The following is a 144,179-nucleotide window of genomic DNA, read 5'->3' as shown; positions in this document are numbered from 1 at the left end:
CATAAAAAAATAATTAATTAATTAATTAACTATCACCAGATCACCAAAGAACTAGCATACTTCAGAAAAAGAACTTTGATACTCCTTCGTTGTTTTTAAAGACGCTAGTACTGTCCACGCTGTTATGTGAAAGATTGTCAGCCTAGCAAAAGGACTAGCATACTTAATTGTAGGAAATGAGCTAGTTTATTCCAGCCTCTTAGTATTTTGCCCTCTTAGCACAAGTACCACCATAGTCTACTCTGTTATCTAGTCTATCAAAAAGGATAAGCAAAAAGACTAGCATATCCCAGCATGCCTGGAAAAGGACTATGTTAGTCCTGTTTGGTTTTGTGGACCTGATACACTCCACCTGGTTATCTGAAAGATCCTCGGACTCAATTTGCCTAATATGCTAACAAAAGCTAGCTTTGTCTAGCCTCTTAGTGTAATTTGCCCTCTTACCCAAAAGTAACAAGCATAGTCTAGCTTGTTGTCCAAAGAACTATCTGGTCCTGCAAAAAGACGATCATGCTTCACTGAATATCGAAGAAATACTAACACGCTCCACCTTGTTAGCAAAAAGACTAGCATATTCCAGCATGCCAGGAAAAAGGACTGTAGTACATCTGCTTTAAAAAAAAATTAGCTGTTCGACAATCAGACCTAATTATCCTAGTAAAATGACTACCATACTTAGCTGCAATGGAGCAAACAATAGAAACTCTCATAGAATTTTTAATGGTTATAATGGGAATTGTATTGGTTTTAATGGAAACTGTAATGATCCCTCTGGGTCTCTACTGGTAATTTGTTGCCTTCTATTGGTGCCATGTGATGTCTAGTGGATGCCACTAAGGCCTATTAATGTTCATGGTTTTAATGGTTAGCTGATGGTTTGTAAAGATATTTGTAATGGAAACCATTAGAATTTCTGGGAGGGTTTATATTGTTTTTGGGGGTTTTTTTTCAGCAGGGTTGTTGTCCATAGAACTATTACTGTAGATCCCTTGGTTATTGCAAAAGTTATGAGCATACTTTATTATATTTGGTAAAATATTAGCGTACCCCACCCTATTTGAAGAAATGCAAGCATATTCCAGCACGCCAGGAAAAGGACTGCAATACTCTGATGTGGTTTTCAAAGGTTCTAATAAACACCCTGTTGAAATGAAAGACCATCAGACTCAATTTGGCTAGCAAAAGGACTAGCATACTTACCTGCAGGCTACAAAATGATCTTGGTTACTCCAGGCTCTTAGCCACAGAACTAGCATAGTCTACAGTACTGTATATGCTATACAGTGCTGTCTAAAGAACTATTCGATCCCTTGGTCTTGTAAAATAACGGGTATGTGTCATCATATTGGGAAAAATATCACTATACTCCACCTTGTTAGCAAAGAACTAGCATATTCCATCATGTCAGGAAAAGGACAACGATACACCTATCTTGTTTTTTCAAGGCTCTAACACACTCCATCCTGTTATATGAAATATCATTCCTGGTTTTAATGGTTATAATTGGAATTGTATTGGTTTTTAATGGAAATTCTAATGGTCCCTCTCTACTGGTAATTTTTTGCCTTATATTGGTGGTATGTAATATATAGTGGACCGGTAATGGTTAGTTGATGGTTTTTAATGGTATTTGTAGTGGAAACCATTAGAATTTCAATGATGGTTTCTATTGACATTATTTTTTTTCAGCAGGGATGAGACTAGCAAATATTTTCTAGAGAAATGAATGGAATACTGAAGAAGAATACGGAAGAACGGATTTCTAACGTTTGCGACCCTAAAGGTCCTGATGTCCATAACAACTAGTGTAGACCTAGTACGATCCACCTTGTTAGACATTCCGTCTAGGCATAATGACCTTCCAAACCCGCATCCTCATAGAGCCATGTTGTCCACTAGGAAGACCGTTTTCCTCCCTTTTTACTTGACTCTCTTTGGGAGGAAGGAAAGTGTTGTAGGAAAAGAGAGCAGAGATGAACTTGTTATAAAAGTACAAACATAGCAAGAAGAAACCTTTTGGTGTGCTGTTGCAGACGTATTTTTGGGAGATGACCAGCGGTGTGGAGGAGATTCCACCGAGGATCGTCAACAAAGAGCACATCATCTTCGGCAACATGCAGGACCTCTATGAGTTCCACCAAAAGTAAGTGTCCTTAAACGCCTGAAGTGTAACCCTTGGTTTAAATTTTTACTTAAAAAAAACAAAACAAAAATGTTTTTTAACCCTTTTTTTTATTGTTCTGTTCTAGCATTTTCCTGAAAGAGCTGGAGAAATACGAGCAGCTGCCTGAAGATGTCGGCCACTGCTTCGTCACGTGGGTGAGTGTTTAGTGGGAGAGTCTGGACAGACCTTGTGGGACTGAGCGGTGTGAGTCCAGTTTTCAGTCTCGAGAGAATCTGAGTCACTCAGAATACATGACTAAAGGACTCAACATTTGGGGGCAGGCTGTAATAAGAAAATCATTAATGACAGTTGAAGTTGATTATTTTCCCAACAGCACACCCCAAAGAGATTTACCACATTACAATTTTAAATTGTGGATCTTGTGGAGTCCGTGCAAGGTGGTTTTAATGTTATGGCCGATCGGTGTGCGTAATCCTGTGATTTGCCTTGCAGCCAGAACTACTACCTAAGCTGCTCTTATAGAAAATGAATTAATACCTTCCAATCAATCAGAATTGAATTCAGCAGTTTTGTTTGCAACATTGCATTGTTGTCTCCTACAGGCGGACAAGTTCCAGATGTACGTGAACTACTGTAAGAACAAGCCGGACTCCACACAGCTCATCTTGGATCACGCCAGCTCATACTTTGACGTAAGTGTAATTATAGCTGTTCTTTTACACAAACTCATCGCATACCTATGGTGACCGGAAAATTCCCAGAAGTAATTCGGGATCACGCATGACCTAGCCTGCTGAACTCTAGCGGACTCGCACCTGACTCAGGTCCCTAGGAGACGAACGTAGCGAAATGAGCACGGAGGTCCAACCTCGCTTAAAAAATATATATATATATATATATATATATATATATATATATATATATATATATATATATATATATATATATATATATATATTTTCCATCGTCTTCTAAAATTGATGTCGAACTGCTACTCGTGCTCCCGCCACAAACGTTCTCCATTTTTTTCCTTATCTGTGTTCAAGTGCAAAAGTTTGCCCACCCTTGGGACAAAATGTCAGCAACAAACAATTTTACATTTATAGCACTGGTTCCACCAACAACACAGTATAATTTTTTAGAAAGCTTTAGAAAGCTTTCTCCATCTGGAGGAGAATATGGTCGAGACCTTGCAAGAACCCTCACCTGTCAATCATCCCAGCACCGACACCCCATCTGACCCGCTGGCTCCACCTCCATGCTGTTCATCTCTCGGCTGTTTTTGGACAGGGACATTGTTCGCTTCAGTTAGGCTGTATTTCTTTCTGACATGAGTGTGTGTGTGTGTGTGTGTGTGTGTGTGTGCATAGGAGATCCAGCAGAGACACAGGCTGGCAAACTCCATCTCCTCCTATCTCATTAAACCTGTGCAGAGAATCACCAAGTACCAGCTGCTCCTCAAGGTGGGTGGGCCAGACAATGCCACCAAGCTGTGTGCGCATGTGTGTGTGTGTGTGTGTGTGTGTGTGTGTGTGTGTGTGTGTGTGTGTGTCCAAGATCTACACAAAACAACACACTTCCAACCGGTCTACAAAACACTAATTAGAATCTCATCAGTATGAGTCTTATTGCTTTATTAGGATTATACCACAGCACTGTTGAATTGTGTGTGTGTGTGTGTGTGTGTGTGTGTAGGAGCTTCTGACATGTTGTGAGGAGGGCAAAGGTGAGATCAAGGATGGCCTGGAGGTCATGCTCAGCGTGCCCAAGAAAGCCAACGATGCCATGCACCTCAGCATGCTAGAAGGTCAGTGCAACACACACACACACATACACACACACACATTCAGTACACACACACTTTCACAATGCACAAAAAGTTATTAACAGAGACTTTGTCGCCATCTATCTCTATCTCTATGCATCTCATTTTTGTTATTCTGCCTTTCTCTTTCTTCTTCTTTCTTTCTCTCATCACTTCATTTTATCTTTCCATCTGTCTTTGTCTTTTCCTCTCTCCTTCTCTATTTACATTTCTCCATATTTCTCTCTCAATCACTCGTTCTCCTCTTCATCTTTTTCTTCTTTCTCAATCCTCTCTCTCTCTCTCTCTGTCCATTTCTTTCCCTCATTATATACCTCTCTCTTTTCATCTCTCCTTCTCTCCATCTCTCTTTCTAACTCATTTGTCGTTCTCTTTGTTCTTCTTTCCCTCTTGCCATGTCCCTTTCCCTGTTTCCACCTTCTTGTTCTCTCTATCCATGTCTCTTTCCCTCTGTCTGTCTCTCTGTCTCTCCATCTCGCTCTCCGTCTTATTTTCTCTTTCTTTCCCTTCATCTCTCCATTTCTCTCTGTCTCCATCTCTTTCTCTCTCTCCATCTCTTCTCATATCTCATTCCCTCTTCATCACTATCTTGCTTCTTCTATCTCTTTTCCCCTCTCTTCTTCTCTTTCTTTCTTTCACTGTCTCTTTCTTTCTGTAACATTCTTTCCCTCTCCCCTTTGCTTTCTCTCTCCATCTTTCTCTCTAACTTTCTCTCTCTCTCATTCTCTCTCTCTCTCTCTCATTCACACTCTGACTGCAGGTTTTGATGAGAATCTCGAGTCTCAGGGCGAGCTCATCCTGCAGGAGTCTTTTCAGGTGTGGGACCCGAAGACGCTGATCCGCAAGGGCCGAGATCGCCACCTCTTCCTGTTTGAGATGTCTCTCATCTTCAGCAAAGATGTCAAAGACTCCAACGGCAGGAGCAAGTACCTCTACAAAAGCAAGCTACTGGTACGGCCTCTCATTCCTCGGGTTACATTTTTTAAAAATTTTAAAAAATGTAATTATGAAAATGGCAAGAACAGTGAGTCAGACAGTAAAGAAAGCAAGCCAAATATACTTTACTAGTCCTGCAGTTATTTTGTTTTTTTTTTTTTTTACTTTTAAAGATATACAAAATTGATATAAAATCCTTGCACTGTGAAAGAGTGAATTCCACCGGGTTCCCCGTCAATACCCAGTCCTGCTCAGCTGGTTTTAAGTGCACGTGGCAGCTCACAGACTTGTTTTTGGACAAACTGAAAAAATCCTTCCTGAAATTTCTGGCCATTGAGCCAGATATGAGAAGGGCTTTGTTGATGGGCATGAGCTTCCATGCTGCGCGCTCTCATTTCTAGCATTATTGACGTCATTTGAGCCACATCTTTAAATTAAATAATATGATAAACAGATTTATTATTTTTCACTCTTATTTATAACGTTTATATATTTCAACTTCTGACCTGTTACTTACAACTTGCCGCTTTTAGCACAGGAGAAACAACACCACAGCTCTGTTAATTTGTAAAACACCCAACCGAACACTGTGCTTCCATATTTGGATAAAAATCTATTCACACATACAAACTGTATACCTGTACCGACATGATAGATCAGGCTGGTTCTTCAAATCTGGTTCATGAGGTCTACTGTCCTGCAGAGTTCACCTCCAACCTCGACCTCACAATTTTTACAGCAGAATGCTATTATAGAGGACTTACTTTTGTGAAAATTTCAGATTCGTATCTGGTCCCCCTCCAGAGATATTCAACCCAGAAATGAGGGAACTTTTTTAAAAATTGCATTTTCTTGCCCCGTAACAAAAAATAAAGAGAAGTCTCAAACCTGAAATGTTCTGCGTGCATACTATACTTACCTAGGTACCCCCTAAAAAAATTAAGACTTAGACTCGAACCCTTCCCATTATAAACTGACCCTAAATGTGGAACTATGAGCCATCTTAAGTGTTACGATTGGACACAAGTTCTAAGTCTAAGGAACATGAACGTGCAGAATGTTTATATATGTACATTTACCGTGTAATGTACCCTAGAGATCAGTTTTTGTTCCAAGGAGCTAGACCCATCCTGAGCCGAGATTTTGAGCTGTATAAACAAAAACAACTACAAAAAAAAAACAAAAAACTGGTGGTTTTGCAATGCCAATACCTAGAGGTAGTCACTCAAAATAAAAAACAAGTTCGAAACTTTAAAAACGGTCAAGCAACCAACTTTGCAATTATTGGACCACTTGAGATGGAATGACCCTACACCAAATTGTACTGTTTGAGAGAATAAAATTCATGTATAATTCATAGTCCTCAAAAAAATGTAACCAAAATGAGCCATTTGGATGAAAATCTCTCTCTCTCTCTCTCTCTCTCTCTCTCTCTCTCTCTCTCTCTCTCGTGCTGTCTCTCTCTCTCTTTCTCTTTAGACCTCCGTATTGGGAGTGACGGAGCACGTGGAAGGAGATCCGTGTAAATTTGCACTCTGGGTCGGGCGCACGCCTACCTCAGACAACAAGATCGTCCTGAAGGTGGGAGGTGGCTTTAGGGCAGATACACTAAAGCTGAAACCATCTTTTTTTTTTTTTTTTTTGTCTTTTGCAGTACTGAAAAACTTTCAGGAGTTATCTGTACATAATTTTACGCTTATATAACGGCTGCGTGGGCTAAAGGCCTGTTAAGACTGATGAGTCATATTCAAATGCAAGCGCGTATACACACACACACACACACACACACACACACACACACACACACACACACACATAAACACACTCTTATGATACGTATGTAACCACTCAAGTCTACATCGTAAATTAAGGATGTGTGTGTGTGTGTATGTGTGTGTATGCAACTTGCACTGACAGGCCTCCAGTATTGAGAATAAGCAGGAGTGGATCAAACACGTGCGTGAGGTGATTCAGGAACGTACCATTCACCTGCGGGGGGCTCTGAAAGAACCCATCCACATCCCCAAAACTACCACAGGAGCAAGACTGAAGGGAAGAAGGTACAACACCGTAACTTTGTCACCACAGGCGCAGACAGACAGATTGATAAAAATTGTGACAGACATACTGGGAGAAAGAGAGAGAGAGACAGAGTGAGATATAGATATAGATTGACAGATGGATAGAAAAAGTGGGAGGCAGACAGATAGATAGACAGACAGCAAATATCAAATACAGGTACAGACAGATCTTTTTAAGGGGAATGTTTTCACTTTCCTGACTGATGGCTATCTTAACCAATCACAGAGAGGGGGAGGAGCTGGACAGTCAGGGCGATGTGAGCAGCCAGCCAGACACGATCTCCATCGCATCCCGCACCTCCCAGAACACCCTGGACAGTGACAAGGTGAGTGTGAAGACACACACCGGCCACAATGAAGCACATTTCACGAATTTATTGTCACAGGAAACGAAGGGTCCTCCTGGAAAGGTTCTAGATGTATTGGGCTAAAAGGCGAATTAGTTCTGATCTCCGATTTTCTGTGGATGTCTGCATGCGCCTATAATATAGCAAGCTGAAGTCAGCTAGCAAAATAAGCACCTGGAGATGGAGTTGCTGCCGTAGCTGGAGTTTCTCCTCACAGCACAGACGTTCTTCCACCCACTCTCTGGCTCAGCTCGCCTCTCCCACAGACTTGTTTTTGTCACCCGATCAGCATCGCAAGCCTTCCACTCTGCACACACACTCACACGCGCAGTCCCCTGTGTGCACAAACTTAATTAAATGCACACCTAGGCACACATACATTATAAAACCTGCGCTAGGTAGGTTTGCTGGCTACAGCAAATCTAACACACACTTCCATATCTATATATGTGAAGGTTCTTTCTTATGCACATGCACCCCTTCACACACTCATGCTAGGTCAGTGTATAGTTACGTATCTGCACACACATATACAAGGTCTCAGAAACATATTTGAGTTCATTCAGCTTATAGATTCAAAAGGATTCACTGACTGAATTGCTGAGTCAAACAGGACTCAACAAAGTGTTCAGTGACGAATTGAATCTTGGAGCATTCACTGACTCAAAAACCAAATCTTGTTTGTGAACAAAACAATTCACTCACTCAAACACAGAATCTTATTCATGGACAAAAAGGATTCACTTACTCAAATACCGAATCTTGCAGATGACACAAACAGTGAATTTAGCTCATGAACCAAATGATTCACTGACTCAAACACTGATTCTCGTTCATGAACAAAATGATTCCCTTATTCATGAACGAAAGTATAGTCTAACTCAAACACTGAATCATGTCTGTGAACAAAAGTATACACTAACTGAAACACTGATTTTCGTTCATGAACAAGACAATTAATTGACTCAAACACTGATTCTTGTTCATGAACAAAATGATTCACTGACTCAAACACTGAAGCTCATTTGTAAATGATAGGATTCACTGACTCACACCCGCCCAGACACAAAAATGAACAAAACTGAACAAAAAGAATGACTCATTGAACCTTAAATGACTCATTTCAAATGTCTGAATTGATCATGTGCAAAACATACATAACAAGAGCACAAAGTCTTGGTGAGCTCTGTTTCCACTATACATAGACACACACACAAGTACTTATTACCATCTCTAACGTGACAGCATGTCTGTGTGACTCTTTGTGTCATTCCCTCCCATTTTTGGAATTTATATTTATATATTTCTTTTTTTACTTTTGAATGTCTTCATGAATCCATACAGCTATAAGCACAGACGCTCTATATCAGTGTCACGCTGGTCTACACCATATGCGGTGAGGTGAAAAGGTCAGGGCCAGCCGTGCGCATCACAGATGCACAGTTTTAATTAGCCTCCCGCTCCTTTAAATGGCTCCGCCGTCTCGGAAAGCGTGCGATGCTGTCGCCGCGGCGACGCTGAGACGTGTCATCAGCCTCCAACAGCATGCTGAAGGACCAGGCAGTGAGAGCAGATGATGGAGAGGAACGCTGCGTTCCTTTGCTTTTAGCCTGCCGTCACAATGCGCAAGGAATTTAATGGTAGATATGAAAGCTTTTTTTTTTTTTTGATATTTAATGTGGATCCGAGAAGCTGAAGATATGGAGTGTAAAAGCTCAGCGTCTGTGGCACACCTCCTCTGCTCGCTGGCTATGCCACATTACCAGTGGGTATGTGATTGAATCAAACACTGAATCTTGTTTGTGAACAATTGATTTGAATTGAAATGATTCACTGACTCCAAATAAAAAAAATAAAATAAATAATAATAATAATAATAATAATAATAATAATAATAATAATATCATTTGGTGATCATCACATTGAAATTGTTTATTGTACGTGTACAGTCCATGTTGAATGAACTTGCCTTATGAAGTGCTATTTTTAAATGGCTCATCTAGGTTCTGTACCGAACGATTTAACAGTTGCAGGATTCTATAATATGCAACATGGCTTTTGGAATGTGATGCTTTTTAAAAAGGAAATAATGAACAATTTTTTAAAATCAACTCCTTTTAGCCTAAGCTGTATACTCCATGGTTGGACATGTCATGATTTTGAAAGACCATCAAGGAACAATACATCAAAAATCACATTTACAAAATTTCCTGCTTATCAGAACTGTATTCCATCAACCAAGATATGTATGATGTCCGATGTTTGCACTAAAGCTACAAGCCTAATTTTGCTAACAAGTAATAGAAGGCATCCAAGACATTTTCCCAGTCTTAATATATGATTCATCAGTCATTCATTCATCTTCATTAACTGGCAGTCCCTGGTGGATCCAGAGCCTGTCCCAGGAATACTAGGTTGCACGGCGTTAATACAGTGTGGATGGGATGTCAATCCATCACAGGGCACTATGCACACATCTAGGGGTAGTTTAGAGTAGCCAATGCTCTGAGGAAACCGGAGAAACTGCAGGAAACCCACTCAAACACAAGGAGAACATGCAAAACTCCACACAGACAGTAACCTGAGATCAGGATTGAGCCGTTCTGCAACACTTTTCTGATTTAAATTCTCAGTGGAGGCATCTCGCTGTCTTCCACAGCTGTCTGGTGGCTGCGAGTTGACGGTGGTCATCCACGACTTCATGGCCAGCAACGGATCAGAGCTGAGCGTGAGGCGAGGTCAGACGGTGGAGGTGCTGGAGAGGTCTCAGGACAAACCCGATTGGTGCCTGGTGCGCACCACCGACCGCTCGCCTGCCCAGGAAGGCTTGGTGCCCAGCGCCATGCTCTGCATTGCCCACTCCCGCAGCAGCATGGAGATGGAGGGGATCTTCAACCATAAAGGTAAGACCGATGGATTTTCACCAAAGAGTCCTGTTTAGTTGCTAGGATCGATTGAGGGTTATGCACAGGGTTTTGTTGTACATCTTTACAGAGCATGTTTCTGAAAGATGAGCTTCAGGATTTAAAGCGTAATTCAAGATTGGTTGTCCAATCTTACCCTCAAAGTGTTGGTGCCACACCTGACTCTACCTGTTAAATCAGGTGATCTTAGTTTTTTAGGTGTCTCTTCTACTTGGTTGGAATGAAAACCTGCAGCCACACTAGCCCTTTACAGACAAGATCGGACCCCACCCCTTCTTTATTGGCATTCTAGTTAAAGCCGTTGTGAGATGAATTTCTTGACTCAGCTTTGTGGTGTTTGATGTTCCACTCTTTTGACCCCATAATAGCATCTGTAATGTCCAGTCTTCAGAAAGTATTTCATCATTCCATAGCCTTGAGGGGCTTTCCACACAGGCAGGTCCTTACTGGTGTAGGAGGATTCCAGCTGTTTCAGTGATGACTCAGACTACCAACCTTTAGTAGCCTGATAATTCTCTACATTCTGTGTAGGTTTATAAAAGCAGGATCAGTGAATTTTGAGTGTTCTGGTGTATTTCAGTCATATACTGTGTGACTTGCAGTTGTACTTGTTGGATAGTCAATACGATGGTGAACATGCTCCATGAAGCTGGGGCTAGTTTGTTGTACTCTATATCGTAAATGAAGAGACTTTTCAAGTCTTCATAAGTAGGGAGCAGATTAAAAACACTTGTCCCAACTTGGCTTGTATGATGTTGATCCCCCCCCCCCCCCCCCCCCCCTGCTTGGTTGGGGGTTGGAGGGGTAGGATAGGTTGGGTTTTGTAACAGTATTATTAGATGTGCAGTCGGGAACTGCTTGACAGCAGTGACAATTGTGAAAAGAACACAGCAGCATATTTTCCCTATATTTCTCTTACAAGTCTGTTGTCTAATGTCCACACATCCACACATGTCAAGTGTCCTCTGAGATCATTAGTGAACTCAAAACATACTCCATTCGCTTTGACAGAAACAAGAATGCCCTACTTGAAAGAACGTGAGATTCGGCAGGGGGCAGGGCTTCCAGACGGTGTCAGTTAATATCAGAGCGTTCCAAAAAACTGTCAATTATTCCTCCTATGCAAAATGGGCAAAGGTTTATTTGTAGGTCTGGTAATATAATGTAGTCAGATCAACCATCACATGATACACATGGTGCTGGGAATCCACGATCATTTTTAGACTTGGCTATCATACTGTGAACATAACCCCCCTAGTCATAATTCACCACTGAATGCTTCCCAATGCAGTACACCCTGAAGACATTGTGTCATATGGCAACCTTTGGCATCCATCAAATGACTCCAGGGTATTTCCAATAATCCAGAAGGTCAAAAGATAGAATAGCAAATTGTGTGTGTGTGTGTGTGTGTGTGTGTTTGTATATATATATATATATATATATATATATATATATATATATATATATATATATATATATATGCTGTCTTAACACGTTCATGCTTTCTAAGCATTTATGACCACATGTCCCAGTACGAATCGAGCAGTGTACTGTCATGTCGGTGAGTCAGTAAATCGTGTAAAGCACTCTGCTTGCTCAGACTTTTCTAACAAAGAGGAAGTCAGGTGCATTAATTGGCACAGTTACCAAGCGTAGGCATCTGGGGTCAGCTCTAAAGGGATGACTGGACTGTCATTGTGATGAAGCTATTGCGAGCGAGGTTTCCTGTTCATTGTAGAACACAGTGTTGAAAAGAATCAAGATACTGACTAAGAGCTTGTTTCCCATTCATAGTGATTTTCTAGCAGAGCAATTTTTTTTCTGAGAACTATTAAAGTTGTAATTTTAGGGCTCATTTTGTGTTCCGTATTTTAAAGAGATAGCACATATGTCAGCTTAAAATGCTTAGATATATTTTATTTGTCAGCCAAGTTGCGTCCTTTCCCATCGTTCCCCTGTCATTGGGCGGTATTTAGGAACACGAGTAATATCTTTTTAGATAAACGGTATAATCAAAAAATAGGAATAAATGACGGTTTACAAATTACAATAAATTACAGATGATTTAGTGCCATGGTAACCAAAGACAGCCAGTGACAACGTTTGGATACCGCCAGATAGTTTTTAAAATGAAAATCTTTAGTTTAATTTTAAACAATTATGAATTGAAATGAATGATTAATTAAAAATGGAATTTGAATGCTACAATTCTTGCCTATAAGCCACCAATAAGGTAGCTGCAATTTCCACTAATCAGAAGTCCATCATTAGAGGATCATCATCGTAAAATCTGACATGGAGAACAAGTTATTTCATGGTCTGTTATAGAAATCGGCCATTATTGGAGTGGGAGGTGGGAAAGTTATTGTGTTTTGTTGTTTTTTTTGTCACAAAGTCCAGCTTTGTAGACAGAGAATAGTCAAATGGATTCAGGTAATACAGAAGAATGGCATAATTGGGGAAATGCTAATGGAAAGAGGCAAAAATCTTAACATCTTTGGCATCACAGGAAAGGTAAAAGTAGTGAAGGATTTTAACCAGCATAATCAGTGGAGTCTTGCAAGGTTTTGATCTTATGGACTAGAAGAATTGAAGATCGAGCGCTGGTTAGCTGATTAGTTTTTCATACTCTGACATATTTCTCGAACATTCACAAACATCACAGCTGTTAAATGCAACGAAGAACTTGTGGAATCTCAAGTGTTTGTTGGCCTTGCAGACCCTCCATGACTTGCCTGCTTAATTAACGTCCACCTTACAACCCTAAAAAGTATACATGGCATTTCAGGGTGTAATTTTATCTACGTTCTGCCTACAGCTACAGAATCAGAGAACTAGGGTTGCCCCGGTTCAGGTTCTCATTCTGTCATCGAAAGACTGTGTATCTCTTGACCGCAGTCGTGAGAAAGGTCACAGATTGGGCTCTCTTAGCAAGGGCCAGTTAATATTTATAGAATGTGTAAAAAGAGACAGTCCATAGATCTGGAACATCGCATTGATTTTTTTTTTTTTTTTTCACAACTGGGGGTGTAGCAGCATGCTACATGATTCATGCTAGTCACTCTGTGGAACCAAAGGCAAATCCTTCCCTGAATGTTGATTGGTGCTGGAAGGAGTGGCAAAGGAGCCTTGTGTGTGTGTTCATTCAGCAACAGGAAGAAGTCCTACTGGCCACAGCCCAGGCACTGGAACCAGCCAAACACACCCTTCAACAGGAGGACCTTTGTGCTCCTCACTATGACATTACTATATTCCTGCACTAATCGGCCATCACTCGTCAGTGAGGCGCTTGTCTGTGTAGGTGAAATGCTGCTGTGACCTGATATTACCCAAATCCGCCAGTCTTACTCTAGTCCAGTGATCAGCAACCTGCCACCTGGCTAAGAAAGAACCTTGTTAGAACACGTAATAAGTATTCAACTGGTTTGAAAAAAGTTAGACCATAAGATTTCTGTAGCATTCGAAATAAACTGCTGTATTAATGGTTTTTGCTTAAAAATGTATGAGAATATTGCTCATGTAATGTTACCGTGAACGTTCCCAGAGATGCCCCTCAAGTCATAGCATTCACGGTTCTTGACTTCTTGCTACGGCGACACGGAAGCAACCTATAAATCTACACTCTTCTGCTTTTTCAGCTAAAGCAGTGGTTGACAACGTCATCTATATGACCTAGGAAGCCTTGCTCTTATGAGCCAATAGAACCCAAGTGGTTGGGACTGTTGTCAAAAAATCGTTCTCTCTCTGCCTGCTAGGATTTTCTTGTTAGCAATGTTTTCACCTACAAAAGTTTTGTAACCACATTATAGGAATGTCTATGAACGTTTGCTGCAAATGTCTGCGGATATTCTCAGAACACCCAGAAAAATCGGCAGATGGAACATTCTTTGAAACAAATCCCCAGAAAACCTTCTGCTAACCTAAAATTCTAGTTCTTCCTAGTTCTTCTGGTTTATCTTATGATGAAACCTTTGTATCCTGATGGGAGTGGTCTCTTGCCGGACCATGCCATGTCCACAGAGCACGAGGACTCACTGAATGGTTTGGTGAAGATCATAATAAAGAGATTTTCAATATTAAGCACTTAAACATCAAGAGTGGAAAGTGTCTTGCATGTTCTTTCTCCTCCTCCTCCCCCTCCTCTTCTTTTTCTTCAGCAACCACCTCTTTCTCGCTACCTCCCTCCCTCCCTTCCCCTCTCTCTCTCTCTATCCCTCCCTTCCTCCCTCCCTCTGTCTCTCCACTTAGCACAACCCTACACTTTGCTCTCACATTCCCTTTCCTTCCACCATTCGTGATGTGTCAGGCGATTTTCAGTTTTCAGTTAAACCGTTCAGTACACGCCGTGCACCCACACCTCCTTTGAGTATGGCGCACAGCCTGAGCTCACTTTTATCCTTAAGTCCCATGTATCATATGAAATCAACGAGTGGACACACTGAAAATTGCAAAGTCTGGCTCCTGGATTTGGGTACGTACAATGGTTTTGACACCGCGACTCCTTTGTATGTGTAGTGTATATATATTACCTTAGTATCAAATTATTTCTTACCACTGGTGTGCTTAATGGTGTTCTTGATACCATACTGCATGATCACTAAATAATACAGGAACCTGATTTATGTTTGGGGTTTTCTTTCAGAAGTCGTTCAATCAGCTTGATTTATGAGTTCAAATACAGTTATTTATACACTCTTTTCCATTTGCCTCATGTGAGCTGGCCCCGTTCTCACCTATTATTGTTGTGCATGTTGTTAGACTTGACGTACCTCCAGGGGGTCTATGGTACATTCCTTGCACTGCTCTCTACATCTCTGTTTGTGTAGCATACACTAAGTAAGGCAAGCATTCTCAGACAAGCCAATTTGTTTTGGCTGTAATTGGAAGTTCATGCATTCGACAGCTTGCTTTTTATATCTGAAGGCAACATAAAAACAACGAAATGAATCAACGTCACGGGTGGTAGTTTATTTGCGGCTCGTGGATTAAGTAACTGGGTCACCTCTGTTGATGCATCTTGGATTGCTGTCCTGCTTTTGCATAGGGAACATCTCAGTATTAAAATGGTCACACTCAAAAGAATTAGCCTTTGTAGTGGTGTCTTTATAATGGTCCAGAGGAAACAAAACAGACATTTTTATTTAAGTGAGATTGAGAGACCGCTAGGACTTAAGACTGCTCAGGACCTGACCTTCTTTCACACCCCACAGGACGAGAATGTGTCGTGACGATCGACGCCCTCATAAATCGAGGTGGAACAGACAGGACAAGTCCCTGCATCATGTTATCATTGAAGTGACTTCAAAGGAGGTCAGTCCTCATCAAAGGACGGCTCCGGAGAACCACACATACCTTCACCCAATTAGTCGAGTATGTCAAACATAACGTAACTGCTCGGTTCTCATCGACAGACCTCCAGACCACCCGACTGCACCAATCAGGCTTTACTCTCAAAGTGTTCGAGACTAAACAGATAAAGTCTAGTTGTCTATAGATTTGTGTGGAACCCATTGTATATCACTGTAGTTGAATTGAGGTTTTTGACCAATAATATACTTTGACACCTGTACTTCGTGGAAACATAAACATATTTCAGCCAAAACAACATTGGAATGTTTATGTTTAGGCTACTTTCTAACCTCGTCCTGGCATCTCCCTGCAGAAGTTGTAGAAACAAACGTAGCAATAAAAAGTCTCCCTAAAGACGTCTAAAACCTTGCTAGCTAAGTGTGAGTCGATCAAGTTGTTGGGACAAGCTGTAGCAAAACGGATATAAGCCCGATCGACTCAGTTTGTAATCAGATACCAGCTGTCTAAATGTCTGCAGTTCTCCTGCACCGTCACAGCATCATCAAAACAGAGAAGACGCAACAGCGACCAATGAAGAGTCGCTTCCCCACCGATGTTAGTGTGAACAGAGATCAGTCGAGTGAGTGACTTTTACCTCAGGTGATGAGGTAGATGATGCTGGTAATCGAAGTGAGAACTCGTTTCCTTTTGGCAGTTATGTCGTTATATAAGTAGATTAGGTTAGAAATGTAGATTTCATTGGAATTGGTACATCTGGAGATCCGTGCAAAAGAGGGCGCAAGCATACGTTATTCCAGTGTAGTTTTCAGAACATATATCTTAGTTATAACTAATTATATATTGTTACATACTTAGCTAAGTATATAATAATGAACGTTTTGGTAAACAGCAATAACGAAGTACGATAATGACTTCACTATCGAAGCACCCGTACCTAGTATTATTAAAGGTGCCACAAAATGGACGGGCTTCCATCATTGCACTTTGAAATGTTTAATTATTGAAAGAGCAGAACTATTTTGCAAATGTTGACATGTCTCCATGCAATGAATTGTTTATAGAATGGAACACATGAGCCAAGGAGAAGAAAGGCAAATTGGTGTCGCACATCTTTTCTCACAAAATGTAAAATTCTTCACATAGTTTATTAGTATTAAACGGTCTGATGATACATTAGGGGTGTATCAATACCACTCTTTTCAGCGTATTAATCAATCAGCGACACCGTAGAACATTTTATTTAGATCTGTTCATGTTGCTTCGTTCTGTTCTAACGTTAGCTGGTTTATTTGAAACGAATTGCGTTCGCTAGTTACCTCGGATCGAGTCGGGTTGCAGTGAAGAGCGGGTTTTGTTTCTCTACAGCTGTAATCGAAATACCCTTTTGTTTTCATTGCGTCGGGAATCATTCATAGTCAGCATCTGCTAGCGTCGAGAACAAAATACTGGGTAAAGGCTGTTATTTCCACTCAACTAGCAATGTCTGTTTTGTTTTTTTTTCTCTCTCTCTCACCTAACCATCTCATCTAGTTGCCACGTTTTATTTTGCCGCTATCAAAGAAGTCCTCCGGCTGAGTTACATTTAATATTTTTTTCATCAGGTTTCTTGTATAGTAGGAAGATGCTACAGTCCCTCCGCTTGCCTTGCTTTGATTGCTGTCATTAATTGTGAAATGTGTCCAGATTGCTGTCATTTTGTGTCGTCTGCTTGTTCCCACGGCAATGAACGCTGGGCATGCATCACACGTTGTATTGAATGTTGGTATTGGAGCATTTTTATGAATAAATGAGCGCAGTATCAGACCGATACCTGATACCAGATGCATCTCTAAATGCGATCTATATAATTCATTTGTGAACAGTTTGGAAACGCTCTCGCCAATCTGGCAACCTTATGTAAAATTTCTACATAAACCCCTTGTTTGCAGGTGTGCTCCTGCTTTACACCAATCCTTTTTAATTAATATAATAATATCTGACTAACATAAAGGAATCTCTATTCCACCAGGGCACTAGCCGTATAGTGATATCACAATAATCCAGCACGAGGGTAAGGATTTTATAAGGGGGGGGGGGGGGGGGGGGGGGGGTCATCATATGTGAAGTATTATGAGTACTACAGTATAGCTATCCCTAAGCCATCCATCATGTTTTCTCCTGCCTCTGAAGGAACGGTTCATGCTGAGGATTTGGAGTTGACTGATGGAGGAAGAGCTCATTAACACAGATATGAATAGAGGCTTTTGTTTCTCAGGTCACTGCATATGCAGCACCTTTGGCCGGGAGTGAATGATGTCCTTTTTCTTGCATACTTTGATCCAGTGAAGGTGTTTTTGGTTATTATGAGAAAAGCATCTTCCGTATATATTGTAATAATGGTGTTATATTAAAACAATAAAGTATTTTCCAAAACCCAAACAGTGTTGGTTGATTATTATTTGATTATTTTCCAATGGCAGCACATCAAGAAATGTTTTATTCCTCTTATACTGTACCATGCCACAGCAATAAACACAACTTGTCAAGAAACTCCTCTTCATGTTAATGAGAAATTGCAAAGACCTCTGTTCTGGAGACTTTCCCGTGCCAGAAAATGTTACGTTTACTGCGTTACAGCTCAAGCGCCGGAGACTCCTTCTATAAACGTTGAATAAACATTCAACTCCCGTGCGTCACCGTATCAACAATTCGACACATTGTTCTTTTGATATCCGATTACGCAGTGCGTCTGCCGTATGAGATGAGGTCCTGCGTAAGTTGTTAAAATTGAAGTGATAACGTATTACAATTAGCACGATGCATCCCAGAACTGTCAGAACACCTTCTGACCAATCAGATTTGAGCATACAGCTGTACACTTGGAATAATGTGATACTTTAATCCGTCATTAAAGGATAAGGCATCGCAAGACGAAAACCCAATATCACAGTTACGATGCTGAGTATAACAGTGCGTAATGTCATGGAGCTGAATATAAGTGCATGGGATATTCTCGTCACTTAGACCTGGGTTGTGTTATATTTGTATTGTGTTATTTTGGCAGATGTTCTGTGTGTGTGTGTAAGTTCAGAGGTCACTGTTGCAGAGTTCAAAGCAACGTTTCAAATCACAGCGCACAACAGCTGAAAAACGCCTCGTCAGGTCGGCGTCTCTGTTTACGGACCTTAACTGTCAAGCGCGCGATGCAGCCATAAATCCAGAGCGGTGTTCACAACAGGCACATGGGATGTGATAATAATAATAATAATCATATTCATAATCATAATCATTCATATGGTGCTGGTGAAGGAATTGCTTGGCTTTGAACACATCTTGTGCTCATTGTAATACAGCTGCAGTCCTCCACATGACCTCATTCAAGGCGCGAGTAGCGGCGTTTACGTTACTGCGTCTGTAATAAGGTCCCCCTTTTCATTAATTCATTGACCTGTAGTAACTTCAGGTCAGGGTCTGTGTGGTTTAAATACCTGTGAAAAGAGGTAGTGTGGTCAAGACTTATTGTTATTGTCAATATTATCAAATGCTACATAGTTGGTGTAATGTGGTCTACTGCTGTGCGTTGAGGTCTGAGATGCTTTTCTGCTCACCACGGTTGTAAAGACGGTTGATTATTTGACTTACCATAACCTTTCTGTCAGCTTGAGCCGGTCCAGTCATTCTCCTTTCCTTTCAACAAGCCGTGTCCACAAGCAGAACTGCTTTGATTGTTGTGTGTATATATTCCACATAGCCTGTGGGCCTTTTTTTTTTTCTTTTCCTGCCACGTTTTGTTATACGTGGTGAGAAACCATGCACATTTCACACTCCAAGTGTAAAGACTCTATTAACAAGCATCCCAAAAATAAAATCTCCCAATTAACAACTTCCGAAATTCTGTCTTATTTAAGACCTGTGAGACTAGAGGAGATCAGAGTGATTGATACGGGGCAGAACATCTTACACAAGCTTTACATAAGGCTCAGCTTGGTTCAGCTCAAAGGCCACAACGCAGAATTTATTTAAAAAATAAAAAAGAAGAGGAGAAATAGAAAACGACGCAGTCGACTAAATATAGCGGCGCTGCGTTTGGTTCTCTGGCATCAAGCGTGCGCTAGCATGTGTACTGTTCATGTACATGAGCACAGAGCAGTTGAGACTTGCTCTTAAATATTCATACAATAAAGCAGCACATTAGCACATTCATAAAACCAATACCGCTTTAGAGGTATCCAGGTACAGGTCTAGATTTAGTTAGAAGTCATGAGGAAGAAACCTTGAAAGGAACCAGACTCAAAGGGGAACCCATCGTCAACTGGGTGACACCGGATAGTGCAATTATAAATCATTACTCTTTATTATACGCATCAGGGTCTTTATTTATTTATTTATTTTTTCAGTAGAGTTTTAGCTTTAAGTCTGTAATGCCCAGGTGAAGTTATCCACTGTATAATGAATGAGATTTAGTGTCGTTTTTAACGAGGCGCTCGGCCTATCCTACATTTTCCGCAACTTAGGAGCAAAATGACGTCTCTTTCCGAATTTTTCACTTATGTCCGTGGTCAAAAATGTAATCGCAGCACGGAAACAATGCTTACATGCTCCGTTACGTACCTATGTTGCACTGTAACCATGACGACGATCAGAAATTTATGTTGCATTTGGCAACTAGGAAGTTCAATTCCATGTTTTCTTTTAGAAACAAATCCCAAAGCTTGAGTGTAGCGGTGTTCTTTATGTCCACCATGTTCGTTATTTTATAATATCGGACGTTTTAAAAATAATAATAATAATAATAATTTTTATAATGCTGGACGTTATCTCATGTATATCATGCATGTTCAATAATAAAGCATAACGTACAAATATGTACATTTGCATAAATGTGATTCATTTTAAAATAAAAAAAGGTTTAATGAAGCGTTAAAATCCACATTGCAGCGTTTTCACCCCTTTCATCCTTGTTTCCAGACGCTCTCTCCGTGTCTAGTAATGATGGGGGAATGTCAGGCTGTGCCACCTTGCAGCCAGGGCACCTGCACGGCTCGCCGGGTGCCAAGCGTCCAGGAAATACCCTGCGCAAATGGCTGACGAGCCCAGTGCGGCGTCTCAGCAGCGGTAAAGCAGACGGACACGCCAAGAAACTCGCGCATAAGCACAAGAAGAACCGCAAGAGCGGCGAATCACAGAGGGACTCGGACGAGAACGCAGCAACACCGCAGGATGAGACTGTCGAGGAGGTAAGAGACGAAGACAAACGAATGACCAAGCTGTTGTTTTTGCGTACACGTGACACTGCCGCTATGTATGTTTAGCAAAGATGAGGCTGTTCATTGTTACAACCGCATTTGCTTAGCACTTAATATTATAGATTATTAGTATAATTATTATTACACCACAGTGCTGCTGAATTCTCAACTCTGATTGGTCAGGTTATATTCAAATAACAGGTTATTAACACATCATTGTCCCCCCCCATAAACAAAAAAAACAACTCTATAGAGGATGAGATTTGAGGGCCTGAGCAGCGGCACACTTTCCAAATCGTCCTCTTCGGGCATGCAGAGCTGTGGAGAGGAAGAGGGAGAAGAGGGCGCTGATGCCGTGCCCCTTCCGCCACCAATGGCGATCCAACAGCACAGCCTCCTCCATCAGGACTCGCAGGACGAAAAGGTAAAGCTCCACCCCTCCACCTCTAGCACTGATTAGGATGGGAAGGAATGTTATACTGTACGTAGCAATCCCATCATAAAGAAATCTGAAATACTGTATGTAGTGTCACGTACACGTAGTGTTATGCTAGATTGATACTGAATGTATATCACCAGAAAACCTTATTTACAAGGATTGTGTACAGTTTTGTAATTCAAATCTGTTTTTTTGTTGCCAAGCAAAAATAAGGCAACTAACAGGCTGAATTGTCTGTTGTGGATGGAGTAGAGGATAGCGGTTAAGTTAGTGGTTGCTGCGTTTTATCCTGAATGCTGGCTAAAACTGAGATTTCTTTGACTCTTTTGTTTTTTTAATCTAATACTACTGACTTTTTGTCTCCTGTTTGTTAATGTGGCTTTAACCACCCCCCTCCCCCGCCAAGCATTACGTTAATTTTTGTTCCGTGTCCGTTTTGTCCCAGTTCCCCTACCTCTCCATGTAGCTTCCTTTTCCAACAACGCCAGTCTTCTTCTTTACAATAACTTTTCCTTCTTTCTTAAATCCTTTCAATTTTTTTAATGCCTCAATGACTTTTCCGATTCTTTCCTTCTTTGCTCAAATGTTGGTTGTTTGAATACTCCATCAGCCCTTGACCCAAGTTCTGATTGGTCGAACCTGGTCACAGCCAAAACTAAACCCTAGTGTATAGTACACAGAATGCCCTCTTCCCTTTAATGGAGTATTCTAGAGTATGTACCACCACATGCAGCAGGAAGTCATGTGTGCTACAAGTACTCTCATATATAAGCCTAAAAGCCTTTTCCGAACCAAGCCCCACCCAAAGCCTTGTAAGTGGCACCTTATTGGCTAGCACGTCCTGGGACCAGCCACAGCCCGTACCTTATTTGGACAGGATCCTTGAACTGCAATGGTGAGAATTTATTCACATTGGATTAAATATGAAACCTGCACAGAATAACAAGCTTCGGAAAGTTTTTAATTAATTAACATAAGGCCACTGAGTATGGCTGTGTATACCAAACTGATATGATACTGATATGGTAAAATACTGCAAAAAAGTATCCAAGGTTTGTTAATAATCCTCCCCGCCACCCAAAGTGTACTGCCCACACTTGGTTACTGTTGCTATCTAGGGCTGGCTTCTTGATTAAGCATTCTCTAAACACACATATAATAGATTTGTTTTAGGGTTTAGGATTTTAAAACAGAAGCTGATTTCCTGACAGTGCCATCCATAGCTCTGACACAAAGCCAACCGTAGCAAGAAATCCAAGACAGAAAAAGTACTTTCTTCTGAGTGTTAAGCTGCCCTTTGAGGTTGGTTTCAACCATCTCAGCAGAAGCAGGCAGAACAAACTTTGGTCATGGTGTCATTGTTCAGTGGCATCCATCTGCAATCCAATCCTAAGCTGACACTGTTTGGTGTTTGGCCTGGGTGGCATGGTGGTGCAGTGGGTAGCATTGTCACCTCACGTCTCCAGGGACCCAGGGATCATGTTTTATCTGATGGTCAGGCTACTGTCTATGCTGAGTTCTGAGTGTTCTCCCTGTGTATACCTGGGTTTTCTCCAGGTTCTCTGGATTCCTGCCACCCCCTAAAAACTTACCTGTCAGTGTGTTGGCATATCTAAATTGCCCCTAGATGATGGACCGGCATCCCATCCATTGGTGTATTCCCACCAATTGTTCCTGGGATAAGCTTGATCCACTACGACCTTGACCAAGATAAAGCTCTTACTGGGGAATGAATGAATGTTTTTGGCTTTGGAATTAGACAGAATAAACCCCCACTGCACTCACGGGGTTTCAGGGCAGGGTATCAAGTGTTTCCTCCCCAGAATGTGCTGGTGCACCAGATGATGAAAGCTTGATCGAGGCAATATTAGATAGCAGCAGTTGCTAAGTAGTGCTTGGCGGGGCAAGAAAATAAAGCAGGTCTTAGAATGGGTCAAATGCAAAAAAAAAATTATAGTTACCTCTCTACCCTCAGGCTTCCCGTCTTTCTGGGCGGCCCAGCAGTTCAGACACCCCCAGTGCTGCTGAACTTGTCAGTGCCATTGAGGAACTCGTCAAGAGCAAGATGGTATGTTGCGCTTCATATAATCCTGTAAGCTCAACATTTTCATCCAGATGTGCAAGTGTACTCCTCCGTTCTCTCTATGTTCTTTTTTTGTCTCTCAGAATCTGGAGGATCGGCCAAGCTCCCTCTCAGTTGAGCATATAGACAGCAACAGTTTCTCCTGTAACCCCTCAGATAACTCCCTGCTCTCTTCTTCTTCACCTGCGGAGGAGATGGATGAACGCAAGACAGGCATCCTCAAGAAACGCCAGTAAGCACCTACATCCCAGACTTAACAAGTCCTGTTCATTTGCAATAGAGTCTTTGCTACAGGATCAAAAGTCCAGGGGGTGGAGCTGGACCTGATCCTCCTATAAAACTAACCCTAACCCCTAATCTTAACCATGAGATGATCTATAGCATGGAACAACAAGCACACTTAGCCTGAAACAAACTTGGTTGTCTCAACCCCATGGAGGAGCTAGATCCGACTGCAGCCCTTGGACTTTTTTTGGTTCTGCAGCGAGAGAACTTGGTTCATTTTGCTAAATCAAAGTTCTGGCAAAATAAATCCCTGGGTCAGCAAGAGCATGGTTTACGTTACTTTTTTGTTTTCTTTGGTTTGCTGTTCTGTTTAAAATACTGGTTTTAAAACCACAAACTAATATTTAAGATAATGTCATCCAGCCAGCTTGAATACTTTTGTACAATATGATTGTTTACCAAATGTTACCTTGCTAGCAAAACTGGCCAGTAACTTTAATGACAGGAAATGACAGTTCCAGTGGTATACTAGATAGATAATTCTCTATACTCTAAATACTATACTTTTAGTCACCACTGATTAGGTGATAGATTACACTTGGGTCTGGATTGGGTCAAAATTAGACTTTGATAGCTGTTTGCATTAGGTATATTACAGAGACATTTTCAGAAGGCAGCAAACTAAATCAGGCTAGCTAACTAGCTCATGTTAGCGGTGCCTCGAGCGCAAACGTTTTGTAATTACACATTCACATTTAATAAGTAAGAACACATCAAAGCAACAAGTTAGCTAGAAAATTGTTGGGTTGCAACCCAATAAAGCCTGTTGCTTGTTCCTGGCTAGCTTCTCGAAGAATGGTTTTGCAAGATATTTGGATGTCCTTATTTAACCTTGCCTCTATCTCTTTGCAGCTATGTGCTTTTGGAGCTGGTGGAGACAGAGCGAGACTATGTTAGAGACCTGGGTGCGGTGGTGGAGGTAAGAATGAGGTCAAACCGTAGGACTGTGGTGTCTAGAATTAGATTCAGAGGCCGTCCGATGCTTGTTAGCACTGGAACCGTATAGGAAGCTGTGTGTAGCAGGATGTGTATAATTATACAGTAAGCAGGGTTGAATCCAATGACTCACCCTTTTCAAGCCTCATGGACACGTTTGTAGTTTGAGAATGTGACTGTCACAGTACTGTCTCACACAGCCATTCACATGTTCATGCGCAATGTGGAGGCTTGGGACAGGAAGTAAACTAGTGGCTGTGGGTGGTGCCACCCCCTCAGATTGTGCCATCACATGTTTGACGTCCATGCCATTGTCTCCCTGGTAACAACGTCCTTGGACTCTCCGTGCCTTTGCAGGGCTACATGAGCCGGATGAAGGAGGAGGGGGTTCCGGATGACATGAAGGGCAAAGACAAGATCGTGTTCGGAAACATTCATCAGATCTACGATTGGCATAAAGAGTAGGTGGTCCAACACGCTGGCACACAATAGAGGGTTTTCCATCCACCTGTATAATTAATATTTTTAAATGTGCATGTAAGAAAGCTTGAAATAAGTCTCCATGGCTACACTGGAAGCAGCACATGTCTTTATTTTGTTGCAAACTATGCAGACCATTCAAATTTCACAATTTGGCCAAATATATATCGACATCTGATATAGGTCTTTATTTTGGAGCCAAACTATGTAGACCCAAAACAATTTGACCCAAAATATTAAAACATGATTGTTTTGGCCAAAAATGTAAATCTATATTCTGCATTGATTACCATTGTTAAAATGTAGACCCACAAATTAACAATGTAATTTAGCCCAAAATTGCCCCTAATTAGATATTGATTTTGGCCCAAATTACGTCATTTTCCTCCATTTCTTCATTTTAATTATGTTAATCAGTAACTGATATGGGTCTACAATGGCATATGGGATCTAGTATTAACAGAATTTCATTCAAAATGTAGACCTTAAAGGTATCAAGATAATTTGTTCCAAAAAATCAAAGTCTTAGTAGATTTTAGCCCCAAATTGTAAAACACTGACCTTTTCACATTTCTGGGCCAAATGATCTTTATACTTTGTGGGTCAACATTTATCTGTAGTAATCAATACTTAGTTTGGTTCGTCATCATGTCTTAACTCAATTTGGTCCAATAAGAGCCGATTGTAGATCTAAATCTAATATGTAGACTCATAAAATATTGATTTGGGGGCAAACTGTGTTAATGTCCTTTGGGTGTGCATTTGAATTACGTTAAATAGTACCTGATATGGCTCCAAACTATGTCGACCCATCACATCTTAACAGATCTTAACAAAATCTTTAAACATGATTTGGCTCAAAATTTGAAAACCCGACCTGTCACAAAATCTAGACCCATGTCAATTGTTGATTCAAATACTTTTTAGATTTGAAGGTTGTTTGGGTCAAAATGTAAATATACAGGCTTTAAGCACACTTTGGTCTTCATGTTCTGTACTTGTATTGACTTTTTCCATAGCTTCTTCTTGGCCGAACTAGAAAAGTGCCTGGAGGATCCTAATAGGCTAGCGCCCTTGTTCATCAAACAGGTATGTACTGATTCCCATTGGGTTTTTACATTTCAGTGGGTGGGTTTTAAACAATCATATTGCTGTCATGAGGTGTTATATACACACACACACACACACACACACACACACACACACACATACATATATATATATATATATATATATATATATATATAAGATATATATATACATACATATATATATATATATATATATATATATATATATATATAAGATATATATATACATAAATATATATATATATATATATATATATATATATATATATATATATATATATATATATATACACACATATATATATATATATATATATATATATATATATATATATATATATATATATATATATATATATATATATACACACACACATATATATATATATATATATATATATATATATATATATATATATATATATATATATAAGAGAGAGAGAGATAGATAGATAGATGGATGGATAGATAGATAGATAGATATTTATTTATTTATTTACCAAAAATGTGATATTTATGGTGTTGATAAATCCTGATTGATGTATTTCGTCCTACAGGAACGCCGGTTACACATGTACATCGTCTACTGCCAGAACAAGCCCAAATCTGAGCACATTGTCTCCGAGTACATAGACACATACTTTGAGGTAAAAACCGAATCTGAACCAATGAATGATTCATTCACGATGAGCCACATTGGCGTTTTTTGGTTGATGGGACCTGCTTTCATATTGAAAGTTTTCTTTCTTTTGACAGGATCTAAAGCAGCGCTTGGGCCACAGGCTGCAGATCACAGACCTGCTTATCAAACCCGTGCAGAGGATCATGAAGTATCAGCTCCTGCTGAAGGTGAGGATTGTCGTTCGGACTCATACACTCTTATTGCAGTGCCTGGGATGAGCTGTAATGATGTCTTTTAACACCATTATGGAATGACTGACTGCACTTAGAGTATGAACATAAAGATTTAAATAAGAAAATGACAAAAAAAAAGGAACCTTTTCGAGACTGGGCAGCTGGTATGAACATACTGTAGGATGTTTGCTACATTCATATTTACAGAAATATATTAACAGGACTAGTTTTTATGTACTAGAACGGATATATGTCAATTTAGGGTCTCAACTGTAATATATAATTCAATTTGTGACTAATTTTTAGGCTGCCATTAAAAAATACTTATTGTACACTAGGGAACCATTATTTATTTATTTATTTATTTATTTATTTATTTATTTATTTATACAGAAACTTATGTAATAAAGCACCGATAGTAGGTGTCTTGCTGTTAATTTGCTGTGATGGGTTGTCTAAGTGCAATGAGATGAAATGTCAAGTTTATGTATGCTCATTTCCTGCTTCAGGATTTCCTAAAGTTCTCCAAAAAGGCTGGCGTTGATTCGGCAGAACTAGAGGTAAGGACACCATCTTCAGCCTTTTTCATGCCGCGCTACTGTCTCGCCCTTTAATCCAACATATGAGTCGTTGCCTTGTTTCTTTCCATGAAAAGCTTTGTTTCTCCATGTTTTACAGAAAGCCGTGGAGGTCATGTGTGTTGTGCCCAAACGCTGCAATGACATGATGAACGTGGGACGTCTCCAGGGCTTTGATGTAAGACTCTTTCACCGTATGGAACGGGTTTTTCGCGTGGAGGAAGATTGCTGTATCTGCCAGTTGAAAGATTTACTGAGATGCCAACTAAGGAGGCTAATTTGTGTGGCCATGTTGCTGGTGATTTACAAAGAATAACTGAGTAAATGGCATCACATATAAGAAGGAAAAAAGAAAGCCATAATATAAAAACGATTGCTTCCTCTCTCCAAGGAAGGCTGCTCATTGAGCTTTAAAGAGGGCTGTGTTGATGGACATGAGCTTCCATGCTGCGCGCTCTCAGTTCCAGAATCAGCAATTTCAACTCATAAGTAGTGATACGGCCTTAAATAGCAATCCAAAAAAAAAAACCATTAAAACTTTCTAAATGTCAGTAGCAGTCTGTGTATGGCTGTTAACTGAAGTGCGGTTTGATACGAGCTTTGCTATTGTTTTTCAGCATTTTACTACACTAATGTTAAATAGCCTAAAAAGAGTGATGTCCTGAAACCTTTTTTTTTGCATTACTGGTCAACTAATTTAAAAAAAAAAAAAAAAAAAAAAAATATATATATATATATATATATATATATATATATATATATATATATATATAGAGAGAGAGAGAGAGAGAGAGAGAGAGAGAGAGAGAGTCATGCAACCCCTGGAAAACCTTTGTATCAAATTATTGTGGATTGGATAAGGGACAAGGCCAGAAATCCTGGACGCACCAGTCTACCACACTTCAACCATCTTCAGGTTTAGTACACATGTTCCAGGGTCCCAATTTAACCCTATGTAACAAATATAATGTTATATGTATGTGTGTTGTAGGATATACAGTATCTCACAAAAGTGACTACACCCCTCACATTTTTGCAAATATTTGATTATATCTTTTCATGTGACAGCACTGAAGAAATGACACTTTGCTACAATGTAAAGTAGCGAGTGTACAGCTTGTGTAACAGTGTAAATTTGCTGTCCCCTCAAAATAACTCAACACACAGCCATTAATGTCTAAACCGCTGGCAACAAAAGTGAGTACACCCCTAGGTGAAAATGTCCAAATTGGGCCCAATTAGCCATTTTCCCTCCCCGGTGTCATGTGACTTGTTAGTGTTATAAGGTCTCAGGTGTGAATGGGGAGCAGGTGTGTTAAATTTGGTGTCATTGCTCTCACACTCCCTCATACTGGTCACTGGAAGTTCAACATGGCACCTCATGGCAAAAAACTCTGAGGATCTGAAAAAAAGAATTGTTGCTCTACATAAAAATGGCCTAGGCTATAAGAAGATTGCCAAGACCCTGACACTGAGCTGCAGCACAGTGGCCAAGACCATACAGCGGTTTAACAGGACAGGTTCCACTCAGAACAGGCCTCGCCATGGTCGACCAAAGAAGTTGAGGGCACGTGCTCAGCATCATATCAAGAGGTTGTCTTTGGGAAATAGACGTATGAGTGCTGCCAGCATTGCTGCAGAGATTGAAGGGGTGGGGGGTCAGCCTGTCAGTGCTCAGACCATACGCCGCACACTGCATCAAATTGGTCTGCATGGCTGTCGTCTAAGAAGGAAGCCTCTTCTCAAGATGAGGCACAAGAAAGCCCGCAAACGGTTTGCTGAAGACATGCAGACTAAGGACATGGATTACTGGAACCATGTCCTGTGGTCTGATGAGACCAAGATAAACTTATTTGGTTCATGTGGTGTCAAGCGTGTGTGGCGGCAACCAGGTGAGGATTACAAAGGCAAGTGTGTCTTGCCTACGGTCAAGCATGGTGGTGGGAGTGTCATGGTCTGGGGCTGCATGAGTGCTGCCGGCACTGGGGAGCTACAGTTCATTGAGGGAACCATGAATGCCAACATGTACTGTGACATACTGAAGCAGAGCATGATCAGTATGCAGTATTCCAGCATGATAACGACCCCAAACACACCTCCAAGACGACCACTGCCTTGCTAAAGAAGCTGAGGGTGAAGATGATGGACTGGCCAAACATGTCTCCAGACCCTATTGAGCATCTGTGGGGCATCCTCAAATGGAAGGTGGAGGAGCACAAGGTCTCTAACATCCACCAGCACCGTGATGTCATCATGGAGGAGTGGAAGAGGACTCCAGTGGCAACCTGTGAAACTCTGGTGAACTCCATGCCCAAGAGGGTTAAGGCAGTACTGGAAAATAATGGTGGCCACACAAAATATTGACACTTTGGGATCAGTTTGGACATTTTCAGTTAGGGGTGTACTTACTTTTGTTGCCAACGGTTTAGACATTAATGGCTGTGTGTTGAGTTATTTTGAGGGGACAGCAAATTTACACTGTTACACAAGCTGTACACTCACTACTTTACATTGTAGCAAAGTGTCCTTTCTTCAGTGTTGTCAGATGAAAAGATATAATCAAATATTTACAAAAATGTGAGGGGTGTACTCACTTTTGTGAGACACTGTAATTTACATTGTGTGTAAAAGGTCATTTGGGCGGTGTTCTGATTTTTTGAAAAAAAAATTCTGTGTGTGTTCAGGGGAAAATTGTAGCTCAAGGACGGCTCCTCCTCCAAGACACATTCATGGTGTCGGATCAGGACTCCAGCCTACTCTCCCGAGCCAAGGAGAGGCGCATCTTCCTCTTCGAGCAGATTGTCATCTTCAGTGAGCCACTGGATAAGAAGAAGGGCTTCTCCACACCAGGCTACCTGTTCAAGAACAGCATCAAGGTAAAAACACTGGCTTGGAAGCTCAAGGCTATGCCATATTTACAACACTAACTTTGTTTACATAGCATAAAATATTTACCAAACCATAGCCAATTGGAAACCTCTACTCACAAGAGACATGCAGTTGTGTGGGTAAAGCATTGTCTATACAGCATCTGCCAGTAGGCTACACAACAGTAAACATAACTATAAACAGATTTAAAGTATCATGTCATTTTTCTGTATGATTTAAAAACACTGTCAGATCAGCTGACCTCTCAACATTACAAATTCAGCAATTTAAAATGACGCGTTGTGTGTCTTGTTCGGGTTTGTAGGTCAGTTGGTTGGGCCTGGAGGAGAGTTCAGACAGCGACCATTGTAGGTTCATTCTCACCTCGAGGTCATCCACAGGAGGCACCGAGCGTTTCGTCATCCACTCGTCTAGCCCATCCGTGTGTCATGCGTGGGTACAGCAGATCAGCAGCATCCTGGAGAACCAGAGGAATTTCCTCAATGGTAACACACTTCTATATGAGCATTGGGGCGCTATGTTTGCTTTCCTTTAAATAGATACAATACATTAATGCAATCTAGAGCAAGTCCTACTAATACAGGTGAATACTTCTTATTCTTGACTGTTATTTCTGTCCCGCAGCACTAACGTCTCCCATCGAGTACCAGCGGAATCACGTGGGTGCGAGCACTTCAAACCCAGGCGGCAGCGTCGCCGTCGGCTCCCGACCTCGTGGATCCAGAATTCCCCAGCCCATGCAGCCCCACCCCCCATCAGGTACGTTCCCTGAGATGTTCGGGACACGCCCGCTTGAGGTCGCCTTGAATGAGCAGCGCGAGGAGGCCCGTTCAGCCCCTCGAGCCGCGGTGTCCCCAATGTCCCTTGCTTTGTCCAGACCTCGATCAGGGCTCCATTCACCACTAATCTCACCTTCGACAAACCCCCCGAGTTCATGCCTTTCCGGCTCCAAAGCCTCCTCGTCCTCAATTTGGGCTCCGGTTCCAGAGCAGAACCAGAAGCGCAAGGAACCGGACCGCGTCAGCACGTGCTCCTCGGCCAGCGAGCACTCCCTGCACAGCAACGGGGTAAGGACCCGATTCTCCCTCCTAACCCAGGCTTAGTTCCAGCTTTCTACTAACTTTCCGACGGGATGGGCTCCAAAACCAGGGAATTTCCATGCCAGCTCAAGTGGCCTAAGCTTGTCTACACTCCACTACTAACTTGGAATAACTGGAAATAGCTCCGCTTCTTCAAAGATCTCCACACAGATCTATTTCATTCTCCTCTGCTATTTATTCTTCTACCCTAGAAAGAACTCAATTCAAAAATGCAATCTAACCCATACTAACATTCTTTGTTTGGCTGTTTTCTAATCAACCTGCTGCCACATTTTGAACATGCTTGGAAAGTTGCAAGATGCCATAAAGAAGAAGACGCTGTTAAAACTAAAGCTGCTTAATGGAGAGAAGCTTCCTGACTCAACTGACGCATCGCTTTCATGCCACTAAACACTTTCTCCATTCTTCTGCAGTTTCTGCTCTCAGACTTATACAGGGCAACTACTAGCTATGACTAACTACAATACAATAACTGCAATAACTCACAATAACATTTTTTTTAAAGAAGAAAGAAAGAAACAATTCAGGGTGATTCCACAATTCCGGTGCCATTTAAACCATGTAACTTTTAAAAATGAAAAATTTCATTGAAGGGCTTTAGCCTAGAATGAGCACAATACACAAATGCAAAATTATCATTTTTTACATGAATAATTTACTTTCAATCTATATATTTTGGTAAAAAGCACATCATTGCAAATAAAGAAAACAAAACGACTTTTCCTTTTGCTCTTTTAACCCCCCCCATTATTTTCAAGAATTTTGGACGACGCAACTTAGAATATTCCAGATATTTCTTACTTTCTTGAATGTGTTCAGGTAACAGGGTTGAGATTATGTTCTGGGATTAAATGGAACCAAACTTTACATACAGGAAATGATGTTTCAAGCCTGGGATTCACAAATAGAAGATTTTCTGTAGTAGTATATCGATTATGGAATACGTTACTTGTGTTTAAAACGTCGCTGACCTTTACTTTACATATTTGTAAACGTAATATCAGTGAGATAAAAATGGCACCCCAACCGTGAGATCACCCTCGGCTTAAAAAATCATTTATACACAATTTCCCCATTGCTCATATGTATTATATCGGTGTTAGATCTGTTTGGCGTCAAAAGAATGTTTTAAGCGTGCTTATTTTATCATCAGACGAGTAAAATAAGGGATGCTTATGGAATTTAAACACAACTTTAATACATGATTGATAAATGAGGCCATGTTGTTCATTCTGGTCGCACCATTTATACATGGATTATTTGTATATACTCTGTGTTATCATCCGAATCTCTTCCAACCTTCCAAAAAGCGTCCACGACGGGCTTTCTCAATAACATCTAGACCACCGCCTTATAAATACATAAATAGTGTTTGCCTTTAAACCTGAAAATAAATAAATAAATCAGGGATAGAAATTGCGGACTGATGAAGGAAATAGCCTTTTTTTCCCCTTTGTTGTAAAATGTAGTACGATGGGTGTACCTTTAAAGTGAGACAATTTACATGTGAAACAAAATAAAAAAGACTAATACGATGATGTATGATTGACAAAAGGGGTCTAAGGATACTGCTTCAGACATCAAACATGTCTGCTGATTGACTCGATCTGTTCTGAGTCAGGGGAACATTGTGGGAATTTATAAATGGAACAAAGTTGAAAATCTTCATTATATGTAATTCATTTCAAAGAAATGCTCGAACACAGGTTCTGATACTAATATTGCATCTGTGTTTGTGTGTGTGTGTACGTGCTGTCAGAGTGAAAGCAGCAGCAGCAGCAATAGCGGCGTGTCCACCATGCTGGTGACGCAGGACTACGTGGCTTTAAAAGAGGATGAGATCAGCGTGCATCAGGGCGAGGCCGTGCAGATCCTGGCTTCCAACCAGCAGAGCATGTTCCTGGTGTTTCGAGCTCCCACAGAACAGGGCCCAGCAGCCGAGGGCTGGATCCCCGCCCACGTGCTGGGCCACACCTCCACCCGTGCCCCCGACTACACCCACAGCACCCTCAAGTACGCAAAACAACTGGCTGAGTATTAACGCTACTTATAGTTAGTCTTGTCGATCGGTTACAACGTTTTAAACGCAAGGTTTTCGAGTTGAGATGCGGTTCATGACAACAAGCACGACAACAGCAGAACGCTTTAAATAGAAACTGAACAGTGCTCACTCAGGATAAATAACGTATGTGTCCCAAAATAATGCGGGTCAGTTCGCTTCAGTTTTATTTATGAGTATATTAGTTTGCATTCAAAGTCTGCAATTTACACGGAGAAATTTACGTGTATTCAGAGTCGGGTTACGCACATGGTAAATAGTAAATAGTCTGCACTTATATAGCCCTTTTTTAACCTTAGCGGTTCTACAAAGAGCTTTTCACTGTTTCTCATTCACCCATTCACACACACACACACCAATGGTAGCAGAGCTGCCATGCAAGGCGCTAACTTGCCATCGGGAGCAACTTGGGGTTCAGTGTCTTGCCCAAGGACACTTCGGCATGTGGAATCACGTGGGCCGGGAATCGAACCGCCAACCCTACGATTAGTGGACGACCCGCTCTACCACCTGAGACACAGCTGCCCCGTGCTTATAGAAATCGAGTAGAAGAAAATCACGAATAGAAAATGTAAATAAATAAATAAATAATGGAAGCTTTGTTCACTGCGATGAAGTATGTAAATATGTTGAAATATATATATATATTTTTTTCTTCTACAAATAGCAAATATTTGGTCAAATTAGATCAATTTTCTACTTCTTCCTCTTATTATTATTATTATTATTATTATTATTATTACAGATCTAAAACCCCTTTTAAAAATAAAATGCTGCCCCTTTAATAGACAGACATTTTAGCGTGAAACCAGTGAGATATTCCGGAAGCGTTTTTCCAAAGATGTGCAATTTGACACTCATTTTTCATATGTATTTTTTTCTCCTGCATTCTGGTTTCGAATCCAGGAAGTCCTCGTCATGGCACACGGCGTTGCGCATCCGCCGCAAATCAGAGAAGAGAGAAAAGGAGGGAAGGAAAGAGTCCCGGCAGGAGAATAAGGTTTCTGTAAAGGTATTTGTGTTTTCGTTCTGTCGCTTTATAAATGAGATTGTGATATTTCTGTATATGTATTTGATATTGCTTTTTCTGTAGCCACCTTAATGTAAACTAGGCTGCGGATCACAGGTTTACGGCTCTATGAAAATGACTACAAGTCAGAAAAATGTCTTGATTTAAATAAGCACACTAGCTGATTAACATTCACCCACTAACCACATTAGTACAGGATTTCAGGTGCTGTTGGACATTTAGGTTTTTCTCCATATTACACGTTTTGTGAAGACGTCGAGTGAAGACATCAAGTTGTTGACAGGGTGGGATGTTAAAATAAGTCTTACATACAGATGATAATTTATTTTTTTCTCTTTCAGCTTCTAAATCCGAACTATATCTACGATGGTAGGTCTCATAAAAATGTTAAAAAAATTGTGTGCCTGTTGTTGTTATTATTATTATTATTATTATTATTATTATTATTATTATTATTAAGGAGATGATGAGAGCTGAACTGCAGTGTTTTGGGTCTTGTGTCTCAGTTCCGCCAGAGTTTCTGGTGCCGCTGAGCGACGTGGCGTGCGAGAGCGGAGATAGCGTGACCTTGCGCTGTAAGGTCGGAGGTCAGCCGCGAGCCTCGGTCTCCTGGCGAGGACCAGATCTGAGCACACTGAGCGAAGGAGGACGATACACACTGACGCACAGGTACACACGCAGACACTTAAGTAGCTATAATTCTTTGACAAGAAATTAATTTAAAAAATTATTTGGTATAAAAGTATTTATGTCTTGTCTTGGGCAGAGGTAGCTCAGTGGTTAAGACGTTGGGCTACTGATTGGAACGTTCGCACCGCAAGCTGCCACTGTTTGTGCCCTTGAGCAAGGCCCTTAACCCTCAACTGCTCAGATGTATAAACGAGATATAAATGTAAGTCGCTCTGGATAAGGGCGTCTGCAAGTTGCCATAAATGTACATGTAAACGTCTTGCAATTACACACCTTCACCATAAGATGTCTCCAGAGAACAGTTAATAACTGGTCTCAAATAGTGGTGTGCATTATTTAAAAAAAATTTTTTTTGGTTAAATCTTAATCTCAGGCAGTACCTACCTGCAATATTTTCTAACCTGTATGTAGGTTCTACTTCCCAAAATCTAAACAAACTTGTAGGTGGATTTAAACCGGAACAGCACTGACAGTTGGAAAGGACCGCTGTACATTTTTTTTGTCAATAAACCTTTTCTGTGTTTGTCCTTCGAGCTTCATAGTCAGCCGCGTTGTGTCTCGCGTGATCCCTGGTTCAATGGGATCTAGTGCCAAATAGATGCTCTTTCTGTCAAGCTTTCAAAAAAATAGAACAATAAATATATAGTGTGATTTCTATTCGTATTACAACACAGTGCAAGCATTGACTTACTTCCCTACTCTACAGACATAGCAGCAAGACTTTGGTTGGAAAGTTACCACAACTCACTGCTGTGTCTGCATTTTGCCAGACTGTAGAAGATAAATTCCTTTACACCAAACTGTGTGAATCACTCGGCCTCAGAACATCTCTGCAGTAAATTCGTTTGTTCACATGATGTTATTTTGATATATTTCTTTTCAGTTCCCCTTTCTGTGTGTGTCCTCACAGTGAGACGGGCGAGGTGACCCTGTGCATTTCACCCGTTACTGTAGAGGACAGCGGGACCTACACCTGCACCGCCGCCAACGATGTCGCGACAGTCACTTCGTCCGCCTGCCTCGGAGTTCAAGGTGTGTGTGTGCCATTGTGTAGCGTGTATCCATGGTAACCGTAACAACATTATGAGAAAAGTTTTATGTGTTGAGTTTTGGCCTGCGCATTACCATGGTTGCGTTTTTAAATGGCTGCTAAAAGTTTTCGCACCCTTTCAGAATCTCCAGTGTTAAATCTTCGTTAGTGTTGATGACCGTAACTCAGGACAACTGTAACGTCAGGATGGAGGACTTTGTGGTTTCTCGGACAAGTTGCATTTTTTTTTTACTTTAAGACAGAGAGATAAAAAAGAGAAGCTGGAGATGGAAAATGCTAGCACTGACAATTTGTTGTGGTATTTGTGGGGTGAAAAAAACACCCACTTCACAACATGCTGTTGCTGGAAGATAATAATCTTTGGCATGGTAACAGTAACTATGCTTCAAGTCAGACCACTACCCAGTCATTTTCCCATAACAGCAAAGTGTTTCCTCGTTAAACACTTACATAGGCAGAAGTGTGAAACATTAGGACTTGTCGACCAATCAGAAATCTCCAGTTCAGAGCAGTGGTCAGACACTGACACTGAGGAAGTTTGCCTCAAAGACTCAGTAATGCTCCAGTGCTAAACTGGGGACTGTATATCCTTATCAAACCATTCAGTGAGCCCTCGTGCGCTGTGGATCATTCTGGAATAAACCACTAGCGGGGGGGCGGGGGGGCGGGGGCAGGGGGATTCATTCTCACAAAAGCATAAGCAAATGTTGTAAAAGTGTCTAACCCGCTGTTAAACAGGACGTTATCAAAATAAATAAACAAATTACCAGATGGTTTTCACACCGCTTTTTGACTTTTAAGTAATGGAAAACCTAAAGAGCCACACTTCCGCTTACAGCACATCTTTTCAACCACAGAGGAAGCGCAGGAACAAAAAAAGAAAAGATCTTTTTGTTGAAATGCATGAAATGACTCATTAATTCGAGTTCATGTTTCATCTTTAAAAAAAAAAAAAAAAACAGAAAATGTCCCTGCCACTGTTTTTTTCATTTATTTAGTTAGTTAGGTTTGTGAACTTCCGACATACATTGTTTTTAAGCTGTAATATTTAAAAGTTAAAAACATTTCTATCTATGAGTATACAGGTATATAGAGTATATTTCTTCTAGAAGTCAAATCATTTTTTTTTTTTTGCTTTCAGGGAAAGCAAAATACAGTCCAAGCATAAAGGTTGGACCAAAGAGGGTTAAGCAGTAGCAGTGTTGGGACTCGGCCATGCCTAATGACTTTGCTGCTTTGCACAGGTACCTACGGTGATGGAATCGTCTGGAAGGAGAATTTTGAGTCGCTCTACACTGAAGTGATGGAGCTCGGGAGGTGAGTCGAAGCTCCCTTTTGTCACATGCGCACATGTCCGAGGCCGTGGTTTACCTAAAAGATCCCCCATAAAGAGTGCTGATTTGCTTATGCAAAGGGATCAGTTGCATGCAGACCGTGAGGGTGTTGCGAATGATTTAAAAAGAATAACTGACGCGAATAATGACAAGTGCAAAGTATTTCTAGAAACCGATATTTAAATAAAGCTTTTTGCTTGTGTCGTTTGTTCAGATGAGTTAGGATCTCTAAGAAACTCAAGACACAAAGAGTCTTAAATGAAACCTCACCACATCACATGCCAGGTTTCTATGGTCTAGTCACAAGCCACATATGTGTAAATGGAAAACTTTTTTTTTTTTTTTTTTTAACATACGAGGCATGACTGTATAAAACTAGAGGACGATATTAAATTTGTCTTCCACTGGCGGAAATGTACTTTGGCAAATTTAATACCTGCCCTTTGGTCAAACTAATTTGCACACTTCGAGTGATTTCCAGGCTGCAGTAGATGGCATTGCAGGTGCTAAATTAATATATTTGCATTGCTCTGCATTTTGCACTTCTGGCTAGGAACGCCCCTAATTGCATATTCATATTAAGGCAAAAAGGAAAACATATCTTGTTATGCTCATTTGAAAGATGGAGTCCTCTGTAGTGTTGTAAGAGCTTGTAAAAATGTGAATTATTTTGTTACCATCTTCTAACTGGTGTCTCTACAGAGGCAGGTTCTCCGTGGCTAAGTGGTGCGAGCAGCAAGGTTCACGGCGCTCAGTGGTAGCAAAGCTGGTGAACAAGAAGCTTATGCGTCGTGAGCAGGTGATGAGGGAGCTGAATGTGCTTCGCTGCCTGCAGCATCCCAACGTGGTGGGCCTGCTCGATACGTTCGAGACCAACACCAGCTACGTGCTCGTGCTGGAAATGTAAGCTGCCCAAATCGTTCGTTTCCCCAGTAATGCGATAGATTCGGTAACCATTTGAATCTTGGAACTTGTGTGGAACAGTGTGGAAAGCCACAGTGGTCAGACGAAGGCAAGAAATGAGTGTAAATTTAGATTTACTTGTACTAATAGACTTTGAAGGTAAATTGAATCTTGGTGCATTCTGTAATACTTAAAAATTCTTCCACACGGTACTATACATCAGGATTGATGGGAGCATTTGTTAAGTCTCTTTGTGACCAAAACCTGCTATTGTTACCTGAGCTGTATGGTATATAATTCATCATACAGAACCAAGACAAACAGTCTAAGCTTAAAAATTGTAAAATGTAAAACCACAAAAAAAATGTGTATAACCAAAAAATACAAGGAGTGAGAAAAGGCAACGGCCATAAATTTCAGGCAACACAGAGAGACAGACGGTCTAAATCACCAGACAGGGGAAACAAACAACAGGTGTACACAATCAGGGAAGAAGAGAATCAGTATGAGGCCAAAAATGTCGAAAGGCAGTAAACATTTAGTAACATTCTGGGTGAAATGTTGAGCAAACAGGATATTCAGACTGATTACAGGATGTTTATAAGAATATGTTTATGGTTTTGCAGGGCTGATCAGGGCCGTCTCCTGGACTACATTGTGAGCTGGGGGAACCTGACTGAGGAGAAGGTGGCTCTCTACCTGCGGGACATATTAGAAGCTTTACATTACCTACATACCTGCAGAATAGCTCATCTCGACCTGAAGGTAAAGGCCACATTTATATAGAAGGGTCACATGGCTAGGAACACACTTCCCTTTTTGCCCTTTTGCCTTAATATGAACATGCAATTAGGGGCGTTCCTAGCTAAGATAGAAGGGTCCAATGTTTTCTGTTGACACCTCAGATTCACACCAATTCAACCTTAATGAGGAAAATTCTTGACACTTTATTTATTTGTGAAATCCCAGATTTATAACAGATTCTCAGAGCACTACATACTGTGGAAAAGTTCAAGGGGGTGGGGTGGGGGGTGAATACTTCTCAACAGACTAAAAACACACCTGCTAAAAAGTTACCACAGACCTCTGGGATATCAGTTTTTACATTGACATCATTTGGTTGACAGTTTTATCCATAGCAGCTTGCAGCTGAGAGGGGGATACTGTACAACTTATCAGTTGAGAGTCAAAAGCTCAATAGTGATGGTTTGATGGTGATGAGATTTGAGCCTAGAGATTTGAGACTTCTAGTAGCCTAGAAGTCCAGTGCCTTTGCCGTGTTGCAATAGCAACTAACAATGAATAGACTGTGCAGGCCTTGTGGCATAATACAGTGGAAGAATATCTGATCTGTTCTTTCTTTCACAGCCTGAGAACATAGTGGTGGAGCAGGCATCTGCTCATTCTGTTGTCAAGCTGACTGATTTTGGCGATGCCATGCTCCTATCCTCTTCCCCCTACATCCACCCTCTGGTGGGCAGCCCTGAGTTCAGTGCACCTGAAGTGGTCCTGGGAGAGCCAGTGTCTTTAATGTCAGATCTCTGGAGCGTGGGTGTTCTGGCATACGTGTTACTCAGCGGCGCCTCCCCATTCTTAGATGAGAGCGCCGAGGAGACGTGCGTCAACATCTGCCGTCTGGACTTCAGCTTCCCCGGAGACTATTTTGGAGGTGTGAGCAGAGCAGCGCGCGATTTTGTGTGTTTGCTATTACACTCCGAAGCAGCCAGGCGACCCTCGGCTCAGGCCTGCTTGCAGGGCGAGCCATGGCTCCGTCCCCGAGCTGCCTCGGGTTTGGTCCGTCTTGACACAGCACGACTTGTGGCCTTCATTGAGAGGCGCAAGCACCAGAGTGACATGAGGCCGATGGATAACCTGAGGGCATTTTTAAGAAGCCGGCTGTTGGGTAAGGCATGACCGAGCACGGAGGGTTCTCCCCAAAAAATGATTCTCTTCTATACAGCGGCGTACTGGTGTAATGAAAATGGATTCCTCGGGCAGGTATGAGGGAGCCTAGAGCAAGAAGAAAGCCTGGAGTCCGGAAGGACCCTTGAGGGTGGAGGAAACAAAGGAGCAAGACTCAACCTGTAACTCTGAGCCCTCGGTCTGAGTGAGCCATCGATTAAGCCCTAGCAATCACCTCATCCATCGGAAGTCCCTGTCTCATGTTTTTTCATGATGTTAAGCACATAATACCTGGTGAAAAGTTCCAGAAGAAGGAACTGGATTCCTCAGGCAGCTGAGAGGGAGTTTGGAAGACGGAGGGAGCATGGAGGAACCCGGATGTCCAGCAAATACCTCATCCTCTGCAAAACTATCCTGGGAAGTGCCGAGTCGATCCCTGCGGTTCCTTGAGATTGGAGACTTCTGACATTTTGGGGACTCGTGAACGCTCCAAAGGAAGAATGTGAGCGAAAATCTTACAGAAAAATTTATAAATAAAAAACCCAACTGGAATCTCGTCCTCTTTTTTAAAGCCACATTCCACAGTAATGTGGCATGTTGATTGTACACTGCTGCTGCTGCTGCTGCTGTTGCTGACAAAACCCGAACAACTGCTTCCCAACCCTTGAAAACCCTAAGATGCTGAATTTACCCGAACAACCGCTTCCCAACTGTTGAAAAGCCTAAGACGCTGAATTTGGAAATAAATCCAAATCTCATGAGCCTCATTATCATATCCTGTTTGTACAGAGAATGCACAGAAGCACAAACAAGACTTTTTTTTGTTTGTTTGTTTTTTTGAGAGTTTTCTTCTACGAGCCAGTAAAGGGCAAGCCTTTTGTTTTTGGCAGTATTTTGAATCAGGTTGTTGCAGTACTGTATAGCTGTATTCAGGAAAGCATTTTGTATAAAATATGTATAAAAGCACAGTAAAGGAGTAAGAAGTTTTGGAGTAAAAAAATAAAATAAAAATCATTTTATATATGTATGTGTATATATATATATATATATATATATATATATATATATATATATATATATATATATATATATATATATATATATATATAATATAAGCGAGAGAAGTAGAACTGGTTAAGCATCAACTTCCCTTTCTTCTTGGAATTGTTGTAGCTATGGAATCATAAAGCGCATTGAACAAGTTTTTTTTTTTTGGGGGGAAATACTTCAAGTAAGAGGAAAAAATCCGTACATTTTTTTTTACGCTTCTATTTTGTCCATTGGAAATAAAGAAACTGTAGCCGCACCAGTTCACGTTGGATGTTTCAATATTATTTTAACACGCCTCGTCGATAATTTCTCACCATTTCACACTGTTTGAATCCCAACCGCCATCTTGAAGGAAAAATTCCACCCCGAACGACTTGCACATTAATCTTTATACTTAAAGTCATCATTGATGCCGTCCAGGATTTATTTTCGAATGAAATATTTTGTTTGTTTAACTTTTCATGGTCTATTTTTATTTCATTAAATGGTTTTCTACATTACCCACAATGCCCGTTTGACTACCTGATGATAGTGCTGGGTTTGAGTTTGTCTTCGCTTGCTTTAGACCTTTAGTTTGTCAAGATCTCTCGCCTCTTCATCTTTACACTCTGGTCAAACAGATCAGCTTCCAAAGCTTAAACGTTCATGCCGTTAACACTGTCACACTGATCATCTCACACGTTGCGAACTAGCCGAGCCGAGACACTGTCGTGTAGCTGCGTTGCGTTCTGGAAGTTTTGACTCCTTTTGCTGCCTTCACGTCTTCTACGTTGGATTTCTCATTAACATGACATTGAAAGATGGTGAGAAAGGAAGCTCTTTTGTAAGAGCTGACCGTTATCGGATTATTTTCTGAGATTGTTAACCAAGAAGTCGCTAAAGTACATCACAGATATTCCAAAATAAACATACTTAATGTGTTTTGTGTGGTTTACCTTTTATTTGAACTAATTAACTTGTTACTGTAGCTAGCCTAGCAAGCAGGCTGCTTTTTAGTTGCGTAACACAGTTGGCATGCACCTTCAGTTTATGAAGAGAAATCGACAAGGCAGGCAGTGTTCATTTTGTTTAATTTATTTATTTGTTTTGTTTTGTTTTTTAGAAATGCAGTGATGTATTTGATTTCGGATGCTTTTGCATTGGCTGAAGCACAGGTTCGACTTACCAGATACACAGGAAAATCGCGTAAACCTGCACTCATATTTTTGTTGGGACTGTCTATGTGCAATGTTTGGGATTTTTGTAGCTATTTCTGATAAGTGGTGTTAAACCTGCTGTTGAGTATTTGTATAAGCCACTATAAATTAATCTCGGATGTGATTGTGGCTCTTTCTTGCTAAGTTCCCTGTGTTCAGTATTATTTTGTGGAAGCTAAGTTGTTTGGATATATGTCGCACTTCTTTTTTTTTTTTTTTTTTTAATGTTTTGACTTCTTATTAACCTTATACCAAAGTTAACCTTTTACGCACCTACACATGGTTTCAAAGTAATGATTTTTTTTTTTTTAAAAAAAAACAACAACAGTGACAATGCAGGCGTTTATGTAGGTTAATCTTTATTTATTGTCTTGTTGTGGGTTTTTTTTTTCAATTGCTAAGATAGTTGAAATAGTGCTACGTCTTACAATCATTGCAACGCATTCTCTGAGTGTTTTAATATTTGTCCTTTCTAAAAGATCTAAAGATGTATATTTGCATGGGTAAAACGATGTCTGTCTTTCTACTTCAAGACTGTAAACCCCATCAGGGCTAATCTCTTACTTCTAGTTGTTTTAATGTTGTTAAGTTCCTCCTGTTGTTTAGTCGGGTTTGTCGTGATTTGATTGAATTTTATGCCGTGTCAGTATGCATGGGTGAAACACAAGGTCAGTTTTTTGTTGTTTTGCTTTGTTCTAATTTATTTCATTGTCATGTATAGCTGTACAGATTCAAAAAAAACCATAAAGACCCATGTAGCTACGTCGTATTTTATACATGCGGTTAAAATTCCATTTCGAATGCTTTTGGCTCTCACGTTTGTGTGTAAATTTCTTTGTACAGAAACCATACCTTTGCACATTCTGTGCTGTACATATTTTATTGAGATTAAACACATAAAACATTTTATTGGTAATTTTGGTCTCCTGTTTTTTTGTCTTAAGGGTCATTTGAGTTGTATGTGACCAAGAGTGTTAATGAGTATTAGCAACAATCACCAGGGCAAAACTCCAGAACGTTGTAGTGTAATGGAAATGGCTAATGTGGACCTCTAGCTAGCATGTTTCTGTAAAACGTATTATTCAGGTTGCTTTCCACTTTAAACTTTGGCTTTTTATGTACTTTGAGAACTTTGAGTTTCCATTAGTTTAGTTTCATTTCCTTTAGTTACTTCTGTGGCAGCCTGTGAAAACACTTCACATGTTCAAGTTTGGTTTTGTTTTTCTGTAACCATGGGTGGGGGCGGACTATTTCTGTAAGGGACAGTTGTGAGAAAAGCCGCACAGAAGAAGCTTTTCGGCCACCGTTTTTTTCTTTTTCCATCAGAAAAAGACGTTATGTTTGTATACAGCCTAACTATGTTTAGCTACCAAGCAACGTGAGATACTGACGTTTGTTAGGTATATTTATGTAACGTCAACTGACTAGCTTCGCTTGTTAACGTAACTCATTACAGTACATGAATATCTATTAGCAATTTCTTTAGTTGTATTATAATATTAGCTAAATCTTTTACTATGCTATCTCATCCACAAGAATTTGAATTCTGACCATGACCTTCGATTGGCTGTTTAGTTTAATCACTGGCATACATAATCTCTCATTCACGCCGGTCCAGGTGGTAGAGAGATTATCGGTGTGAGTCACAGAGTAGGTTGAGACGTAAAGTTAATTAAGTGGGAGGCCTGTGGCAAACTTTTGCAAGGTGATATTAGCTTTTTTTAACATCAAATCTGCGAGTGGAAAAAGTATATGAACGTTTGCTTTCAGTAACTGGTGAGAGCCCTTTGTGCAGCAATAACTGCAACTAAACATTTCTGTGAAGTGTCGATCAGTCCTGTACATCGGCTTGGAGGAATTTTAGCCCGTTCCTCAGTACAGAACAGCTTCAACTCTGGGATGTCGGTGGGTTTCTGTTTGCTTCAGGTTCTTCCACAACACTTCTACTCGATTAAGGTCAGGACTTTGACTTGACCATTCCAAAACATTAACTTTATTCTTATTTGACCATTTTTTTGGTAGAATGACTCGTGTTGTCTTGCTGCATGAACCACTTTCTCTTCAGATTCATGGTCAGATGTCGTGACATTTTCTATTAGAAAATGATCAATGATGGCAATCAGTCCTGGACCAGATGCAGTAAAACAGGCCCAAACCATGATACTACCACCACCATGTTTCACAGATTTGATGAGGTTCTTATGCTGGAATGCAGTATTTTCCTTTCTCCAAACACAACGCTTCTCATTTAAACCAGAAATGTCTATTTTGGTCTCATCTGTCCACAAAACATTTTTATAATAGCGTTTTGGTTTGTCCACATGATCTTTAGCAAACTGCAGAAGGGCAGCAACGTTCATTTTGGAGAGCAGTGGCTTTCTCATTGCAACCCTGCCATGCACACCATTGTTGTTCAGTGTTCTCCTGATGGTGGACTCATGAATATTAACATTAACCAATGTAAGATGTAGTTGCTTAGAAGTTACCCAGAGTTCTTTTCTGACTTCATGGACTATTACACGTCTTGCTCTTAGAGTGATCTTTGTTGGTCTCCACTCCTGAGGAGGGTAGCAATGGTCTTGAATTTCCACAATTTGTACACAATCTGTCTGTGGATTGGTGGAATCCAAACTCTTTAGAGATGGTTTTGTCAAGCCTGATGAGCATCAACAACTCTTTTTTTTTTTCTTCTTAGGTCAGAAATCTCCATTGTTTGTGCCATGATACTTTTCCACTAATATCTGAACTTTGATAGATCTCTGTTCTTTAAATAAAACAGGGTGCTCAGTCATGCCTGATTGTCTTCCAATTGATTGAAAACACCTGACTCTAACTTCACCTTCAAATAAACTGCTAATCCTAGAGGTTCACATACTTTTGCCACTCACAGATATGTAATATTGGATCACTTTCCTTAATAAATAAATGACCAAGTATAATATTTTAGTCTCATTTGTTTAATTGGGTTCTCTTTATCTACTTTCAGGATATTTATGCAGAAATATAGAAAATTCTGAATAGGTGCGTATATATATTAAAACCACCTGCCTTATATTGTGTCGGTCCCCCTTGTGCCAAAACAGCTCTGGCCCAACGAGCTCCACAAATCTCTGGCACAAAGACGTTAGCATCAGATCCTTTAAGTCTTGTAAAAATTCTAAGTTACGAGGTGGGGCCTGGATGGATCAGACTTGTTTGTCCAGCACATCCCACAGATACTTGGATTGAGATCTGGGAAATCTGGAGGCCAAGTCACCACCTTTAACTCTTTGTCATGTTCCTCAAACCATTCCTGAACAGTTTTTGCAGTATGGCAGGGCGTATTGTCCTGCGGAATGTGGCCACTGACATTAGGAATACCGTTGCCATGAAGGGGAGTACTTGGTCTGTAACAATGTTTAGGTAGATACCAAAGTAAGGTACATGTCAAAGTAACATCCACATGCATGCCAGGACCCAAGGTTTCCCAAGCAGAAGATCAGACTTCCTCCGCCATCTTGCACCCAGGTGACATCTCATCCCCAGGTAAGAGACATACATGTACCCGATGGTCAACATGATGTAAAATTAAATGTGATTATTCAGATCAGGTCACTTCATAGATTGCTCCATGGTCCAGTTGTGATGCTCACATTCCCACTGAAAGTTCCCCAGTCGTTTAACTACTGCAGTTTGGCCCTTGTGAAAGTCGTTCAGATCCTTACGTGCCCATTTTTCCTGCTTCCACCTTCAAGAACTGACTGTTCACTTGTTGCCTAATAAATCGGACCCCTTGACAGGTTCCAGTGTAACGAGATGATCAATGTTATTCACTTCACCTGGTTTTAATGTTATGGCTGATCGGTATAGACACTCCCCACCTACCTCTACATGTATCACCTAATCTACTTATAGATAAACAACTTTCCTGGCACATTTAGTAGAATGTTTATTTACAATGGGAAAGAAGTTCTCACTCTGATTATCAGCATCGTGCGCATCAGTCACGGTCTCATCATTTCAACGTCTCTCGTTTTTTCGATTTCTGTTCATGCTAACATTGGTGTGAAAATAATCACTGAAGATTTAGTCACTTCTGTTTTGTGTTATTTCTCGCAAGGTTTTCACCAGCTTTAGACCTTCGGAATGACTCTTTCTACCGCTAAACATGTTCACAGGCAGACTGCAAGTGGTTAGAAACTAGACTAAATGAAAAACATTTCCCTGTTGTTTTGGTAAAGTATCTTTACTTGAACTAGAGATGGTAGTGTATTACTAGCAGAACAACTCTTGGTCAAAACTTGACAAAATTTTCCCATCATTTTTGGCTGGTCTCCAGAATTGAGACAGCTGACGGATTTTTTCCGGATCACCACACAATTAATGAATGGAAATATTAATTAATAGATAGATTAATAGGGGTGCACTGTGGCGTAGTGGTTCGCCTCACACCTCCAGGGTTGTGGTTTCGATTCCCACCGTAGCCCTCTGTGTGCGGAGTTTGCATGTTCTCCCCGTGCTGCTGGGGTTTCCTCCACTTTACTCCGGTTTCCTCCCCCAGTCCAAAGACATGCGTGGTAGGCTGATTAGCATGTCTAAAGTGTCCGTAGTGTGTGAATGTGTATGTGATTGTGTGCCCTGCGATGGATTGTACCCCGCCTTGTGCCCGATGCTCCCTGGGATAGGCTCCAGGTTTCCCCGTGACCCTGAAAAGGATTAAGCGGTATAGAAGATGGATGGAGATAGATTAATAGATTAAAAGATAATATGGCAGATTTCTTTTCTTCTTGTAAGTTGTCATATGATGCTAAAATGTTCCACGAGAGGGTGCTGTTGCTCTAATTTACCAAAATACAGAAAAAACTATGATTGGCTGGCACTGTTTCTAGACAGTCAGTATATCATAAACATCACAGTCTTTCAAGTGCCTATATAAACACTTGAATTAATTAGTTTTGCATATATGTACACACAGTCAGCAGCAGTTTTTTATCATGTTTTAGTACATTTACACACTTTTGTCCGATTCTAATGTGACTTTATACGAGTGCTTTAATAAAGGTGAGCGCACATTGTTCAAGCAGCTACTGTAAATTACTCTAAGCCAAGATTGAGATTTTTAAGAGAATTTTACTCGTCAACATTTATTTCTTTCTTTTTAAATTACAGGATGGGCAACAAACTTCACGAACGTTCTAAGGGTTTTATTCGAAAGCTTTCCAGGAAGTGAATTAACAGCTACAGTCTTAACTTAAATGAGCACTTTATCTAACACTAAGACTTGATTTAACGCTAGGTGTTTTTGGTGCACCTTTCAAATCTCTTCTTTTTGATGCACCTTCATGACTTTAGCAACCTGCCCAAGATGAGTAAGGAGACGTAAAAGGTGTGAAATCTGCACGCTTGCTGCCACTACATCTGCAGATCTGAAGATAAGGCCTGAAAATAACACACATTTGATCTTATCTGCAGCTCATGGGAAAGTGCGGGGGTAACAAAGACACAGAGTCTGTTCTCAAAATGCACTTAATTTGCAATGGAAAAAACAAAATTTTATATATATATATATATATATATATATATATATATATATATATATATATATATATATATATATATATATATATATATATATATATTACATTGTGTATGTATGGTATGTATGTGTAATATATATAGTTTGTTTTTAATTGATGAATTGATGTAGAGCACTAAATGTTCTTAACCGTAAACATTTATGTATACTGTAGTTCATGCATATTGCAGTCAGTTTTTTTTTTTTTTTAAGTCTTAAAAATATATTTTTAAAACCCTCACAATTAGAATCGAGTGTGCTGTTCTTCAGATCTCCAACTCAAATCCAAAGGTTTGTAGGTCTATGAATGATTCTACTGTATAATCATTCTACTACACTATCGCATCAAACTAACGGACCTTTACAAGTTCTAAATTTATCCCACATGTGTAGTGGTGAGTCTTAAATGAGTCATGCTGTGGAACTTCCGTTTGTGTCTCACCGCTGTTACATTCATAAATATCTCTGTAAAATAAAGGTAAATGCTTAATATATATATATATATATATATATATATATATATATATATATATATATATATATATATATATATATATATATATATATATATATATATACATATAATATAAGCTTTAAAATACTTCAGGGTTCACTCGGCCTTGTTCCCAGAATGCATTCGTGCATATGAAATCTTTCACGAGTCACACAATGTTGCATCAGTCGAGTTTCTTGAAAAGCATAGGAAGAACAGTGTCTCGATTGGTTTTCTTTATTTTCAGTGATGAGGTCCCTTTTGAAGGGACAGTGCTGTTAGACAAATTCATCCCTGTTACTCGTTTAACAGCAGAATGCAATTGGTTAGCAAAGGAACCTTGTGAGATTGTTGATTGTTGATTATTATATCTTAGTATACAGCATCAACCACAGCTGCACTGTGACACGTCGCACCTCATGCTACGAGTTTCAAGACTTCAGGGAAGTTGTTAATCTTTTTTGAATGCCACAACACACACACACACACACACACAAGACTGATGATCTAAAGTTGTGGTGAAACCTCCGAAATGGTTAAAGGTACAAAAACATTTTTGTTTACTTAGTGTTTTTAAGCTAAGGGCTTTGTCTCAGAGATGTAAATGTAAATGAATAGTTTTTCATTGTTGTAAGAATTGTATTTCGTTCCTGTCTATTACACGTCATTCTTAAACAAATAAAAAATGAACAAAATGACATATAATTATTATTATTTTTTAAATGTACAGAATTGTTTTAACGCATTGTATTGTTTGTTTACAACAAGCACATTTGAAATTTGTTTTAAATCAGTAAAAAAACAAAACAATTTTAAACCACCGTCTAACAAGAGTTTATAAGATTTTATGTAGAGATTATCTCCATGTCCACCCAATGAATTAAAACATTGAGTGTTTGCGTGCGGCGAGGACTTGTTTGTCTAATAGTGTGATAAAAAAATCTTTCACAACCCTCATCTTTGTTCAGGTGTGAAATGTGGAGATACCACAAGTCTGTGTGGGCATTGTGTGTGTGTGTGTGTGTGTGTGTGTGTGTGTGTGTGTGTGTGTGTGTGTGTGTGTGCACTTCTTTGCATGCACCCACAGCTAACTTTACTAATCTGAATTCTCAGGAGGCTCTCAATTCTATTTTGCCTTCTCAGTGCAACTTGATGCCTTTCTGTATGTGTACAGGTGTGCAGTACTCGATGTACAACCTTATACGTGCATAACTGTGCACAGAAAAAAGAAAAAACACAAAACAGGCAGAGCATTGGGTTTATACCTTGATCCCAGCGCTACAAGTCTCAACTGACCATCGTGTACAGTAGGATAGAATTGATGTTTAATAGAACTTTCTTTTTTTACAGCACTGACTTTCTCAAAGCAGATTCACAGGCAAGCGAAGATAGCAATGACAAACTCCTTATAATAAAGCTCCTCGTAATAAAGCTGAGGAGGAAGTGGTCTTAAAAGGAGAAAGACTCAGCAGGGGGAGCTCGTCATCTTCCAGTGAATGTAGCGGCGTACCACTAGTGAAAATGCTTCATTTATGTCGTGCCTTTCTCAAAACCAAGGTCACTTGTACAGTCAAAAAAATTATAAAATAAATTAAAAAAGAAACGACAAAGTGCTCACAGTAAAAAGCAAACAAACATAAACGCATTCGTAAAAAAAAGCAGCAATTAGATTTTTGATGATGCCATTAGATGAATCTGCTACAAGATGATGTGAAAAAATGTGCTACAATTTTGATTCATGAAGGCAACAATTCGATATTTTCTACGATATGATACAATACAACAAGATACGATTTAATTTAGTAGCCTCTGATCGATATGTCGCCAACTTCTGGGCCTACGGTTAATTCAGGAATGAATTCACAGGCAAATCACCTCATTAACCTATTTCCACATCAGTTTTTAAAAATATGAATGATTTTATTTTGTATACACACCTGTCCTGTTTTGGTGCCTCGATTAATTTCAATCGATGCCTTTTAAATTGCATCGATGCCTGTTTTTTTGTTACATCCTCCTTTTGATTTAATGACGGCATGAACTCGAGCTGAAAAAATATCTGACCTTCTGTACAAAGGAGTGAACAGCACCATATCACCATATCACAACATCGCGAACGTGCTTAAAATTCTAATGTGGAATCTTGAATATTCAAGATAGTGGACATTTCCTTTAATTTGTCAAAAGATTCTGTGAAGCAAGCCAGGGTCCGCTGTTACAATGGTGCAGATAACAATCCAGCATTATTGAAATTATATTTATTATTGAGTAAGGCACTGCATAAATAGGCGAAATATAATTGTAATCATTTAATGAATGAGTGGAATACTTAATATTTTAGTTAGACTATGTTCGTAAAATAAATCAGTACTGTGGGTATTTTTGTTTTACATATACAGAGGTCAGTATCTGTAAGACGTTTGTCTGGTCTAGACTATTTGACATGATTACAGGGTCAGACAAGTGCACGCCCACACTTCACTGACTTTTGGCTGACTTTTGGTTCCTCTTATCGTGTCTTCCTTTCTTCCTGCGTAGGTTATTCTAAAATATTTGTTTCTCTCGCTTAGTTCACTGGATGTTTTTAAAGCAGTTGAAATCTGCATTGTATTGTATTGTATTTACAAAAAAAACTTTTTGATTTTCATTTTTGAGAATTTCTGAGTTATATCTAACTATAAACCGTTAAACCACCGTGCATTAATAAATGAAACGTTCATTAAAACAATTTGTATTGCAATTTGCTGGGGTATAAGCAGATTAACACACTCCAGACCGACTGTACTGTTATACAAAAACTTTACGTATAATATATGTATGACATGCTGAAGTTTTCTGTATTCAATCAAATATACAAATCATATTGGAACTGTATTATCATTTAGTTTAGAAAGTTACACTTCTTATATGAGTCTGATGATCAATTCTGGCTTCAAGGAGCCTAGATATTAGGATATTAACTTCCCAATTGACTTTTTAAACATGCACACTGTCAGAAGTTTGCATGATGCTAATCTACTCACTATAAGCTTCCGTTACTACCGATATTTATCATTTTACGCTAAAATGTCCCTAATTTCTCCATCTGGGGATTAATAAAGTATTATCTTATCTTATCTTAAAATGAAATCGTTGCAGTTGATTCCCTTTCGTTAGATACTTCTTTGTAGCGTAGCTACTTTAAATCATGAGTAGCTTGATAAGGTACAACGGCAAAGTAGCTTCCCTGAATACGGCTAGTATATTAGCCTCATGTGAAGACTCCCAAAGACTCTGACACACCGTCCATAAATGTTAAATAAATGTCTCCTAGGGGGAAACAAATATCATCATATTAACAATTATACTGTATGTTTTACTTTGTTAAACAAGTTTTTTTTTTTTTTTTTTTTTTTTTTTTTAAATCTGTTTATTATTAGTCTTAAATTATCTGGAGTGTTCGCAATACAAGTCCCTGTGTATGTGCTGTTACTATAAAGCAATAACATAGTAAAACATACACATTACTATTATGAGTCTTTTAGTCAAGAACCGAGGTAAAAATTGTGGTAACTTTGCCGAGTTCACGACATGATGTCTACAAAACAGCCCGGTGTGCGAAATGTCAAATAAATCCTAAACCACTTTTGTTTTTGTTTTTTAAAAAATACACGGCTTGATGCAAACGTTAACTCCCTCATGCAAGATGAAATTTGGGATTTTTGTGTAAAATTTACATTATATTAATTGCTTCACGGTTTTTTCAATTTATTTATATATGTATTTTTTAAAAATATGTTAGTTGGCATGTACACATCTTCATTTTATTATTTGCATTAGTATTTTTTTTTACAGTGTGTAGTGTGTAATTGAAATAAATATAAACAGAAATGTGTAAAAAGTTAAAAAATTTATAAAAAGTTGTTTAATCTTAACATTGTAACCCATGTATAAAATTGCAGGGTTTTTTCCTCCATTAATAATAATAATAATAATAATAATAATAATAATAATAATAATAATAATGATGATGATGATGATGATAACAATTATTATTATTATTATTATTATTATTATTATTATTATTGTTGTTGTTTTGTTTACAAATACCACATTTCTTGAGTAAATGCCCATGCAAATGATTGTTTGAATAATTCACAGTAGTTCATATCAAGTTTCACAAATGTCGTGCAATGTGTGCATTTTATTTTTGCTAAACTATTTCTTTAATGTCTCTCTGACAATATTTTCAGCTGTATCATCACCCTTGATATTGGCTTGTATCGTTATCTTTCAGTAAACTTATCATACAGACGTTTATTATACAGACGTGTATCCTACAGATGGTTATCATACAGAAGTTTATCATACAGAGTTTTCTGTGATTTTATGAGGTTGAACGCATTGATGGTATCTCCAGCATGACATCTTCTCATTCCTTATCTTGAACAGCTATATGAATGCGCTGACACAAAAACAAGGGTGCAATGTTAAACTCTTGACAAGACTTCCCACTTTATAGTCGAGAAACTAACTTTCTAAGAATAAGCTGCGTAATGTTTGTGTGACTCATTTTTTTCTTTGAACAGGAGAATTTTAGTTTTAAATGACTGGTTTAGCTTCACAATTTGAGTGCTAAGGGGATTTTAGAGTCATATGTTATACACTCAGGTGTGTGTGTGTGTGTGTGTGTGTTAATTTGTATAACACCAGGAGGCACACACAGACTACAGCTGCAAATCATAAAGCTTGAGTAGGAGTTAGTGCGAATAGTGTGGTGGAGAGAAGGAATTGGTGGTACGGAAATGACAATGAGATAAAGGGCTCTTTATTTTCTTTCAATTTCTCTGCCACTTTTCAACAAAATTATTTAACTTATAAAGACACACACATGGCTCTGTGCTGCTCAGCTCTCTCTTTCTCTCCTGAGCCCCCCTGATCACTGAAACAGAGAACCGTCGTTAGTCAAATTCCTCACAGATGTCTAATCGTTACCACTCACTTTCCCTGGCTCCGCCCTCTATTCATATATCGGTGCTCAACCATGCCTCCTGTCCACATACACCCACCGCCCAACTCCTGTTGCTAAACAAACCCGCAAATATTTGTGAACATGCATTTCCCAATGCCTCATCTTGAACCAAGCTTTGGTGGATTGAGGTCTGGTTACAGCTGGAATCCATCAATGCATGGTATAAACCCCATTGCACACTCACTGGTATACGGTATGTTCCAGCTCGATTAGGGGTGGCCTATGGCATGTCAGGAATCCGGAACATCGCCATCAACTTCCATCATGTAGCACTGGTACTGGAAATGCCCAGACTCCCTGCAACACGAGCACACCAGCCCAGGCCTTACTTATACACCTGTGACCTTGGAGTCACCAACCCACAGGTAAGAAGAGCCAAACACAAGGGGTGAGGAAGGGGGAGGGAGAAAGGAGGGCCTCGCCTTCCCTAGGATACTTTGTGGAAGTTGAACAGCTTTGGCCCTGCCAGCTAGACTGCCTTGTCTAGGGATGATGGAAGCTGGCACAGAGTAAACACAAAATACAGGTTTTAAATGATAATATTATTTATTGAAGAAAAAGTTATCCAATACCAACTTGGCCTGTATGAAAATGCATTTGACCCCATAGTTACTAATTCCCCAAATCTACTGTATGAAACTGCATTCATAATGAGGTTCAGCTGGACTAGGCACAACCAGGCCTGATTACTGCAAACCCTGTTCAATCAAATTCAAGAGCTTTTTCAACAGCATGAAGTTGGTTAAAGGTCTTACTCAGTAACACACCATGGCAAAATTGAAAGAAATTCCAGAAATGATGAGGAAGAAGGTGACTGAAATACATCAGTCTGGGAAGGGTCACAAAGCTATTTACAAAGGCTAAGGGACTCCAAAGAACCCCAGTGAGAGCCATTATCTCCAAATGGAAAAACTCAGCACAGTAGTGAACCTTCCCAGAAGTGTCTGACCTTCCAAAATTCCTCCAAGAGCACAGCAACGACTCATCCAGGAAGTCACAAAAGAGCCAAGGACAACATCAAAAGGACTTACAGGCCTCTCTTTCATCAAGGTCACTGTTCATGACTCCACTATCAGAAAGACACTGGGCAAAAATGACATCCATGTAAGTGTGGTGAGGTGAAAACCACTGCTAACCCAGAAGAACTTTAACGCTCATCTGAATTTTGCTAAAATACACCTTGATGATCCTCAGACCTTTTGGGAGAATGTTCTGTGGACTGAAGAGTTGAGAGTGGAACTGTTTGGAAGGCTGGAGTCCTGATACATCTGGTACAAACCAATTATTTCAGTTAAGCATCCAGTTAAGTTCATCAATGTAGAAAAATCTGCAGTGATCTTCTCATGGTAGACAATGTAGTCATTGCTATGGTTATCCATATGCGTATGAATATTATTAAGCTACTGAACTTCAGTGTGGAGTTTGGAACCTCATTAAAATGGTTGAGTATTCTACTTATTTGAAATGAGGCACCTCCTTTGCCTCCCTAGAAAGCATCCAAGTTGAAAATGCATGTTGTGGTAAGTTTCACTAACTTGCTAACATTAACTTGCTATCATATGTAACTAAGTTAGCCTGTTTTATCTGCTAATGCCTAGTTACACTAGTTTCGATTCCATTAGGTAACTTAATTGACTAAGCAGCAAGTCAAATTCTAGCTAATGCTGAATATTGGATATTTACAGGATATTTTATTTCTGATTAATACATTATGAGTTTCGTAATGTATCGTTAATTATACATATGACCAGCAAACTTACAAAGATTTAATAATGTTCGCAGGTGCAGTTTCCATAAAAAAAACTAAATCAGTTAAAATTTTATTTTACTTCAAACTGGCAAGGTGTCATCTGCTCAACTGAAAATGTGCCATGAGTTGGGCTGATGAACACACTGTTTAGGAGAAAGAACAAAAAAGAAAGACGTTCCTGAGAGCAACCCAAAAGAAAAAGTGTTTAAACTTCACAAAAGAATTGCAATTGGAGTCATGCTGCAGTCCAAAGAGACCAAGATCCTCTAAAAGTTTCCCCAGTGAGACATTACAGGAAACAACCTCCGTGCTATTATTCTCTCGAGAAAAGGCTTCACCAAATATGAGTTATCAGGTGTCGATCATTTCGAAACCGAATTTGCATGTATTCTTATTTTGCTAATTTTCTTGCAGATTGCTGAAAACTCTGGATTTGACTTGAAAATGCATGCTGAGGTAAGTTTCGCTAACTTGCTAACATTAACTGCCTATATTTAACTAATGTAGCCTGTTTTCTTTGTTAATGCCTGGTTAGACTTCCTATTTGAATCTGATGCTCATTTCTGGCTTCAAGGAGCCTAGTTATTAAGATATCTTTGTTTCCCAATTTACTTTGATCCATTTTTAAACATACATACTATCAGAAACCATATACAAGGCTGGGGCCTCAAAAGAAGGTGGCCACAAGTGACGAAAATGACTTGAAAAAAATGAAAAAATATGGTAAAATTTATAGTACGTTGTTAAGCCACCATATTGTTTTCCCCATGTATATCCATAAAGTAAAATTTCTGTGCCACTGTTTATTTCTTTCCTTGCTTTTTAACACTAAAATTTCTAACACTAGTTAGTAATAGCCATCACTGATCCTAACAGTCATTTTCAGGCTTATGCTTACATTGTTTAGGGCCTATTCAACATAATTCAATGACGTAAATATATTTTATATATATTTTGAGATATTTTACTCAAATGAAAATACTGTCATCATCCTCATGTCAGTAGACATGCTTGTTTTGACTCGGACCTAAAGGCTGCAACTCACCACGAAGTCATACTATTACTGGTACTGACAAACAACTTTAAAAACTCAGAAGGCCACACTGAAGTTAACCATTTCCATGATTTGGCCATGACATCATACAGTATTTCATTCACAATTTCTTTCAGATTTCAATACAAAATAAAAGTTGAGAGTTACACAGAATTAAAGTTTTAGGACTGTAACAGTTCAAATGCTACTTTCATGTCTCTCATATCACACCGCGGACTCGCTCTCTCTTGTTTCATACAAACTCTGTTATCACTTGTAGTGAAAATGACCTCACAGGACATCAGTATTAAGATCACTGTAATATTGTCTCTCATCTTTAAGATAATATACAGGTACGATTATGAAACAATTTAAACTTGTAATATTTTATGTTCACATATGTACTTATTTAATGCATAAACATATAATTAGATGTACAGTCGGCCAGTTATTATCGCAAAATAAACTTATTCTGGGTGATACAAGACACTGTGAATCACCCTGTCGGGGTTGATTATGCAATAGTGACCAGGTGATCATGTGCATTATCTTTTACATATTAAACCACACACAGAGGTCTACCTACAGGAGTTAGCTGGAATGTTAATCATCTGTGGCTGAGCCCAGATTCTTCTCCATCAAAAAACTTTTAAAAGCATACCATACCAATGTTTCCATGCATTTCTTTCTTGCATATGACGGCTAATTGCTTATCATGAAACTTGCCTTGGGTGTTATCACTGTTTGCAGGACAACCAGACTAATTGGGCTATCAAACTTTTGGGCTATCTAACATGAGATTAGGCTAGTTTGTTGTTGCTAGCCAAGGGAAGGCACAACTAAGCTATCACTGTATGGGTTTAGCTACTATAGTGTCATGCAAATTACGTTATCTGTCCTTATGCTCTGCTCATGTTCATATCATGTTGAACTTGGAACTTATACAGACATTTGCATAGCTTGTTTTCCAGCTCTGCATGAGAGGATGTTAGTGTTTCACTTTCAACCACTTTACTGCTAAAAAAAAAAAAAAAAAAAAGGTGTATATCCATTTTTCCATTACTGTCTGACTGTGTGAGCTAGCGTTTAGCAGAAATGAGAGCTGTCAGCTAGTAAGACATGAGTATTTCCACGTATTTATCTGTAAACCCTGTCTGATTGGTCTCGCCTCCGTTCACTGAAGATAAAATACAACATTCCGTTCACTGAAGATACACAATTACAACACTGCTGTCTTATTTTACTGATGTTCAGTTATGTTTGAGTCCACTCCAGGTGGAAAATTGTTTGGGGCTGAAGAACAAATCTTACGGGCTACATCCCCGAATGCCCAGGCCAGGTTGCACCCATGAGTTTTGTACTCCACGCTTTTTGGGTTTTTTTTGTAAACGTCCACTCAATAAAATTGCACACTCAATCCAATGTAAATGACTGTTGCCAGATTTGAGCACTGAAATTCTATGAATCGTTCATTTCACCAGAAATGGTTAGAAAATGGCTGGCATAAAAACAAACCAATCGTAGGACACCTGCTGTGGCCAACCGGATTTCAGTGGGTGCCGATGCCACCCTTGGCCACCATGTACTGCCACCCCCTGATGTGGAAAATCCTGAAGACTCAGAGCATCTTTCCATAAAATGTTAAATAAATGTCTTCTAAGAAAAACAAAAGTAACCATATCAACTATTATACGTTTTACTTTCTTAAACAACACATCTGTTTATTATTAAATTATGTGGAGTGTTCACAGCACAAGTCCATGCATATGTGCTGTTACTATAAAAACAAAAAGATATTAGAACTAGTGCATTAATATTAACAGTCTTTTAGTCAAGATGAAATATGGCATTTTTGTGTAAAATTATACATTTCTATTCTATTATTTGCTTCATGGTTTATTTATTTTTATATATACATAATGTTTTGTTTCATACGTCAGTTTACATGTATATATCTTCATTTTGTTATTTGCAATTGAAATACTTTAACACAACGAATGATTCATGTGGTTTCCCCAAATTCAACTGAAAATGCAACTTATAATGACCACCAGTTTCAAAATTATTCAACCCCAAATGGCAAGCACCTTTAATACTTAGTAGAGCACCCTTTGCTGTTATGAACTGCTGCGAATACTGCTTCTGGCAGTGTTCCTGAGGAATCTTAGCCCATTCCTCATGATCAATGGCCTCCAGTTCAGTAATAGTCATGGGTTTGCGTGCTGTAACCGCCTTCTTCTAATCCCACCAAAGATTTTTTATGGGGTTAAATTCAGGTGACTAAGATGGCCCTGTAGAATCTTCCAGGACTTCTTCTGCAACCAAGCCTTTGTGGAATTTGAGGTACACATGGGATCATTGTCCTGTTGGAAAGTCCAATGACGCCCAAACTTCAGCTTCCTCACAGACAGGATGACATTTCCTCCCAGGATTTCCTGATACTTCAATGAATCTATCTTGCCTTCCACATGCTGCAGGTTTCCATTGCTGGAGGATGCAGGATGCAAAGCAGCCCCAGAGCATCACCGAGCCACGACCATGCTTGACTGGACAGAGCATTCTTTCTTCATTCTTCTTCCTCCAGACATACCGCTGGTCCATCATCCCGAAAAGTTCCAGTTTTGTTTCATCTCTCCACAGAACAGAATCCCAAAACTTCTGTGGCTTATTTATATGATTTTGGGCCGAATTTTCTTGTGCTTTTGGGTCAGTAGTTGTGAACGTCTTGGAGTTCTGGCATGGAAACCTTCTTTAGTACACACCATACTGTGCTCACTGAAACTTCAGTGTCTGTTGCCACCATGTCTTGCTGCAGGTCTTTTACAGTCACTTGAGGGTTTTTCCACAACCTCCCTTCTCAGAAATTTGCTTGCAGCCATTTACAGCTTACTTTTTCTGCCACTTCCAGGTATTTCATGAATTTTCTATCCCTAGTCAGTTCAGGTATTTCATGTGTTCCAGCTCAAGCACACCCAGTGCAACTAATGAAGCCCTTAATTAGTTGCATCAAGTGTGCTTGAGACAAAACCTGTTCTGCATATTTGTGCTGTTGTGAGGAATTTCATTCAGGGGGTTGAATAATTTTGAAACTGAAGAAGTCATTATAAGTTGTATTTTCAGTTGAATTTGGGGAAACCACTTGAAGAATTCATTGTGTTGAACATTACTTTTGTTTGATTTGTTCATTGCAAACAGCTGAAATTCTGTAAATTTTGTTGCACTGGGGGTTAAATAATTTTGTTTGCAACTGTATATAGTTGTGCAAGATAAGGAATGATTAGATCTCATGCTGGAGATACCATCAATGCATTTGACCTCATTAAATCACAGAAACCCTGTATGACAAATTTTTGTATGATAAATTTACAGTAAGATAACTATACAAGCCATTCTCAGAGAGACATTAAAGAAATAGTTTGGCAAAAATAAATGCACACTTTGGACTTCATTTGATAAATGAATGATCCTAAATTTGGATACTAACTACTGTGAATTATATATCATAAATCATTTGCAGGAGCATTTACTCAAGGAATGTGTAATTTGTGTAAGTGTGTGTGTGTGTGTGTGTGTGTGTGTGTGTGTGTGTGTGTGTGTATATATATATATATATATATATATATATATATATATATATATATATATATATATATATATATATATATAATTATAATATATTTTTTCAGTTCATTTGGGAGGAAAACCCCTGCAATTTTATACATGGGATACACTGTTAAGTTTAAACAACTTTTTAAATTTATTGTTATATTTATCTCAATTACACACACCACCCTGAAAAATAAAATAAAAAAATAAAAAAATTATATGATGATGACATGTACCAAGTTTCGTCACAATCCCTCAAAGCATAGTGGATATACAGCCTCAAGTTACATTTTGTGTGTTCATCAAATTTGTTGAAGCGCCATTCGAAAATGGAATTCTGTGAATAACTTTTTGTCGTACATGCATCTAGATGATGCAGGCCAATTTTTGTGCAAATCGGACAAACGGCCTAGGAGGAATTCGAAAAAGCATGTTTTCAAACATAATAGGCAGTGTTGTTCCGAAATGCTGCAGCTAACCTCAGGGCCTAATGGTTATGACACGTACCAAGTTTCATCGAAATCCCTCAAAGCATTACGGAGATATACTCTCACGTCCATTTTGGCGTGCTCGCCATCCATTTTGTTGAAGCACCATTCAAAAACTGTATGGTTTATCAAAATTCTGTTAATACTATTTTTGTCAGAACTGTCTCTAGATGATGCACACCAATTTTTGTGCAAATCGGACAAACGGCCTAGAATGAGTTCGCAAAAGTAGGTTTTTCAGAAAATTCAAAATGGCAAAAAAATTTTGATGGAATTTTCATGATGGAAAAATCATGACGGAATGACGTAAATTTTTTAACTGTCTTGAGCCAAGGAATCAGTGGAAAAAAGAATTTTGTCTCTAGGACTCACAGTTCAATAATTAACAACATAAATGTGAGTGCAAATTTGGACAGTTGGTGGTGCTATAGGGATTGAGTTAGAGACTTCAAATTAGCTGTATTAACAGATCAGACTATCCTCTATCTGTGTGCCAAATTTCACAACTTTCTCACAAGCACTTCTATGGGCTGCCATAGATGTCCCGAGTGGAAGGAGAAGAAGCAGAATAATAATAATGATGATGATGATGATAATAATAATAATAATAAGAATAATAATAATAATAAGAAAACTAACAAAAACAATAGGGATCTTGACACATAATAATGCAAGGGTGTGTGTTTATTTATAACAGTGTGTCTGTGTTTTTGTTTGTGTATATTGTGGTGTTTTGGATGTGTTTTTGTTCTCTTCCACTGTTAATGCAGGTACTCTCACCAGCTGTATCTAATTAGCCAATGTTGGAGGTGATTGGATGGTGTGTGGGGGGAGCAGAGACATAAGCCGCATTGGACCAGTGCAGAAAGTTTTTTTTTTTATTTTTTTATTTTTTTTTATTTTATTTTATTTTATTTTATTTTATTTTATTTTATTTTATTTTATTTTATTTTATTTTATTTTATTTATGCAGATGAAGCCTTCTTCCTGGTCCCCAGAATTCAGAGATGATTTATAATGTTGAGTTGTTTTGTTTCTGAGTGAGTGAGTTCAGGAGTTTGTGCTGTAGCGGAAGTGTTTGCTCAGTATTTATTTTTTGTTTGGCGAATGTAGGGGGAGGGTGCCATTTTTGTTTGTTCGCTTGACTTTTCTTCTGTTTATGGCTAGACAGGGAGAGAGGGAAGAGTTTTTAAAAATTATTATATATATATATATATATATATATATATATATATATATATATATATATATATATATATATATATATATATATATATATATATATATATATATATATTTTAAATAATCTTTTAGGTCATTTAGTGTGGGTTTTCTGGTTGATTAGTTATGTTTATTTTGGCCTTTCCCTCCCCAGAAGCTATTGTCCCCTATTTTCTTTTCCATGATTATTCTTTGGTATTATTTTGTTCTGTGATTAGTTGTGATTAACATCTTTTACAACTACAAAATGTAAGTTATTTTCTTTGAAGTGGTGTTGCTTCTGGGACAGGAGGTGGGACATCCTGGTTCTCTCTCAATGTTTTTCTTTTTCTTTCGTTATTTTAAATGTTTACTTTGTTACTGGCTCCTCAACCCTACATGGGTAGCTATGTAACATAAAATAAAGATGTGTACATGCAGACTGACCTATGAAACAATTGAGTATATAAATAAATGAACATTGAAGCAAATAATATAATGCCTAATTTTATACAAAAACACCAAAGTTATTCTTTCATTAAGGAGTTTGTCTGTGTTTAAAAAAAAACAAACAAACAAAAAAAAAACTAAAGTGGTTTAGGATTTATCTTGCACACTGTGTTTACTGAGTTTTGTAGACATAATTAAATGATGTGAACTTGATGAAATGACCAAAAGTTTTAGTTCCGTTCTTGGCTTAAAGACTAACTATATTAATGTTTTTTTTCCAATATGTTATTGTTTTATAGTAACAGCACATACGCAGGGACTTGTACTGCAAACTCTCCACATAATTTAAGACTAATAATAAACAAATTTTTAAAAAATGAATTTTGTTTTATTAGGAGACATTTATTTAACATTTATGGAAGGAGGAATTTGCATGGAATTTCCATTGAATGATGCCATTTTAACGTCTTAGACGTTAAACTGAGGTCCTGACTCTCTGTGGTCATTAAAAATCCCAGGACACTTATCGTAAAAAGAGTAGGGGTATAACGCCGGTGTCCTGATGAAATTCCCCCATTGGCGCTTCACTATCACGGCCCCCTAATAATCCCCATTTCTGAATTGGCTACATTACACTCTCCTCTCCACTAATAGCTGGTGTGTGGTGGGTGTTCTGGTGCACCATGGCTGCTGTCGCATCATCCAGGTGGATGCTACACAATAGGGGCATCAATTCCTCTTGAGCGTTCAAGAAATTTGGTGTATTGTGTAAAATTGTTATTTTTTGCTGCAAGGTTTATTTATTTACATACTTTTTTTTGTCTCATGTGTCAATCATGTACATACCTTAATTTTGTTATTTTCATTATTTTCTTTTCTTTTTTTTTTACAGTATGGAGTTTGTAATTGATTTTTTTTTTTAAAGTTGTGTAAACTTACCATTTTTCTTTATTTTATTTTATTTTTACAAATGCCACATTACTTGCGCAAATGCTCCTGCGAACGATTTATGAATAATTCACAGTTTAACAAATTAAGTCTGAAGTGTGCACTTTAATTTCGCCAAACTATTTCTTTAATGTCTATCTGACAATATTTTCAGCTGTATCATAACCCTTTATTGGCTTGTATCATTATCTTTCAGTAAACCTATTGTACAGAGGTTTATCATACAGAGGTTTCTGTGATTTTATGAGGTTGAACGCATTGATGGTATCTCCAGCATGGCATCATCTCATTCCTTATCTTGCACAAATGTGGTGGTGCAATAAAAAAGGGTGCATTTTCTCATGTTAAACTCTGAAGAGACTTCCCACATTATAGCAAGAAACTAACTTTCTAAGAATGAGCTGCATAATGTTTGTGTGACTCATTTTTGTCTTTGCTCAGAACTGTTTAGTTTAAATGACTGGTTTAGCTTCAAAATATGAGTACTAAGGGGATTTTACAGTTAAAAGTCATAAACTTAGGTGTGCGTGTGTCTCACATTTGCATACCGCTAGGAGGCACACACAGATTACAGCTGCAAATCTGAAAGCTTTCTGTGAGAAGTTCTGCTTTGTACCAGACAGTCAGGCCTCCCACTACACAGTCTCGAGTACGAGTTAACGTGAATAGTGTGGAGGAGACGAGGAAGTGGTGGTATGGAAACATTAATGGTTTAATGGGTGGAAATTACTTGAGTAATTCTACCTTATTATAATTAAGTATTATTTATTCTTTACTTGATTATTAATTGGAAATTGTATACCTGTACTCTTACTTAATTACACTTTCAAGAAAAAAAAGAAACACATTTACCTTTGACCTTATAATTTTACTTACCCCTTCAATGTACTCGTTACAAATCATGAAGGTCTTTTCTCTAAACATCAATCGAATTGGATCAGTTTAGCATCCAAAAAAGTTCATCAATGTAAAGAAATATGCAGTGACCTTCTCTTGCGAGACAACGTAGTTATTGCTATGGCTATCCATGTGCATATGAATATGATTAGTAGTTATATCATAAACTTTCTGTCAAACTGTCAATCAAAGTAGTGTGTGCTAATTTATGACAATTAGTACTTCTCTGGCTGACTTTTCTGTAGGTAACCTAATTTATGACCAGGGGTGGGGGCAACCCTATTGACTGTATCAGTGGGTCAATCTGGCCCCTGTGTGGCTGGGCTGTGGTGGAGAGGGGTGTGTGGGGGAGTAGCCCCCAACAAAGGTGTTTATGTTAATGAGACTGGTTTTGTGAGAAATACGTCTGAAAAAGTGTATCAGTGGTTAATATATGGCATGCGTGTGTGTTACTATGTGGTGGTGGGGGGGGGGGGGGGGGGGGGGGGTTTCGTCTGTGTAACCATATTGTTAGAAAAGCATGATGTTTGAATGTGAAATGTGAAATATTTTACTTTTTTTCAACTAGGATGCAGGTGGAGCGCATGGTGAAAATCCAAGTTCCTACATTCATACATTGTTAGATGCCAGACACTCCTAGGTTGAAGGTACTTAAAAAAAATAATCAAATGAATAAAAAAATTTGAATATGAAAATGAACCAAGACAGATCCAAATAAAAAATGAAGTTCCAATGAACAGTAAATCTACACGCTCTCTTCCTCTAACTTGTTTTGTACTTGTAATACAGATTAAATATGTGTGGGCAGATGATGTAAACTATGGATCTGGTTCAATGTTATTTTGGAACAAAAAGCAAGCTGAATTTTCTCAACATAAATGTTGTGTGTAGTCTGTTATCAGATTATCTAGATGTACATCACACATCTGATGAACAAGATTTCCTCTCCCGTGCTGTAATGATGGATGGAAACTAGGACTTAATGGCACATACTGTAGAAAGGTCATGTAGAACATATAGAACTCATTTAGTGCTTTGGGAATTAAGTCACCTTTCACGTTGCCTTTTATTCCGATCACAACTGGATAGTTATATTGTTTCTGAGTTTAGTCTTTGTTTAGACTTTTTTTGATGCTGAGAAACAAAAGTCTAAGGAGCCCTTAACCTTCAGACAAATGATTTGCAATTTCTGAACACAATGCTTGAAAAGAAACATGTATAACGAACTTGAAAATGTGGAAAGGGGTTTTATGAATTAGTTAATGTGCTCTCTCTCTCTCTCAAATCGCTTTTAAAGTAGTGTTTAAACAGATACACAGCAGACAAATATACATATAGGCAGTTTTATTTTGTAAATGCATACCAACTTAATCCTCACCTATTATCATTCCCTGTTAAGCAACTCTGTCACCGCCTAATAAAACAGTTTAAGTCACTAACCAAAGTAAGTATACAAACTGAAGCTATGATTAAAGAACAAAAACAATGAACCTTTGTTAAAGAAATTCCTAAATCCTCTGACCAAGGATACGGCTGTACCATCTGTCTATTAAATAAATGCCAGTCCTTCAGGCTGAAAAAGAAGGATCAAAATATTCTGCCAGTAGTTTGACACTGTGAATCAAAAAGTTGTTTTTCATCTAACATCTGAAAGCTAACTACTGTCCCAACTGCCGTACAATACTGATAATGCTCTAACAGTTAAGAGGGCTGAATGGCAGACCTTGTTAAATAATATTATTAGGTTTTTTCCTTATAATGTCTTATATTTTATAAAATATATTCTTAAATATCTTATATTACTTTTTGACTTTTCTTATACGTTGACATGGGAGAAGACGTGCAATGGGCAATGCTGGTGTGAAGGTGAGCCTGCAGATGTCTTTGTGATATGTCTTTGCAACTGTAAGTGACTAGTCAACTTAATCCATCACATGGTATTCATAAGGTGCCATAAATTTCTGCTACTCTATGGATCACGCTGAAGTTTGAACAAAATGGGTTGACTTAATATCTGCAGCAGCAGTGTACAAGTCATTTCTTCCTAATTTGTTTTATTAACTTTTATTGTATGCCTAAATGGAATAAAAGTTATTTGCCAGATTCAGATACTCCTAAACAAATTGTTATAAAGTATGAGTTTGTAACTTATCAACGAAGACTGTACTATCTTTTCTAATATAATGCATTTAATATGGAAAAATATTTTCACTGAAATATTTCAGAGAATTTTTTTTTTTTTTTGTCTAATGTCTAATATTCTGTTCTGTTGGAAATATACCTTAACTGTTCAATTAATTTGGAAACTTTAAAAAATAACTCGCCTGCTTCTATACCTTTGGCTTATAGTGTATATGACTGCTCACTGTCATAAACCCATACGAGGAAATAAAAAGTAATAATTTTGACTCCAGATCAGGAGTGGGTAAAGACATACTGGTGATCTGATCTATATTATATATATGTACTTTAGATAATGCCTCTCTGAGGGCAATGTTGGAATGTTCCCAAGTTGAAGTACTGTAGAACTCCTAAGCATTAGATCACCCCGATAACTCTTGTATACTCTTTCCATGTCATTGTGCTCTTTGCCTGACAAAGCAATTCACATCTTATATCAAAACATATTTGACAGTTGGGTCTAATTCTAAAAATCACCAGATACCAAATGTACAACAGTTTTGTCTTACTGCCATCACAAAATAAAAATGTTTAAACCTTAAATAACAGTCACGGAGGGTATGTACATTTTTCACACTACATGAAGGGTGGGGATCCTTATAGGCTGTGGAATAGAAATGTACTCAGTGTGTCTCCACCGATTTATTTCACATTGAAATACAACCATTTTTCTTTTCTACCATTATGGACGAAACACAAGTTTCTTTTAAAACATCATCTTTAAATGTTTTTCTACCTCCTGAAGGACTCTCAGACTTAAGAGACGATCTTTGGAGTTGTTAACGCCCTGCTCAGTGTTAAACAACAACGCCTTTACAGTATCTTCATGAAGAAACTGTCAAACTAACATCTTGGGGTTTTTTTTTCTTGGAGCAGAAGTCAGGTCTTATTTCATCAGTTTATCATGGTGAAACACACAGCATTCTTCTAGGGGTATTAGGATTTCTTGGAGCAGCCATTGTAACAGATAGTTGCAGAGTTTCTTCTGTATTTTAACTACAACGTCTTCATCATTATTTAAGCACTGAGACACACGACTCTCTCCTTAATTCGTTAACATAAACACATTTAAAAGCATTCTAGTCAGCAAAACCTCCAGAAATAACACGTCTCTGTTTCACACAGACAGAAAGGAAAGATCACACATTCATGTCAAACAGTGTTACCAGATGTCATAAATTTACATGACTTGACTGTCAGCCAGCAGGACATGGGATAGACAAAAGCTTATGTATTTAGCAACAGTTCTGTGTAAGTATCCTCATTGGCGAACCATTTTCCGAAAACTTGTTTATAGTTTAAACAAAACGCACGATTCTTTTAGAACACCATCTTTAAAAAGTCTTTTTTTTATCGTTTTATCGTATGTACTTTTCTACGCATGCCCAATATTAACCATTGATACGCTTTTTCAGACGTATTTCACCCAAAACCAGTCTCATTAACATAAACACCTTTGTTGGGGGCTACTCCCCCACACACCCCTCTCCACCACAGCCCAGACACACAGGGGCCAGATTGACCCACTGATACAGTCAATAGGGTCACCCCCACCCCAGTCATAAATTAGGTTACCTACAGAAATGTCGGCCAGGGAAGCACAAAGGGTCATAAATCAGCACACACTACTTTGATTGACAGTTTGACAGAAAGTTTATGATATAACTACTATGATTAAGCTACTAAACTGCAGTATGGACCTTAGAACCTCAGTAAAATGTTTTAATAACCTAATTATTTGAAATGCGGCACCTCCTTTGCCTCCCTAGAAGGCATCCAACTTGAAAATGCATGTTGAGGTAAGTTTTTCAGTAACTTTCTAACATTAACTGGTTATATGTTACTAAGTTAGCCTGTTTTTCTGCTAATGCCTGGTTAGACTAGCATTCCTCATTTTCCTCAACTCATCATTTGAACTTATAAGGCACTGCACGGTCTTGCTCCTGTCTATCTTTCTGAACTTCTCCATCCATACCTCCCATCTTGCTTTCTCTGTTCCTCTGATCCTGGTCTTCTCTCTGTCCCTCGCACAGCCATGTCTTCTATGCGTGGCCGTTCATTTAGTGCTCCTGCTCCCAAACTCTGGAACACCTTGCCTCAATACTGTACCTCCGTGAACGTTCCACTCTTTCATTGTTAAATCATTGTTGCAATTGTTTAAATTAGAGCTTTCTCTTATAGAGAAACAGTTATGGAACAGTCTTCCAATTAGTGTTCAGGAGTCAGACACAGTCTCAGTGTTTAGGTCTAGGCTTAAAACGTATTTGTTTACTCAAGCCTACCCTGACTAGACTTTCTGTTACGCTAAGCACAGTCCTAATAATCTTTTCTCTCCCTCTCTCCTTCTGTCAAGCCACACACGATTTTATGGAGACACTAGAGATCCAGATCCTTTCTGTTCTCCGGACCTGCCTGATCCGTTTCGGATGTCCTACCTCTGGATGGAGCTCTCATCTACTCCAATTCCAGATTACTGGGGCTACGACTGCTTCTAAGGCCAAACAGACTTCATATTAAACCATAATGAACTTTTTCACACTATCTGTTGTTACCCAGATGAGGATGGGTTCCCTTCTGAGTCTGGTTCCTCTCAAGGTTTCTTCCTCTTAACATTAGGTAGTTTTTCCTTGCCACCATTGTCATCGGCTTTTAAAATCTGTATACCGTGTTTATATATTTCTGTAAAGCAGCTCTCAGTAGTTCCCTGTTCTACTGTGCTTAGTGGTTAGCACGTTCGCCTCACGCCTCCAGGGTTGGAGGTTTGATTCCTGCCACAGCCCTGTGTGTGCAGAGTTTGCATGTTCTGCCTGTGGTGTGGGGGTTTCCTCTTGATACTTTGGTTTCCTCCCCCAGTCCAAAGACATGCATGGTAGGCTGATTGGCATGTCCAAAGTGTCCATAGTGTATGAATGGGTGTGTGAGTGTGTATGTAATTGTGCAATGCAATGGATTGGCACCCCATCCAGGGTGTACCCCGTCTTGTGCCCCATGGTCCAGTAGGAAAAGCGGTATAGAAAATATATGTATGTATGTATGTATGTTTATGGGTATTTATGTGTATATACATTTACTCGCATGGATATTTATATGTTTATAGGTATAAACGTGTACAGTATATCTGTGTAGATACTGTGCAAAGCAACCCTGGGAAAGGCACTATATAAAATAAACTATATAAGTAAAATAAATGATAAGCTATAATAAATAGTATAATAAATGTTATTGTTGTTGTTGTTGTTGTTGTTGTTGTTGTTATTATTATTATTATTATTATTATTATTATTATTATTATTATTATTATTATTATTATTGATTCCAGTAGCTAACTTGATTGGCTAGGCAGCAAGTCAAATTCTAGCTAATGGTATATATAGATTATTTACAGGATATTTTATTTCTGATTAATACAGTATCAAACTATGTATTGTTAATTAAACACATGACCAAAAAAATTCTAAAGATTTAATGATGTTTTCAGGTGTAGTTGCATTTAAAAAGAAAATCAGTTGAAATTTTATTTTACTTGAAACTGGAATGTTCTCATCTGCTCACTTGAAAATGTGCTATGACTTGCTCTGATGAACACACTGTTTTGGAAAAAGACGGAAAAAAAATAGAGCCTTTCCTGAGAGCAACTGACAAAATGTCCAAAGAGACCAAGATCCTCTAGAATGAGACATTACAGGAAGCAATCTTGGTGTTGGCTTCACCATATATGAGTTATTGGGTGGCAAAAATTTTGAAGCTAAATTTGCATGTATTGCTCATTTTCTTGAAGACTGCTGAATATTCTGGACTTAACTGAATATTAGAAAATGTTTCCTGAAATTATGTCCTTTATCGGATGTCCAAGTCCAAGTGCTTGGGCGGTGAAACCAGTATATATATATATATATATATATATATATATATATATATATATATATATATATATATATATATATATATATATATATATATACTGGTTTCACCGCCCAAGCACTTGGACTTGGACATCCGATATATATATATATATATATAAATTATATGGGCAGCTGTGGCTCAGGTGGTAGAGCGGGTTGTGGTAGAGCCAAAGTGTTCTTGGGCAAGACACTGAACCCCAAGTTGCCTCCGATGTCAAGTTAGCACCTTGCAGTTAGCACATGAATGCCAAAAACTAATGGTCATGTAAAAGGACCAGTAAACTCATTGCAAATACATAAATGAAGAGTTTAGCTTTCTTGATATCTCTTGTTGATATAGCTAGGTTCAGTGGTCTTAAGAGTTTTGTTGTCCACAGTGTAAACAAAAGTATCCCTTCCCCTGAAACTTTCAATTGTTATAACCAGGAGCTGAACTTAATTGCATTAATATGTCATCAAGCTTCACAATAGAGTGTTGAACAGTTTATGTACCAAATGCTACAGTAGGTTTTGTGGAAACCAAAACTGTTGATCATCCTTGTAATGCAATCCTCACAGTGAAGCGTGATGGTGGTGGGATCATGCCAAGAGTTACTGGGGGGGTTATGTAATCACGTTTTTTTTTAAAAAAACTTAAATGTTGTGATTGCATTACTATTCAACCCCATTGCTGTGAATCCACTAAACTAGTTTTGTTGAAACCCGCTGCCATAAGAGGTCACATTGTTGACTGGAGTCCATTCTTGTTCCTGGAAGGCTCCAGTTTGTTAGAGAACATTCCTAAACAAACAGTATTTTATTCTGGAAAAGTATCAGGGTTTGGTTATATATATAAAAAAATATCGAGGAGGCCATCCAGCCAAGGTCAGTGACCAGGTAAAGAACACATTAGCCAGACAAGTAAAAAGAGTAACTCTCAACATAATGCTACCACTTCCATACTTCACAGTGTTAACAGAGTGATTAGCAGTGTTGGGTTTCCTCCGAACATGGTGTTTTGTGTCAAGGCCGAAATGTTTCATTTTATTTAGTTTTTTTGTCAACATTCACAAACCAGATGGAGGAAAAGTATATATTTCAGTAATTAAACACCTTAATTTAAACACCATCATTTCTGGCTTCTTTAGCTATTCAGATGTCAATTTATTGGTGTGCTTGGGATCATTGTCCTGTTGCATGACCCAGCTTAAGCTGCTGAACATTTGTCTCAAGAAAATTCTGGTATAAAATGGAGTTTGTTGTTTCAATGACTGCATGTTTCCCAGGTCCTGTTGCTCAAAAATAAGCCCACATCACCATGTTCTATCTCCATGGTTGACAGTTGGTATGAGGTGTTTGTGGTGATATGCCGTGTTTTCTTCTTAGCATGATATGTACCTGCACACCAACCTGCCAAATTTCTTCTTCTATAGAGGTAATCACAGTTCTTGATTAATTAACCTTGTGCATTTCATTAGTAACACCTGGCTGCTAATTTAATCTCTTAATAATTTTGGAAGTAGGAAGGGAAACCTACCTGGTTTCTGAATGTTAGTTTACTTTGTAAAAAAAAAAAAAAGACAACATATTGAAAATCTGTTAATCAAGATAAGTTGCTAAGTTGGTAGACTCTTTCCCAGAAAGACTGTACTGCAACCAAATTATTTTAACAGTGTATAAGTTAAAGATTGTGAACACTTATGCAACAGGGTTATAGCAAGTTTTTTTTTCTTTATTTTTTTTCTACCACATTTGTTTTTTACTTGAATATTATTGGTAGCTATATCACATTAAAGGTGGAAAAGCATCTGACACGGTTTATCTTGGTTTCATTTTTTTTACATCACAAAAACCTGCAGGGTTGTGTATACTATTTATACCCACTGTGTGTGTGTGTGTGTGTGTGTGTGTGTGTGTGTGTGTGTGTGTGTGTGTGTGTGTGTGTGTGTGTTTGTATGTATGTATGTATGCATGTATGTATGTATGTATGTATGGGGACTGTGTTTATAAAAAAGGAATGTCCCTTTTTCAGGAGACTGAATTTTAAAGATAATTTTGTAAAAAATCCAAATAAGCTTTACAGATCTTTATCAGATCTTTTACTTGTTCACTGAACAGTAAACACTTATTGCACATGCACCTGTAGAACAGTCCTTAAGACACGAACAGTTTACAGGTGGTAGGCGATTAAGGTCACAGTTACAATAACTTGGGACACTAAAGACACCTTTCTACTGACTCTGACAAACACCAGAAGAAAGATGTCTAGGGTTCCTGCTCACCTGCGTGAACATGCCATAGACCTGCTGCTGGGAGGCATGAGGACTGCAGATGTGTCCAGAGCAATAAACTGTAATGTCTGTAATGTAAGCTGCCTCAGACAGTGCTCCAGGGAGACAGGAAGGACAGCTGATCATCCTTGCAGTGGAAAATTACATGTGAGGATGAGATGCACTTTAGTACTTAAAGCAGCTGCAGGCCACCAGATACTGACTGGTACTTTTAATATTGCCCCCCCCCCCCCCCCCCCCCCAAATGTTAAGAAATTTCCTAGAAATAAAAACAGATGAATGTGAGAGGATGTTTCTTTAGCATATAGAGTATATAAAGGTAGAATAATACACTTTTTTATGTGGAAAAAGTTGCCACATTTCACCACTAGAGGTCATGAGGTCCCATGAATGCTGCTTTGTTACCATGGTTACTGATCAGTTCTGCTCACTTCCAGATCCAGTGAATCAAACATTCAGAGCTCAAGCACAAAGTGAACTAAAGGTGATGGTATTGGTAACTAGTGGTTAACACGTGTACATTTTAGAAACATTGCCAGTCAGGCCTTATCTCACACTACATTGCTGAGAAGTTGATGCTTTCATTTTTAATCGTTTGGAGTACTTGTAACGCATTGTTCACACACACACACACACACACACACACACACACACACACACACACACACACACACACACACACACGTGTAAAAGCACTATAGACAGATCACCGTTTGGATAGAAGCAGCAAGAGTTATTCCAATTACATTCTTCTCCAAGATCAAAACATAAAAATAATGGTGAGTTTCCTTTCAGTATACGCATGTGCACATGAGCTTGTACACATGAGCTTGTCTCTAGTTTTATAGTTGCTCTATAATATGACTCCTTATTTTATGTGTTTGTGTGTATATGTACATGTACAATAAGCTGTACTTTTATTTGTTTGCTTCTTTAAATGTTTTATCTTAATTTTAAGTAGATTTTTTTCTGAACTACAATTTCCTGTTTTATCCTATTCATTATTACTATTTTATCTTCATTTCCTCCTTTTTTCTGGCTACTTTACTATTATATATATATATATATATATATATATATATATATATATATATATATATATATATATATATATATATATATATATGTGTGTGTGTGTGTGTGTGTGTGTGTGTGTGTATTTATGTCCTCATATATATACTCCACCTGTCATTGGTTGTGGGGAGATTTCATTCCATTCATTGAGGTGGTCTCGCGCTACCTTGCATCATATATATTTTAAATAAACTAGATGATTTTGTGTATCCACATGCATATTTGGCACTAAATTTGAACCTTTTGTTTAACTCGAGAGGCCTACTTGTTCCTCTTTTTTAAGGAAGGGCACTTCCTCCAAACGTTTCTCTTGAATTCCCAACAGCACTAGAGTAAGTAGGCTAGTAAGCAGCCTCGGTTGCAGGCTAATGTAAGATTTCATACACAAACCACAGAGTGTTCCAGTCACTGAGTTGGTTGCATGTTGTAGGCGTGCATATTCTACCGTAGTTTGTTTTTCTTCAAGAGAGCACTACTCTTTTCCTTTTTTTTCCTCAAGAGGGGACACTCCCTTCAAATATTGAAAGTTTGCTATTCCTACACATCACATGTCGAAAATTGTCAACTAGCAATTGTTAGTTACTCAAAAGGATGTCATAACATCATAATCGCATTATAAAAATTGCTCACTGGCTACTGGTAAACAGCTTCAGTTGAGGGAATGTGAGATTTCACATGTGCTTCACAGAATTTTTTCCATTCATTTCCATGTGACACACAAACCTACAAAATGATCAGGATGCACTGCAGTTTTTTTTCTACTATTATTCTCTAGGGTTGCTGGGTAGGAGTTCTTAGAAAAACAGAAGTGTTGTGACATTTAAGGGTGTTAGTCCATCATCTCCAGTAGCTGAATGGCTGCAGGAGTTTGATAGGGAACCACCGAAGACACACATTAGTCATACAGTTAAAAAAAAATGTTTAGGAAATAGTTATGAAACTTGGAGCTATGACGTAGCAATGAGCAGCACTACCACATCAGCTAAGTGATTAGAATGTTTTGAAGAAATGAAAGTTACAAGGATATGTTAATCAGATTTAAGGTCTGAAAGACCCAAGAAAAATCAGTGTTTGAACTATAAACTGGTCAGAAAATCAAAGCAAAAAACCAATATATATAAACTGTATAAAGGGTCTTAAGGAAGATTTTTCTGGAGTGGAAGTAGTGGTGCATCAGTCCACTGGGTAGTGCTGCTTTCATAAACATGATCTACATGAAGGCATCACCAAACTATCACCAATGGCAGGCTACAGATACAGGGCCATATTCAAGCAAGTGCAAATGTAATATTTAGAAAGGGAAAGTTACTTATATTCAGAGTCCAGACACGCGCAGGCGATATTATGCAAATCTCCTACAAGTACTTTATACCTCTGAGGTGGTCAGATTTTTCAATATCAGATGCTTCAGGGTTTTTGAATAGCATCTACACCATTGATTTTAAACATAAACACCTTGCCTATAAGCTGAAAAAAAAAATAAAGAAACATTTTTTTTTTTTCCTTTGGTCAAATGTAATACAACAGAACGTGAATTCATAAATATAAGACATTCAAAATTCATGGATTTTATGAGATCATTCCAAAGAGCATTGAAGCTTTTCTGGCAGCTCGTGGTGACCCAACACCTTACTAAAACATGTTGTGTTGGTTTTTCCTTTAATTTACAATAGAAGCCAGAACCAGAAAGTCAACACAACATAGCACTTTCTCAAAATTCTTATCATGTTCAGGCCATCTGTACACATAAAAAATAAAATAAGCCAGCACCTCTATATATGGTTGGAAGGAATTACTTCGAATTAGTGTCTGAAGGTGGTCATACTCTCACATGGTTTCCTGCAGTCTAAATATAATACTAAATTAAAACATTCAGGCCAGCACTGGGACTTCCCTTTCCTCGCTTCTGTATTTCCTCTTATGCTTTTTTACGAATCTTTATGCTTGCACAACAGGTTACTAGGGTATCCTTTGTGACAAGACTTTTGTGTACATAATTGGATCGGAAAATCAGCACTGAAATGTGATTGGTACTGAATGATTTGCATGCAAGTAGAAGCACTCAAGTTCAAGATATGTTCATAGAAATGCAACCTACAACTGAAAAACTGCTCGTCACATTGTAAAACTGCTGAGGAAAGTATCAGCTTCTTCTTAGGCGTGTTTTCAGATTACATTTAAACCCACAAAAGGTTTACAAGAACTGAGCACTCATTTCAGACTGCAGTGTTACCTCATAACTGCTGCGCCATCAAATGTGTGACATTAATTACCAGCAGCAAGGCTTCAATAGGATTCCCTTATAATTAGACTTATGAGTAGATTTACCAGAGGTATACACTGATTATCAATAACATTAAAATGACCTGCGTACTATTGTGTAGGTCCCTGCTGTGGTATCTGGCACCGAGATGTTAGCAAAAGATCCTTTTAGTCCATAAAGTCCTTAAGGTGGAGCCTCCATGAATTTGACTTTTCGTCCAGCACATCACACAGACGCTCAATCAGATTGATATCTGGGGAATTTGGAGGCCAAATCAACACCTTGAACTCTTTGTCATGTTCCTCAAACTATTCCTGAACAAATATTTGCAGTGTGGCAGGGAACATTATCCTGCTGAAAGAGGCCACTGACATCAGGGAATTCCATTGCCATGAAGTCTTGGTCTGCAACAATGTTTAGGTAGGTGGTACGTGTCAAAATATCCTCAAGATGAATGCCAGGAACCAAGGTTTCCCAGAAGAACATTGCCCAGAGCATCACACTTCCTCCGCCGGCTTGCCTTCTACCCATAGTACATCCTGGTGCCATCTCTTCCCCAGGTAAGCAATGCACACCCACCCAGACATCCACATGATGTAAACCACGCACCTTCTTCCATTGCTCCATGGTCCTGTTCTGACTTCATTTCGTGGTGGTTCCTCTGTGCATAAGGCTGAATAACACCTCCCTATCACTGATTATTTTCCTATAACAGCACCTTACTTGTCGATATTATAACTAGTACTAGTAATACTATTAATAGTAGTATTGCAGCAGTTGAGTGTTTGATGCTTGACTGTCTGAAGTTAGACATTGGTAATTAAGAAGAAAAGATGATGTCAGATGCTGTTGGTCTTCTTGGTCGCTTCCTCCTTGACACACAGGATGTAGAATAAATGTGATAAACTGTTTATTTATATCAGCTGACTCCTGTTCAAGGCATGTGGTTTCCTCTCTCTCTCTTTCTCTTGTTCTCTCTGTTTCTGTGTGTGTGTGTGTGTGTGTGTGTGTGTGTGTGTGTGTGTGTGTGTGTGTGTGTGTGTGTGTGTGTGTGTGTGCGTGCGTTCGCACTTATATGTGCAGCATTTATATGCCGAAAATTGAGCAAACAAAACTGAAGGAATAAAGGTGCACATTTTAAAGATAATTATCATTATTTATTCCGTCCTTTAAAGCAGTAAAAAATAACAACTTGCACATGCAGCTGCTTTGGCAACAGAAAATATTCAATAGATTATTATTAATATATTTATATAAAGTGTTTGAGAATGAGAAGATGCATAGAGTTGTTTTTCCAGATAGGATCAAAGTCAACAAATAAGAAATAAATGAGTACATGCACACACACAATAATGCTATAGCAGAAAACCAGTATAAACCCCCTACTCATGCAATAATTCATCCCTTTAAAAATACTTTTACCAAGTAACCCCAAGAATAAAAGACAGGAATTGGTTTGTATCAACTACCAGGAACTAATTTTCCTTTCATAATACAAATTTTTTCAAAGTAGATTCCATCATTCTTCAGAAATATCATTTAAATATCCGAATTACACATACAATTGAAGTACTCCATGTGTAATACGGATGAGCTCAGTAAAATTATAAGAAAGCACCACTACTAGTAAGAACTCGGAATAGTAAATTAATATATTAAAAACTTTACTGCATTTTTAGATTTAACGTAGTTGTATATAGCTTGATTTACAATGTAGAGATAATGTGCATATAAAGCCTTACATAACTAATCAACCCTCTAGAAACTACATTTTATAGTATTACAACCTGGAAATGAAGTGAGATTTCATGAATCTGAACAAAATAACCCTTAATATTGAACTAGTCAGAGTATGTGACAATGGCTTGCAAAGGCAATGGCTTGCAGTAAATTAGGGGCTTCCTAGCAACTTATAATTTTGTCAAAATTCAAATAACATAAAGGGTGTCAATATGACGCTACCACCACCATGATTCACGGTCTTATAAGGTGTTCCAAATGTGATCAGCAGTGTTGTGTTAATTAGGCTAATATCCCAATTAAGTCCATTTCAGTTCCAGGTTGTAATACTACAAAATGGCGAACATATATATAATATGTCCAATGGTATATGGACCTTCAGACCCATGTGAGTCTTACCAAAACTATTGCCACAAAATTAGACATCTAGAATGCCTTTGTATACTGTAACATTACAGTATACAGATGCCAGGTCTTCTTGCCCAACATGAGTGCTCAACTTCACTAATGTTCTTGTAGCTGAATGAGCAAATCCCCACAGTCATGTTCCAAAAACTGGTGTAAAGCCTTCCAAATGGGGACCAAATCTTTAATGGGATGTTCAACAAGCACATATGGGTGCACCTGGTCAGGTGTCTACATACTTTTGGCCATATAATGTATATAAATAAAACCTTTTCCATACCTTTCCACTTTCATTCGCAGGCCATTTGCTGAATGACATAAAGACCATTGAGCTTTCTGAAATCTCAAGACCATGCGTAAATCATGTAAATAAGATATGTGAACTAACAAACCGACAACTCATCAACCTATTTAAACTGCATGTCCAAAGTGACTCAATGGAGCTATAAACCTCATAATACTATAACCTTGTGCTACATTAAATAATGGTTTAAGTCATAGATGTTCATGTGTTTATCACTTCTTTTTAAAAATATATGATTGGAAGAACATACATTATTGACTAGGAAATTACTAATTAACCAACACACCATCTTATTTATATTCTACAGCTGGCTCTTGCATAAAAAGGTATTCTAACACAACTTGAAGTTTGCGTATACAAAACGTTTAACAACAGAGCATGGTATGGTGATCTGTTTTTACTTAGACACAAGCATGTATATATAAAACATACAAATATAATTTCTCTCATTTTCACCAGTACACATAAAATGAGGGTGCGGGAGTCCTCTGAAAACCTTGACCATTCAGAATGCAGCATAACCTTCATCCATAATCCAGGCTTTACTCTAAAATATAATTAAAGTCCAATTATGTACTTTAAATCTACCTTAAAATAGATGATTCAGTATATTCACATTTCTAGGTGGAAAGTACATTTAGCTACCACCCCAATGAAAAGAAAATGCACCATTTAGGTGCATGGTATGGTATTCTTTAATTACCTAAATTCAGAGACACATGCAAAAAGAAGTTTTCACCAGTATATATAAACCGAATGAGCATTTATAAATTGAGATGTAAAATAAGATGATTTCATTTTCTTCTACATTTATATGGCAACTGAACGTTCGTCCACACTTGTGGTCTGTGAATACACCGACCCTGTGGCCTGGTTCATGTAGCGCTTCATAAACTGCACTTGGAAGCATGGTGTCTGGCGCAGAAGCCTGGTGAGGTGCCTCCTGAACTTTTCACCCACAAACACGTAGAGGAATGGATTGAGGCAGCAGTGTGAGTATGCCACGGCTTCAGTGGCTTGCAGCATGAGCTGGATTGTTTTGCTGAGCTCACACCCTGGAGGCAGGATAAGCTTCAGTTCCAGTGCTTTGAGAAATGCTGCAATGTTGTACGGTATCCAACAGCAGAAGAACACCACCATAACTATAATGACAAGACGAATAGCCAGTTTCTTGTAAGTACGAAGGGTCTGAAGCTTCCGGAGAACCATTGAGTAACAAAATCCTACGATACTCAGTGGAATCAGCATTCCCAAAACATTCATTTTAAAGAAAGCTGCACTTCTCACATCATTGTGGCTTTTATTTTTTGGATAAGCACTGCAAACTACTTCAGTCCCAGTCTCTTCAACTCCAAGATACAGCAGCTCAGGAAATGATGCTGCAATAGCTATAATCCAGACTACCAGGCTGGCTAAAATCCCACAAGTCTTGGTTCGGATTCTCAAGGCAAACACAGAATAGACAATAGCCAAGTATCTGTCGATGCTCATCAGCACAATAAAGAAAATGCCGGCATAAAATCCAATGTAGTACACGCTGAGGACCAGAGTGCACATGGCTCTACCAAAAACCCAGGTATCCCTGGCGTAGTGAGCCAGGAAGGGGAGAGAGAAGATTAGTAGAAGGTCAGCGATGGCCAGGTTCAGGAGAGACACATCAGTCATGCTTTTCAGCTGAGCACCTCTCAGGATCACCCATAGCACCAGCATGTTGCCCAGGAAGCCCACCACGAAGAACAGGGAGTAGAGCACAGGGAGAAAACGTCTTGAATGGTATCCATACTCACACGGTTGAGAAATCTCAGAGTAATCATATTCTGTTGTGCTGAAAACACTAAGGAGAGAGTTACTACATGAGAATTACTGGAGAATTGTGCACTTCCGTATTCAGATCTTAGACATAACTACAGACTTAAGCACTATTCAGATATGGCGAGTTACATGTGCAGATTGGAGTTTAAGTAAAACAGGCTTGGTTTCTTATATCATGCTGAAATTTAAGTTTTGGGCTGGAAATACACTCAATTTTTTTTTTTTTAACTATAAAATGCCATTCAAGGACATTATTAAAAATGAAATATGGCACTATTAATTAATTAAGAGTATCATCCATTTTAAAATCATTTTAAGACTCCATCTACCTTGGAGGAGACAGCATCTTATATGTCTTCATTTATTTTTAATTTTTAAACTTCCTTTAGCTTTTATTTTACATAGTATTTTTTTTTTATTTTTTTATTATTTTTTTTTTTTACATTTGACTGGAAATGGAAAAAAAAGCTTCTTCAATCCACATTTAATATCCCTGATGTATTTTTCTTTGTTAAAAATGAATGCTTGCTTTTAAAAGTGGTGGTCTATATGCTCTTAATAAACTCAAGAAAAAAAAAATCTGTCAGTCTCACAGATGTGATCTAGATATAGCTCATTTGCATATTCTGTAAGAAGAGCCCAGGAAATCGATTCAAATGCTTGTTTATTGATTTGATTGTCAAAGTTTGAAACCTTTTTTTCTTGAAGTAGATGATGTAGATAAATACAGGAAGGATATACACTTTGTTTTTAATGGGCGCCTAAATTGGGCATTAATAACACCTTTATAATCCGTGCATGAGGAATTTATGAAAGGCTTATAACAAAACTTGTCAGCAGACATTAGAGATTTTATGTGACTTTATCTGATTTTTCTTGAAGAAGAAAGAAAAGCATAAGCCTTGATTATCATTATGGGCTTATCAATATCGTTACTGTATTTTTTTTTTATCCTTCATTGCAAGTGATTAGCTGAGAAAGGTGCATAATGTATACATACCACACACAATAGTGTATATAGTAATGTAATGAACTGTTCATATTCATACCTGCATTATTACAAAAATGTGATGCTAATGATTGTGTTATTAGTTATTAGAAAATATTGAGGGAAATAAAGCTTTTCCATATCTTATAGAGAGCAGAATTAATCATCTGGTTTCATGCAGAGGATGTAGATATATATTGTCGATCTCATATTAGCTCATAATTACTCAAATTGTTCTACACAAACACCTCAGAGTCATTTACACTTGACAAAACACTCCAGTACACAAAAAGCAATACAATTACAATTACAATTGTAATACATGGATATCTACAATTTTATATCAGCAAAGAACATATGATTTCCATTAAAAGTGCATTCGACTGCCTTTTAATATTTGGAATGTAATGTGTCCTCACCTGGATGTTGTGATCTCCCCAAGACCACCGCTCATGTTCGACATCGTTGCTATTCAGCATCAAACAGTCCTGCAGGGGTAAAAGATACAGAAAAAAAGGGGAACAAATGTAATAAACCAATATGTAAGGCTGAAACTGTTTTGCGCACCACACGTTTCTGTATCCTTAAGAAAGTATCAGCTCAACAAATGAGTCAGTAAACTGCTGAAGTGCAGAGTATGAAAATAAGTGTGAAAGTCTTAGCTGTGAAGACAAACCAGAGAAGCCACAAAGATAAAGATTAATGTATACAATAGTTATGAAAATTAATAACACATCGCATTAGCATTTACATTGCAGATAAAAAATGATTCAAATAATAAGCACAAGCAGCTGGGACAACACTACCACCGTATACTTACAAAATTCGATAAGGGTTGTTTGGGGCTCAAAGCCAAAACTGTTTTTGAGGTCTCTGTTATTCGCACTTCTGTTTTTGTGATGAGTAAAGGGGTTGTGTGGAGACATGCATGGTGTTTTTGCACTTGATTAATTTGCCCAGCTAGTAGCTAATGTTCTTCTATGCAAAAGCGCTGAGCTTGTGTTTATTTTTCCCACACACTGACCTTTCCTGAATTTTAAGGAAACTTGTGGTAATGAGATATGTGGTAATATTCTTTCTGGAGAGAGGTAAGCTATGTGGCTTAGCATAACAAAGACAAGCAGCCAATTGATCTAATATGTGAGTAATACAAATTATATAACGGAAATGATCATCACTTTGATGATCAGAAAGTGTTCTATAATAGACATTTCTATAACAGCAGCTCTGGCTCCAAGGTTTATATTAATGTGCTCATCATAATACGCTATACTTTCTCAATCAATAACCTTTTATGACAGAGAGAAAAAAAAAAAAAAGTGTCTTATGACATTTTCTGTGAGGAGACTGTTTACATTTATATTGTATTTTAATGTCTGAAATTTTTTTTCGTGAGACTCTTCTTTTGTTGTCACAAAATATACTTACTGTATGAAGCTTATGGGCTGTGTCCAAATAGACAGTAAGAGAAAAGCAGTACACCAAATGAGTAGTATGTCCGAATTCTCAGTATGCATAAAACAGTAGGCGAGAAATACCCAGATGACCTACTGCTTCCGGCAAGATTTTGCAGTATGGAACCACTGGACACTGTGGATACTGCTCTACCACATAATTTGATGGGACTGGCATGGAAGAACTGTCAGAATCCACAGTGCATAGTACATCAGGATTGTATTCTTACCACTTATACCACTTGGAGATAAAGCTCTGGGTTACTGATCGGAAGGTCGGGGTTCAAGCCCCAAACTGCCCTTGAGCAAGGCCCGTAACTAGGGATGCACCGATACCACTTTTTTTTCAGACCAAGTACAAGTACAAGTAGTTACATTTGGGTACTTGCAGATACCAAGTACTGATATAAGTACTTCACACTTTTCGGAATGCCCTACGTCTGAAGCATGTCCACAAATGCACCCGCTATGGCTTCGCCAGTGTGCAAATCCCTAAACTGCGTTGCTTGTAAAACGACTCTCTGGGGAGTAAAATCCTCATCAATCCACTGTGCTGTTAAACGTATAAGAGACATTGGGCTGACACTGCTAGTCCAAATATCAGTGGTGAAGCTAAAGGCCGAAATGTCCTGCGAGAGGTTCCTGATGTGCTTTTTCATCAAGTTATACATCTCTGGTAATGCGATATCTGTAAAGTGGTGATTGCTGGGAATCTCATACTTCGGCTCAAGTACACCAAGAAGATGACAAAATCCTGTATTATCTACAACTGACAACAGTTGGTCATCAAGAGCAATGAACTGGGTAAGAGCTTCTGTTATTTTTACTGCCCGTGGGTTGTCTCTGGACATTTTCTCTCGCTTCTCCAGCGTTTGCTGAAAAGTTCATGTCAGTGCGAAAAAGTTCATGTCAGTGATCCACGAGGAAATGTAGCTCTGACAATAAAGTTAATAAAAGCTTTATTTCGACGTGTGTATGGCTTGATTATTCGAACCCATTTAGAGATTGGATCTTCGCGAGTTCTCCTTAACCCCTCTTACACTAGCATTAGCAAACTCTTTGCACTCGACGTTATGTTTGTTCTTTAGATGTTTAATCAAATTGCTTGTGTCAAATTGGCTATTTTTTACCCTTCCTCTTGACAGTTTAGAGGGGCATAGTTTGCAGTCTGCTCTACTTTTATCATCCTCACTTATCTTAAAATATCTCCAAATTGCTGACATTGCTCCTCTTCCAACTACCTGCTCAACTGATGAGAGGCTAGGCTATGTCACGTTGTCCTAAAGTGGTATCGGTGTGGTTGTATCGGAGTAGTTTTACAAGTACGAGTATGAGTACATGAGCACAGTATCGGGCCAACACCTGAGTACTGGTATCGGTATTGTTGCATCCCTACCCTTAACCCTCTCTGCTCTAGGGGCGCTGTATCATGGTTGATCATGCACTCTGACCCCAGCTTCCTGACATGCTGGGGTATGCGAAGAAGAGAATTTCACTGTGCTGTATATGTGATCAGTAAAGACTCATTATCATTATCATACTGATCAGAACAAACTGTATCAATGGCCAAGCTATGGGTACTGAATCAAATGAAGTAGGTACTGTCACAGGATGCGATTTCAGATAGTGTGGATACCATGGTCACAAACATTTAACCCAAAGGCTTGCCCATAAGCCTTACCAGATTACCTTTTGTGTAAATTCTGAGCCGTTTTATCCGGTTTTGCCTTTTGTGTATGACCCTTGCTTTTTTCCTGCAAACTCATTTGCATTATCCATTGGATCTTGAAAATTGTGAATATTGTCAAGTTTGAATTTTGCCTGGCCTTGCCCACTATTCTTTGAATTTGCTCTTTGGATTATTATTACTATTCTTTGAAATATTCTAATCTCTTTGTTTGACAGTGGCATCTTTGTACTTTAAGCTTTGGATTGTCGACAATATTGTTAATAAATCTCCAGCACATATAAATATCCTAAGAACTTCCCTAAGTCAGGTTTGTTATAGAAGGCTTCACCTAGTAACATGAATTTCTTCCCCTTTTTCTTGACTCCTTGGTGATTGCTGCCTATATGTGGAATACTTTTCCTTTTTTGTTTTTACATTCTTCCCTTTGCTTTTTTACAATCAGGGCAGGAACAGAGTCATATTGCATTGAACTCTCATACTATTAAGGCTCTTCAACATTCAATTCAATTCAATTCAATTTTATTTGTATAGTGCTTTTTACAATAGACATTGTCTCAAAGCAGCTTTACAGAAATATGGTATACAGATATTAAAGGTGTAAATTTATCCCAACTGAGCAAGCCACTGAGTGGTGATGGTGGCAAGGAAAAACTCCCTAAGATGTTTTAAGAGGAAGAAACCTTGAGAGGAACCCGACTCAGAAGGGAACCCATCCTCATCTGGGTAACAACAGTTAGTGTGAAAAAGTTCATTATGGATTTATATGAAGTCTGTATGGCGTTAGGAGCAGCCGTAGTCCCAGCAGTCTGGAATTAAAGAAGATTTGAGCTCCAATCAGAGGCAGAAAGGATCTGGATCTCTAGTATCTCCATAAATTCGCGTGATGCTCGGCGAAAGGAGAGAGGGAGAAAAAAGATTATTATGACTGCGAAGTAGTAGAACAGAATCTAGTCAGGGTAGGCTTGAGTAAACAAATACGTTTTAAGCCTAGACTTAAACACTGAGACTGTGTCTGGGTCCCGAACACTAATAGGAAGACTGTTCCATAACTGTGGGGCTCTATAAGCGAAAGCTCTTCCCCCTGCTGTAGCCTTCACTATTCGAGGTACCGTCAAATAGCCTGCATCTTTTGATCTAAGTAGGCATGGCGGATCATATAAAACCCAAAAGTCGCTTAGATATTGTGGCGCGAGACCGTTTAGTGCTTTATAGGTTAATAAAAGCCGATTAGGAGGAATCATGACAGAAGAGTGGATCTAACCATCTTACAGCATCATTGCAACAACATCTAAAAGAAAACAAGCAACATTATGCATCAGAAATTCTTTATTTTAAGGGAATATTTGTGTATTCACCAGTGTTTCCTGCATCGCTACTAAATCCACGGCAAAACCTGACTTGTGATTTTACAGTAAATGCATGTCAAAGCGACATGCATTTACAGCATGTCACTAATGCATGTCACAGCGCGACCAGCGTCGTCCAATTCTCGGGTTAAAAATACTAATCTTTGCATTCTCTAAACAAATCATTCTAAAAGATTCACAGACCATAGGAGTTACCGGTTACGAATCCCTAATGAATCAGTGACTCAGTCGGTTACTGAGCCATCAGACTACTAGACATCTATAATAACAGTGCATTTATGAACAGTAACGTTGCTGGTTTTATTTTAGATGTTGTTACAATGATTCTGTTAGATAATACACGCGAGTTTGGTACAGTATGACTCCATTCCTGTAAAATATAACCTGAATGGTTGGAGAAAGAACATGCCACTATTACTCAGCACAATAGTGGCGGTTATCTGATTGGTCTGAGAAAATGGTGGGTGGATTACAGATATTTGTGGATTTGTGTGCACTTGATGCTAGAAATGTTTCAAAACTCACAAATGCGGGCAGCAAACCACAAATTCTCAGCACGCGATCCACAAGAGAATATATATATGTGAGTACACCTCTCACATTTTTGTGCATATTTGATTATATGTGGCCACACTGAAGAAATGACACTTTGCTACAATGTAAAGTAGTGAGTCTACAGCTTGTGTAACAGTGTAAATTTGCTGTCCCCTCAAAATAACTCAACACACAGCCATTAATGTCTAAACCACTGGCAACAAAAGTGAGTACACCCCTGAGTGAAAATGTCCAAATTGGGCCCAAGGTGTCAATATTTTGTGTGGCCACCATTATTTCCCAGTACTGCCTTAACCCTCTTGGGCATGGAGTTCACCAGAGCTTCACAGGTTGCCACTGGAGTCCTCTTCCGCTCCTCCATGACGACATCACGGAGCTGGTGGATGTTAGAGACCTTGTGTTCCTTCACCTTCCATTTGAGGATGCCCCCCAGATGCTCAGTAGGGTTTAGGTCTGGAGACATGCTTGGCCAGTCCATCACCTTCACCCTCAACTTCTTTAGCAAGGCAGAGGTCGTCTTGGAGGTGTGTTTGGGGTTGTTATCATGCTGGGATACATGCTGGGATCATGCTCTGCTTCAGTATGTCACAGTACATGTTGGCATTCATGGTTCCCTCAATGAACTGACACTCAACTTCATTGGTCGACCATGGCGAGGCCTGTTCTGAGTGGAACCTGTCCTGTTAAACCGCTGTATGGTCTTGGGCACCATGCTGCAGCTCAGTGTCAGGGTCTTGGCAATCTTCTTATAGCCTAGGCCATCTTTATGTAGAGCAACAATTCTTTTTTTCAGATCCTCAGAGAGTTCTTTGCCATGAGGTGCCATGTTGAACTACCAGTGACCAGTATGAGGGAGTGTGAGAGCGATGTCACCAAATTTAACACACCTGCTCCCCATTCACACCTGAGACCTTGTAACACAAACAAGTCACATGACGCCGGGGAGGGAAAATGGCTAATTGGGCCCAATTTGGACATTTTCACTTAGGGGTGTACTCACTTTTGTTGCCAGCGGTTTAGACATTAATGACTGTGTGTTGAGTTATTTTGAAGGGACAGCAAATTTACACTCTTACACAAGCTTTACACTCACTACTTTATATATATATATATATATATATATATATATATATATATATATATATATATATATATATATATATATATATATAATTTGCTAATCTCATTTTATTTATTTCTGAATTCAATTCTTTTCTTGTGAAACTCCTAACATGTATTTGTGGATCTCAATCTTGTCACAATCACAATTTCCCCTCGAGCTGGCGCTGTAGCATGCAGCTTGCTTGGAGACCCAAAGCTCGATTTGCAAGCTCTTCGCGAACGCACGGTTTTGGGCCTTCAGTGACAATGACTTTGTTTACTTTGGACACGTGCTTTTGTTATGGTTGGTCCTGACTCCACCCCGGTATTGTCATTGGTTTGTTTTATGTGGACCTCATTGTTTTCAGCTGTCTTGTGCTTCACCCCTGATTATCTGTCATTTAACCCCTCGTGTCTCTTTGCACTTCGCATAGTATGGAGTGTTATAACCGTACGAAGCATTAGTACCCCGTTCCTCGTTTAGTTTCATGTTCTTTGACCTTGTTTCTTGTTTCTCGTTCTTGATTCTAGCCTTTCCCAGTTTATGCCTGTTTGCCAATCGCCTGACCCATTACCTGTTTCCTGGCCTCACTCTTGTCTCCTGTTTTGGATTTGTCTGCCTGTCTCTCTCTAAATAAACTCTTATCTGCACTTGCATCTGTCCTAACCTTCATTACATAAAATACGTGACAAATCTATTTATTTGTGAATTTTTTTTAACTTTTGTGAAGCGCACTACATTAATTTCTGGGTCATGATCTATTTATTTGGAAATATGAAACAATTCTAACAATTCACCTAATATACATATGATATATGTGCAAAAACTATGGGGAGTTATTGCACATGTATCATATGTATAATACATGCTGGGTGTTTGATAACAGTTTGCCGTGGTCTGTTTTGTTCCAGAGTACCTAGATATACAATATTTAGAAAGGTTAGTAATCCCCTTTGTTTGTGTACTCTCAGTGGTGTTCTTGTTGAGCGTTACACTCTAGTGGGGTCACTGGAGAGTTTTGATGTGAGTGTGGGAGATTGGAGATCTGGCTTGTCTGAGTTGGCAGGGGTCAAAACATAAAGAGCAGCTGGAAAACTGCTTAATACTTAAAGCCTCCATGCCCCAAAATCTCATTACTTTTGGGTTTTCTGCTCTTGCTGGTGGAGAGACTTGTGAATACAGAGAGACAACTGTTCTCACTCAGGTCTTTGGAGGAGCTGCCTTTTTCAGCAGCTGACAAGAAGGTTATGTGTGAAGCATGTGTAAAAAATCATGCACTTTGGAGATCTAACGTACATGGGAGATGAGATACCAAATGGAGCGCTCATCTCTCTGATCTTGATGGTTTGTCACTTTCTTGGAGGCTGCTGTGTGGTGTTTTACCACCTACCAAAAGACTGTGGTGACCTTCAGTGGAGAATCTTGAACAGCATCATGTCCACCAGTACCACTGTAACCCAAACATTTCAGTCATGATTCTGCAATGATATTGATAATGTTTTTCATACATTTTGCAACTACTGGCTAAGGCTAAGACTGTTATTCAATCTGATTGGTAGTGTACTTAGAAGAACGGATTTCATATTTACAAAGGCTTTATTCATTTGTGGATGCAAATACTCCAAGGGGGAAAAAAGTTAAATTTACCCTAACAAATTTTATTATCAGGCAAGAAGCTAGCGATTTAGACACCCTGTAAGCTTACAGCTGAAGGAGAAGACATTGATGTTGTTTATTCACTTTAAGTGCTAGCAACATCCTGTGTAGGTGTTGATTTTGCTTTTTATCAAGCTACAGGAAATCTGGTTGGTTTTGAAAATAAGTGGCTTACACAAGAAGGTTTTGCAATTGTTAGTGATTGTAAGTACCTATCGTTTAATTGGTGAAGGTCCCAAAAAAAAGAGGCCCAGAAAAGGTAGATATTCCTGATGAATAACAGATAAATCTTCCTATATTTTGCTGTTCTCAGCCAGGCTAAATTTTCTGAGTTGCCTCCTCATGACCCTGACTCTGTGCTAAAAGTTTTCACTATGCTTCATTTATGCAGTACATAAAACTTCATCTGGATTTAAGAAGGAGGGGAATGGAAGACCATGTTTAAAACAAACTCTGGCCACTACACTTATTTAGTTATGTCTAATGAACTAGTTAATAGGCTTTGGTTTTTCACACCCTTGTAAATGAAGTCCTCAGGGATTCAGCAACCAACTTGACATTGTTTACACTGATTATACTCAGAAATTTTCATGCTTAGCCATGGAGCACATGCAAAATGTTTGAAAAGTGCTTGAGAACCTGATGGAAATAAGATCTTTGTTATATTAGAAAAGTGTAAATTTCACCACCCTTAAATCAAGTTCCTTGGCTATATCTTGGAGTAGTTCCATGCTAAATCATGGAGTAGAGATGGAGAAAACCAAGGTGGATGCTGTAACTGCATGGCCACAACCTTGCATCAATAAGAACTGCAGAGATTTCTTGGTTTTAAAAATGCATATTGTCAATTCATCAGAGGTTTCAGCTCAGCAGCTGCTCCATTGACCTACCGCCTTAAGGGAAAACCAAAGACCCTCAAGTGGACTGCAAAATCCACCCAAGCATTCAGAAAACTGAAGGATTACCTCACCAGTGCCTCCCATCCTTTGTTATTCTGATCCCTCACCATCTTTTGTTATGGAGTCATGGAAATCCTCCTCAACTGCTTCCCTGTGTCTTCTATTCAAGTATGTTATCCCCAGCTGAACACAATTATGATGACGGAAACCAAAAGCTATTGGCAATAAAAGCTGCACTAGAGAAATGGCTATATTGGCTGGGAAGGGGAAAACACCCATTCCTAATTCTTACAGATCACAGGAACCTTGAGTACAGTATGTCGGAGGTTAAATCTACACCAAGCCAGGTGAGCTCTCACTTTTAATGCTTTTTAACCCTTGTATTATGGTCACAAATCAATTGCATCATTGAGCTTTGCCAGGTAATTTTAACCCTGTATGGATAAATCAGCTCAAAACAGTCCAAAACATATTTTACTCTACAATTTCATTTGACCCTAATCACCACCTACACATTCATTAACAGTTTAGAGATTCATTGATTTTACTGTATTTTACAGTCCATACTGACCTTATTACCTATCAACATGCCATTCATTTTCATTACAAAACACACATTTTAGAGCATTTAATGGTCTTTCAATTGCTATTATATATGTCAGAGCCATATATTCTATTTGATTATCTCATTCAAGCATGTTTGTATTTCAGATGTATGTATTTCACATTTGTGTACCTTTGCTGTTATTAAAAACCTATACTGTTCTGCAAAGGCTTTCACCTAGTTTTTGGAGCATAGCAGTGGGGATTTGTGTTCATTCAGCTACAAGAACCTACTGAGATCAGGCACCGATGTTGGGTAAGGAGGCCTGGTGTGCAGTTGGCATTCCAGTTCATCCCAAAAGTGTTCAGTGGGATTGAGGTCAGGGTTCTGTGCAGACCACTCAAGTTCTTCCACTCCAACTTTGGCAAACCATGTCTTCATGGATCTTGCTTTGCACAAAGTGGCATTGTCATGCTGGAACAGGTTTGAGCCTTTAAATCCAGTGAAGGGAAACTAACAAAGGTACAGCATACAAAGACATTCTAGACAATTGTGTGCTTCCAATTTTGTGGCAACAGTTTGGGGAAGAATTGCATATGGGTGTGATGATCAGGTGTCCGTCCTCTGATGGGTTGGCATCTCGTCCAGGTTGCCCCAGCCTTGTGCAACCAGTTCCACAGCATTGGCTCCAGGCTCCCCTGTGACCCTGTGTAGGATAAGCTGGATTGGAAAATGGATAGATGGATGGTTGACTGGTCAGGTGTCCAGATACATTTGACCATAACGTGTACATAGAACATATAAACAGTATACAAATTTCCATTTTCATTCTAAGGCCATTTGCAGAATTTCATGAAGATGAAAACTAAGAACCATATGTAATCATATAAAACATTTAGGGGAATTCATATCAGCTATTTTTATAGGGAAAGGAAGTACTTGGGGAAGGGATTGTGTTTGTAGTTTTACCTTTGATGAGCTCTAATAAAATTACTCTTGTTCAGTATAATACAGTCATAATTTTGAGACCATGCTGACTTGGATAAGATAAGGTCCATAAACACATCCACTGTCAGAAAAAAGGCACTAAACTGGACCATTCCTTGCTGCATACACCTTTGGATCTTTTAGGATGTAGCTTTTACTTAGAAATGTGCATGTAGAAGCATATCTTATGTATTCTTATTATGTATTATAATAAGAAGAAGCATATCTTACATATTCTTATTCTTATATTATGTATTATGTATTCCTTTTGAAGCACATCTTATGTATTCTTATGTAATGGAGGGGATTAAAGCAACATCAAATAGATGGCACATCAGAGCCAAAAGAAATCCCTGTCTGTCAGATTTCCAAGTCGAACTTGGCGATTTCATGAACAACAATGCAAAACACAATATTCCACTTTCCACTGTCATTGTGATTTTTTGGCTTGAGCTCTAAAGTTTTTACTAATCTCGAGGAACCAGAAGATGGGTAGAGAAGATAAACATTTCTTTTGGCAACATAAGAATTTTTTTTTCCAATGTTTTATTATTGTAATCGAAAAATGTATTAGTACTCAGTATCTATCTAAAATAATACATAAGAATGCAGGCCACAAGATGCTACACTACCCCCACTATTTACCCTGGTTTTGCACCAAATGGTCACCTAGCAGAAAACTAAGGACCTGCACAAACAATCCAAACAAACATTTGGCAGCTATCTTGCATATGAGTATATGTAGTTAAAAGCAAGTATATTCCAGGCTTAATTTTTGTCCAATTATGTACTATATATCTTTGTTAAAGTTACATTTACGGGAGGAAGATACATATTAAAGATACACAAGGTAAAGCTATGATGTTGAGACAACAAGTGTACAAAACATTTTTTTGAAAAAGAGCATATTATGGTAATCTTTACCTGAAAGCAGGGATATATAAGACATACAAATAGAAGCTCTCACATTTTCAATAGTACATACAGCATAAAATGGAAGTAATTTATACACATAAAAAGACGTCATGTTCTTCCATTCAGACTCCTAATGAGCGTTCGTCCACACTTGTGGTGTGGGAATACACTGAGCCTGCGGCCCGGGACATGTGGTCCTTCATACACTGCACTTGGACGCATGGTGTCTGCAGGAGGAGCTTTGCAAGGTGCCTCCTGAACTTTTCACCCACAAACACATAGAGGAATGGATTAAGACAGCTGTGTGAGTACGCTATAGCTTCAGTGACTTGCAGCATGAGCTGGATTGTTTTGCTGAGCTCACACTCTGGAGGCAGGATACGCTTCAGTTCCAGTGCTTTGAGGAATGCTGCAATGTTGTACGGTATCCAACAGCAGAAGAACACCACCATGACCACAGCAACAAGACGAATGGCCAATTTCCCTGATTTACGAACAGTCTGAAGCTTCTGTAGGACCATTGAGTAGCAAAATCCCACAATACTCAATGGAATTAGCATTCCCAAAACATTCATTTTAAAGAAAGCTGCACTTCTCACAATATTGTGATTTTCTTGATTTTTTGGATAAGCACTGCAAACTACTTCAGTCCCATTTTCTTCAACTCCAAGATAACGTAACTCAGGAAATGATGCTGCAGTAGCTATAATCCAGACTACCAGGCTGGCTAAAATCCCAAAAGCCTTGGTTCGGATTCTCAAGGCAAACACAGCATGGACGATAGCCAAGTATCTGTCGATGCTCATCAACACAATAAAGAAAATGCCGGCGTAAAATCCAATGTAGTACACGCTGAGGACCAGAGTGCACATGGCTCTACCAAAAACCCAGGTATCCCTGGCGTAGTGAGCCAGGAAGGGGAGAGAGAAGATTAGTAGAAGGTCAGCAATGGCCAGGTTCAGGAGAGACACATCAGTCATGCTTTTCATCTGTGAGCCCATCAAGATCACCCACAGCACCAGCATGTTGCCCAGGAAGCCCACCACGAAGAACAGGGAGTAGAGCACAGGGAGAATATGGCTTGCATGCCTTCCATACTCACACGGTTGAGAAGACACAACATCAGAGTAATCATATTCTGTTGTGATGAAAACACTAAGGAGAGAGTTACTACATGAGAATTACTGGAGAATTGTGCACATCCGTATTCAGATCTCAGACATAACTACAGACTTAAGCACTATTCAGATATGGCGTGTTACACGTGCAGATTGGAGTTTAAGTAAAACAGGCTGGGTTTTGGGCTGTAAATACACTCAAAAACTATCAAAAATCATCAAATTCAAGGACATTATTAAATATGACATATGGCACTATTAATTAATCAAGAGTATCATCTACTTAAAATCATTTTAAGATGGAGTACCTTGGAGGAGACAGCATCTTAACGAGACACATTGTTATCTTGGGGACCAATTTATATTTATATCTATTAATTAACTCTAGAAAAAATCTGCCAATCTCAGAGGTGTGATCTAGATATTGCTCATATGCATAATCTGTAAGCAGAGCCCAGGAAATCGACTCAAATGCTTGTTTGTTAAGTAGTCACTTCAACAGACTGGGTTTCATATTTGGCTGTTATCTTGATTGTCAAAATTTGAAACCTTTTTTCTTTTACTTTTTAAATTTTTTTTTATAATTATATCAATTTCACTTTCTTCTCTGAAAATCTTTAAAATGATAAAAAAAATTAAAACTAGTTTTAAGATATTTATTAATATTAATATGTATTAATTCTACCACATGCCTTTCAATAAATTCCATTATTTGTATAGGGCAAACAAATTCATGAAGTAGATAAATACAAGAAGGATGTTGACTTTGTTTTGGTGACACTTTTAATGGGCGCCTAAATGGGGCGTTAATAACACCTTTATAAGCATGAGGAATTTATGAAAGGCTTATAACAAAACTTGTCAGCAGACATTAGAGATTTTATGTGACTTTATCTGATTTTTCTTGAAGAAGAAAGAAAAGCACAAGCCTTGATTATCATTATGGGCTTATCAATATCGTTACTGTATTTTTTTTATCCTTCATTTCAAGTGATTAGTTGAAAAAGGTGCATTATGTATACATAGCACACACAATAATGTATACAATAATGTAATGAACTGTTCATATTCATACCTGCATTATTACAAAAATGTGATGCTAATGATTGTGTTATTAGTTATTAGAAAATATTGAGGGAAATAAAGTTATTCCATATCTTATAGAGAGCAGAATTAATCATCTGGTTTCATGGAGAGGATGTAGATATATATTGTCGATCTCATATTAGCTCGTAATTACTCAAATTGTTCTACACAAACACCTCAGAGTAATTTACGCTTGACAAAACACTCCAGTACACAAAAAGCAATACAATTACAATTGCAATACATGAATATATACAATTTTATATCAGCAAAGAACAGCTGATTTCCTTTAAAAGTGCATTCGACTGCCTTTTAATATTTGGAATGTAATGTGTCCTCACCTGGATGTTGTGACCTCCCCAAGACCACCGCTCATGTTCGACATCGTTTCCATTCACCATCAAACACTAAACAGTACTGCATGGGTAAGAGAAAAAAGGGGAACAAATGTAATAAACCAATATGTAAGGCTGTATAAACCATCTGTGATGTTGAACTGTTTTGCGCACCACACGTTTCTGTATCCTTAAGAAAGTATCAGCTCAACAAATGAGTCAGTAAACTGCTGAAGTGCAGAGTATGAAAATAAGTGTGAAAGTCTTAGCTGTGAAGACAAACCCGAGAAGAAATTAAGATAAAGATTAATGTATACAATAGTTATGAAAATTAATAACACCTCGCGATTAGCATTTACATTGCAGATAAAAAATGATTCAAATAATAAGCACAAGCAGCTGGGACAACACTGCCACCGTATACTTACAAAATTCGATAATAGTCGTTTGGGGCTCAAAGCCAAAACTGAGATGAGATGCTGGTGTTTGAGGTCTCTGTTATTCGCACTTCTGTTTTTGTGGCAAGTAAAGGGGCTGTGTGGAGACATGCATGGTGTTTTTGCACTTGATTAATTTGCCCAGCTAGTAGCTAATGTTCTTTTATGCAAAAGCGCTGAGCTTGTGTTTATTTTTCCACACACTGATCTTTACTGAATTTTAAGGAAACTTGTGGTAATGAGATATGTGGTAATATTCTTTCTGGAGAGAGGTAAGCTATGTGGCTTAGCATAACAAAGACAAGCAGCCAATTGATCTAATATGTGATTAATACAAATATTACCTCAGCATTGCAGAATTCTCTAATATGATTGTTAGAACATTTTTCTACAACTCTGGTAGTTCTACCTGCAAGGTTAATATTAGTGTGCTCATCTTAATACATTATACTTTCTTGATAAAAAAAAGCGGAATGTTTAATATCGTGACATTTTCTATGAGGAGACTATTCATGTTGTATTTTAAAATTGTCCGAAGAAGAGTGCTCTCAAATTTTTTTGGCCAATCAGTCTCGTACAGCTCACCGCCACACCACTAGAGGGCACCCTCTCCTGAATTCTAGAGACACTTCTTTTGTTGTCTTGCTCATTTCCTGCTCACTTACTACATGTCAGACATTTTATGTGAAGCCTTATTTGATTACCTTTCATATAATTTCTGAGTCGTTGTATATGGTTTTGTCTTTTGTGTATTACCCCTGCTTTTTATTTCCTGTTCACTCATTTGCATTATCCTTTGGATCATGAAAATAGTCATTATTGTCATGTTTGAATCTTGCCTGGAATTTCAACTACTATTTGAATTTGCTCTTTGGATTTCAAAATATTGTAATCTCTGTGTCTGATGCTGTCTTGTTCTTTCTTCTTTAAGTTTTGGATTGTGGACTATATTGTTACTAAATCTCCAGCACATTGGTCCAAACAACTTCCCTGAGTCATGTCTGAAGGCTTCGCCTAGTAACATGGATCCAGCGAAAGTATACAATCTATGTTCTGCCTCACGTCTCAAGTTAGGTTCTCATGCTTGGCAGATTCATTAAATCTCAGCTATTTAGAAGATCTCACCTGGGCATGAGCATGAAACACCCCAGGTAAACCCGGATATAAATCTGTTTCAACCTCATATCGCTCAACCTGACATCTGTCTCTGTACCCCAGAGATGTAGATAAAATCAGTTTGGTGATCTTGCCACTATTCGGAAGAGTGCTCACCTGTGCTTCTTCCATGTTTGACCAGTTGTCACCACAACAAACCTTTAAGACAGTTTGAGAAAGAATTTCGTGAAATTCATCAAATCTCCAGAAACGTCGCAGGTGAGATGAAGGTCTGAAGGTAGACAGTCACCTGAACACTAACGGTAGAAAGCGATGGAGCGAACTGGCCCTAAAGGTGTTTCACCAGGGTCTCAATTATACACTGTAAACAGAGTTTTCATGCTGGGATGACTCACTCTCTCTCAATCAGATAATCAAACTAGCCATTAAAACATATTACTCGATTAGAGCATGAAGACGAAGCTAATTTTGTTTTCACACCCTTCTCTCTCACCCAGAAAAAGGTAGATAATCCTAAACCTTGTCTTGACCATGCAGATGTTTTCAGCAAGGCTATATTTTCTGAGCTGCCTCCTCATGACCCTGACTTTGTGTTAAACATTTTGCACTAAGCTTTATTTGTGCAGTGCATGCATCCTCATTTAGATTTAAGAAAGAGATGAATGGAAGACCGTGTTTTAGAACAAACTCTGGCCAGTACACATTGTAGTTATGTCTAATAGCATAGTTAATAAGCTTTAGTTTTTCACTCTTGGAAATGGAGCATATGCAACATGTTTGAAAATGCTTGAGAACTTGCTGGAAATAACCTGGTTTTTTTCAAGTTAGAAAAGCGTAAGTTTCCCCACTCTTCAATCAGGTTATTTGACTATATCTTGGAGTAGCTACATTGCTTCGCTACATCTTGGAGTTGTTCCATGCTACATCATAGAGTAGAGATGGAGAAATTCAAGGTGGATGCTGTAACTGCATCGCCAAAAACAAACACCACTAATATCTGCACAGATTTCTGGGTGTCAAAAATATCTACTGTCACTTCCTCAGGGGTTTTATTTCAGTGGCCATGCCATTGGCCTCTCAAAAACCCATGACCCTCAGGTGGACTGAAAAACACATCTAAGCTTTCAGAAAACTGAAGAATTGCTTCACCAGTGTTCCTAATCTTCATCATCCTGATCCCTCATTACCTTTTGTACTGGAGTTGGATAAACTTTGTTATGGAGCCAGGAAATCCTCCTAAACTGCATCCCTGTGCCTTCTATTCATATTGGTTATCCCCATATGAACACAATTATGATAATGGAAACCATTATGATAATGGTTAGTGGAAAGCTATTGGCAATTTAAGCTGCCCTAGAGGAATGGCTACACTGACTGGAAAGGGGGAAACACCCATTCCTTATTCTCAAATTATGGTCACAAATCAATTATATCATTGAGCTTTGCCAGGCAAGTTTGAATCTGTATACATAAATCAGCTCAAAACAGTCCTGAAATATCTGACTGTTCTATTTTGACGTCACTTACCAACTACAAATCCATCAACAACTTAGATTTTGAATTTATTACACTGCATTTTACAGTCCATTCTGACCGTATTACCGTACAACAGGCCAATTTTATGGATTTTCAATCGCTATTATGTATGTAGGAGCCATATATTCTATTTGATTATTTAATTCTAGCATGTGTGTACTTCAGCCATATTTTATTTGTAATCATGACTTCAGATTATGTATAAATTAATGAATAAAAAAATGAATAAATTCAACTTATGTTACAGGTCACAATTGACCTATATACACACTATGGCTAAAGGTGAGTGGGCACCTGAACATATGTGTTTGTTGAATGTTCCATTCAAGTGTTAAATGGAGGTGTAATCCTCATAATATTCAAACATCATGCTAAATTAAATGATAATTTAAGACATGGGTATAAATGTTTTGTCCAGATGTCCAAATGTGTTTATGACTGTTTTTCACTAAGATAAATGACTCTTTATGAACATAAGCAAGTATTAATAAATCAACAGTCTGCACTTATAAAAACACACTCCAACAGGTTCGGAAACATTTATGGAAACTCATATGAGCTATATTGTAGGGAAAGGAAGTGTTTGGAGGAAGGGATTGTGCTTTTAGTCTGACCTTTGATGAAATCCATATGAGATCTATTAAAATTTCTGTTTTTCAGTATTATTCAGTCATAATTTTAAGATCACGCTGACTTTAATAAGATAAGGTCAGTAAACACATCCAGTGTCAGAAAAACGGCATTAAACTGGACCATTCCTTGTTGCATACACCTTTGGTACCTTTAGGATGTACCGTTTACCTAGAAAGTAAAAAGGTATACCTTTGAAACACATTTTATGCTCTCTTATGTAATCTAAAGGATTAAAACAAAATCTAATAGATGGCAAATCCGAACCAAAACTTCCCAGTCTGTCAGATTTCCAAGTTGTACTTTAAAATGTTTAGCAATTTAATGAACAGCAATGTAAAATATAATATTCCACTTTCCACTGCCATCGTGATTTTTGGCATGAGCTATGTCTCTAATTGAAAACTATAACCTTACAATAGAGAATTTTGTACTAATCCCACTATTTACCCTGGTTTTGAACCACATGGACACCTAGGACAATTCTAAGGACCTGCACGAACAACACTCCATACAACCATGTGGCAGCTATCGTGCATATGAGTGTATGCGTAGTTAAAAGCAAGTATAATCCAGAATTTATTACAGTACAATTATTTACTATAAATCTTTTCAAAGGTACACTACATATGCATTTATATGAGGAAGACACACATTTAAGGTACAAAAGGTAATGATATCACTCTGAGAGTGCACAAAACATTTAAAAAAGAGCATGTTATGGTAATCTTTACCTAAAAGCAGGGATATATAACACATGCAAATAGAAGCTCTCACATTTTAAATAGTACATACAGCATAAAATGGGAGTAATTTATACATAGAAAAAGACTTCATGTTCCTCCATTCAGATTCCAACTGAGCGTTCTTCCACGCTTGATGTCCGGGAATACACTGAGCCTGCGGCCCGGGTCATGTGGTGCTTCATACACTGCACTTTGACGCATGGTGTCTGCAGGAGGAGCTTTGCAAGGTTCCTCCTGAACTTTTCACCGACAAACACATAGAGGAATGGATTGAGGCAGCTGTGTGAGTACGCTATAGCTTCAGTGACTTGCAGCATGAGCTGGATTGTTTTGCTGAGCTCACACTCTTGAGGCAGGATACGCTTCAGTTCCAGTGCTTTGAGGAATGCTGCAATGTTGTACGGTATCCAACAGCAGAAGAACACCACCATGACCGCAGCAACAAGACGAATGGCCAATTTCCCTGATTTACGAAGGGTCTGGAGCTTCTGTAGGACCATCGAGTAACAAAATCCCACAATACTCAGTGGAATCAGCATTCCCAAAACATTCATTTTAAAGAAAGCTGCACTTCTCACATCATTGTGACTTTCTTGAATTTTTGGATAAGCACTGCAAACTACTTCAGTCCCATTTTCTTTGACTCCAAGATACAGCAGCTCAGGAAATGATGCTGTAATAGCTATAATCCAGACTACAAGGCTGGCTAAAATCCCATAAGCCTTCGTTCGGATTTTCAAGGCAAACACAGCATGGACGACAGCCAAGTATCTGTCGATGCTCATCAGCACAATAAAGAAAATGCCAGAGTAAAATCCAATGTAGTACACGCTGAGGACCAGAGTGCACATGGCTCTACCAAAAACCCAGGTATCCCTGGCGTAGTGAGCCAGGAAGGGAAGAGAGAAGATTAGTAGAAGGTCAGCGATGGCCAAGTTCAGGAGAGACACATCAGTCATGCTTTTCATCTGAGGGCCCATCAGGATCACCCATAGCACCAGCATGTTTCCCAGGACGCCCACCACGAAGAACAGGGAGTAGAGCACAGGGAGAATATGGCTTGCATGGGTTCCATAATCACACGGTTGAGAAGACACAACATCAGAGTAATCATATTCTGTTGTGATGAAAACACTAAGGAGAGAGTTACTACATGAGAATTACTGGAGAATTGTGCACATCTGTATTCAGATCTCAGACATAACTACAGACTTAAGCACTATATAGATATGGACAGTTACACATGCTGCTTGGAGAAAACAGGCTGTGTTTTAATCACACGGTTCAGAAGACTCAATATCAGAGTAATCATATGGTGTTGTGATGCTGAAAACAGTAAGAAAATAGTTATCGCAAGAGAGTTTCAGCACACGAGAAGCTGAGTTAGTGTGCAGTGAAGATTTAATACCAGAACTGTGCATCGATAGACAGACCTGTATGCAGAGTGTAGTTTGAATAAAATTATGAGCAACGCTTCGAGTGAGTCATAAGCATAGCAGAGGAGTACTTGTTCAGCATATCCTACGAACTAGACCTTGTTTTATTTTTTTTGTTTATTTGTTTTTCTCAAGACACAGAATTAACCAAAACATTGGCATTATTGTTTTATTCATTTTACAACTCAAAATAAGGAATAAAATGTGATCAAATAGATTATATCCCATGCACACATTACAATTTAATATTTGATATGTGAAGTTGTGTATGAAAGCGAAAAATAAGCTGACAAATATTCAGGGTGGAAGCCGTATTGTTAAACCCTGTCAAATTTGCAGTGATTAATGTGATCATTACAACTGGGACTATTTATGCAGCAATATATTGGCAATATACCAGACTCTTGTTAGATGTGTCATTTTATATCCCTGACTTCTGGTTGTTGTTATTGTTGTTGTTGATGTTGTTGTTGTTGTTGTTAAAGTTGAGGTCTTGTTTTTAAATGCAGTGGTCTGTATCCTGTTGAAAACTCCATCTGAGCTTTTTATAATCAATAGTAAATCTCGCAACCTAAAAGCATAAACCACAGATGGATAATTTGCATGATCTGAACGACGAGCCCAAGTGACTAAAGCAGCTGTGCAACCTGGCTCTGAATACAAAGAAATTTCCAAGCATAATTATTGATGTACCTTTTGGACTTAAGTCATCAACTCTGAATATGACAAAACTTGTTTAATAAATAATCACTTCAGGTGACAGGGTTTTATATTGGGTTGTTATCTAGATTGTTAATTGGAGGAACAATAGCTAACATTTAGCTATTCCAAAAAACGATCTTAACTTATAAACTTCAGTTTGTTCATTTTAACTTCTTTAAAACTAAATTCAAGATTCAAAGCCAGTAAGTAATAATTGATTATCATGAGTAATAATTGAGTAGAGAAATATCTCATGGACATCTAATCTTTCTACCACAGCCTTTTCGGTAAATTCCATCTCTCTGGTATAAGACGAACAAATTCAGGAAGCAGATAAACACAGGAAGCATGTACACTGTTTGTGGGCAAACGTTCATTTTAATGGGGGCCTAGATAACATTGGGGCATTTCTAACAAATTCATTAGCTATGCACCAATCATTTACAAGGCAATGCTAGAGAATTTACAAAAGGCTTAAATGAAAACATGAGGTGATATTAGAAATTTTCTGCTGATTTTTATGAAGAAGAGAGCAGAGTGTTTTTGTTTATTATAATTTTGTGTTGGCCCATAATGGGAAGAAGTCAATGCAAGCTTCTTTACTTTATTAAACTTCTTGTGACATTATATAAAGAATGCAGCTACACTTTTATATCCTCACCTACATTATTCCGAAATTCATTATTAAAAGTCATTATTGAGGAAATGAAATTCTCACCTGGGTGATATGATTTCCGAAAGACCTCTGGTGGTGTTCAACATTGTTGCCATTCAGCATCAAACACTAAAGAGTTATCCCTGGGATTAAATATACAAAACAAATAAGTTATAAATCTTTAATGCTGTGTAAACATTAAACAGATCTGTTTTGCGCACCACATTTTTCTATGCCGTTTGCTAAAGCTAAAAAAATGACTCAGTAAACTGCTGAACTGCAGAGTGTGTACTCTCACAAGTGTTAGCTGTGAAGATGAACCAGAGAAGACACAGAGGTCAAGATTAATGCATACAACAATTAACAAAATCAATAATACCCAGCAGTTAACATGTACAGTGCAGATAATAAATTATTCAAGCAATAGGTACAGTTATCCAGGCCAACAGTGCCACCGTACTGTATACTCACAAAACTCAATAATAGACTTGTCCTTTGAGGTTCAAAGTCAAAACTGAAATGAAATGCTGATGATTGAAGTTTCTGGTTTTCACACTTCTGTTTTAATGACGAGTATGGGGCTCTACGGAGACATGCACAACATCTGGCACGTGGTTAGTTTGCCAAGCTAGTAACTAATACTCTTGTATGCAAAAGCATTGAGGTTGTCATTATGTTTCCACACTGTGAACTCACTGACTTCTGAGAAAAATTTGGGTTGATAGGATGAGGGGTAATATTTTAAACCTTTTTGTTTCAGTAGTGAATAAAAAGCAAAGCGGCTTAGCAATACAAGAAGAAACAGTCAGATGGTCTACTATGTGATTTAATAGAAATGATCTCTCAAATCTTATTGGTCATAGGGTTTTAAGTTTTTCATTATTATCAATATTAATACAGCAGTACTTTGTGGTTTCTTGGTAACACTCTGTTGTCTTATTGAGAGAGAGAATGTGTGAAAAAAGAGAAGCTAGTGAGTGAAAAACTGTTTGTAGCTGCTGCAACGTAAGGCGTAACAGGAAATGATATTTCACAACATGAAATGTAATTAGAAATAAAAGTAAGATTTAAGATTCAAGAACATTATTCATCTCTTGAATCTTGTATCCTTTATATCATGTATACCTAATCGTGCATTTTGACATCATAAGAAAATAAGTCATGATCTTGAGAAAATCTTGAGAACTCATGATTTTTCTGGAGATCCGCAGGGTTTGTTGGTTTTCCTGGTGTATTCTTGTGTTGGTTCTACTGTATATGGAAATTTTGTTGTAATAGGTAAGTTACATTTATTTATGATTTGTCTGGAATTTGAAAACAGAACTTGAAACTGAATGCCATTTTCGCATTTATCGGAACTGAGAGCATATACTGCACTTGTAATATTAGGTTATTGAATTTATAAGGAAGTCAGTTAGCTAAGTTCCAATGGTGCGCTGAGGTGATCATCCACAATGCACACACCAAGGCTGAATTGAGCTTCACCAGGTCAAGACTCGAGAACAGTCAATGCTGCAGTAAATTTTATATTTGAATAACTTAGCTATCGAATACTTGTTTGCATATGGAGGCTGAGGTGACGGCAATTCCGAAAAAGTTGGGACAGTATGGGAAATGCTAATGAAAGCAAAGAGGACTGATTTGTAAATGTACTTTGACAAAAAATGTATAAAGACAAGGTATTTGATGTTTTACCTAATCAACTGCATAGTCTTTTGAAAATAAACATTTATTTTGTAATTGGTGCATGCAGCACATTCCAAAAAAGTTGGGACAGGGGCAATTTAGGACTAATTGTTATTGTTCTCGAACAATGGAAAGTACAGCCAGTGGAGCATCCCTAAGATCTATCTCATCATATGACTCCTAGTGAAATGAATAACACAATCTCTGCTTTGAAGGCTATTTTAGAAAGGTGTTTAGGCATATACTGGAAGATTTTAAGCAAAGGTAACAACATCCTGTATTTAGTTTAAAAAGAAATGACAAATGGCAGAAACATCTAGTTCATCTAGACTGATCCTGAGTGCACATTAAAGTTTACCATGCATGCCATGTAAAATCCTGAGACATCCACACACAGCAAGACATGAAGAATAGATGCCCATGTCAGCATATCCATTATAGACTCATGACGGTTTTTTGCGACAGAGATGTCTGAGGGACCGGAGATCGCGTGCATTCAGAAGTGGTTTTCGGCCTCGCCCTTTACGTACCGAGATTTGACCAGATTCCTTGAATATATTGTGCACTGTAGAAGGTGAAATGCCCCAAATCCTACCAATTTGTCTTTGTGGAATGTTGTTCTCAAAGTGTTTGATTATTCGCTGATGCATCTGTTGGCAGATTGGCTAGCCTCGACCCATTCTTGCTCTTGAAGGGCTCGGCCTTTTTTGGAGCCTCCTTATATACTATGTTAGACGATTGCCTCACCTGTTTCACATCACCTTCTTATTTCAACTTCTCAAATCACTATCAGTCCTAAATTGACCCTGTCCCATCTTTTTTGGAACATGTTGCATGCATCAAAATAAACTTTCTGTTTAAATACAAGTCAAAGTACATTTACAAATCACTCCTCTTTGTTTTTATTAGCATTCTACATACTGTCCCAACTTTTTTTTTTTTTGGAATATGGGTTGTACAAATCTAACTGGTAACTGGCATGTGATTTATATTAATTTTCTACTTACTATTTATTATTAGAATGACTAGAGCATGTTAATGTCACGAGTAGTGGTTGAGCCAGAAGCAGGTGCAGATAATGACTTTATTTGAAGCAACGTACCGAGAGACTAAGACAACTTGACTAAACACTGTGGCATGAAACAAACACTGAGACATAAACAACATGAATCTACGCCCACTTGGCCGAATACTGTGGCAAAACTAACCATAAACAAACGAGATCAAGAAACATGGAACACAGGTGTCTAAGACAACAAAAGACAAGCTAATGGTGCAGACAAGGACTATATATACACGAGTGCTCATTAACCAAAACATGAATCAGGTGCAGGTGGTCATGTGACAACTAGAGCAGTGCAGTGGCTGATGGGAAGTGGAGTCCAGAGTTTCCCGATATGTGACAGTTAATTAATTAATTAATTAATTAATTAATTAATTAAATCATTTATTTACTGAGATATTAAATAAACCTACCACCAAAATATGCTTTTAAATGATTTTTTAAAAATGTTTTGCAAGCAGTTTGTTAGGAAACCGTTACATTACGATGCATAAGATTTATTTCTCTGGTTTTGACACACGTGATGAGCAGCACTTTTAGACCATTTTTATTCCACGATTATAGTCAGTCAGTTGCTCGCTAATGCTATCAGAAGCTGAAGAGAATCAGTCAGAAAGAAATAGTCAGAAGGTGGACTCCTGAAACTGTGGAATTGCTCCCGGGACTGTATGAGCACCACCAAATAGAAATCCCTACAAGCAACCTGCAATAGACTTGTATGCTTACATCTCATTTTCTGAGCAAATATGGTTTTCTACAATAACCCACCTGGGTCATTGCTGGTTCAGTGGTTAAAGCTCTGGTTTACTGGGATTCACACCCCAGCACCACCAAGCTGCCACTGGCTCATGAATAAAGCACTTCACTTTCTCTGCTCTAGGTACACTGTATCATGGCTGAGCTGACGTTTCTAAGAAGCTGGGATATGCAAAGAAAGAATTTTGCTGCACTATAGTGTATATGTGACAATTAAAGACATCTTTAATCTTACCTTTGGCAGCTTCAGAAGTTCCAAAAGCAGGCTCACAGAAGAGGGAACAGAAAGGAGTACTAGATGGCTAAGCAAAATCTCAATAAAGCAATCATGTCAGCAAAATACAAGTATAAGGACAGCCTTGAGCAAGCCTTTTGAAAAACACTTCTGCAATATGACACTGGCATACCATCACCAGCTACAAGAAAGAGTTCAGAAGTCACACAAGTTCCCAAAGCTGGCTAACCAACTCGACAACTTTTAGTTTTGCTTTGAAGGAGAAAGAACTTGTACTCCACTCAACATCTGTCTCTCCTCACCCCTCACCGTTTGGGAAAAGGAAGTTCACAGATTATTCAAATACAGCTTTATAATGAAATCCATCCATCCATCCGTCCATCCATCCATCTTCTGTACCGCTTATCCTTTTCAGGGTCACGGGGGAACCTGGAGCCTATCCCAGGGAGCATTGGGCACAAGGCGGGGTACACCCAGGACAGGGTGCCAATCCACTGCAGGGCACAATCACATACATCCTCACACATTCATACACTACGAACACTTTGGACATGCCAATCAGCCTCCCATGCATGTCTTTGAACTGTGGGAGGAAACCGGAGTACCCGGAGGAAACCCCCGCAGCACGGGGAGAACATGCAAACTCCACACACACAGAGCCATCGAACCCCTGACCCTGGAGGTGTGAGGCGAACATCCTAACCACTAAGCCACCGTGCGCCCCCTTATAATGAAATATGATGAGATAATACTGATCTTATTATAAATTGTCACAATGCACTTTATAATAGTATTAGTATTGTGCTATTTAAAAACACAACAACAACAACAACAAATAAAAAACTTATTGGTAGCAGTGGATTTATGTTCATTTTGTACTGTTTTTATTAGAATGCATCTATCTATTCATTTATTTGCTGTAAACATTAAATAAACATCATCAAAATATGTTATTTTAATTGTTTTTATTTAAAATGCAACACTGTTTTGCAGATGTTTTCTTAGGAAATACTGACATTGTGATGCATATCATGTATTAAAGATGTGATTTTTTTTCACGTGTTGACACACATGATGCGCAGCACCATTTTTATTCCACTACTATTGTATATCAATTGCTCTCTCCTGCTCTCAGCAGCTGAAGAGAAACAGTCAGAAGGTCCTGAACCAGTGGATTTGCTCCCGGGACTGTATGAGCACAACCAACTAGAAATCCCTACAATACTCACTCATATACTCATACTGTCCACTCTTACATCTCATTCTCTGAGCAAATATGCCATTTTAACAAAAAAACAGCTGGGACAGTAGTGGCTTGGTGGTTAAGGTGCTAGGTTACTGATCCAAGTTGGAGATTCACACCCCAGCACCACCAAGCTGTCATTGTTGAACAAAGCCCTTGACCAAAGCCCTCATGCAAACAAAATCTGAATAAAGCAAAATACAAATATACGAAATACAAGGATAACCTTGAGTAAGCCTTTGAAAAACACAACACTTAGTATGGCACTCAAAAACCGTCACTGGCTACATGAAAAAGAGTTCATAAAGTCACACCATTCCCCCAAGATGGCTAACCGACTCAAAAATTTTCAAAGAACTCATCCATCCTCCACTCTACTCAATGTCTGTCACGCCTTACCCCTCACCTTTGAGGAAAAGCAGATGGAATTTCACCTGGCACAATGAAATTCTGCGTGAGCCAGCCAAACCCTGTCTTAATTCTTCTCGAGATTTTCAACCTATCCATCGCTTGATACAAAGTACAGGCAAGACCACCATTATTGTTCCTGGTCCAAAGAAGGACACTATAACCTGGATAAATGACTATCAGTTATTATGGCTCCCTCCTGATACAATGCATTATGATTAAAGAGCATCAGTTCAGCTGGTGATGCAGTCAACTTGAGTTTACACTATGTCCTCAATCATTTGCCTGCTCCCGGCTCCTATGCCAGAGTCCTGTTTGTGGACTTTAATACAGTCATTGGCCTCACAACTCCACAGCAAATTACGACAAGTAAGACTTGACCCTATCATCTGCCAGTGGATTGTTGACTTCCTAACAGACAGCAGGCAGTTTGTACGGCTGGGACCCTACCAGTCACAACCACTATACAAGAAAAGCTGAGAAACTCACCATGTACCTCTCACACCCAGGGAATTACCTGTTACAGAAACTTTCATAAGAGAAATGGTAATACTCCATAAAAACCAATACAACATGGTAATATTCACCAGATATTCTGTGGATTCTGTACTGATTTTTTTGTATTTTATGTGGACTTGGCTTTGTTTGGTTTTGTATTTATCGTTCATTATATAGTATTTGTGATATATAATATAGTTTGTATATTATGTAACTTTACTTTTGACAGGTCTAGGTCAAAGGACATACTCATCATAATTAAATATAATGATGATGACAGGTCAAAGGGTCATGATAATCACTTATAATTATGTTAAATCCGGTTCCGATGTATTCCAGATGTATTCCAGACACACGCACACACAAGTTGTTTCCTTTCCCATAGATTGTGATACGCTCATGAGTTAGGCCTAGGTCAAAAAGGTCAATGATAATTATTGCTGCATGTTCATAGCTATAGCTTTCACATGCATACTGTATAACCCCCGCCCCTCCCTGCTTAGGTTGTTAGTTGTTTTCCTGAGTTAGGCCTAGGTCAAAAAAGGTCAATGATAATTATTGCTGCATGTTCAATCCTATAGCTTTCACACACATATAACCCCCGCCCCTCCCTGCTTAGGTTGCTGGTTGTTTTCCTGAGTTAGGCCTAGGTCAAAAAAGGTCAATGATAATTATTGCTGCATGTTCATTCCTATAGCTTTTCCTACAGCTCCGAAGCAATTCCGCAGACACAGACACACACACACACACACACACAGACACACAATTCTTTGTGCTTCCAAGCAACGCGTCGCTGGATATTTACCCTAATAATAAGATCGCGCACTACACTACTAAATTCGCCAAACCAAGCGATTTGACCGGGATATGGGAAGTCTCGCATGCAGAGGTTCAATATATCCAGAGTTGGTACTCGTTAACAGAGGAAGACTGTCTGTGTCATATTATCCAGAGGGATGGAAAGAAAACACAAAACAGTCACTTTAATATCACTCAAGGATATTACAAAAGTATCGAGGAACTGATTAGTGAAATCAACAAAAACATGAAGAAATATATATAAACATATAATGGTAGAAAACAACAAAGTCGTCACAATTACTTATGATAAGCTGCATTACGTACCTCTCACCAAGAACCATATTACCGATATAGTAATCGAAGTCAAAACGGATCAGAACAAGCCTATACCTTTGAGTTACGGAAAATTTACAGCTAAACTACACTTTACACCCGCTAAACATTTGTTCCGTAAGTAAAATGATGCATAGGGGCTACGTTCACCCACAGACCTAAGTGGTTTATTATGTCCATCAGGCTGGAAATGGCCTTCCGGGGTTTCAAGGCGCCCCCACTATGTATGGGTCGCGGCTAGGAGGTCTGTTCAAGGGTCTATTTAGAATGGCTGTTCCGTTCCTTCAAAGGGGATTTGCTATTGCAAAACCTCATTTAAAAACAGCGGTTAAAGGTTTCATAAGCGACGTAGTGAGCAACATTATGAGCAAGACACAAACTCAGAATCAAGACGGATCAGGCTTTGCACTGATTACGCGTAAAAAATCTAAAAGGCTCCCAGGAGATCGACACGTGATTCCGAATGAAAGACCGAGCAGAGAGGCAACAGACATCCTTCCATCTCTCACAAGAGAAAGCGGCTGAACATTTTCTAACATCATGGCTTTCTTACACAGTCTATCCGCAGAGCGTACCAAGGCAAAGTTGGATATTTTCACATTACCTTATACTCAAACGAGTATCGAGAAGTACACTTATGTCGAAATACCTCCACTTTCCGCTCTTACGGACAACGGGCCCCTGCAGTTCTACGTGGCTGGAAACGGGGAGGATTACCTCGACTAGAACAACACTTTTTTACATCTGTCCTGTAAAATCGTGAATCCCGACGGTTCCAATATAGCTAATGATGCAAAGGTTGGGGTCATTAACTACCCCGTAGCCTCACTTTTTTCACAAGTGGATATCATGCTCGGGGATCGTCTTATTTCTCAGTCTAGCAGTTGTAGGGATTTTTGCGAGTGGTGGGCGGAGCACAGACACACAGGAGGCTGTTTCAAGGTTATGGGAGATTAATTGAAGGCAATCGGTGAGCGGGGATGCCTGTGTGTGGGTTGAAGGGCGATCGGGCGGTGAAGGGTCTCAGCCATCGGCGGTTACAGCCAAGGGGCGGGGCGGAGCTGTCACTCGCGTCGGAGTCACCAGAAAAAACACACAACAGCGGTTAGCAAACAGGCACGCGTCGGCAAAACTTCATAAACCACGCCAAAGAATTGCGCACATGTTCAGAGATACTTCTCTCTCTCTGTGAGTGGAATATCGCCCTTTTATACTCTCCCCTCCCTTGCTGGATGGTGGAATTCTTCCGTACGGTGCACCATTCAGGAGCTGTGGTGTGTTGGCGGCCTCGCCCCGCCGCCACGTGCTCTCTGGATGTCCACAACATTTGGTAGCGCTGAAGCGGAACTGTCTCTTCTGTGCCACTGCGGCAGTCATGCGAGGAGCGAGCTTTGTTTCCAGCTTTGTTACCGGCCTGGCGCCACACAGTACATAACCATATCGAGCTACCTTTAAAAGTCTACTCAACTACGGAAAAGATACCCTGGAAACACAATTTTGCACCGGGCTATAACACAAAGACACAGCTGGGCATATGGATGCCACAGACCCAGACGGCCAAAATGAAGGTCTCAAAAAAAGGGCCAGTTTCAGTGCTGAAAGCAACACCTTTGACCCGATTAGACACATTCACTCGGATATATTTTTTCAGGATAAACTTTTACTGAATGGAATCGATTTGAGGATTAAAATGGTTCGCAGCAAAGCCGAATTCTGCTTGATGAAGGAAGGAAATGCAAATTTCTTTCTGAAAATACTCAGCGCTTCTCTTTGCGTGAAGAAAGTAACTGTCTCACCGTCTGTAAAAATCGGTCACGGGCAAGCTCTTCTCAGTGCCACAGCCAAGTACCCGATCAAAAGAGTCTGTTTGAAGACCTTCAGTCTAGCATCTAGAGGAGCTGCATTTGTGAAGAGAACCTCTTCCTCGGCCCCGTACCTAAAACCATTATCTTTGGGATGGTAGACAACGATGCCTTCAGCGGGTCGTACAATAAAAACCCATTTAATTTGAAACATTACGACGCAGAGTCTATCGCTCTCTATGTAGACGGTACTCAATATCCTTCAAAACCTTTTCAGCCTGTTTTTCAGTCCGGTAACGCAGTCCGTGAATTCCAGTCTTTAATTTTAGCATCAGGAAAGCAGCTGAAAGATCAGGCTTTGTCAATAAACAGAGAAGAGTACCTGAACGGATATACTTTATTCGCATTCAACCTGAATCCTGACGACGATTGTGGGCAACATTTGTCATTAATAAAGTCGGGAAATATGCGATTGGAACTCAGATTTCGACAACCGCTTCCAAGCACAGTGAATCTAATCGTGTACGCCAGTTTCGACAGTATACTAGAAATAAACAATCGAAGAAACGTGCTCATCGATTACCAGTGACATATGGATACCAGAGAACTAACCGACGTTATGAGGAGTTGTCCTGAAATAGAAAAAATATTTCACGGTGTGATGGCCTGTGACGAGCTACCTACAAGTACTCTGAGAAAGTTTCCCGCTTTTTCATCGTAAACACACATCTGAGACACATGCCGGGCGAACACTGGCTAGCTTTATGCCTTAATGACGAAACCACCGGAGAATTTTTGGACTCATATGGAAACCCTCCAGACTAGGAACTCTTTCCTCGATCGATTCATTATTTTTTGACAAAAATAAAATAAAAGCAAAATAAAATATAACCCTGTACAAGTTCAAAACTTTACTTCAGTTTGCTGCGGGCAACACTGCGTGTTTTTTCTGTGTCACAAAGCTAGAGATTATTCGTTTAACCGTATTATGTCTATGTATAGCAATGATTTAAATAGAAATTATAAGGGGGTTGTGTCTTTTGTTAAAAAATGTACCCTAGAGTAAATAAAAAGCATTCATTTACTTGTGTACAATGTGCTAACTGTCAGCATATGTTTCATTTGCATCTGCAGTGGAATGATAAATGATGACGCTTCACAAGAAATTGTTAAACAAAAGTTATTTTATTGAAATAAAGGGTAGCGCAATATAACATTCGTTGTCCATCGTCATTTCAAAAACCAATCCAGTCAGAACTGTTAAAAACGGGGGATTTGAAAACTGGCTCAGAATCATAGTCTTTGCTTTTAGGTGGGGAAACAAGATGAGAGATATTTTTTTATGTCAGATATTTTATGTCGAGCACCACTATTAGGTATTGCTGAAAAAGGTATATTTAGGTTCGCTACTGTCTGTAAGAACTCTTTCCAGCCTAAAGGCCTCCGATTGTCGGATACTCTATGATGTGCAGTGAGATTTTTAAGGAGATCCACCATGTGAGATCCTTTGATAGTGTTTCCTTTAAAAAAAATTCACCACTATCGTTCCACGATGCACCAGCTTTTAAAAGTTTTTCCATAACGTACGAAGCGTTTCTTTTGTTTCTCGCAGAAATGTTAGCGAGCACCTCTTGTACGATCTCGTCTTTGGGTGTTTCGGTCACAGCTGCTTCCATTTTGCTTTCCGGTATTTTAGGCAGGGACAAGGTTAATTGAGCGGTTTCCTGCTCTCCTACTTTAACCAAGTTTAAAAAATTTTGCAGCACCGACACGTAGAGTTTCGCCTTATCGTAATCATTCAGATCAGTCCTCAATAAAATACCTCATATTGCATCGTCCAAGTTGTTTTCGACAGTCTTTCTTAAGCTTTCCTTCTCTGCTGTGATGTTTCTAAGTTTATCGATCTGATGTTGAGGGACTAAATACATTTTCTCTGCAGTCTCCATGTTAATTTTTGCGGGGTGCGATTAAGCTGCTTATAAAAGGAATGGCTACACTGAGCAAAGGCAGAAGAAATCCTCCGGATTGATTAATAACTTTCCCTTTTCTTTCTACAGACGCTCTTTCATCTGCAAATAGTTTGATCCGGAATTTTCACTCGCTCGTCCACCAGTTCTGTCAGTGATTTCAAATTGACAGTTTCAGAATTGATACAATTTAAAGTAATGCCTTTAGCTCTCATGGTTGTTATTCCTTGTTTTTCCATTTTAGGACATGCACTTACGAATTCTACAATTTGATCGCCATCATCTAGTTCGCTGGTAAGACCACCCAAGTAATCGCTTAAGGGCGGCATCGAGTCACCTTCCTTACTTTTAAAAATGAATCTGTCCGTGTCTGTGTACAAACAATGCTGATCCAATCGATCCATCAAATTGTACAGCTCAAGTCTAGCGTATGCGGTAGTGAACGAGCTTAGCCATGGATCTTTTGACAGGATTAACGGTGATAAATTTCGGATCCAATGTGATCCCTTCGTTCTCCTTATATTTGCGAATGTACTCACGTTTAGAGGATTCATCAACGACCCAGGACGGATAACCTGAACTTTCCTGTTTGGTCTTGAGGAACATTTTAATATATCTCGTAAAAAGCTCATCAGACCTTTTAGGAAAGTGCCACACTTCAAACACTTTTAGAATTTTGTAACCTTTTTCGATAGCTTTCTCAATTTCGATAGATGCCCATGTTCCGGTAAGAGCTCTCTCCTGATTCGTATGATTGCATTGTTTTAGCTGATGTTCGGCGCACGTTCTACACAGAGGAAAGAGGAGTTTGCTTTTTACACGAAACGGTAGAACAGGTGCCCACAGACCCCTAGGCGGTAATACTTTTGCTATGAGGATACCAAAATAATATTTCAGAGGTTGAAAGTCACGATAAATGATGATAGGCTGATCGATCGGATATGTCTTTGTCTTATTCACAAATGGGTAAAGAGAGGTAAAATCGAATAATCGATTCTCTCACTGGGTTAAGCTACATAATGCAAATGTAACGCGTTTGTTCGACCGCCGAAAAGAGCATGTCGGTTTAAACGCTCAGGAAAGTCTTTTAGAAAGTTTAGCACGCGGTTGTCATTTTTTTTCATTTCATTCCACTCATGTTCCCACATCAGGGTGACTTGCAAATTGAGAGTGTCTTGCAAATTCTTAATTCTCTCCATCGATTTTTGACTGATACCGCCAAAGGTAGCATTGGATTTGGTAAGAGGATGCGGGGTCATTGAGGGAAAACACTTTTCACAACCGTGATAAAAACATCCAAGAAACTCAAAAACCTTACATTTTGCCCCATGCTCACAGTAACCATCTACGTAATAGTTACCAAACCTGACTTCACCTTTGTTCAAAGCGTGGCGCATGGGTAGGTTTTGCGTTTTAGAAACATATTCGAGCCATTATATGGAAGGTGTTGAGTAAGATTTCTGAGTGGGGATGTAATTATCAAGCAGAGGAATAGCTAAAGTGTCTTTACGCAGGAACTTGGTTCTAAAGATTTTCATGCACACAGAAGCGATCGTTATGCATTTAAAAGGATCGACCTTTGTACTTTCCAGAATTTCTTCTCTGAAAGCTATACACCCCTTTCTCAAAATCTCGACGTCGTTCACACAGTATTCTGCCATCTCTTTCTTGAAACAAAGATTTTGTCAGAAACCGTTCTATACCACTTAAAGAAATCTCTATCCTTAGGCTCATGCCATCTACACCATAAAACTTAGGGTCAGGATATGGCCCTACGTAATCCTGATGTTCTACGGTGTTCCAGAAATGGGGAAAATAACCTTTCTTGCTTTCCGAAAAACCCATGGCTTTCGGGATGCTGCTCAACTTCATGGGTAAGAACGATAGACTATCAGTGTAGGACTGGCGAAATGCGGTATCGATGAAGCACAAAATTTTACCACCTTGTGCTATGATTTCAGGTGTGCTTCCTTCTTTTACTAAATGGTTTAACAAAAGGTATGAATCGATCCCTCTAGCATTATGTGCGATAAACGTGTAACCGTGGTATGTATTACACCGAAACTTTTTAAAGAAGGCACTGACGCAATCATCCCCTTCAGCCACCCACTCCTCTCCCTTAAGCATATGAAATTGGCTACATGAGTTCCTGTTTCCTGCCTAGTCTCGAAATTGTAAAATACACAATCCGTATTTTTGCGTTCTTTCCTAGCCCGCTGTATAAAACATCTACGTTCGAACCCCGTTTCACACATAGAATATTTGCCTTTGCTCGACTGAATCTTAGCTTTATGTCTCTTGAAACAGTATTGGGGTCTACACAATCTCTAACACTCTGGGCATTTAGTTACATTCTTTGGGTGTTTGTAACATTCGGGGGCGTGACAAACGTTGCAGCTATATTCGCATTTATGTTTCCAAAAAACGTCAAACCCTGAGTGACAGAAATGACATACATGACTCGTTTCTAAAAGTCCGGTGATACTTTTTACTCCATAATAGTGGTTGTCATGCAAAAACAAGTAAAACAAGTAAGTTTTTTCGTGGGGAGTCTTGCTAGTTTGAAAGAAACAGCTTTGCTGACAGAACAATGTACAATTACGATTTTACAATTCAAATGACTCTCAAATCTCGATATGTCGGCGAAGCTGACTGCGGTGTTTACGGATAATCCCACATTGTGCTGTAATTGTCTAGCGATTTGTTCGGTTTCAAAATCGTTTTTTTCATGATTCAAAAGTTGGGAGACACACAACACGAAACACATGTTGTCTCTGTAGTGAAAAATGTATAGATGCTTCATTTTCTTCCGCATGGTTTCTGAATTGAATATATGGCCTATTTTCTTTCTAATTCCACCGCCCCGACGTGGACGGACGATCTGAACAACTATTTCAAGGGTATCATCCGTAAAAATTTCACGTTTACTCTGAATTACATTTTCGAGCATGGTCAGAAAAGAATGTAAATCGATGACACCATTGTCTAATTGAGCGCGTGATGAAACATTGACCGTATCACCTCTGATTTCAATGGTGATGGCATCCTCAGCAGAAATTAAACTATTAGCAATTTCAATCACACTGTTTAAAATCTCTAAAGCATAATTATAAAAATCTGCAAAGCTGTCAACATTAGCAATTGAAGAAAAATTCACTCTTCGCCTAATCTCAGTGTTGTTGAAGCTTTCACGATTAATTATCCTAATATTAGGATCTAACCCACCCCCATCTTGCTCAACTCGGATATCGGGCGATTGCATTTTTTCCATTTGAGAATTTTGGATATCGGGTGAATGCATGCTTTCCGTTTGAGAATTTTGGATATCGGGCGATTGCATGTTTTCCAAAGGATGGTTGTACTCATTATTGTTTTCCGAATTTTGTGTTATATTGACAGGGTTTTTGATTAAGTTAACCAGACTGTCATTTATCCTCATAAGGCTTAGATTAAGTTCGTATATCATATCACGAGAAGATGACGGTCTAGGTTCCTGAGCGTTTTCCGGAGTTGAGACGGTATTCTGTTCGGGAGATAATGACATATTTTCATTGAGTTGATTCACTGCTTCTATTAAACATGGATTTATCTGCATAGATTGTCTTTGTTCTTTTAGGTTATTTTGTAGCTCTAACAAACATTGATTTAATTAGAAAAATATGTCGTGCGACGCCACCGGCGTGCTTGATACAGTTTGACTGGAATTTCGGCTGGGGTTTTCATTTTGAGTATTGCTCTGTTCTGACGATCTTAAATTTTCATTCAACTGATTGACTGCATCGATTAGATCAGGGTTTAATTGTACTGAATGACCGTGTTTATTTAGGTTATTATGTAACTTTAACAAACATTGATTTAATTCAGAAAATATATCGTATGGCGTCACCGGTGTGTTTGTTACGTTGTAATTTGGACTCTGATTAGGTCTCTCACTAACAACCTGGTTTGAAGGAATTAAACTTTCATTCAGCCTGTTGATCGCTTCAGTTAAATATGTGTTCAGGGTTGTGTACGGATCACGATGTATCAGACAATTTGAAGAACTCTGGTTTCCATCACAACAGAAATCATGCGGTGATGGATTATTTTCGGTTCTCATTTTTTTAGTCACTGTATCCGAACTGCATTTCGGTCGTTTCCGCACCATATCTATCATACAAGAGAGAAATAGTTGGTATAGATTGTAACCGTAGTTTTGACAGGTATAGGTCAAAGGTCAAAAAGATACACATTCTAACTCTCTATATCTAGATCAAAGGTCATGATCATAAAAATATGAATAGTTATGTTAAATCTGGATCACATCCATTCGTGACCATACATGGTGCTGCCATGTGTGTTTTTCCGCCCCACACGTTGCGCACACCTGGTACATCTTTTCACATAGAATATGAAACTCTCTGTGGTAGGACATAAAAATATATATAGTTTTGTTAAATCTGGTTCACATCCAAATCGTGACCATACCTGGTACGACCATGTGTTCCCCCCACCCCACCCCACCCCACACACACACAGACACAAGTTGCATACTCATGTTTTTCCTCTTCACATAGAATATGAAGCTCTCTGTGGTAGGTCATAAGAATATATATAGTTTTGTTAAATCTGGTTCACATCCAAATCGTGACCATACCTGGTACGACCATGTGTTCCCCCCACCCCCTCCCCAACCCCTCCCCACACAGACACAAGTTGCATACTCATGATTTTCCTCTTCACATAGAATATGAAGCTCTCTGTGGTAGGTCATAAGAATATATATAGTTTTGTTAAATCTGGTTCACATCCAAATCGTGACCATACCTGGTACGGCCATGTGTATCACACATCCAAACAAAAATATGACGCACACAAACGCACTTTATTTTCACATTATTTAAAAGGAATTTAAGTGTTATGTACTAAATTACCATAATTATGAGCAAAAGTTGTTAAGTTGACAATCATTTTTAAAATTACGTTTCTCCATTTAGATTGTCTGCAGTAGAATGCAGTCTTTTAATTAAGGAAAAATGACTGCCTTTAAGTTTTATAACAATAGAAAGTAAAATCCAGCGTGATTTACATTACAAATCTCATACGTAACATCTCTGCAGGATTTATAGACGTTAAAGCACTGAATGAAATGAGCAATATAGACAAAAAATAAACACTCTGTGTCTACTACTTTTATCTCTCAGAGAACTATCCACAGTCCAAAGGCTGTGGAGCTAGAAGGCTACGTGTGCGAATGACAAAAGATTTTTAAAAATAAAATAAAAAATGTATCAATACATGAAATTAGATTACACAATGTAGTTGAGGTTTACATGAATAAGCAGAAATGTAATCATGCTTATCTTTCCTATAGCACAATTGAAAAGCCCTCTCTAGACGAGCAGATTTGTCAAATGAAACTTTTTCCTTCTTTTCCACTGCTACGGTAAACTAAAGAGTGGATATTCAAATGACACTGCTAAATATGACTAGCATTAGCTACGTGTACTAGTGCAAAATAGTCCATCAAATGTATTAGCCGGTGTAGCCTATACACGAGTCCACTATCGGTCATATCGCAACTGAGAACATGCCCCAAATTCATTGCTTTAGTAGAATTTAATGGTAAGTGAAATGATAATCACATTGTAATGTCCTTAGTATTTGTTCAGTCTACAGGTCCTCTAACACTCAGTTAAATGAATAAATGTAAATGTACTACAATGTAAATTTTGTTTTAAATCAATTAATGCAGAAATTACACACAATATTAAGTTGATGTAATTATCAACATTATTATGTCAACACCACTCATCAAAATAATGTGTACAACTTTAAATATTTAATTAATTCAATAAATTAGAATTTTTATCTTGCAACCACACATTAAATTTAGATTGTGGGGGTTTGTTTTGTATAGCTCCGCTGTTAGAAAATACACGATGGTTGAATGTGAACATAAATGAGCAGAATGTAAGCTTGTGAAATAAATTCAACTTTATTGATTGCACTTTTTGAGAAAATGACATGACTTTGAATAAAACTTTACTGAAATAAATACTCTAAAACATTGATATACCCGAAGAAATGTAAAAAAGAAAAAATAATAAAAAAAAATGCTTTTTACATACCTTCTAAATAGGTTCCTTTAGGAGGTAAACGTTTTAAAGACGGTGTTTTATAAGAAACGCGCGTATTACATGCCTTCTAAACCTAACCCTTTAGGATGTAAAGTGCTGCTTAAAAGAATCGAGAGTTTTGTTTAAACTAGAAGACACAATTTCCGGGGAATGTCTTGTAGGCCTATACACAGTGTCCTACACATCTGAGGTGTGTGTGTGTATGTGGGTGTGGGGGTGTGCGTGCGTGTGTGTGGGTGTGTTAGAGAGAGAGAGAGAGAGAGAGAGAGAGAGAGAGAGAGAGAGAGAGAGAGAGAGAGAGTCATGTGTTTCCTGGGGGTTTGCTGACCAGACTGCTTACAGTGTGTTTATGTTAATGAATCAAGGTACGAGTCGTGTGTTTTAGGGTTTAACGATCCCTACCAATGTGTACATTTGTGGTTTAAGTGAATCTTTGTTTCTGAAATTACTACTGTGGTAAATATCAGTTTGTGTAACTAATCTATCAGAAAATACTAGACCTGGTGACTGAATGTGGTAGATGTATTAGAATTTTGGACATGTTATGCATGTGTAGCTCCCTATGTGTATGATCTATGTGTAATCCTTCTGTCAAGAAATGAACAGACAGGTTTGTGAAATAATTGAACTGTTTATTGGCTACGTTGTTGAGAAAAACACCGTGATGTGTAAAACATTTCTACAGTCCTTCAAGGCTGTATGATGTCGTTGTTCTCTTTTACTGAAAGAAAGGTCAAAACCATCGGTGTTATTCGTTGTGGAGACTGAAGTGACAAAAATGTGGGTGTGCGGGGGGTGGGTGTGAGAGAGAGAGACACAGGTGTTCTTTCGGGGGTTTTGCTGACCAGAATTCTTACAAATGTGTTTGTTAACGAATTAAAGGGAGTCGTGTGTCTCAGTGTTAAAATAGTGGTTAAGACGTCGTAGTTAAAACACAGAAGAAACTCTGCAACAATCTGTTACAATGTCTGCTCCGAGAAATCCTAATACCCTTAGAAGATTGCTGTGTATTCACCAACAAGAGGACCTGTTGAAATGAGAGAGGACCTGACTTTTGCTCCAAAATTTTTTAATTTTTTTAAAAACCAAGAGGTTAGTTTGACAATTTATTAATGAAGGTAATGTAAAGACGTTGTTGTTTAACCCTGAGCAGGGCGTCAACAGCTCCAAAGATCGTGTCTTAAGTCCGAGGGTTTAGTTAGGAGGTAGAAAAACATTTAAAGATGACGTTTTAAAGAAACAAGTGTTTCATCCTTAATGGTAAAAAAGAAAAATGGTTGTACTCCAATATGAAATAAAACGGCGGAGACACACTGAGTACATTTCTGTTCCACAGTCTATAAGGATCCCCAAACTTCATGTAGTGTGGAAAAATATATACAACCTCCGTGACTACGTTGCTTAAGGTTTAAACATTTTTATTTTGTGATGGCAGCAAGACAAAACGGTTGTGCATTTGGTATGTGGTGATTTTAGAATGAGGCCCCAAATGTCAAATATGTTTTGTGTATGGCTTCGTCAGGCAAAGATCACGATGGTATGGAAAGAGTATACAAGAGTAATTGGGGTGATCTAATGCTTAGGACTTGTGCAGTACTTCAGCTCGGGAACGTCCCACCATGGCGTTCAGAGAGGCGTTATCTAAGGTACACGTATATATAATATAGATCAGATCACCAGTCTGTCTTTACCCACTCCTGATCTGGGGTGGGGGTGGGGGTGGGGGGTGGGGTGGTTACAGTTCGGGCATATTTCCAACAGAACAGAATATTAGACATTTAGTGTAAACTAGTGAAAAAAAATAAATAAATAAAAAATCTATGAAACATTTCAGTGAAAATAGTGGTCCATATTTAATGCATTATATTAGAAATGATAGTACAGTCTTTGTTGATCAGTTACCAACTCATACTTTATAATAATTTGTTTAGGAGCATCTGAATCTGGCAAATAACTTTTATTGCATTTAGGCATACAATAAAAGTTAATAAAAAAATGAGGAAGAAATGACTTGTGCACTACTGCAGCGGATATTAAGTCAAACCATTTTGTTCAAACTTCAGCATGACCCATAGAGAAGCAGAAACCTATGGCACCTTATGAATACCATGTGAAGGATTACGTTGACTCGTCCCTTACAGTTACAAAGACATGTCCTTGTGCAGGATCACCTTCGCACCAGCATCGGACCCCTCTTTTCCCATGTCAACGTATAAGAAAAGGCAAAATGTAATATAAGATGTATTAGAATATATTTATAAAATATAACACATTATGAGGAAGAAACATAAAATATTATTTAACAAGGTCTGCCGTTCAGTCTGCTCTTAACTGTAAGAGCATCATCAGTATTGTACGGCAGTTGGGGACAGTAGTTAGCTTTCAGATGTCAGATATAAAACAACTTTTTGAGTCACAGTGCCAAACTACTGGTATTATATTCGGATCCTTCTTTTTCAGCATGAAGGACCGGCATTTATTTAATAGACAGATGGTACAGCCATATACTTGGTCAGAGGATTTAGGAATTTCTTTGAGAAAGGTTCATTGTTTTTGTTCTTTTATCATGGCTTCAGTTTGTATACTTACTTTGGTTAGTGACTTAAACTGTTTTATTAGGTACTGACAGATTTCATTAACAGGGAACGATGATAGGTGAAGATTAAGTTGGTATGCGTGTACAAAATAAAACTGTCTATATGTATATTCGTCTGCTATGTATCTGTTTAAACACTGCTGTAATGGCGATATAAAGAGAGATACCCATTTACTAATTCATAGAACCCCTTTCCACCTTTTCAAGTTCGTTATACATTTTTCATTTCAAGCATCGTGTTCAGACATTGCAAATCATCAGTCTGAAGGTTAAGGGTTACTTAGATTTTTGCTTCTTCAGCATCAAAAAAAAAAAGTCTAAACATTAATCTTATTATTAAACTCAGAAACAATATAACTGCCTGTTTGTGATCATAATAAAAGGCAACGTGAAAGGTGACTTAATTCCCAATGAGATTTCTCTATGTTCTCTATGACCTTTCTACAGTATATGCCATTAAGTCCTAGTGTCCAGCCATCATCACAGCACGGGAGAGGAAATCTCGTTCATCAGATGTGCGATGTACGTCTAGACAGTCTGATAACAAACTACACACACAACATTTATGTTGAGAGAATTCAGATTGATCTTTGTTCCCAAATAACATTGGATCAGATCCATAGTTTACAGCATCTGTCCCACACATATTTAATCTGTATTACGAGTACTGAACAAGTTAGAGGAGGAGAAAATGTAGATTTACTGTTCATTGGAACTTTATTGTTTATTTTAGTGGTATTAGTGGTTAATTAACACACCCTATTGCATCCTATAAGAGATTAATCACATTCATAGACAACAAACGCAATTCTACAACATGGATCTACACAAAATTACATGAGCACACAACTATCTGTGATAGCCATAGTCAGGAGCTGGTAAGGAACACTTACTAGCACAGTAATCTTAATAAGTATTTAAATAGATATGATATTTAATAGATATTAGACTTTTTATGATGTAATAATAAAATGTATTTTTTTAAAATTTGAATATGAAAATGAATCAAGACAGATCTAAATAAACAATAAAGTTCCAATGAACAGTAAATCTACATTTTCTCCTCCTCTAACTTGTTCAGTACTCGTAATACAGATTAAATATGTGTGGGACAGATGCTGTAAACTATGGATCTGATCCAATGTTATTTGGGAACAAAGATCAATCTGAATTCTCTCAACATAAATGTTGTGTGTGTAGTTTGTTATCAGACTGTCTAGACGTACATCGCACATCTGATGAACGAGATTTCCTCTCCCGTGCTGTGATGATGGCTGGACACTAGGACTTAATGGCATATACTGTAGAAAGGTCATAGAGAACATAGAGAAATCTCATTGGGAATTAAGTCACCTTTCACGTTGCCTTTTATTATGATCACAAACAGGCAGTTATATTGTTTCTGAGTTTAATAATAAGATTAATGTTTAGACTTTTTTTTTTTTGATGCTGAAGAAGCAAAAATCTAAGTAACCCTTAACCTTCAGACTGATGATTTGCAATGTCTGAACACGATGCTTGAAATGAAAAATGTATAACGAACTTGAAAAGGTGGAAAGGGGTTCTATGAATTAGTAAATGGGTATCTCTCTTTATATCGCCATTACAGCAGTGTTTAAACAGATACATAGCAGACGAATATACATATAGACAGTTTTATTTTGTACACGCATACCAACTTAATCTTCACCTATCATCGTTCCCTGTTAATGAAATCTGTCAGTACCTAATAAAACAGTTTAAGTCACTAACCAAAGTAAGTATACAAACTGAAGCCATGATAAAAGAACAAAAACAATGAACCTTTCTCAAAGAAATTCCTAAATCCTCTGACCAAGTATATGGCTGTACCATCTGTCTATTAAATAAATGCCGGTCCTTCATGCTGAAAAAGAAGGATCCGAATATAATACCAGTAGTTTGGCACTGTGACTCAAAAAGTTGTTTTATATCTGACATCTGAAAGCTAACTACTGTCCCCAACTGCCGTACAATACTGATGATGCTCTTACAGTTAAGAGCAGACTGAACGGCAGACCTTGTTAAATAATATTTTATGTTTCTTCCTCATAATGTGTTATATTTTATAAATATATTCTAATACATCTTATATTACATTTTGCCTTTTCTTATACGTTGAAATGGGAAAAGAGGGGTCCGATGCTGGTGCGAAGGTGATCCTGCACAAGGACATGTCTTTGTAACTGTAAGGGACGAGTCAACGTAATCCTTCACATGGTATTCATAAGGTGCCATAGGTTTCTGCTTCTCTATGGGTCATGCTGAAGTTTGAACAAAATGGTTTGACTTAATATCCGCTGCAGTAGTGCACAAGTCATTTCTTCCTCATTTTTTTATTAACTTTTATTGTATGCCTAAATGCAATAAAAGTTATTTGCCAGATTCAGATGCTCCTAAACAAATTATTATAAAGTATGAGTTGGTAACTGATCAACAAAGACTGTACTATCATTTCTAATATAATGCATTAAATATGGACCACTATTTTCACTGAAATGTTTCATAGATTTTTTATTTATTTATTTTTTTTCACTAGTTTACACTAAATGTCTAATATTCTGTTCTGTTGGAAATATGCCCGAACTGTAACCACCCCACCCCCCACCCCCACCCCCACCCCAGATCAGGAGTGGGTAAAGACAGACTGGTGATCTGATCTATATTATATATACGTGTACCTTAGATAACGCCTCTCTGAACGCCATGGTGGGACGTTCCCGAGCTGAAGTACTGCACAAGTCCTAAGCATTAGATCACCCCAATTACTCTTGTATACTCTTTCCATACCATCGTGATCTTTGCCTGACGAAGCCATACACAAAACATATTTGACATTTGGGGCCTCATTCTAAAATCACCACATACCAAATGCACAACCGTTTTGTCTTGCTGCCATCACAAAATAAAAATGTTTAAACCTTAAGCAACGTAGTCACGGAGGTTGTATATATTTTTCCACACTACATGAAGTTTGGGGATCCTTATAGACTGTGGAACAGAAATGTACTCAGTGTGTCTCCGCCGTTTTATTTCATATTGGAGTACAACCATTTTTCTTTTTTACCATTAAGGATGAAACACTTGTTTCTTTAAAACGTCATCTTTAAATGTTTTTCTACCTCCTAACTAAACCCTCGGACTTAAGACACGATCTTTGGAGCTGTTGACGCCCTGCTCAGGGTTAAACAACAACGTCTTTACATTACCTTCATTAATAAATTGTCAAACTAACCTCTTGGTTTTTAAAAAAATTAAAAAATTTTGGAGCAAAAGTCAGGTCCTCTCTCATTTCAACAGGTCCTCTTGTTGGTGAATACACAGCAATCTTCTAAGGGTATTAGGATTTCTCGGAGCAGACATTGTAACAGATTGTTGCAGAGTTTCTTCTGTGTTTTAACTACGACGTCTTAACCACTATTTTAACACTGAGACACACGACTCCCTTTAATTCGTTAACAAACACATTTGTAAGAATTCTGGTCAGCAAAACCCCCGAAAGAACACCTGTGTCTCTCTCTCTCACACCCACCCCCCGCACACCCACATTTTTGTCACTTCACTCTCCACAACGAATAACACCGATGGTTTTGACCTTTCTTTCAGTAAAAGAGAACAACGACATCATACAGCCTTGAAGGACTGTAGAAATGTTTTACACATCACGGTGTTTTTCTCAACAACGTAGCCAATAAACAGTTCAATTATTTCACAAACCTGTCTGTTCATTTCTTGACAGCAGGATTACACATAGATCATACACATAGGGAGCTACACATGCATAACATGTCCAAAATTCTAATACATCTACCACATTCAGTCACCAGGTCTAGTATTTTCTGATAGATTAGTTACACAAACTGATATTTACCACAGTAGTAATTTCAGAAACAAAGATTCACTTAAACCACAAATGTACACATTGGTAGGGATCGTTAAACCCTAAAACACACGACTCGTACCTTGATTCATTAACATAAACACACTGTAAGCAGTCTGGTCAGCAAACCCCCAGGAAACACATGACTCTCTCTCTCTCTCTCTCTCTCTCTCTCTCTCTCTCTCTCTCTCTCTAACACACCCACACACACGCACGCACACCCCCACACCCACATACACACACACACCTCAGATGTGTAGGACACTGTGTATAGGCCTACAAGACATTCCCCGGAAATTGTGTCTTCTAGTTTAAACAAAACTCTCGATTCTTTTAAGCAGCACTTTACATCCTAAAGGGTTAGGTTTAGAAGGCATGTAATACGCGCGTTTCTTATAAAACACCGTCTTTAAAACGTTTACCTCCTAAAGGGACCTATTTAGAAGGTATGTAAAAAGTATTTTTTTTATTATTTTTTCTTTTTTACATTTCTTCGGGTATATCAATGTTTTAGAGTATTTATTTCAGTAAAGTTTTATTCAAAGTCATGTCATTTTCTCAAAAAGTGCAATCAATAAAGTTGAATTTATTTCACAAGCTTACATTCTGCTCATTTATGTTCACATTCAACCATCGTGTATTTTCTAACAGCGGAGCTATACAAAACAAACCCCCACAATCTAAATTTAATGTGTGGTTGCAAGATAAAAATTCTAATTTATTGAATTAATTAAATATTTAAAGTCGTACACATTATTTTGATGAGTGGTGTTGACATAATAATGTTGATAATTACATCAACTTAATATTGTGTGTAATTTCTGCGTTAATTGATTTAAAACAAAATTTACGTTGTAGTACATTTACATTTATTCATTTAACTGAGTGTTAGAGGACCTGTAGACTGAACAAATACTAAGGACATTACAATGTGATTATCATTTCACTTACCATTAAATTCTACTAAAGCAATGAATTTGGGGCATGTTCTCAGTTGCGACATGACCGATAGTGGACTCGTGTATAGGCTACACCGGCTAATACATTTGATGGACTATTTTGCACTAGTACACGTAGCTAATGCTAGTCATATTTAGCAGTGAATATCCACTCTTTAGTTTACCGTAGCAGTGGAAAAGAAGGAAAAAGTTTCATTTGACAAATCTGCTCGTCTAGAGAGGGCTTTTCAATTGTGCTATAGGAAAGATAAGCATGATTACATTTCTGCTTATTCATGTAAACCTCAACTACATTGTGTAATCTAATTTCATGTATTGATACATTTTTTATTTTATTTTTAAAAATCTTTTGTCATTCGCACACGTAGCCTTCTAGCTCCACAGCCTTTGGACTGTGGATAGTTCTATGAGAGATAAAAGTAGTAGACACAGAGTGTTTATTTTTTGTCTATATTGCTCATTTCATTCAGTGCTTTAACGTCTATAAATCCTGCAGAGATGTTACGTATGAGATTTGTAATGTAAATCACGCTGGATTTTACTTTCTATTGTTATAAAACTTAAAGGCAGTCATTTTTCCTTAATTAAAAGACTGCATTCTACTGCAGACAATCTAAATGGAGAAATGTAATTTTAAAAATGATTGTCAACTTAACAACTTGTGCTCATAATTATGGTAATTTAGTACATAACACTTAAATTCCTTTTAAATAATGTGAAAATAAAGTGCGTTTGTGTGCGTCATATTTTTGTTTGGATGTGTGATACACATGGCCGTACCAGGTATGGTCACGATTTGGATGTGAACCAGATTTAACAAAACTATATATATTCTTATGACCTACCACAGAGAGCTTCATATTCTATGTGAAGAGGAAAATCATGAGTATGCAACTTGTGTCTGTGTGGGGAGGGGTTGGGGAGGGGGTGGGGGGAACACATGGTCGTACCAGGTATGGTCACGATTTGGATGTGAACCAGATTTAACAAAACTATATATATTCTTATGACCTACCACAGAGAGCTTCATATTCTATGTGAAGAGGAAAAACATGAGGGGGGGGCAACACATGGTCGATGTCCTACCACAGAGTGTTAGAAAAACATGACTATGCAATTTGTGTCTGTGTGGGGTGGGGTGGGGGGAACACATGGTCGTACCAGGTATGGTCACGATTTGGATGTGAACCAGATTTAACAAAACTATATATATTCTTATGACCTACCACAGAGAGCTTCATATTCTATGTGAAGAGGAAAAACATGAGGGGGGGGCAACACATGGTCGATGTCCTACCACAGAGTGTTAGAAAAACATGACTATGCAATTTGTGTCTGTGTGGGGTGGGGTGGGGGGAACACATGGTCGTACCAGGTATGGTCACGATTTGGATGTGAACCAGATTTAACAAAACTATATATATTTTTATGTCCTACCACAGAGAGTTTCATATTCTATGTGAAAAGATGTACCAGGTGTGCGCAACGTGTGGGGTGGAAAAACACACATGGCAGCACCATGTATGGTCACGAATGGATGTGATCCAGATTTAACATAACTATTCATATTTTTATGATCATGACCTTTGATCTAGATATAGAGAGTTAGAATGTGTATCTTTTTGACCATTGACCTATACCTGTCAAAACTACGGTTACAATCTATACCAACTATTTCTCTCTCATACAATTTTCTGATCAACTTTATGTTCACTGTGAGACAACTATTCAAATTTTCAAGTGTGTTGTACAGTAAAGGGAGAAAATCTGTACCTCGACCGGATTCAAATGTATTATCAAGCTGCCCAAAGTTTTCCAATAAAGCAGTCTTTGCTTGGAAGAATTCACCCCACGCTGAGATTGGGTTGAAGGTCGGCTTCCGAGTTGATTTCCTCTCGTTCTTCTACTGCATCAAAATTTTCGACATCACTAGCATCTATAAGTCACAGAACAAGTGAAAGAGTTTTTATTTTTATTTTTATTTTAAGCTGGGTAAATAGAAGGTAAAATATACGTCATCTCACCTGAAATATCTCCGCCGTAAGCACTGATAGTCACGACGCCCTCATCTTCTGAATATGACACAAACAAAAAGTTATTATTATGTATGAAAGACTTTACAGCATGAAACATTCATGATTTTATGTTATGACTTACGTGTAGAGGTCAGATTCAAAGGCTTCGATCAGATGTCTCGGAAATTTCATCGTCAGAAATTATGAGGACACTGTTATCTACAAACAGTAAAGCAAATAAAACACACTTTTAGTACCTTAACAGTTCCCTTTCTAGCTCGCCACACAGATCTAAGAGACAAAATTCGTTTGATACGTTATCCTATACACTAGAATCAAACGATCTTAGTTTGGTCTTGCTCTGTAATATAAGTGTATTGAACATTAAATTTAGATATAGTATCGTACCCGTTTACATAATGACCAGATAAGGATGATGATTGTTGTATTCAGAAAGAATAGTTTTAGATTTATAGCAATATCAATATCAAATGGATAATTACATAAACATTGGAATTCAATTTATAATTAACTATTTCAATTGTTTAAAATACATCTTCTTACCTGCTGAGAAATCCATGGTGTTTGGAAATTTTGAAGGATAGAGTCTGGAAATTCTTTCGATCCCTTCGAACTATTTGACTCTTTGCTGATTTTTCCAACTAACGAAGTGTTCGCATTTATAGACAGGTTCGTATGTGTGTGTGTGTGTGTGTGTGTGTGTGTGTGTGTGTGTGTGTGTGTGTGTGTGTGATAGTTTTGGTTGGATGTGTGCGTGTGTGTGTGTGTGAGAGTGTGTGTGTGTGTGTGTGTGTGTGTGAGTCATATTTTTGGTTGGATGTGTATGGAAATTCATTATTAATCATTTACTTATTTTTCATCATCCTTGCGTTTGTGTGTGTGTGTGTGTGTGTGTGTCTGTGTGTGTGTGTGTGTGTGTGTGTGTGTCTGTGTGTCTGTGTGTGTCTGTGTCTACGGAATTGCTTCGGAGCTGTAGGAAAAGCTATAGGAATGAACATGCATCAATATTTATCATTGACCTTTTTTGACCTAGGCCTAACTCAGGAAAACAACTAGCAACCTAAGCAGGGAGGGGCAGGGGTTATATGCGTGTGAAAGCTATAGGATTGAAAATGCAGCAATAATTATCATTGACCTTTTTTGACCTAGGCCTAACTCAGGAAAACAACTAGCAACCTAAGCAGGGAGGGGCAGGGGTTATATGCGTGTGAAAGCTATAGCTATGAACATGCAGCAATAATTATCATTGACCTTTTTGACCTAGGCCTGACTCATGAGCGTATCACAATCTATGGGAAAGGAAACAACTTGTGTGTGTGTCTGGAATACATCTGGAATACATCGGAACCGGATTTAACATAATTATAAGTGATTATCATGACCCTTTGACCTGTCATCATCATTATATTTAATTATGATGAGTATGACCTTTGACCTAGACCTGTCAAAAATGAAGTTACATAATATACAAATACAAATACTATATTATATATTTTGTGTCCTACGTGGAACTGTTTCCTTTGTAGGAGTACTGTGTGCTGGAAGGTAGTTTATAAAGGAAGAAGATGAGAACTCCATGTTGCATGCCATCCAGGCTGACCTGTTTGTATATCGGTCGGAGCAATATTCTTTGGTGTAGAAGTATTTGATAATAATGTATTTAAATGTCTTGTTTGGGTGTTTGTAACCCTGACAGGAAGGGGGTAAATGCCTTTTTGTTCATTGTGTCTTTTTCTCCTGGATTAGGTAGGGAGATAGGGACGTAAACTGCGTTTAATTTTCTTTTCTTTTTATTATTATTATTATTATTATTATTATTATTATTATTATTATTATTATTATTATTATTATTATTATTATTTAGGGAAGGTAGGTTTTGGTAGAGCTAGTGGTGGGTTTTGTTTGTTGTTTACTTCCCCCTTGAACAATGGCCTGTCTGTATTATTGCTTGTTTATCATGTGGTGACTGTACTATTCATTATATACGTCTGCAAATATACCAATATATATAAACTTCATACCCTAGACTGACATGTAACACAGAGAAATATTTCTTCTGTCATTTACCACAGTTCTTTCTTTTTAAGAATTTATCAAATACTTGATTTGGACTTACTTTTGCTGTCTCTCCGATGGGTTTGTTTTAGTTTTATACACTAATGATAACTTGCTTCACTGGCAGTGACAGTTCTTTGGACTTCATATTAAGAGTGGACAGTATTAGATTCCAAATGCAAATGCCTTTTGCACTTTAAATCAATTCTAAACTATTTATCTCTTTACTTGTAAGTGCAATAATGAGGTAAAAGCTGCCTTTTTTTTTTTTTACACCATTCACCTGATTTGGATGTAAATACCCTCAAAGCTAATTTCAACTTCAGTATACTGTGGAACACAGCTAAAATGACAATAACTTTATCATTGTCCAAATAAAATTTGACCAAAGCAAAAACTGAAATGAGATGCTGGTGTTTTTCAGATTTCTGTTTTTGTGATGAGTAATGGGGCTCTATGGAGACATGTATGATGTTTGGTAATTGATTAGTTTGCCCAGCTAATAGTCAATGTTCTTGTATGCTGTAGAGCTGAGCTTCTGTTTATTTTTCCATGCACAGAGCTTTCATGAATTCTAAGGAAAACTTGTAATGAGATATATGAGATATAACATTTCAGTACTGAATTAAAAGCAACGTGGCTTAGCATAACAGAGACAAGCAGTCAATTGACCTGATGTGTGATTAATAAAAATTGTATCACAGCACTAATGAATTCTCTAATATGATTGTCAGAAAGTGTTGAATAAATTTCTGTAACAGCAGCTCAGGTTCCAATGTTTATATTAATGTACTCATCATTGCACATTATACATTCTCGATCAATAAAAAAAAATGTGTGGAGAGCAGGGGTGTGCTCAAGTGCTGGTTTGTGATTGGAGGGCGGAGCTGGAGAAGGTGAGTGGTGAAGAATGCATACCTGGGGGGAATTCTATTAACGAATGTTGTGTGTTGCAGTGAGAAGATAAAAAGGGGAGAGCGACGTGCCCCACGAGAGAGAGAGGGAGAGAGAGAGAGAGAATGCAAGCAAGCAAGCAAGCAAGAAAGAGCGCAACCATCAAGAGAGCAACCAGCATGAAGCCGTGTGTACCTGCCTGTGTGCATGCGTGCATTTGTGTGGGAATAAAATAAGCTGTGAAGGAGAAAAGTGCATTTTTGAGTTGTCCCGAGCCTGCCGCCGGCTTCCTTATTTCTGCTGAGTTCATGAAGTTCATTACACTGTGTAATGGTTAATACTTTGACATTTTCCATGAGGAGATGGTTAACATTCATGTTGTTGTATTTTAACATGGTCTGAAAAAGTGTGCGCTCAAAGTTTCAGTCTAGGACAGGTCACCACCACGCCATTAGAGGGCACCGTCTTCTGAATTCTAGAGACTATTCTTTTGTTGTCATGCTCATTTCCTGCTCAATAAGGGTGTTTCTCAAAAGGAAGGCTGCATATCTCGGCTGTCATATCAAGTGCCGTCGATGGCCGTCTTAATTTGAAGGATCTGGTGGATTTTGAAGTATGTATCAGTATGTATCAGTATGGATTTTGAAGTATGTATCCTTCTCGTCCTCCCATGTGTGTATGACCCTTGCTTTTTATATCTTGTTTACTCATTTGGATTATCCATTGGATCTTGAAAATATTGATTATTGTCATGTTTGAATCTTGCCTGGCTTTTACTCTATGTGATTGATAGTCATTTGTGGCATGTACAAGTGCTCAAACTTTTTCTGTCTTTTTTGTGTGCGTTTTATGTGTTCCTTGATTTACTTGTTTTGGAAATCTAAGAATGTAAAGTCTGCAACCGGCATTTTGCTGGGAGGCATGACAAATCTGAGCACCATGAGTTTTGAAAATCTAACGCAACTATTATGGTTGCAAATCAGTTACATCATTGAGGATTGCCAGTCAATTTTGACCCAGTATGGATAAATCCTATGGATAAAACAGTCCTAATTCATATTTTACTCTACAATTTAATTTGACCCTACTTACCAACTACACATCCATCAACAAATGGAGATTCATTTATTTTATTGTATTTTGCTGTTCAAACTGTCCTTTATTACCTTACAACAGGCCATTCATTTTCATTACAGAACACAGAAGTTAGAGCATTTTATGGGCTTTCAATTGCTATTATGTATGTCAGAGCCATATATTCTCTTTGATGATCTCTTTCTAGCATGTATGTACTTCAGGGATATTTTATTTGTAATCATGACTTCACATTATGAATTAATTCATGACTAAATAAATGAACAAACTGAATTTACGTGTAGTCGGCATTCAACTCCATCCTTGGCAAATCATGTCTTCACAGACCTAGCTTTGTGCACAGGGGTATTGTCACGTTGGAACAGGTCTGAGGCTCTTAGTTCCAGTGAAGGTAAATTAACAATGCTTCCGCATACAAAGACATTCTAGACAATTGTGTGCTTCCAATTTTCTGAACAGTTTGGGGAAGAACCACATATGGGTATGATGGTTAGGTGTCCACATACATTTGGCCATAGAGTGTATGTATGTATATATTTCCATTTTCATTCTCAGGCCAGATACAGAATTTCATTAGATGAAAACTAAGGACCATGTGTAGTCATATAAATCATCATAATTGTGATTCCAAGTAGGTATGCTGGAATGTAAAACCACTACTCTTGGATGCATGGTGTCTGGTGCAGAAGCTTCATGAGGTGCCTCCTAAACTTTTTACCCATAAACACATAAAGGAATGGATTGAGGCAGCAGTGCGAATATGCTATAGCCTCAGTGGCTTGCAGCATCAGCTGGGTCCTTTTGCTGAGCTCACAGTCTGGAGGCAGGATTTCCAGCAGTTCCAGTGCTTTCAGGAATGCTGCAATGTTGTACGGTATCCAACAGCAGAAGAACACCACCATAACAACAACAACAAGACGAATGGCCAGTTTCTTTGAATTACGCAGCATATGAAGCCTCCAGAGAACCATCGAGTAGCAGTATCCCACAATAGTCAGTGGAATTAGCATTCCCAAAACATTCATTTTAAAGAAAGCTACACTTCTCACATTATTGTGCCTATTGTCTTTTGGATAAGCACTGCAAATAGTTTTGTTGTCATAGTGTTCAACTCCAAGATACAGTAGCTCAGGAAATGATGCTGCAATAGCTAGAATCCAGATGACCACGCAAGCTAAAATCCCATTTTTTGTTTTTGATTGGATTCTCAAAGCAAACCCAGTATGGACAATAGCCAAGAATCTGTCGATGCTCATCAGCACAATAAAGAAAATGCCAGCATAAAATCCAATGTAATACACGCTGAGGACCAGAGTGCACATGGCTCCACCAAAAACCCAGGTATCCCTGGCATAGTGAGCCAGGAAGGGGAGAGAGAAGATTAGTAGAAGGTCAGTGATGACCAGGTTCAGGAGAGACACGTCAGTTGTTTTTTTCATCTGAGGGCCCCTCAGGATCATCCACAGCACCAGCATGTTGCCCAGGAAGCCCACCACGAAGAACAGGGAGTAGAGCACAGGGAGGAAATGACTTGCATGTTTTCCGTAATCACACGGTTCAGCATCAATGCCACCCTCATAGTAATTGTAGTAATCCTCTGTTGTCATCATACTGAAAACAGTGAGAAGACAGTTGTTATTAACTGAGCTTCAGCACATAAGGAGGAGTATTCAGAGTTGAGTTAAATGCAGTGACAAAATTATACACATTCAGACCTCAGACATAACTGTGGATTTAGGTACTATTCACATGCTTCAACAAAATAATCACATGGTTTAACAGAATTAGTATCAGAATAATCATTTGTTGTTGTGATGCTAAAAACAGTAAGAAGAGAATTATGGCAAGAGAGTTTCAGCACATGAGAAGCTGAGTTCCCTTTCAACAGGAACTCAACATTGCTGGAGCTCCACGCTATGGGAAGTGCCCTCGTGCGTGACTGGCATCTGAAGCTTCTGTAACACCTGCCGTAATCAGGTGATGTGGCAATTAAGCACGTTGCGTGATATAATAATGGGATCTGTGAACCTCACCATGAGCCTTATTATCTTCAGAGAGGCTGCATGTCGGTCATTTGTGTAACGCTCACAAAAGACTCTTCATTTCCTCTCTAACTTTTCAAAAAACAGAAAGAAAAATCTCTTACTTTTCTGTCCCTTTACAAAAAGAGTGTGCTATGCCTCTCCCCTTTCATCACAGGGGGTCTATGTGGCACACATTCATTCGATATTACAGCCTGGATATGCATTCCACCCTGGGCTCGTTCTCTTCTCGGCCGAAGGGAGTTGGGTTTCAGAGCCTCGCGCATGTGGGCCGGCCGCTGCTGAGGCAGCCAGCCAGTTCAGGTCCTGGGGATCTTGTATGGATCTGGAAGAGGAGCTGGAGACAAGCCCTGCTCTATCTCTTGCTCTGTCTTCCTCTATGGAAAGCCTAAACACCCTCTCTGACTCAGAGGAGCCAGAAGGAGATGCCATTGCACCAAAAACAGAGAGCAGCTCTGAAGCATATAAAGAGCTGCTTGAAGTGATCACTAGGCCAGTTCAAAAACTAAATCTAGACTGGCCCGGGGAAGAGAAAGTGGCTCGTAGCAGGCTGGATGAGCGCTTTCTCCCCAGTGAAAATAAATCTCCCTCACACAGCAGAAAACTCCCCTTTTTTCCAGAAATGCATGATGAAGTATTACTCTTCTGGGGAAAACCATACACTAGCCATGTTCATAACCCTATGACATCTGATTATTCGGCTATCGTTGGAGTGAATAGCACGGCTATTTAACTATGGTGAAGGTGGAGGAGGTGCTTGCGAGCCACAGCTCTCCATCGACAGCAGATAATTTAGGGGGGCCGGCTTTGCGTTCCATGTAAAGTCACCTCGCTGTTGGCGGGCATGCGGCAGAGGGTCTTGCTTCTTGGTCACTGCATACAATGGCAGTGTTGCAGGCCTACCAAGCAGACCTCAACACTGCAGAGGGAATTTGGCCCGAGGCAGTGGCAGAGCTGCTCCATGCCACGGATTTATCTCTCCGGGTGATCAAGCAAACAGCCCGTCATATTGGCCATTCAATGGGTAGCTTCCTTGCGGTAGAGAGGCACCTATGGCTCAACCTCTCAGGGATGGGGGACAAAGATAAGGTCTCCTTGCTGGACACCCCTGTTGAACCTTCTGGCCTGTTCAGCCGCGTGGTTAATGCCATCGCCGACAGGTTTCGTGAAGCAAAATAGCAAACGTCTCCAGTGCAGACGACAAATTTTCTAGGGGTTATATGGGATTCTACTATGATGAGGGCGTTTCTTTCCCCAACACGCGTAGGGTCAATCCTATCAACATTGAGCAAGATAAAGCTGGATCATGTCATCCCCTCCAGACTCTATGAGAGACTGTTGGGGCTTATGGCAACAGCAGCCAATGTCATACCCTTGGGCCTATTGCACATGAGACCATTTCAGTGGTGGCTGAAAAGTCGGGGGTTTCGTCCGAGGACAAAACCTCTGAGAATAATCAGTGTCACACAGTGATGCCTACGTGTTTTGAGAATTTGGAGGTGTCCCTGGTTTCTAGCCTTGGGTCACACTCTAGGGGCATCTCCTTATCACAAGACGGTAATGACAGATGTCTCCCTGACGGGCTGGGGAGCAGTATTAGATGGCTGTCCAGCTCATGATCTTTGGAGCAGCCCTCATCTGGAGTGGCATATAAATTGCCTAGAGATACGGGCCATATTTCTAGCACTGAAATGCTTTCTTCCTAAATTAAGAGGTTACTATGTGTTAGTTGTGACAGACAACACAGCGGTGGATTCATATATCAACCACCAGGGAGGGTTATGTTCACGCCCCCTGTTCAGGCAGTCGCAACTAATTCTACTCTGGGCACAGTGCAAGTCCTTGTCAGTGAGTGCAATGTACATTCCGGGCAGCCGGAATGTGTGGGCAGATATCCTGTCGAGGCAGGGGCTAAGGCCCAGTGCATCTCTAATTGGATAGTGGAAGCAATCTCTATCGCTTATGAGGCACACTGTCTCGCTTCGCCTCTGGGCACAAGGGCTCATTCCACTAGGGGAGTCCCCTCCTCAAAGGCTTTGTCCAAAGTGGTATCCTTACAGGATGTGTGTGCTGTGGTGGGGTTGTCTATGCCGTACACATTCATTCGATATTACAGCCTGAACATACATTCCACCCACGGGCTCTGATCTTTTTGAACAGGCCGTACCCTCAGTATGACGGAGTGGATATTCTCGTTCCCACAGTGTGAAGCTCACGCAACGTCTCGGTCCCTTCTCAGGGAACAGAGTTACATGCATAACCCAGACATTAGTGTGCAGTGAAGATTTAATACCAGAATTGTGCACAGCAATCTTCAGACCTCAAACATAACTACAGACTTAAGCGCTGTTCAGGAGTTATGTGAGAGTTGCATGTTTGAACGCCATTTGAAGACATAATTAAATATTAACATATGACACTTTTAATTAATTAAGCGTATAATCCATTTAAAACCCCTTTCACACTGAGCACTTTAAAAGAGACAGCATTTTAACCAGAGACATTGTTTATCTTTATTGTTAATTTTTATATAAATAAAATTATGAACATTGCTTCAAGTAAGTCATAAGCATAGAGGAGTACTTTGTCAGCTTATCCAACAAACCAAAGCTTTTTTTAAGACATAGAATTAATGAAAATATTGGCATTATTGTTTTATTAATTTCACAACTCAAAATAATGATTAAATATGCGATAAAATAGATTAGATCCCATGGACACATTACAATTTAGCATTTGGTGGCAACATGAAGTTGTGTAACCGTCTGAGGGTGGAAGCCATATTGTTAAACCAAATTTGCACTGATCAATGTGATCATTACAACAAGGACTATTCATTCAGCAATATATTGGCAATATATATAGCAGTTTGATTGTATATGTATTGTAATGTCAACTGTTTTCTCTTGACTGCCCAAGATAATTTTCTCCTAAGGAAGACAATAAAGGCTAAACTAAATCTAAACCTAAATATACCAGATTCCTGTTAGATGTGTCATTTTCTATCCCTGATTTCTGCTATAAATTCAACACTGCGGGGAAAGTCAATACAAGCATGTTTACTTTATTAAATTTCTTGTGACATTATATAAAGAATGCAACTACACATTCATATCCATACCTACATTATTCCAAAATCTGTTATTACAAGTCATTATTGAGGAAATAAAATTTTTCCCATATTTTTTGAGAGGCCTTGACTGCTTTTAATATTTGGAATGTAATATGTCCTCACCTGGATGTTGTGACCTCCCGAAGACCATCGCTGGTGTTCAACATCGTTGCCATTCAGCATCAAACACTAAACAGTTACGCCTGGGGTTAAATATACAGGAAAAAGTAAACAAACAAACAAAAAAGGAATTAATCCTTAATGCTGTGTAAAACACCCAAGACACTGAAAACACCTGTTTTTGTACACCACAGGTTTCTATGCCCTTTGGCAATGATCAAAAAATTAGTCAGTAAACTGCTGAACTGCAGAGTCTGTACTTATTTATAAGTGTTCGCTGTGAAGACAAACCAGAGAACACATAGAGATCAAGATTAATGCATACGGAAATTAACAATCAATAACAGACAACAATTAACATTTATAGTGCAGATAATAAATTATTTAAATCAAGGTACAGTTATCTCGGCCAACACTGCCAGCATATTGTATACTCACAAAATTCAGTAATAAACTTGTCCTTTGAGCTTCAAAGTCAAAACTGAAATGAAATACTGACTTTTTACACTTCTGTTTTTCACACTTCTGTTTTTATGATGAGTATTGCACTCTACGGAGATGTGCATGACATTTGACATGTGATTAGTTTCAGATGGTCTACTATGGGATTTAATAGAAACTATCTCTCAAATCTGATTGGACTCCTGAAGCAGTGGAATTGCTCCCAGGACTGTATGAGCACCACCAACTAGAAATCATTACCTGCGACTCTATAGACTCGTATACACTGACTGCTCTTACATCTCATTCTCTGAGCAAATATGCCTTTCTAATATAACCCAGTGGTGGCTTAGTGACTAAAGCTCAGGGTTACTGATCAAAAGGTTAGAGATTCAGACCCCAGTACCACCAAGCTGCCACTGGCTGTTGAATAAAGCACTTCACTTTCTCTATTCCAGGCACACTGTATCATGGCTGACCTGAGCTTTCTAACAAGCTGGGATATGCAAAGAAAGAATTTTACTGTACTCTGATGTATATGTGACAATTAAAGAAATCTTAAATCATACTTTTTGGCAGCTTCAGAAGATCCAAAAGCAGGCTCACAGAGGACGGAACAGAGAGGAGTACTGGATTGCTAAGCAAAATCTCAATAAAGCAATCATGTCAGCAAAATACAAGTATACGGACATCCTTGAGCAAGTCTTTGAAAAACACAACACTTCTGCAGCATGGCACTCACAAACCAAAGTCACACTATTCCCCGAAGACAGCTAACCAGCTCAAAAAATGTAGTCTTGCTTTGAAGGACAAAGAACTTATCCATCCTCCACTTCACTCAGTGTCTGTCTTGCCTTACCCCTCACCTTTGAGGAAAAGAAAATTCACAGCTTATTCAAATCCCAGAACATCAAAAAAGCTGGGGGAGTTGATGAAATTTCACCTGGCACACTGAAACATCTCCATTCTTCATGAGATTTTCAACCTATCCATCGCTTGATGCAAAATAACATGTTTCAAGACCACAATTACTGTTCCCAGTCCAAAGAAGCACAAATCAAACTGCCTAAATGACTAACAGTTATCATGGAATGCTTTGAACAAATTGTTCTTTTTCATCTCAAGACTGTCACTGACCCCCTCCTGATCCAATACATTATATTCATTTGCTTATAGAGCAAACTGCTCAGCTGATGATAGGGTCACCCAGAGTCTGCACTATATCCTCAATGGTCTGTACACTCCAGGCTCCTCATGTTTGTGGACTCTGCCTTTCATGTGCTGGATCAGCACTCATGTAAAAACTGGCTTTTTACTACTCCCATAATCCTCCTCACCAACATAGCAGGTATGTAGTTTACACAAACTCTACATTTATGTATTGGGCAGTCACTTATATGTAAAGTTATGGTTAATGGCCCTAATAAGAGTCCAACAGGGCTTCTCTGACTTATTTGTCACATAACGCTACACACAGAACCACCAATTTGTAGACTACTGTGAATATACTTATTTTAAATTTTTATAATTATATTATATGCCTAAGTCCAGAAACCATAGACATCACCAGATGCTGGGTTTCTTCCTTGGTCTCTCATGTACATGCTCTGATAGGCCTTTACTGCAGCTGTTTTCAGTTACTGCTTGTTCTTGTGGTGTGTGGCTTTCAGTTTTGCCATCAGCAAATGAAATGTGTGTTCAGTTGGATTCAGTCCAGGTGATCAACTTGGCCATTGCAAAACATTCCAATTCTTTGCCTTAAAAAGTCTTAATTTGCTCTCGAAGTATGCTTCAGGTCAATGTCCATCTGCACTGTAAAACAATGTGCAATGAGATTTGAAGCGTTTGGTTGAATCTGAGCAGACAGTGTAGCCCTATACATTTCACAATTCATCCTGCTGCTTTTGTCAGCAGTCACATCATCAGTAAACGCAAGGGAACCATTATACACTCCCACTCCATAAGATGAGGTGGTATGTTTTGGATGAAAAGTTCCTACCATTGTCCATATTCTTCTCTTCAGAGTATGAGTGTGTTTGTGTGTATGTCTCTCCTCACTGTTCCTAGCTGAAGCTGTTTCCATTATAGAAGTTCTGTGTAGTAGAGGGTGATTTATAAAGGAAGTAGGAAAAGGAGGTGCATTCCAGGCTGACTTTTAGCCTCCTGAAACCTCGCACTGCCCATTGACTTGTGTTCTCTGTAGTGGACTTTTTTTTTTTCATGCATGTCCTTTGACCTTTTTTTAGCTACTCAAGCAATTCCTGCTGTCCTATATAGATGACATCCTGGGCTTTCTAGTGATGTGTCATGTTATAGGCTGGGATTCTAGGAACAACTTCTTAAACTGCATCCAATATGGCCACCATAGGAACAAGCACATTTTATGGAAAGAAGAAAGATAACTAAAATGTTTTTACTATGATTATCACATATATTCTTGTTTATTAAAGTGCCAGGACATTTTCAGGACATTTAGTTCTAGAAAGCAGTTAACTTGTTTGTGTTTAAAAATATTAGCCTTTTTATGATGTCAATTATAGTGGACACCAGTTCCATTTTAATGTACTTAATGACTCCATGATCTATACACACACAAACACACACACACACACAGACACACACACACACACACACACACTATTCACTACAACTAGTGATAATTTATATTCGTCACTGATGATTTATCAATGAGGCTTGACGATTATCCAAGTGGTATCATGAAATATGCAAACTGGCTAAAGAATGCAAAGTATGTACTTTTGATTTTGACAAATTGTATGGACATACAGTTCCCTCCACTAATATTGGCACACTTGGTAAATATGAGCAAAGAAGGCTGTGAAAATTTGTCTTTATTGTTTAACCTTTTGATCTTTTGTTTAAAAAAAATCCCCAAAATACTGTTCTCATGGATAGCAAACAATTGCAAAAAAAAAAAAAAAAAAAAAAAAAAAAAAAACCCACAGGTATTAAAAAAAAAATCTTTGTTAAATATAGGTGTGTGACAATTATTGGCACCCCTATGAATATGAGAAAAATATATCTGAAGTATATTCCCATAGTTTTCATTTTTAAAAATACACCTAGGTGACACTGAACATGAAATTGTTCAACCATGGTTTCACAGGGGTATAAATATGAGGTAACACAGGCCAAATAACCCTTAGTCATTCTTAGTCATTCTTAGTCAGAAATTCTCCAAAACTACAAGCCGAAGTCACGTATATCACCACAAGTTGTTTGGAAGGGTTTTAAGAAAAAAGCCTCTGCTCTCATCTGAAAACAAACTCGAGCGTCTTCAGTGTGCAGACACTACTGGAACTTCAAATGGGATCGGGTTCTATGGTCAGATCAAACCAAAATAGATATTTTTGGCAATAAACACCAGAGGTGGTTTTGGCGCACACAGAGAGGTAGCCATATGGAAAAGTACCTCATGCCCACAGTTAAATATGGTGGTGGCTCTTTAATGTTTTGGGGCTGTTTTTCTGCCAGAGGACCTGGACATTTTGTTAGGATACATGGCATCATGGACTCTATCAAATATCAACAGATATTAAATGAAAACCTGCCTCTGCCAGAAAGCTGAAAATGGGCCGTGGTTGGATTTTCCAGCAGGACAATGATCCAAAACATACATCAAAATCAACACAAATATGGTTTACTGACCACAAAATCAAGGTCCTGTCATGACCATCCAAGTCCCCTGATTTAAAATCCATAGAGAACCTGTGGAGTGAACTGAAGAGGAGAGTCCACCAGCGTGGACCTCAAAATGTGAAGGATCTGAAGAGATTCTGTATGGAGGAATGTTCTCAGATCCCACAGATGTCATTGTATACATGTATTCTCCAATCTCATCAGGCATTATATGAGAAGACTCAGAGTTGTTATCTTGGCAAAGGGAGGTAGCAAAAAGTATTGACTAAAAGAGTGCCAATAATTGCTGCACATATTTAACAAAGATATAGTTTTTTATCCATGAGAGCATACTATTTTTGTTAACAAATTAAACAAAGACAATTTTTCACAGCCTTTTTTGCTCATATTTATCAAGAGTACCTATATTAGTGGAGGGCATTGTATAATAACTATACGTTCAATTTTAATAGAAAATAAGCTATTATCCTTGCAATAACAAGCAAGAGAAACAATCCAGAATGAAATATATATATATATATATATATATATATATATATATATATATATATATATATATATATATATATATATATATATAAGTTGTATTTATTCTTGGATTAATATCAATCTACACCCATACATCTTTTGAAAGTAAAATGGTCCTGTCCATGCTGTAAAATTAAAAATCAAAATAAAATTTAAAGTCTAAATTGTAGAATTTTTTTTTTTTTCAACCCAGAATAGGTAGGAAATCAAACAAACAAACAAATTAGATGACCCTTTTTTAACTTGGGTCTCAGGAGGTTCAGACACATGTTCAGAAATTGGCAGATAAGTGTTTTTAAAAAAAAAAAAAAAAAAAAAAAAAAAAAAAAAAAAAAAAAAAAAAAGCCACAATGTATTAAGCTGTTTAGCAGGAAAGGAATGGGGTACTAGTCATAGATCCTTAAAACTAATTTATAGTACATTGATCAGGTCAGCGTTGGATTATGGGTGTATGATTTATTGGTCTTCATCACTAGCCTTGATTTGGAAAGTTGAAGCAGTAAAAGGTGCAAGAATTAGGAATATGTTGTGGAGCTTTTAGATCCTCTCCAGTGTCAGCATTGCAAGTGGAGGTAGGAAAAATGCTCTTTTGTACTCACAGGTTAAAGTTGTCAATGAATAATTTGGTTAATCTGAAAGGACATTCTGAGACACACCTAGTTAAGAAGGGACTGAGGGTGTGCTGGGAGTATGATGATAATATCAGAAATTTTGGCTGGACAGCAAATAAGGATGCTTAGCAGTATTTATGTCAAGCATACTCCTCAGTGTTCCATACATTTACAGATGGTTCTAGATGGTTCAGGATTTTTTTCAGTACTTTGTTGAGTAATTTATTTACAGTAACACACCACCCACTATTTTGGTCTTTCGTTGATGTTTACTCTTTGACTTAGTGTTTTTGCACAAGCTCTGTAGCTATTCTTTTGTGTTTCATTTCTAGTTATATTAAAGTAAATCTGCACTTGCATCTGTCTCCGCCCTTGAATCGTGACAATACTGTGGTACACAGCTAAAATAACAATAATATTATCATTGTCCAAATATAATCAAAGCCAAATGTTCTTGTATGCAGTAGTGCTGAGTTTGTGTTTATTTTTCCATGCACAGAGCTTTCCTGAATTCTAAGGAAAATTTGTGGTAAAAAGATATGGCATAATAATATTCTTTCTTGGGATAGCTAAGCTGAATTTCTCAACATTTTACTACTGTATAAAATGCAATGTTGCTTACCATAATAGGGACAAGCAACCAATTGATAAAATTGTGTTGCTGTATTTTAATGTTGTCTGGAAAAAAAGTGTGCAATCAAAATTTTTCATCCCATCAGTCTAGGACAAGTCACCACCACACCACTAGAGGGCTCCTTCCCCTGAATTGTAGGGACTCTATTTTCTTGTCATGCTCATGTCTTGCTCACATGGTCACAAATATTTAACCCAAATACTTGCCCAGAAACCTTACCTGATTACCTTTGGTGTAGGTTCTGTGACGTTGTATCCTGTTTTGCCTGTGTTTGACCTTTGCTTTTTATTTCCGGTTTACTTACTTGGATTATCCATTGTATCCTGAAAACAGTTATTGTCATGTTTGAATTTTGCCTGGCCTTTAAATAATTCTTTGAATTTGCTATTTAGATTTCAAAAATTTTGTAATCTCTGCATTTGACGGTGGCTTGTTTTTTTGTTCTTTAAGTATTGTATTGTGAACAATACTGTTAAACTTCCCTGAGTCATATAGAAGGCTTTGCCTGGTAACATGGATCCAGCG

The 144,179-nt window shown here is 38.6% G+C and overlaps 5 protein-coding genes across 13 annotated transcripts in view; 1 reads left to right on the top strand and 4 right to left on the bottom strand.

Moving 5' to 3' along the window:
• triob (trio Rho guanine nucleotide exchange factor b) overlaps nt 1–41,502 on the top strand; it is a 132,211-nt gene extending 90,709 nt beyond the window's left edge. For 3 of the 5 annotated variants that reach the window (XM_053679489.1, XM_053679483.1, XM_053679486.1), the window contains 33 exons: nt 2,034–2,143; nt 2,250–2,319; nt 2,728–2,817; nt 3,496–3,588; nt 3,821–3,932; nt 4,711–4,901; nt 6,366–6,467; nt 6,804–6,946; nt 7,194–7,293; nt 9,974–10,217; nt 20,499–20,767; nt 21,030–21,200; nt 23,191–23,283; nt 23,382–23,530; nt 24,436–24,502; nt 24,877–24,980; nt 26,019–26,088; nt 26,648–26,737; nt 26,847–26,939; nt 27,455–27,505; nt 27,624–27,701; nt 30,208–30,399; nt 30,717–30,897; nt 31,037–31,479; nt 33,272–33,525; nt 34,478–34,583; nt 34,943–34,970; nt 35,108–35,270; nt 36,202–36,323; nt 37,587–37,659; nt 38,379–38,579; nt 39,206–39,344; nt 39,948–41,502. In XM_053679489.1, the coding sequence (XP_053535464.1) occupies nt 2,034–2,143; nt 2,250–2,319; nt 2,728–2,817; nt 3,496–3,588; nt 3,821–3,932; nt 4,711–4,901; nt 6,366–6,467; nt 6,804–6,946; nt 7,194–7,293; nt 9,974–10,217; nt 20,499–20,767; nt 21,030–21,200; nt 23,191–23,283; nt 23,382–23,530; nt 24,436–24,502; nt 24,877–24,980; nt 26,019–26,088; nt 26,648–26,737; nt 26,847–26,939; nt 27,455–27,505; nt 27,624–27,701; nt 30,208–30,399; nt 30,717–30,897; nt 31,037–31,479; nt 33,272–33,525; nt 34,478–34,583; nt 34,943–34,970; nt 35,108–35,270; nt 36,202–36,323; nt 37,587–37,659; nt 38,379–38,579; nt 39,206–39,344; nt 39,948–40,493 (4,938 nt within the window). In that variant the 3' untranslated portion in view covers nt 40,494–41,502. Of the gene's footprint in view, nt 1–2,033; nt 2,144–2,249; nt 2,320–2,727; nt 2,818–3,495; nt 3,589–3,820; nt 3,933–4,710; nt 4,902–6,365; nt 6,468–6,803; nt 6,947–7,193; nt 7,294–9,973; nt 10,218–20,498; nt 20,768–21,029; nt 21,201–23,190; nt 23,284–23,381; nt 23,531–24,435; nt 24,503–24,876; nt 24,981–26,018; nt 26,089–26,647; nt 26,738–26,846; nt 26,940–27,454; nt 27,506–27,623; nt 27,702–30,207; nt 30,400–30,716; nt 30,898–31,036; nt 31,480–33,271; nt 33,526–34,477; nt 34,584–34,942; nt 34,971–35,107; nt 35,271–35,367; nt 36,177–36,201; nt 36,324–37,586; nt 37,660–38,378; nt 38,580–39,205; nt 39,345–39,947 lie in introns of those variants that run through there. The other 2 variants (XM_053679490.1, XM_053679492.1) reach the window with 2 other exon arrangements.
• A 35,476-nt stretch (nt 41,503–76,978) lies between these two features.
• LOC108271036 (C-C chemokine receptor type 4) lies at nt 76,979–81,990 on the bottom strand. The gene is made up of 3 exons (XM_017478230.3): nt 81,917–81,990; nt 81,516–81,584; nt 76,979–80,130 (listed from the first exon to the last, which is right to left on the bottom strand). Exons 2-3 carry the CDS (start codon nt 81,557–81,559, stop codon nt 79,107–79,109), a joined length of 1,068 nt encoding a protein of 355 aa, XP_017333719.1. The 5' UTR covers nt 81,560–81,584; nt 81,917–81,990; the 3' UTR covers nt 76,979–79,106.
• A 9,877-nt stretch (nt 81,991–91,867) lies between these two features.
• LOC128628621 (C-C chemokine receptor type 5-like) lies at nt 91,868–96,297 on the bottom strand. Its single transcript, XM_053679459.1, has 3 exons — nt 95,233–96,297; nt 94,811–94,886; nt 91,868–93,420 (listed from the first exon to the last, which is right to left on the bottom strand). The coding sequence occupies exons 2-3, from the start codon at nt 94,861–94,863 to the stop codon at nt 92,388–92,390; spliced, it is 1,086 nt and encodes a 361-aa protein (XP_053535434.1). The 5' UTR covers nt 94,864–94,886; nt 95,233–96,297; the 3' UTR covers nt 91,868–92,387.
• Nucleotides 96,298–97,802: 1,505 nt separating this feature from the next.
• On the bottom strand, nt 97,803–105,898 carry LOC108271017 (C-C chemokine receptor type 5). Of its 4 annotated transcripts, none has more exons than XM_017478184.3 (3): nt 105,803–105,898; nt 102,126–102,205; nt 97,803–100,403 (listed from the first exon to the last, which is right to left on the bottom strand). In XM_017478184.3, exons 2-3 carry the CDS (start codon nt 102,176–102,178, stop codon nt 99,371–99,373), a joined length of 1,086 nt encoding a protein of 361 aa, XP_017333673.1. In that variant the 5' UTR covers nt 102,179–102,205; nt 105,803–105,898; the 3' UTR covers nt 97,803–99,370. The 4 variants fall into 4 exon arrangements, 3 of the variants coding, with proteins under 3 accessions (XP_017333673.1, XP_017333683.1, XP_017333664.1); XM_017478194.3 differs by lacking the exon at nt 105,803–105,898 and adding an exon at nt 102,442–102,527; XM_017478175.3 differs by lacking the exon at nt 105,803–105,898 and adding an exon at nt 102,534–102,757 and having other exon boundaries at nt 97,804–100,403.
• Nucleotides 105,899–132,517: 26,619 nt separating this feature from the next.
• Nucleotides 132,518–138,301, bottom strand: LOC108269462 (C-C chemokine receptor type 4). Of its 2 annotated transcripts, none has more exons than XM_017475370.3 (3): nt 138,219–138,301; nt 137,784–137,863; nt 132,518–134,117 (listed from the first exon to the last, which is right to left on the bottom strand). In XM_017475370.3, the coding sequence occupies exons 2-3, from the start codon at nt 137,834–137,836 to the stop codon at nt 133,163–133,165; spliced, it is 1,008 nt and encodes a 335-aa protein (XP_017330859.1). In that variant the 5' UTR covers nt 137,837–137,863; nt 138,219–138,301; the 3' UTR covers nt 132,518–133,162. The 2 variants fall into 2 exon arrangements, with proteins under 2 accessions (XP_017330859.1, XP_053535422.1); XM_053679447.1 differs by lacking the exon at nt 138,219–138,301 and adding an exon at nt 137,956–138,186 and having other exon boundaries at nt 137,784–137,849.
• Between the last annotated feature and the right edge of the window lie 5,878 nt (nt 138,302–144,179).

The sequence above is a fragment of the Ictalurus punctatus genome, chromosome 1 (genome assembly GCF_001660625.3).
Source record: "Ictalurus punctatus breed USDA103 chromosome 1, Coco_2.0, whole genome shotgun sequence".
Classification (NCBI taxonomy): Eukaryota; Metazoa; Chordata; class Actinopteri; order Siluriformes; family Ictaluridae; genus Ictalurus; species Ictalurus punctatus.
The sequence above is the reverse complement of the archived record's forward strand: the minus strand, read 5'-3'. Positions and strand labels throughout refer to the sequence as shown.

Bases quoted from the DNA above. Each gene is read 5' to 3' on its own strand.
- LOC108271036 (XM_017478230.3), bottom strand. From the start codon at position 81,559: ATGTCGAACATGAGCGGTGGTCTTGGGGAGATCACAACATCCAG. The intron at 80,131-81,515 runs GTGAGGACACAT...CTCTCTCCTTAG, and splicing joins GGGGAGATCACAACATCCAG to TGTTTTCAGCACAACAGAAT.
- LOC128628621 (XM_053679459.1), bottom strand. From the start codon at position 94,863: ATGGAAACGATGTCGAACATGAGCGGTGGTCTTGGGGAGGTCACAACA. The intron at 93,421-94,810 runs GTGAGGACACAT...CTCTCTCCTTAG, and splicing joins GGGGAGGTCACAACATCCAG to TGTTTTCATCACAACAGAAT.
- LOC108271017 (XM_017478184.3), bottom strand. From the start codon at position 102,178: ATGGCAACAATGTTGAACACCACCAGAGGTCTTTCGGAAATCATATCA. The intron at 100,404-102,125 runs GTGAGAATTTCA...CTCTCTCCTTAG, and splicing joins TCGGAAATCATATCACCCAG to TGTTTTCATCACAACAGAAT.
- LOC108269462 (XM_017475370.3), bottom strand. From the start codon at position 137,836: ATGGCAACGATGTTGAACACCAGCGATGGTCTTCGGGAGGTCACAACA. The intron at 134,118-137,783 runs GTGAGGACATAT...CACTGTTTTCAG, and splicing joins CGGGAGGTCACAACATCCAG to TATGATGACAACAGAGGATT.